This window comes from Scyliorhinus torazame, chromosome 14 (genome assembly GCF_047496885.1).
Source record: "Scyliorhinus torazame isolate Kashiwa2021f chromosome 14, sScyTor2.1, whole genome shotgun sequence".
NCBI lineage: Eukaryota > Metazoa > Chordata > Chondrichthyes > Carcharhiniformes > Scyliorhinidae > Scyliorhinus > Scyliorhinus torazame.
In genome coordinates, this window is record NC_092720.1 from 211,550,038 (window position 1) to 211,668,606 (window position 118,569).

Genomic DNA, 118,569 nt, shown 5'->3' on the forward strand with positions numbered 1-118,569 from the left:
GGAGAACAGATGGAGAAGTACGGGCTCCCCCGGGGAACACCTTCAGGTACTTACAGGTAAGGGCGTTTGCCAGGCGGCTGGTGGTGGAATTCCCACGGCTACTGCCACGCACAGTACAGGACAGGGTGCTCTCGGGGGGGTGGGTGGGATTGGGGAAGATCTCGGAAACTTACCAGGTGATGCAGGAGGAGGAGGAGGCCTCGATGGTGCAGGTGAAAGGTAAGTGGGAGGAGGAGTTGGGAGAGGAGATTGAGGAAGGGACGTGGGCAGATGCCCTAGGGAGGGTAAACTCTTCCTCTTCGTGCGCGAGGCTCAGCCTCATACAGTTTAAGGTGCTGCACAGGGCACACATGACCGGGACAAGGATGAGCAGGTTCTTTGGGGGTGAGGACAGGTGTGTTAGGTGCTCAGGGAGCCCAGCAAATCACACCCATATGTTCTGGGCATGCCCAGCGCTGGATGAATTCTGGGAGGGTGTAGCGAGGACGGTGTCGAGGGTGGTAGGATCCAGGGTCAAACCGGGCTGGGGGCTCGCAATATTTGGGGTGGCAGAGGAGCCGGGAGTACAGGAGGAGAAAGAGGCCGGTATTATGGTAGCCTGGCGAAGGATTCTCCTTCAGTGGAAGGATGCGAGGCCCCCAAGCGTGGAATCCTGGATCAACGATATGGCGGGGTTTATTAAATTGGAGAGGGTGCAATTCGTCTTAAGGGGATCGGTACAAGGATTCTTTAGGCGGTGGCAACCGTTCTTAGATTTCCTGGCAGAACGGTAGACATTGGTCAATGGCAGCAGCAGCTCGGGGGGGGGGGGGGGGGGGGCGGTTTACTTTATTTTTGTTTTTGTTATTTACACTGGGGGTCTGAGGGTGTGTATACACCTGTTGTGTTAAGTCAGGGTGCTAATGTTAATTTATTATTTATGTACAGTGGGGAGGGGGGTATGGAGGGTTGCTTTTCTGGACTGTGTTTTGTACTTAACCCTGTTGGGTTTCTTTTTCATTTTGTTATTGATATTTTATGAACACCTTAATAAACATTTTTTTTTTTAAAAAAAAGATCATCTGAAGTCAGTGCCCACATTGTCATAGCCTCGGGCCCTTGCCTTGTGGGATCATTCTGGGCCCTTGTCCTCCAACCCACATTCCCATCCTCCTCAGCCTTAGGTTTTGCTGTGTTTTCCCCGGTGTGACCTCAAAAAGAAGAGTTTGGATTTCTATGGCATCTCTCATTGCATCAGGGTCCACCACCCCCCCCCCCCCCCCCCCCCCACCCCACTCAACACTTCAGAGCCGGGAAGCACTATTGAAGTGTTATAATGTGGAAAATACAGAAGTGGATCTGTGTACAGCAAGATCTCAGAAGCAGCGAAGTGGTCATGACCAGATCATCTGTTTTCATGATGGTGATTGAGGGACAAATATTGACCAGGACAACTCACGCCCCTCCTCTTCCAATGGTGGACATAGAAACTTTTCACATGAACCCGGGTGTTCAGATCGGGGCCTCAGTTCAATGTCTCTGACAGTGCGGCACTCCGTCAGTACTGTACTGGGGTATCAGCTTGGATTTGTGGGTACCATTGCCTGGGGCAGAACTGGATCCCGTGACCTTCAGACCTGGAAATTGGAGGATAAGGGTGTCCGAAATAGTAAGGGTTAATGCTGGGGAAACAGTGGTGGAGTGGCATTGTCGCTGGACTAGTAATCCAGCAACCAGGGTAATGCTTTGCAGATCTGGGATCGAATCTCACCAATTTTGAATTCAGTGTAAATCTGGAATTTGACGATCGTTAAATCATTGCCGATTGTCATAAAAACCCATCTGGTTCACCAATGTCATTCAGTGAAGGAAATCTGCCGTCCTTACCTGGCCTGACCTACATGTGATTCCAGTTCCACAGCAATGTGATTGACTCTTAACTTTCCTCTGGAATGGCCCAACAAGACACTCAAGGGCAATTAGGGAAGAAATGCTTGCCCAGCCAGCGATGCCCACATCCCATGGGGAATTTTTAAAATGTGGGACTGAAAGACAGTACTGTCCACAGAGAGATGTAAAGAGACACGTGACCTGGGATGAGGGAGAATTGTGGGCTGGACTGTTGAAACCAGCATAGGGTTAGCTCTTGGCTTGGACTATACCCTGTATATATGTACATAGTTTTGTATTATCAATAAACACTCAACCATATGAACCTCAGAACCTCTTTGTGAGGCCATATAACAGAAATGAGCATGGGGGGCAGCACGGTGGCGCAGTGGTTAGCATTGCTGCCTCACGGCTCTGAGGTCCCGGGTTCGATCCCGGCCCCGGGTCACTGTCCGTGTGGAGTTTGCACATTCTCCCCGTGTCTGCGTGAGTTCCGCCCTCACAACACAAAGATGTGAAGGCCAGGTGGACTGGCCACACTAAATTGCCCCTTAATTGGAAAAAAAATATTTTTAATAAATAAATAAATGAGCATGGTAACTATTGACCCAGGGCCAAAGGACTCTCCTGACCCAGAGGGAAGCATCTGATTGACTATGCGGCACTTTGGAACATCCTGGAGTTAAGAAAGATCGCAGAGAATAATGTATGATTCTTTTTCTAAATTTACTGTAACCAGTCTTCAAGGCAAAATCAATGTCTTGCTATCAAGGAACTGATGTGTATTTGTAAAGAAGAAATCTAAGCTCAAACTAGCTTACAAATAAGTTTGAGCAAATGAAAACCTAGAACATGGAACAGTACAGCACAGTACAGGCCCTTCGGCCCACAATGTTGTGCCAACCATTTGTCCGAATCTAAGATCAACCTAATCTCCACCACTTCAATTTACTGCTGTCCATGTGCCTGTCTAAGAGTCGCTTAAATGTCCCGAATGACTCTGACTCCACCACCTCTGCTGGCAGCGCATTCCACGCACCCACCACTCTCTGTGTCAAGAACCGACCTCTGACATCTCCCCTATACCTTCCTCCAATCACCGTAAAATGATGTCCCCTCGTGACAGCCATTTCCACCCTGGGGGAAAGCCTCTGGTTATCCACCCTATCCATGAAGGAATTGGGTCCAGGAAGATGCTGTATTTTAGTGAAGCAGATAGTGTGTGACCCCAGAAACAGGCCTTCAATGAAATGAATGGAAAGTTATGAATGACAGTCGCCTGAATTTACAATTAACGATCCCAGAGGCCACAACATACTGGGAAACTTTCATCCTGAGTTAGGAACATAGTAAATAGCATCAGGAGCAGGCATTTTGGCCACTTGAGCCAGCTCTCCACCCAAATCCAGGGCCGTGATGATTACTCGTTGAAGAACAGCAAAGAGCCAGGATTTTGACTATGGGCTGGGCGAGGGGATGGGCCCTGCACCTACCTCGGCTGGAACAGAGATCAAATCTCGGACAGTTCACACTATCATGATTCACAAACTGGCCGCCTAGCTAATTCATAGAATTTACAGTGCAGAAGGGGGCCATTCAGCCCATCGAGTCTGCACCAGCTCTTGGAAAGAGCACCCTACCCTAGCCCACACCTCCACCCTATTACTAAGGGCAATTTTGGACACTAAGGGCAATTTATCATGGTCAATCCACCTAATCTGCACATCTTTGGACTGTGGGAGGAAACCGGAGCACCCGGAGGAAACCCACGCATACACGGGGAGGATGTGCAGACTCCGCACAGACAGTGACCCAAGCCGGAATCGAACCTGGCACCCTGGAGCTGTGAAGCAATTGTGCTATCCACAATGCTACCGTGCTGCCCGTGCTAACTGAGCTAACATCACCCCCCTCCAACACCCCACTCCCCCCTCCACCACCCCATCCCCCCCTCCACCACCCCACTCCCACCCTCCACCACCCCACTCCCACCCCTCCACCACCCCACTCCCCGCCCCCCCATCACCACCCCCCCTCCACCACCCCATTCCCCCGCCCCCCCATCACCACCCCACTCTCCACCCCCTCCACCACCCCACTCCCCCCTCCCCCACCAACACCCCACCCCCCCTCCACCACCCCACTCCCCCCCCTTCCACCACCCCACTCCCCCCCATCACCACCCCACTCCCCCCTATCACCACCCCACTCCCCCACCCCCCTCCACCACCCCACTCCCCCGCACTCCCCCATCACCACCCCACTCCCCCGCCCCCCCTCCACCCCACTCCCCCACACCCCCATCACCACCCCACTCCCCCGCCCCCCCCATCACCACCCCGCTCCCCCTCCACAACCCCACTCCCCCCCATCTCTACCCCACACCCCCGCACCCCCCTCCACCACCCCACTCCCCCGCCCCCCCTCCACCACCCCACTCCCCGTCCCCCCATCACCACCCCACTCTCCCATCACCACCCCACTCCCCCCCTCCACCACCCCACTCCCCCCTCAACCACCCCACTCCCCCCTCCACCACTCCACTCCCCCCCTCAACCACCCCACTCCCCGCTCCCCCCCCCCCATCACTACCCCACTCTCCACCCCCACCCTTCCCCCATTCATTTTTTAAATGAATTTAAAAAAATTAAAAATATTTTTTGTTATATTCTTTCACAGGATGTGGGTATCGCTGGCAAGGCCAGCATTTGTTGCCCATCCCCAGTTGCCCTTGAACTGAGTGGTTGGCTGGGCCACTTCAGTTAAAAATTAACCACATTGCAGTGGGTCTGGAGTCACATGTAGGCCAGACCGGGTAAGGATGGCACATTTCCTTCGCTGAAGGACATGAGTGGTTTTTACTGAGATTCATGTGTTCATAGATTTTACAGTGCAGAAGGAGGCCATTCGGCCCATCGAGTCTGCACCGGCTCTTTGAAAGAGCACCCTACCCAAGCCCACACCTCCACCCTATCCCCATAACCTAGTAACCCCACCCAACACTAAGGGCAATTTTGAACGCTAAGGGCAATTTAGCATGGCCAATCCACCTAACCTGCACATCTTTGGACTGTGGGAGGAAACCGGAGCACCCGGAGGAAACCCACGCACACACGGGGACGATGTGCAGACTCCGCACAGACAGTGACCCAAGCCGGAATCGAACCTGGGACCCTGGAGCTGTGAAGCAATTGTGCTAACCACCATGCTACTGTGCTGCCCCGTATTAGTTTAATAATCCAGGGCCAGCATGTTACAGTCCCGTCACTCAGCACAAAGACGTAGCTGGGTTGGTGTTGAGAAAGGCCCCTCCCATCAGATCCTTCCTGTACGCCTGGAGTCTCACCCCCTCCGCAGGTTTTCTTGTGACCTCACGCTGGAATATGTCTTTGCATTTTTATGTCAAGGCATTTCCGCAAAAAGGTATAGCGTTTTTATTGAGGTTTATCCTGAGCAGCTCTGTAACACAGGGCTCTGTGCTCCAAGGGCTGTTCCCAGAGAGACATACACAGATAAACATCAAATGTGGGGGAGGTCCGTCAACTCCTGAATCTTGCTGGTCTTTCAGGAAAAGAATTGTCTCGGACTGGATGTTGCAAGTGGGCACATTCTAAGATTCAGGACCAGAAGACCACAAGACCATAAGACAAAGGAGCAGCATTAGGCCACTCGGCCCATCGAGTCTGCTCCGCCATTCAATCACGGCTGATATTTTCTCATCCCCATTCTCCTGCCTTCTCCCCATAACCCCGATCCCCTTATTGATCAAGAACCTATCTATCTCTGTCTTAATGTCACTCAGTGATTTGGCCTTCACAGCCTTCTGATGAAAGAGTTCCACAGATTCACCACCTTCTGGCTGAAGAAATTCCTCCTCATCTCTGTTTAAAAGGATCGTCCCCTTAGTCTGAGATTGTGTCCTCTGGTTCTAGTTTTCCCTGCAAGTGGAAACATCCTCTCCACGTCCACTCTATCCAGGCCTCGCAGTATCCTTTAAGTTTCAATAAGATCCCCTCACCCTTCTAAACTCCAACGAGTACAGACCCAGAGTCCTCAACCGTTCCACATCAGACAAGCTCTTCATTCCAGGGATCATTCTTGTAAACCTCCTCTGGACCCTTTCCAAGGTCAGCACATCCTTCCTTAGATACGGGGCACAAAACTGCTCACAATACTCCAAATGGGGTCTGACCAAGCCTTATACAACCTCAGAAGTACGTCCCTGGTCTTGTATTCTAGCCCTCTCAACATGAATGCTGACAGTGGGCTGAACTTGGGGCAGCTGTTGCAAAGGTGCAATGGGGAAAGGCTACTGTCGAAGGCCCTTCAACCGTAGTGTACCCAGGGGCTCCCGTACAGGCAGAGGTTATGAAGGTCCATCTTCTCAATCTTGCCCCTTGCTTGAGGTGTGGTTATCCTCAGGTTGAATCGCCACCAGTTGGATTTGTATGTCCACAGGTCCCTGAAGGTAGCAGGATAGATGCATGAAGTGGTTAAGAAGGTCAAACTATCAAACAAATACAAAAGACGTAGCTGGGTTGATGGTGAGAAAGGCCCTTCCCACCAGCCCCTTCCTGTATGCCTGGAGTCTCAGCCCCTCCACAGGTTCCTCCTCAAAGCAGCCTCTGGTCATCTGGGACTCTGGCGACTTCACTGACTTTACCCAGAGACTGGAACCTGGGAGAAAACCCCTGGGGCTGTCTGCTTTATAGGTAATCAACATTGCGAATATCAAAAATATTGAAACTGTTTTGAGGTATTTAATGCTGCAACAGGCTGCAAAGAGAGTGTTGAATTCTATTTCATTTCTGGCATTTTCAATTTGAAATGTTTTTTGTTAAATTACTTGATCAGGGTTACAAAGCCAGAGTTCAGAGTGTGGACAGGGCAAACCCCTAATCCAGCTCCGTGCCTGCTCCAAAAACCAATTCAAATTGAATCCAATTCATAGTCCCCACAAGAGAGGCATACCAGATCCAGGCATTACACCTGACCTCACACTCATCCGGCACAGAATGCAGCCACCCTGAAAACCCCGCCGGAGGTGGGGGGCATAAAATCCCAGCCAGAGATAGAGAGCATTGAGTGTGACTGGTGGAGGGAAGTCGAGGTGAAATTGTACACCCAGGGGAGGGGCGGTGGGGTCTCGGATGCATCGCCTGAAGGGATCGGGAGAGGCAGAAACCCCTCAACTCATTCCAAACTGGGAACGTGGATCAGGAATGTGCCGATTATAGGCGTTCTTCGGTTAGCAGAGAGACGATGTGCTGAACGGCACCCGACACTTCATTCTACGTGATGCTAAATGTTTGTTGGTTAACATGCGGAGAGCAGGGGTAAAGAGGAGGAGAGAGTAGCAGGAAGTGCAGCTTATTTCCTGGTCAGCCCAGCGGTTGAAGCTTGGGTTTGGGTGGAGTTGAAATGGTGTAATGTACAGAGGGCGAGGGAGGATATCCCCTGAAGAAGGCGAGGGGAAAACGCCTCTGAGTCGCGGGGTTCTGAGTTTGACGTCCTGTTACTTTGCAGTCAACAGAGAGAAAAGGCGGAGGTGACCTCAAATAGAAAGTGAAAGCGGCCGTCCCCATTGCTGATCGCATTTGGAAAACTCTTGTGCTGCTTCGTAACCGGTGAGTTTCTTGGTTATTTCAGCTCCTGTCAGTTTCAGTGTAACTGGCCAACTTCTCGGTGTAGACTCAGTGAGCAGCCGGAGTACGGGGAGACAAGTCAAAGTCCCACAGAGCCTGCACTGGGGAGGCAGAGCGAGGCTGGAGGGTTTTGGGAGGGGTTGGGTTTGGACGGATGAAGGCTCAGAAGTCTTGTTTTTCTTCAACGTTGAAAGTTTTGGAAAGGAGGAACCCCGGTGGTCCTGGGTGTGGGAGAGGAGAACCCGGATGTTCAACTATGAAGAGAGCCTGGGGTTGTTTTCCTTGGAGCAGAGGAGAGTGGTGCCCATTGAAGTGGACACAACTACGAGGGACATATAGAGCAGATTGGAATAAACTTTTCCCCTTAAGGGGTCAATAACCAGGGGGGTTAAGTTAAGACATGGGAGGTTTAGAGGGGATTTCAGGAAAAACATTTGGGTGGTGGGAATCTGGAACTCGCTGTCCGAAAGGGTGGTAGAGATGGGAACCCTCACAACATTGAAGAAGCAGGTGGATGAGCACTTGAAACGCCACAGCTTACAAGGCTGTGAGCCAAGTGCTGGAAATGGGATGAGAATAGATAGGTGGCCTGTGCAGACATGATGGGCCGTATGGTCACTTTCTGGCTTGATCACTCTATATCCCTACGACTTCTTGTCCCCAAGCTGGAATATTGTCCCAGTCTTTTCCAGGGCTTTTCCTTTTAAAAAAAATAAAAATAAATTGCTGCTCCCACTTCGCAACAGGGGACTGACTACATTTCAAAAAGGACTTCCTTCTCCCGGAGTCCCCCTGAGGTTGTGAGGAGCAGGCTATCTGGAATAGTGAACAGCTTAGCGAAGGCTAACCCGGTTTGTCAGGTGCGTATCAGGTGCTTTTGCACTTCCTTAAGTCAGAAGGTTGTGGGTTCAAGTCCCACTCCAGCACAAAACAATGTAGACTGAACACCCCATTGGCCAGAGACTGAACTGAACTGGACTAGTCATGTACTGTGGCTATAGACAGGTCAGAGGTTAGGAATCCTCAGGTGAGTAACTCACCTCCTAACTCCCCAAAGCCTGTCCACCTTCTGCAAGGCACAAGTCAGGATGGAATACTCTCCACTTGCCTGGATGAGCGCAGCTCCAACAACACTCCAGACGCTCAACACCATCCAGGTCAAAGCAGCCCTGATTGCTCCCCCTTCCACAAACATTCAAACCCTCCACTACCGATGAGCAGTGGCAGCCGTGTGTACCATCTACAAGATGCACTGCAGTAACTCACCAAGATTCCTTAGACAGCACCTTCCAAACCCACGATCACTACCATCTAGAAGGACGAGAGCAGCAGATACCTGGGAACCCCACCGCCTGGAGGTTCCCCTCCAAGTCACTCATCACCGTGACTTGGAAATATATCGTCGCTCCTTCATTGTAGTTGGGTCAAAATCCTGGAACTCCCTCTCTAACAACACAATGGGTGTACCTACACCTCAGGGACTGCAGCGGTTCAGGAAGGCAGCTCACCACCACCTTCTCAAAGGGACAATAAGGGATGGACAACAGGGGTGGCACGGTGGTACAGTGCTTAGCACTGCTGCCTCACGGTGCCGAGTACCCGGGTTCAATCCCGGCCCCAGGTCACTGTCCGTATGGAGTTTCCATATCCTCCCTGTGGGTCTCATCCCCACAGCCCAAAGATGGGCAGGGTAGGGAGGTAAGCCATGCTAAATTGCCCCTTAATTGAGAGAAAACAAATTGGGTACTCTAAATTCTTTAAGAAAAGGGATGCACAACAAATGCTGGCCTCGCTAGCAATGCCCACATCCGCTGAATGAATTTTTAAAAGTTTCGTACTGAGGGGTGCTGCACTGTTGGAAATACTGTTTTTCGGTTCAGCCAATTAAACCAAGGCCCAGCTGCTCTGGTGGATGCTATTTTGAGGTGGAGCAGGGGAGTTATTTATCCCACTCGTGAGGGTTATTGGTGTCCTGGACAATGTTCGTCCCTCAATCAACATTCCAAAGATTAGCTCATGTTCACGCTGTCATTTGTTTAAAAACATTTTTTTTAGAGTACCCAATTATTTTTTTAATATAAAGGGGCAATTTAGAGTGCCCAAACATGGAGGGAATGTGCAAACTCCACACGGACAGTTACTCAGGGCTGGATCGAACCTGGGACCTCGGTGCTGTGAGGCAGCAGTGCTAACCACTGCACCACCGTGCTGCCCACGGGGGGGGGGGGGGCATATTTCTGAAATGTAACCGATGTCAATGTTGAAAGACACCAGCCAATTTGCGCACAGGAAGCTCCCACAAATGACAGCGTGCAGTGTATGTGTGGAGTTTGCACATTCTCCCTATGTCTGTGTGGGTTTCACCCCCGCAACCCAAAAATGAGCAGGTTATGTGGATTGGCCACGCTAAATTGCCCCTGAATTAGAAAAAATGAATTGGGTACTCTATGTAAAAGAAAAGAAGTATGTCCCTGGCTGTAGGATGGTTTAGAATGGTGTGAAAGGTGCTACCTAAATGCAAAAGTGGAATTATCCAGCCCCGGCCCTGTGGCGGGGCCAATATTCCTCGCGCCTGCCACCGGGGAGCTGGCGGCCAGGTGGACTTTGGCAAGTCTGGAAGATCCTGCCTGCAGGAAGGGCTGGAAAATTTCACCCCACGTCTTTCTAATGGAGGCCGTCAAAGTTATAATGGAGTTTGACGGGGGGGGGGATGTAGAGAAGATGTTTTCATTTGTGGGGGAGACTGAAGCTGGGTGTCAGATATATAATCCAGCCGTTAATAAATCCTATCGGAGATATGGGTGGAATGGGAACCTCACTGGCCAAAGTGAATAGAACAGAGACAGTTAACGGGGAAGATTGATGAACACGGGAGAATGGTATTGGAGGATATAATGATCGGGCTGAATGAAGAGGGGTGGGTGAAGCTTCTTGTAGAACATAATTACTGTTATCTGTTGAACTAAATGCTCTGATCCTGTGTTACTTTGTAACTCCTGACAGGAAACCTCACCAGCAGTAAGGCAACACCAGGACTCTGAGCACAAACTGTCTTCAGTTTCACACCACTCACCCTCTCTCCCACTATTCCATTTCTCCAGCTGATTCCGCTTTCCCACAGCTACTACTGTTTGTGCGCCTGTGCGCATGTGCGTATGTGCGCCTGTGCGCGTATGTGCGCCTGTGCGTATGTGTGCCTGTGCGTATGTGTGCCTGTGCGTATGTGCGCCTGTGCGCATGTGCGTATGTGTGCCTGTGCGTATGTGTGCCTGTGCGTATGTGTGCCTGTGCGCATGTGCGCGCATGTGTGCCTGTGCGCATGTGCGCCTGTGCGTATGTGCGCACATGCCTGTGCGTATGTGTGCCTGTGCGTATGTGCGCCTGTGCGTATGTGCGCCTGTGCGTATGTGTGCCTGTGCGCACATGCCTGTGCGTATGTGCGCCTGTGCGTGTGTGATATTGATGTCCAATATATGGTTCTAATAAGCCTCACGAGGCCCACGGGATGACCCAATTGATCTCCCTATGCATGGAGCTTGTGGAATATCAGCTTCCCGCTAAGGGGCAGAGGGAATATCAGCTGGGGATTGGGACTGTTTTGATCGGTAGTCCTGGTTGGGACCCATGTGCTGTATGAGGAAGGGTTGAGGACTCTGGATCTGCACTCGTTGGAGTTTAGAAGGGGGAATCTTATTGAAACTTACAGGATACTGCGAGGCCTGGATAGAGTGGACGTGGAGAGAATGTTTCCACTTGTAGGAAAAACTAGAAGCAGAGGACTCCATCTCAGACTAAAGGGATGATCCTTTAAATCAGAGATGAGGAGGAATTTCTTCAGCCAGAGGGTGGCGAATCTGTGGAACTCTTTGCTGCAGAAGGCTGTGGAGGCCAAATCACTGAGTGTCTTTAAGACAGAGATAGATAGGTTCTTGATTTATAAGGGTTATGGGGAGAAGGCAGGAGAATGGGCATGAGAAAATATCAGTCATGATTGAATGGCGGAGCAGACTCGATGGGCCGAGTGGCCTAATTCTGCTCCTATGTCTTATGGTCTTATGCTACATGGTGGTCTTTACTTTTGGTTACAAATAAACCTCTGTTGGATCATGATTTTGGGTTTCCTGAAGATTTTTATACTGGCGATGAGGAAAAGCTACGGCTGCAATTCTGGACCACACGAGTCCCTCAGTATGAGAGCAAGATCGGCGATATTTTTAAAATGCCGCTTTTTCGAAGGCCTTTGACACAGGTGTGAAAGATTGGGCCCAGTATACCGAATGGATGCGGTATTTCTTATAGGCGAATGGTATTGTAGGAGACGACTGACAATAGGTAATAATCCTGACCGACCCTCAGTGAATCAAAAGCCTTACCTACCCAGCAACCCCAGATTTGAAGACCTTTAATTAAGTTGTCGAACTTGTCGCAGACCAGTACCACCTTAAACCGTCAGTGATCATGCAGAGGTACCGGTTCAACTGGCCCGGCGAACTCTGGAGAAATTGGTCGCGCAATTCCTGATTTCCTTCGCAAGCTGGCTGAGCCTAATGACTCAGTCCACCCCTCCCGGAGATGTTGCGAGACCGCTTAGTGCGTGGAATTAATAACATGGTGACCCAACAGAAATCGCTGATGGAACCGTCCTTCGAATTAAAAAGGGTCAAATATCCATCTCTCGTGAAAACGTGGAGAAGGGGGGTCCAGGAACTGCAAGGCGCCATGGTCTTTGATGGAAATAGCATTGGCTACCCCACATGCCAACAAGTACCACTCCCCTCCCTCCCCACAAGAGCAATGCCCATGGGACCCAGCCGCCACCTGAGTAACGTCGTGGTCAGACCCATTGACCAAGAACCGGCGCAGCCCGACGAGACATCTCCCCGGAAGTCCAGGAAAAAGACTCCAAAACAGTGCCGCACTTGTGGCCGCAGGAATCGTGGGGACAGTAGAATCGACAGCGGATGCGTCGCCCTGGTCGGGTGACACAACTATCCCGAGCCAGGGCTCTACACATTGCCCAGCCCGATGACGATGATCGTATGCAACTAAATTGCATTGCCGCATCAAAAGTAGCCCCCATCAAGATAACCATCCTGGTGAATGGCCACCCCTTGGACATGGAAATAGATACAGGAGCTGCTGTCCTGGCATTGGATAACCGACAATCTGGAACAATTGTTTGGGAATCCAGCACCTGGGTTCCAAGGGTACTAAGGCACGGCTGGCGACGTATACCAGAGAACTATGAACAATTGTAGGGGCAATGATGACCCCGGTCACCCATGGACAACAGTCAGTTTGTCTGCTACTGGTAGTGGTGCAGGGGCCCAGACCCAGGCCTCCGCGGAAGCTGCGACTGGTTTCAGAGACTCCACCTCAATTAGCAACAAATCTTTATGCAATGCGCTTGTACCCATTCTAATGTCATGGGAAAACACCCGGAAGTCTTCAAGGAAGGCCTAGGGAAGATGAAGGGAGCCACGGCTAAACTTTACTTTGGCCTGGATGCCCAACCCAAGTATTTCAGGGCCCACCCAGTGCCATTCACCCAGCTGTCAAAAGGTGGGCAATGAGCTGAGCCGGCTAAAGAGCTTGGGGATTGATCGTCCAATCCAATTTCCAGAGTGGGCAGTGTGGTCCCGGTGTTGATCATAGAATTTACAGTGCAGAATGAGGCCATTCGGCCCATCGAGTCTGCACCGGCTCTTGGAAAGAGCACCTTCCCAAGGTCAACATCTCCACCCTATCCCCACAATCCAGTAACCCCACCCAACACTAAGGGCAATTTATCATGGCCAATCCACCTAACCTGCACATCTTTGGACTGTGGGAGGAAACCGGAGCACCCGGAGGAAACCCACGCACACACGGGGAGGATGTGCAGACTCCGCACAGACAGTGACCCAAGCCGGAATCGAACCTGGGACCCTGGAGCTGTGAAGCAATTGTGCTATCCACAATGCTACCGTGCTGCCCACGCTGATGACGGACAAGACCGTCTGCTTGTGCGGTGACTATAAAATAACGGCCAACAAGACTTCCCATTTATACCATGCCACACGTGGAAGTTGGCTGGGGGCCATTCTTGAAGCTGGACATCAGTCCAGCATACCTACAGCTAGAGTTAGACACGGAAATATGTAACCACCAATATCCACAGGTGATTGGATGATGCACGATATTCCCCTTTGGAATAACTTCCGCATGTTCCCATTTTCCAGCATGTTATGGAGAGCATTCTTCAAGAGCTCCCCAGGGTGACGGTCTACCTGAACGACCTGTTGATTACAGGAACCGCTGAGAAGGAAAACCTGGATAACCTATAAAAAGGCCTCTCCTGATTCTTGGAATTAGATGTCCGTCTGAATAAAAGACAAACAAATCTTCCAGGCAAGATACCCGGATACCGGGTTGACAAGGATGGTTTGCACCCGTTAGAAGAGAGTCTGAGCCATCAAGCAGGCACCAACACCAGAGACTAGGACAGAATTATGGTCTTTCTGAGGTCTCGTTAACTATTCTGGAAAATTTATTCCATATCTAACAACCAAATTGGCACCGCTACATGCGCACTTAAGCACCACAAATGGGCATGGAAGCCGTCACAAGAAGAGGCATTTGCCAGAGTAAATGGCACTATTATCCTCCAGGCCCCTGGCGCACGATCACTCATCAAAACCGCTGATACTCGCGTGCGACCTTTCCCATGTGGCACTGGGGTAGTGTTGTTCCATTGATTGGATGATGGGACAGACACATCAGGAACCTTGGCTGCCACAGAGCAGCATTATTTTAAAATTGTAAAGAAGGAACTGGCGCACAGTGGTTAGCACTGCTGCATCTGGGCGCCGAGGTCCCAGGTTCGATCCTGGCTCTGGGTCACTGTCCATGTGGAGTTTGCACATTCTCCCCGTGTTTGCGTGGGTTTTGCCCCCACAACCCAAAGATGTGCAGGGTAGGTGGATTGGCCACGCTAAATTGCCCCTTAATTGGAAACAATAAATTGGGTACTCTAAATTTTTTTTTTTTTGAAAAAGAAGGAACTAGCCAGGATCCAGTTTCACCAATATGTCTATGGACGTCATTGCTTAGTAATCACAGACCACAAGCCCTTACTCAGCCTTTCCAAAGAAGACCAAGTGATACAGCTGATAGATGGGCATTGCTGCTGGTAGCGTATGAATACTTTTTATTGTCCCAGGCGCACAGATTGTGCACACAAATTATGCCAACTCCCACTGCCTCTATGCTTCCCGCCCATGCCAGTAGCAGACAAAGTGCTGTTGACACTAACCTTTATGAACACATTGCCTATCACAGCCTCACAAATTGGTATTTGGACTCAAAATGGGGGAGTACAAGGGAAACTTCCAGAAAGTCTGCAAGCCTTCACAACCAAGCAACAGGAACTTAGTGCAGAGGACAGCTTCCTCCTGTTGTAGTCCCGAAGCAGGACTTGCGTAGTTGGATATCCGGGGATTTTGGAAATGAAGATGCTCGCTAGGAGCTACGTGTGGTGGCCGGGGCTTGATTGCGATATTGAGACGTTGGTGCGGCAGTGTGCGGCATGCCAACAGCCTCAGAAGCTCATCAGCCTCGCCCCACCCATGGGAGTGACCGGGATGCCCTTGGGTGCGTTTACGCGCCAGCGCTTCCTGGGGTCAGTGTTTCGGCTGGTAATGGATGCCTACTAATGAATGTAGACCGGATGCTGCCCACCACTACGCAAGCCACAATAGAAAAGCTACACCAATCATTCAAAATTCAAGGTATTTTAGAGATACTTGTCACCAATAACGACACTCCCTTCACAAGTGAGGACTGTCGAGGATTCATGCAGACGAATGGGGTAAAGTACACTCTGACCGTCCCATATCGCCCTCTTCTGGCTGAGCGGGCAGTACAACCTTCACGAGGGGCAGGAAACATATCACACTGACCACACTGCTCGTTACGACCAGAGCAAGACCGGCTGAGCTACTGATGGCTGATTGTCTCTGAACCCGTTTAAGTTTGACATTTCCCAAACTTGTTGGGAGGGTGGAGAAGACACGAGACTCCAGAAGAGGCAACATGATCACCGGAAGCAGGACAGAGGATTTAAGCCTGAGGACACTGTCTATGGGGCCAGCAACCGCTGGATACCAGGGACCATAGTGGAGAAGACAGGACCAGTCAAAGCCAGACAATGGACTGGATACCAGCATGTGGACCAACTCCAAGGCAGAGAGCCCGCACCAGAGGCAACCCCACCAGAGGAGTCAGTCCCTCGTCCCCCCTTGCCCACCATCCTTGACCCTGTGTGTGCGTGTGTGTGTGTGTCTCCGCGTGTGTGTGCGTGTGTGAGTCGGTCTCCACGCATGTATGTGTCGGTCTCCACGCGTGTGTGTCAGTCTCCGCGTGTGTGTGTGTGTGTGTCGGTCTCCCCGCGTGTGTGTGTCGGTCTCCGCGCGTGTATGTGTCGGTCTCCCCGCGTGTGTATGTCGGTCTGCGCGTGTATGTGTCGGTCTCCGCGCGTGTATACGTCGGTCTCCGCGCGTGTCTGCGTCGGTCTCCGCGCGTTTATGCGTCGGTCTCCGCGCGTGTATGCGTCGGTCTCCGCGCGTGTATGCGTCGGTCTCCGCGCGTGTATGCGTCGGTCTCCGCGCGTGTATGCGTCGGTCTCCGCGCGTGTATGCGTCGGTCTCCGCGCGTGTATGCGTCGGTCTCCGAATGCGTCAGTCTCCGCGCGTGTATGCATCGGTCTCCGCGCGTGTCTGCGTCGGTCTCCGCGCGTTTATGCGTCGGTCTCCGCGCGTGTATGCGTCGGTCTCCGCGCGTGTATGCGTCGGTCTCCGCGCGTGTATGCGTCGGTCTCCGCGCGTGTATGCGTCGGTCTCCGAATGCGTCGGTCTCCGCGCGTGTATGCGTCGGTCTCCGCGCGTGTATGCGTCGGTCTCCGAATGCGTCGGTCTCCGCGCGTGTATGCGTCGGTCTCCGCGCGTGTATGCGTCGGTCTCCGCGCGTGTATGCGTCGGTCTCCGCGCGTGTATGCGTCGGTCTCCGCGCGTGTATGCGTCGGTCTCCGCGCGTGTATGCGTCGGTCTCCGCGCGTGTATGCGTCGGTCTCCGCGCGTGTATGCGTCGGTCTCCGCGCGTGTATGCGTCGGTCTCCGCGCGTGTATGCGTCGGTCTCCGCGCGTGTATGCGTCGGTCTCCGCGCGTGTATGCGTCGGTCTCCGAATGCGTCAGTCTCCGCGCGTGTATGCGTCGGTCTCCGCGCGTGTATGCGTCGGTCTCCGCGCGTGTATGCGTCGGTCTCCGCGCGTGTATGCATCGGTCTCCGAATGCGTCAGTCTCCGCGCGTGTATGCGTCGGTCTCCGAATGCGTCAGTCTCCGCGCGTGTATGCGTCGGTCTCCGCGCGTGTATGCGTCGGTCTCCGCGCGTGTATGCGTCGGTCTCCGCGCGTGTATGCGTCGGTCTCCGCGCGTGTATGCGTCGGTCTCCGCGCGTGTATGCGTCGGTCTCCGCGCGTGTGTTACTCATGTAAAATTTCTGCCGATATTCCAGGTCACTACAATGCATCATATCATGGAAGTGCTGAAGATGGATTTCCGAATTTTCAAGTCCTCTCTCCTGCCCCTGGTTCTCCTTTGGTTCATTTGCGGTGAGAATAAAAAGTTTTATCGATTTCATGATGAGAAATTACTTATTTTGCATTTTGTCTTTTGCATGGTGATAGCTCGTCCATCTCTGAACTGGGGAATCAGGGACACAAAGCCGATAAGTGAGATTTCATATAACACTGGCTGACCATTCAGTGTGGTACCGAGGGTCAGTGCTGAGGGAGTGCTGCACTGTCAGAGGGTCAGTGCTGAGGGAGTGCTGCACTGTCAGTGGGTCAGTACTGAGGGAGAGCTGGACTGTCAGAGGGTCAGTACTGAGGGAGTGCTGCACTGTCAGAGGGTCAGTACTGAGGGAGTGCTGCTCTGTCAGAGGGTCAGTACTGAGGGAGTGCTGCACTGTCAGAGGGTCAGTACTGAGGAAGTGCTGCACTGTCAGAGGGTCAGTACTGAGGGAGTGCCGCACTGTCAGAGGGTCAGTACTGAGGGAGTGCTGCACTGTCAGACGGTCAGTACTGAGGGAGTGCCGCTCTGTCAGAGGGTCAGTACTGAGGGAGTGCAGCACTGTCAGAGGGCCAGTGCTGAGGGAGTGCTGCACTGTCAGAGGGTCAGTGCTGAGGGAGTGCCGCTCTGTCAGAGGGTCAGTGCTGAGGGAGTGCTGCACTGTCAGAGGGTCAGTGCTGAGGGAGTGCTGCTCTGTCAGAGGGTCAGTGCTGAGGGAGTGCAGCACTGTCAGAGGGTCAGTGCTGAGGGAGTGCTGCACTGTCAGAGGGTCAGTGCTGAGGGAGTGCTGCTCTGTCAGAGGGTCAGTGCTGAGGGAGTGCTGCACTGTCAGAGGGTCAGTGCTGAGGGAGTGCTGCTCTGTCAGAGGGTCAGTGCTGAGGGAGTGCAGCACTGTCAGAGGGTCAGTGCTGAGGGAGTGCTGCACTGTCAGAGGGTCAGTGCTGAGGGAGTGCTGCACTGTCAGAGGGTCAGTGCTGAGGGAGTGCTGCTCTGTCAGAGGGTCAGTGCTGAGGGAGTGCTGCTCTGTCAGAGGGTCAGTGCTCAGGGAGTGCTGCTCTGTCAGAGGGTCAGTGCTGAGGGAGTGTTGCTCTGTCAGAGGGTCAGTGCTGAGTGAGAGCTGTACTGTCAGAGGGTCAGTACTGAGGGAGTGCTGCACTGCCAGAGGGAAAGAGCTGAGGGAGTGCCGCACTGTCAGAGGGTCAGTACTGAGGGAGTGCTGCACTGTCAGAGGGTCAGTGCTGAGGGAGTGCTGCACTGTCAGAGGGTCAGTGCTGAGGGAGTGCTGCACTGTCAGAGGGTCAGGACTGAGGGAGCGCTGCATTGTCAGAGGGTCAGTACTGAGGGAGTGCTGCACTGTCAGAGGGTCAGTACTGAGGGAGTGCTGCACTGTCAGAGGGTCAGTGCTGAGGGAGTGCTGCACTGTCAGAGGGTCAGTGCTGAGGGAGTGCTGCTCTGTCAGAGGGTCAGTGCTGAGGGAGAGCTGGACTGTCAGAGGGTCAGTACTGAGGGAGTGCCGCACTGTCAGAGGGTCAGTGCTGAGGGAGAGCTGGACTGTCAGAGGGTCAGTACTGAGGGAGTGCTGCACTGCCAGAGGGCCAGTGCTGAGGGAGTGCTGCACTGTCAGAGGGTCAGTGCTGAGGGAGTGCCGCTCTGTCAGAGGGTCAGTGCTGAGGGAGTGCTGCACTGTCAGAGGGTCAGTACTGAGGGAGTGCTGCACTGTCAGAGGGTCAGTGCTGAGGGAGTGCTGCACTGTCAGAGGGTCAGTGCTGAGGGAGTGGTGCTCTGTCAGAGGGTCAGTGCTGAGGGAGTGCTGCACTGTCAGAGGGTCAGTGCTGAGGGAGTGCTGCTCTGTCAGAGGGTCAGTGCTGAGGGAGTGCAGCACTGTCAGAGGGTCAGTGCTGAGGGAGTGCTGCACTGTCAGAGGGTCAGTGCTGAGGGAGTGCTGCACTGTCAGAGGGTCAGTGCTGAGGGAGTGCTGCTCTGTCAGAGGGTCAGTGCTGAGGGAGTGCTGCTCTGTCAGAGGGTCAGTGCTCAGGGAGTGCTGCTCTGTCAGAGGGTCAGTGCTGAGGGAGTGCTGCTCTGTCAGAGGGTCAGTGCTGAGTGAGAGCTGTACTGTCAGATGGTCAGTACTGAGGGAGTGCTGCACTGCCAGAGGGAAAGAGCTGAGGGAGTGCCGCACTGTCAGAGGGTCAGTACTGAGGGAGTGCTGCACTGTCAGAGGGTCAGTGCAGAGGGAGTGCTGCACTGTCAGTGGGTCAGTACTGAGGGAGTGCTGCACTGTCAGAGGGTCAGTGCGGAGGGAGTGCTGCACTGTCAGAGGGTCAGGACTGAGGGAGCGCTGCATTGTCAGAGGGTCAGTACTGAGGGAGTGCAGCACTGTCAGAGGGTCAGTACTGAGGGAGTGCTGCACTGTCAGAGGGTCAGTGCTGAGGGAGTGCTGCACTGTCAGAGGGTCAGTGCTGAGGGAGTGCTGCTCTGTCAGAGGGTCAGTGCTGAGGGAGAGCTGGACTGTCAGAGGGTCAGTACTGAGGGAGTGCCGCACTGTCAGAGGGTCAGTGCTGAGGGAGAGCTGGACTGTCAGAGGGTCAGTACTGAGGGAGTGCTGCACTGCCAGAGGGTCAGTACTGAGGGAGTGCTGCACTGTCAGAGGGTCAGTACTGAGGGAGTGCTGCACTGCCAGAGGGTCAGTACTGAGGGAGTGCTGCACTGCCAGAGGGTCAGTACTGAGGGAGTGCTGCACTGCCAGAGGGTCAGTACTGAGGGAGTGCTGCACTGTCAGAGGGTCAGTGCTGAGGGAGTGCTGCACTGTCAGTGGGTCAGTACTGAGGGAGTGCTGCACTGTCAGAGGGTCAGTGCTGAGGGAGTGCTGCACTGTCAGAGGGTCAGGACTGAGGGAGCGCTGCATTGTCAGAGGGTCAGTACTGAGGGAGTGCTGCACTGTCAGAGGGTCAGTACTGAGGGAGTGCTGCACTGTCAGAGGGTCAGTGCTGAGGGAGTGCTGCACTGTCAGAGGGTCAGTGCTGAGGGAGTGCTGCTCTGTCAGAGGGTCAGTGCTGAGGGAGAGCTGGACTGTCAGAGGGTCAGTACTGAGGGAGTGCCGCACTGTCAGAGGGTCAGTGCTGAGGGAGAGCTGGACTGTCAGAGGGTCAGTGCTGAGGGAGTGCTGCACTGTCAGAGGGTCAGTACTGAGGGAGTGCAGCACTGTCAGAGGGCCAGTGCTGAGGGAGTGCTGCACTGTCAGAGGGTCAGTGCTGAGGGAGTGCCGCTCTGTCAGAGGGTCAGTGCTGAGGGAGTGCTGCACTGTCAGAGGGTCAGTGCTGAGGGAGTGCTGCTCTGTCAGAGGGTCAGTGCTGAGGGAGTGCAGCACTGTCAGAGGGTCAGTGCTGAGGGAGTGCTGCACTGTCCGAGGGTCAGTGCTGAGGGAGTGCTGCTCTGTCAGAGGGTCAGTGCTGAGGGAGTGCTGCACTGTCAGAGGGTCAGTGCTGAGGGAGTGCTGCTCTGTCAGAGGGTCAGTGCTGAGGGAGTGCAGCACTGTCAGAGGGTCAGTGCTGAGGGAGTGCTGCACTGTCAGAGGGTCAGTGCTGAGGGAGTGCTGCACTGTCAGAGGGTCAGTGCTGAGGGAGTGCTGCTCTGTCAGAGGGTCAGTGCTGAGGGAGTGCTGCTCTGTCAGAGGGTCAGTGCTCAGGGAGTGCTGCTCTGTCAGAGGGTCAGTGCTGAGGGAGTGTTGCTCTGTCAGAGGGTCAGTGCTGAGTGAGAGCTGTACTGTCAGAGGGTCAGTACTGAGGGAGTGCTGCACTGCCAGAGGGAAAGAGCTGAGGGAGTGCCGCACTGTCAGAGGGTCAGTACTGAGGGAGTGCTGCACTGTCAGAGGGTCAGTACTGAGGGAGTGCTGCACTGTCAGAGGGTCAGTGCTGAGGGAGTGCTGCACTGTCAGAGGGTCAGTGCTGAGGGAGCGCTGCATTGTCAGAGGGTCAGTACTGAGGGAGTGCTGGACTGTCAGAGGGTCAGTACTGAGGGAGTGCTGCACTGTCAGAGGGTCAGTGCTGAGGGAGTGCTGCACTGTCAGAGGGTCAGTGCTGAGGGAGTGCTGCTCTGTCAGAGGGTCAGTGCTGAGGGAGAGCTGGACTGTCAGAGGGTCAGTACTGAGGGAGTGCCGCACTGTCAGAGGGTCAGTGCTGAGGGAGAGCTGGACTGTCAGAGGGTCAGTACTGAGGGAGTGCTGCACTGCCAGAGGGCCAGTGCTGAGGGAGTGCTGCACTGTCAGAGGGTCAGTGCTGAGGGAGTGCTGCTCTGTCAGAGGGTCAGTACTGAGGGAGTGCTGCACTGTCAGAGGGTCAGTGCTGAGGGAGTGCTGCACTGTCAGAGGGTCAGTGCTGAGGGAGTGGTGCTCTGTCAGAGGGTCAGTGCTGAGGGAGTGCTGCACTGTCAGAGGGTCAGTGCTGAGGGAGTGCTGCTCTGTCAGAGGGTCAGTGCTGAGGGAGTGCAGCACTGTCAGAGGGTCAGTGCTGAGGGAGTGCTGCACTGTCAGAGGGTCAGTGCTGAGGGAGTGCTGCACTGTCAGAGGGTCAGTGCTGAGGGAGTGCTGCTCTGTCAGAGGGTCAGTGCTGAGGGAGTGCTGCTCTGTCAGAGGGTCAGTGCTCAGGGAGTGCTGCTCTGTCAGAGGGTCAGTGCTGAGGGAGTGCTGCTCTGTCAGAGGGTCAGTGCTGAGTGAGAGCTGTACTGTCAGATGGTCAGTACTGAGGGAGTGCTGCACTGCCAGAGGGAAAGAGCTGAGGGAGTGCCGCACTGTCAGAGGGTCAGTACTGAGGGAGTGCTGCACTGTCAGAGGGTCAGTGCAGAGGGAGTGCTGCACTGTCAGTGGGTCAGTACTGAGGGAGTGCTGCACTGTCAGAGGGTCAGTGCTGAGGGAGTGCTGCACTGTCAGAGGGTCAGGACTGAGGGAGCGCTGCATTGTCAGAGGGTCAGTACTGAGGGAGTGCTGCACTGTCAGAGGGTCAGTACTGAGGGAGTGCTGCACTGTCAGAGGGTCAGTGCTGAGGGAGTGCTGCACTGTCAGAGGGTCAGTGCTGAGGGAGTGCTGCTCTGTCAGAGGGTCAGTGCTGAGGGAGAGCTGGACTGTCAGAGGGTCAGTACTGAGGGAGTGCCGCACTGTCAGAGGGTCAGTGCTGAGGGAGAGCTGGACTGTCAGAGGGTCAGTACTGAGGGAGTGCTGCACTGCCAGAGGGTCAGTACTGAGGGAGTGCTGCACTGTCAGAGGGTCAGTACTGAGGGAGTGCTGCACTGCCAGAGGGTCAGTACTGAGGGAGTGCTGCACTGCCAGAGGGTCAGTACTGAGGGAGTGCTGCACTGCCAGAGGGTCAGTACTGAGGGAGTGCTGCACTGTCAGAGGGTCAGTGCTGAGGGAGTGCTGCACTGTCAGTGGGTCAGTACTGAGGGAGTGCTGCACTGTCAGAGGGTCAGTGCTGAGGGAGTGCTGCACTGTCAGAGGGTCAGGACTGAGGGAGCGCTGCATTGTCAGAGGGTCAGTACTGAGGGAGTGCTGCACTGTCAGAGGGTCAGTACTGAGGGAGTGCTGCACTGTCAGAGGGTCAGTGCTGAGGGAGTGCTGCACTGCCAGAGGGTCAGTACTGAGGGAGTGCTGCACTGCCAGAGGGTCAGTACTGAGGGAGTGCTGCACTGCCAGAGGGTCAGTACTGAGGGAGTGCTGCACTGTCAGAGGGTCAGTACTGAGGGAGCGCTGCACTGTCAGAGGGTCAGTACCGAGGGAGTGCTGCACTGTCAGAGGGTCAGTACTGAGGGAGCGCTGCACTGTCAGAGGGTCCCACCCTCCCTCTCCCACTCTGCACCTCCCACCCGCTCTCCCCTCCCTCCTGCCCTCTCCCGCTCTCCCCTCCCTCCCGCCCTCTCCCGCTCTCCCCTCCCTCCTGCCCTCTCCCGCTCTGCCCCTCCCACCTGCCCTCTCCCGCTCTGCCCCTCCCACCCGCCCTCTCCCGCTCTGCCCCTCCCTCCCGCCCTCTCCCGCTCTCCCCTCCCTCCTGCCCTCTCCCGCTCTCCCCCTCCCTCCTGCCCTCTCCCGCTCTCCCCTCCCTCCCGCCCTCTCCCTCTCTGCCCCTCCCTCCCGCCCTCTCCCACTCTCCCCTCCCTCCTGCCCTCTCCCGCTCTCCCCTCCCTCCTGCCCTCTCCCGCTCTCCCCTCCCTCCTGCCCTCTCCCGCTCTGCCCCTCCCTCCCGCCCTCTCCCGCTCTGCCCTCTCCCGCTCTCCCCTCCCTCCTGCCCTCTCCCGCTCTGCCCCTCCCTCCCGCCCTCTGCCGCTCTCTCCCTCCCTCCCGCCCTCTCCCGCTCTCCCCTCCCTCCTGCCCTCTCCCGCTCTCCCCTCCCTCCTGCCCTCTCCCACTCTCCCCTCCCTCCCGCCCTCTCCCGCTCTCCCCTCCCTCCTGCCCTCTCCCGCTCTCCCCTCCCATCCGCCCTCTCCCGCTCTGCCCCTCCCTCCCGCCCTCTCCCGCTCTCCCCTCCCTCCTGCCCTCTCCCGCTCTCCCCTCCCTCCCGCCCTCTCCCGCTCTCCCCTCCCTCCTGCCCTCTCCCGCTCTCCCCTCCCTCCCGCCCTCTCCCGCTCTCCCCTCCCTCCCGCCCTCTCCCGCTCTCCCCTCCCTCCCGCCCTCCCCCGCTCTCCCCTCCCTCCCGCCCTCCCGCTCTGCCCTCTCCCGCTCTCCCCTCCCACACGCCCTCTCCCGCTCTGCCCCTCCCTCCCGCCCTCTCCCGCTCTGTCCCTCCCTCCCGTTCTCCTCCCGCTCTGTCCCTCCCTCCCGCCCTCTCCCGCTCTGTCCCTCCCTCCCGCCCTCTCCCGCTCTCTCCCTCCCTCCCGCCCTCTCCCGCTCTCCCCTCCCTCCTGCCCTCTCCCGCTCTCCCCTCCCTCCTGCCCTCTCCCTCTCTCCCCTCCCTCCCGCCCTCTCCCGCTCTCCCCTCCCTCCTGCCCTCTCCCGCTCTCCCCTCCCTCCTGCCCTCTCCCGCTCTCCCCTCCCTCCTGCCCTCTCCCGCTCTGCCCCTCCCTCCCGCCCTCTCCCGCTCTGCCCTCTCCCGCTCTCCCCTCCCTCCTGCCCTCTCCCGCTCTGCCCCTCCCTCCCGCCCTCTGCCGCTCTCTCCCTCCCTCCCGCCCTCTCCCGCTCTCCCCTCCCTCCTGCCCTCTCCCGCTCTCCCCTCCCTCCTGCCCTCTCCCACTCTCCCCTCCCTCCCGCCCTCTCCCGCTCTCCCCTCCCTCCTGCCCTCTCCCGCTCTCCCCTCCCATCCGCCCTCTCCCGCTCTGCCCCTCCCTCCCGCCCTCTCCCGCTCTCCCCTCCCTCCTGCCCTCTCCCGCTCTCCCCTCCCTCCCGCCCTCTCCCGCTCTCCCCTCCCTCCTGCCCTCTCCCGCTCTCCCCTCCCTCCCGCCCTCTCCCGCTCTCCCCTCCCTCCCGCCCTCCCCCGCTCTCCCCTCCCTCCCGCCCTCCCGCTCTGCCCTCTCCCGCTCTCCCCTCCCACACGCCCTCTCCCGCTCTGCCCCTCCCTCCCGCCCTCTCCCGCTCTGTCCCTCCCTCCCGTTCTCTCCCGCTCTGTCCCTCCCTCCCGCCCTCTCCCGCTCTGTCCCTCCTTCGCGCCCTCTCCCGCTCTCTCCCTCCCTCCCGCCCTCTCCCGCTCTCCCCTCCCTCCTGCCCTCTCCCGCTCTCCCCTCCCTCCTGCCCTCTCCCTCTCTCCCCTCCCTCCCGCCCTCTCCCGCTCTCCCCTCCCTCCTGCCCTCTCCCGCTCTCCCCTCCCATCCGCCCTCTCCCGCTCTGCCCCTCCCTCCCGCCCTCTCCCGCTCTCCCCTCCCTCCTGCCCTCTCCCGCTCTCCCCTCCCTCCTGCCCTCTCCCGCTCTCCCCTCCCTCCCGCCCTCTCCCGCTCTCCCCCTCCCTCCTGCCCTCTCCCGCTCTCCCCTCCCTCCCGCCCTCTCCCGCTCTCCCCTCCCTCCCGCCCTCCCCGCTCTGCCCTCTCCCGCTCTCCCCTCCCACACACCCTCTCCCGCTCTGCCCCTCCCTCCCGCCCTCTCCCGCTCTGTCCCTCCCTCCCGTTCTCTCCCGCTCTGTCCCTCCCTCCCGCCCTCTCCCGCTCTGTCCCTCCCTCCCGCCCTCTCCCGCTCTCCCCTCCCTCCCGCCCTCTCCCGCTCTCCCCTCCCTCCCGCCCTCTCCCGCTCTGCCCCTCCCACCCGCCCTCTCCCGCTCTGCCCCTCCCTCCCGCCCTCTCCTGCTCTGCCCCTCCCACCCGCTCACCCCTACCTCCCGCCCTCCCACACACCCTCTACCGCTCTGCCCTCTCCCGCTCTCCCCTCCCACCCGCCTCTCCCGCTCTCCCCTCCCTCCCGCCCTCTCCCGCTCTGCCCCTCCCTCCCGCCCTCTCCCACTCTGCCCCTCCCTCCCGCCCTCTCCCGCTCTCCCCTCCCTCCCGCCCTCTCCCGCTCTGCCCCTCCACCCGCCCCTCTCCCGCTCTCCCCTCCCTCCTGCCCTCCCACACACCCTCTCCCGCTCTGCCCTCTCCCGCTCTCCCCTCCCACCCGCCCTCTCCCGCTCTCCCCTCCCTCCCGCCCTCTCCCGCTCTGCCCCTCCCTCCCGCCCTCTCCCGCTCTGCCCCTCCCTCCCGCCCTCTCCCGCTCTCCCCTCCCTCCCGCCCTCTCCCGCTCTGTCCCTCCCTCCCGCCGACTCCCGCTCTGCCCCTCCCTCCCGCCCTCTCCCGCTCAGTGCCTCCCTCCCGCCCTCTCCCGCTCTGTCCCTCCCTCCCGCCCTCTCCCGCTCTCCCCTCCCTCCCGCCCTCTCCCGCTCTCCCCTCCCACCCGCCCTCTCCCGCTCTCCCCTCCCTCCCGCCCTCTCCCGCTCTGCCCCTCCCTCCCGCCCTCTCCCGCTCTCCCCTCCCACCCGCCCTCTCCCGCTGTCCCCTCCCTCCCGCCCTCTCCCGCTCTGCCCCTCCCTCCCGCCCTCTCCCGCTCTGCCCTCTCCCGCTCTGCCCCTCCCTCCCGCCCTCTCCCGCTCTGCCCCTCCCTCCCGCCCTCTCCCGCTCTGCCCCCTCCCTCCCGCCCTCTCCCGCTCTGCCCTCTCCCGCTCTGCCTCTCCCTCCCGCCCTCTCCCGCTCTCCCCTCCCTCCCGCCCTCTCCCCTCCCTCCTGCCCTCTCCCGCTCTCCCCTCCCTCCCGCCCTCTCCCGCTCTCCCCTCCCACCTGCCCTCTCCCGCTCTCCCCTCCCTCCCGCCCTCCCGCTCTGCCCTCTCCCGCTCTCCCCTCCCACACACCCTCTCCCGCTCTGCCCCTCCCTCCCGCCCTCTCCCGCTCTGCCCCTCCCTCCCGCCCTCTCCCGCTCTCCCCGCCCACCCGCCCTCTCCCGCTCTGTCCCTCCCTCCCACCCTCTCCCGCTCTGCCCCTTCCTCCCGCCCTCTCCCGCTCTGTCCCTCCCTCCCACCCTCTCCCGCTCTCCCCTCCCACCCGCCCTCTCCCGCTCTCCCCTCCCTCCCGCCCTCTCCAGCTCTGCCCCTCCCGCCCTCTCCCGCTCTGCCCCTCCCTCCTGCCCTCTCCCGCTCTGCCCCTCCCTCCCGCCCTCTCCCGCTCTCCCCCTCCCTCCCGCCCCCTCCCGCTCTGCCCCTCCCTCCCGCCCTCTCCCGTTCTGCCCCTCCCTCCCGCCCTCTCCTGCTCTCCCCTCCCACACACCCTCTCCCTCTCTGCCCCTCCCTCCCGCCCTCTCCCGCTCTCCCCTCCCACCCGCCCTCTCCCGCTCTCCCCTCCCACACACCCTCTCCCGCTCTGCCCCCCCCGCTCTCCCCTCCCTCCCGCCCTCTCCCGCTCTGCCCCTCCCTCCCGCCCTCTCCCGCTCTCCCCTCCCACCCGCCCTCTCCCGCTCTCCCCTCCCACACACCCTCTCCCACTCTGCCCTCTCCCGCTCTCCCCTCCCTCCCGCCCTCTCCCGCTCTGCCCCTCCCTCCCGCCCTCTCCCGCTCTGCCCCTCCCTCCCGCCCTCTCCCGCTCTCCCCTCCCTCCCGCCCTCTCCCGCTCTGCCCCTCCCTCCCGCCCTCTCCCACTCTGCCCCTCCCACCCGCTCTCCCCTCCCTCGCTCTTCCCTCTCTCCCACCCTGCCCCTCCCTCCCGCCCTCTCCCGCTCTCCCCTCCCTCCCGCCCTCTCCCGCTCTCCCCTCCCTCCTGCCCTCTCCCGCTCTGCCCCTCCCTCCCGCCCTCTCCCGCTCTCCCCTCCCACCTGCCCTCTCCCGCTCTCCCCTCCCTCCCGCCCTCCCGCTCTGCCCTCTCCCGCTCTCCCCTCCCACACATCCTCTCCCGCTCTGCCCCTCCCTCCCGCCCTCTCCCGCTCTGCCCCTCCCTCCCGCCCTCTCCCGCTCTCCCCTCCCTCCCGCCCTCTCCCGCTCTGCCCTCTCCCGCTCTCCCCTCCCACACACCCTCTCCCGCTCTGCCCCTCCCTCCCGCCCTCTCCCACTCTGCCCCTCCCACCCGCCCTCTCCCGCTCTCCTCTCCCGCTCTGCCCTCTCCCGCTCTCCCCTCCCACACACCCTCTCTCGCTCTGCCCCTCCCTCCCGTCCTCTCCCGCTCTCCCCTCCCACCCGCCCTCTCCCGCTCTGCCCCTCCCACCCACCCTCTCCCGCTCTGCCCTCTCCCGCTCTGCCCCTCCCTCCCTCCCGCCCTCTCCCGCTCTGCCCCTCCCACCCACGTTCTCCTGCTCTGTGGCTCCCTCCCACCTGCTCTGTCCCTCTCTCTTGGATGCAGGTGTATGGAGTTGAGTAATGGCTGATGGATCTGCTGATTTGCTCTCTCTCTCACACTCGCTCTGTTGCTGGCTGTTACAGATACGGTGGCGGGTTTTGTGGTGACTGCCCCGCCCGACCCGGTTGTGGCAGTATTCGGCGGTGACGTGGTCCTCGACTGCCAGCTGGTGCCAGCCAAGCCCCCGCAGGAAATGGAAATCCGTTGGATCTACATGCCCCTGACCTACTCTGCACCTGTGCACTTGTACAAGGATGGCCAGGAGGACCTGACGCTCCAACCCTTGGGTTACAGAGGGCGGACCGAGCTCTTCCTCGACAATGTCGCGCAGGGGAATCTCTCCCTCAAGCTGAAAAGTGTCCAAGTCTCTGACAGGGGCCAGTACAAATGCTTTGTAGCTTCCGCTGCCAAGCACGATGAGATCATAGTAACGCTGAACGTGTCAGGTCAGTGGCCATTTTGAAAACACTTGTGCCGGAGTCTCGGGGTGAGGGATCGATGCTTTCGCGCCAAGATTGAGAGAAGTTTCTCCACTCAAATTAATCTTGGGAATTCTCTCCCAACTTGGAGCAGGAGAAGGCCATTCAGCCCCTCAAGTCCTCATGGCCAATCTTGCACTTCAGCTCCACTTGCTCCCGCCCACACACCCATGCCCCTAATTCCCATCATATTTAAAATCTATTGGCCTCGGTGTGGAACATAGTGGACATCTTTTTTTTTAAATATAAATTTAGAGTACCCAATTATTTTCTTTTCCAATTAAGGGGCAATTTAGCGCGGCCAATCCACGTAACCACATCTTTGGGCTGTGGGGGTGAAACCGACACAGACACGGGGAGAATGTGCAAACTCCACACAGACAGTGACTCAGAGCTGGGATTGAACTAGGTGCCGTTAGGCAGCAGTGCTAACCACTGTGCCATCGTGCTGCCCTTGAATATAGTGGATGTCTAGGGCAGCACGGCGGCGCAGTGGGTTAGCACTGTTGCCTCACGGCGCCGAGGTTCGATCCCGGCCCCGGGTCACTGTCCCGTGTGGAGTTTGAACATTCTCCCAGTGTTTGAGTGGGTTTCACCCCCACAACACAAAGATGTGCAGGGTAGGTGGATTGGCCACGCTAAATTGCCCCTTCATTTGAAAAAAAAAAGAATTGGGTATTCTAAATTTATAAAACGAATCTAGAAGGGATGTCTTGAGTACCCCCATCCCTCTGGATGTGGGGAATGTCGTGTTGGGTGTTCCGATGCACAAATGATCCAACACGGCTGTAGATGGTACAACTCTGTTTTATTGTCTTAAACAATGACAACTGCTGACTGCTGGCTTAGGTTCGTGCTTCACCAGCTAACCTGTGGACCCAGGCCTATCACTATCTTAGTGAGGCACTCAGCACATGGTGTATGTCTGAGTAGCATGCTGTGAGCTCTGTGCACTGAGCTATCTCCTGGTAGAATGAGCAGGAACTGTGGTGTTCCCTGTTTTATAGTGCGTGTGCTCTCACTGGTGATTGGCTGCGATGTGTGTGTGTGTTGGTTGGTCCATCTACCTGTCCATCAGTGTGTGTGTGATTGCGCCATGATATCCTAATGTGGATATCATGACAGGGAATTCCATAGATCCACAACCCTCGAGTGAAGAAATGTGTCTTCAAAATGACCGACCTCTCATCCTGAGAACGAGGCTCCCCACCCCATGTGTGCGTTCTAGAGGTCTCCAAAACCTGGGGGTTGGGTGTGGGTGAGTGGGGAAGGGCCGCCCCTCCCACGCACCCACTCCCACCCACCCCAGTCAGACCCCTTCAGAACCTGGTATGGCTTCATTGGACTCCCCTCTTGTCCTCCTAACTTCCAGAGATCATGGGCCTAGTCCGCTCTTTCCTCCCCCCTCCCCCATAAATCTGTGGATGATTGGGTCATTGAGCCTGTTCCAGGTGGATGTAGATGGAATCTTAGATCCTGAGGGTGGGAGGGGGATTGGTTAAGGGATGTGAGGATAGTGAGGAAGGCAAGTTGGTTATGATCTCAAAAATTCACAGAAGAGGCTTGAGGGGCTGAAGGGCCTGCCTCAGCTCCTATTTCCTTTTTACCTTCCCTGTGCCATGTGAGACCAGTGGAACATTCTAGTAGTCTTCTGCAACTCCCCCCCCCCCCCCCCCCCCCCAACTCTCCAAACCTGTCCCAACCAGAAATGCGTTCATCACCAAAAATAGGACATTTCGAACCAGCGGGTGGAGTCTGCCACCTCCTGTGAGTAACCCAGTTTCAGTATGGGTGAAAAATAACATTAAAATAACAGAGAACCATTTAATGGTGGACACCAGTCAGTCAGTCAAGTCATGTTTTTTTTGAATATTTGAAAGCTTTTAAAAGGTGCCTATTATTGTCTGTGCGTCAAAATAATAGGAGCTTGCTCAAAGGCCCAAAACCAGCAACATTGCCCCCCCCCCCCCCAACCTCTTCCTCCGATTAGAGTCTCTCCTTAACTCCATTGACCGTGACCATGGTAACCCCCGCAAACAGGGGAGTTAGTGTTCTATAAAAGTACAGGGAACTGAGCAACAGGCTTTGTGGCCTACTCTCCTTCTAATGTCCATGTTGTTACAGGCACAGGCCGAAGGCCCTGGATCGAGATGGACAGCTACACGAGCAATGGCGTCAGACTGGGATGCAGATCCGACCACTGGTTCCCGGAGCCACCCATCCTCTGGGTAAATGGGAAGGGGGAGAAGGTTGCAGCTCAGCCAGAAACCAGGTACCAGTCGGACCTTTTCAGGGACTGATATCGGTTCACAGCATCATCGAGATCCCCAAGGACTCCGGGAACGAGTACACGTGTGTCATTAACAACAATCTGCTGAAGGAGACGAAGGAGGCCCGCATCCAGATCGCAGGTCTGTCACACAACAGAATGGCTTCTAAAGACACTCGCAGAATGTGGTAACGGGGTGGAAAGGACTTCAGTGTGATTAAGGATAAATGTAAGAGCTGGTGGTGTAGTGATGTTGTCAATGGCACAGTGGTTAGCACAGCTGCCTCACCGTGCCAGGGACTCGGGTCCAATTCCGGCCTCGGGTGACTGTGTGGAGTTTGCATTTTCTCCCCGTGTCATCGTGGGTTTCCTCCGGGTGCTCCGGTTTCCTCCCACAGTCCAAAGATGTGCAGGTTCGGTGGATTGGCCATGATGCATTGCCCTTAGTGTCCAAAATTGCCCTTAGTGTCCAAAGATTAGGTGGGGTTATGGGGATATGGTGGGGGTGCTCTTTGAGGGTTGATGCAGACTCGATGGGCCGAGTGGCCTCCTTCTGCACTGTAGGGATTCTGTTGTCTAGTAATCCAGAGACCCGGGGTAAAGCTTTGGGGACCCAGGTTCGAATCCCACCATTCCAGCTGTTAATAAATTTGGAATATAGAAAGCTAACCTCTGTAATCACAGTGGGCGTGGGTGAACTGGTTCACGGTGGCACAGCGGTTAGCATCACTGCCTCACAGTGTCAGGGACCTGGGTTCACTTCCGGCCTTGCGTCACGCTGTGGAGTCTGCACTTTCTCCCCGTGACTGCGTGGGTTTCCTCCGGGTGCTCCAGTTTCCTCCCACAGTCCGAAGGTGTGCAGGTTCGGTGGGGTTTTGGGGATAGTGGGCCTGGGTAAGGTGGTCTTTCAGGGGGTCGGTGCAGACTCGATGGGCTGAATGGCCTCCCACCTTATGAAGTGGCTGACAGTTTCTCTCTTTCGGCACAGATGCCTTCTTTCCCCGTGCTTCCGGGTGGATGGTCGCATTCTGGATCCTCTTTTTTCTGATGCTCGGAGCAGTCTGCTTCGCCCTGGTGCTCTTTCGAAAATTACACAACAACATTCAAGGTAAGAACTTCAGATTGCAACATTAAAGCTTCATCAAGAAGCAGAATGATTCTGTCACCTGATACCAAATCCGCAAACGCAGGAAATCCTCCACATGTGTGACAGTGGCTCTGGAGAGTAAATATCCGGGTATTTGAACACCTGAGAAGCGGAGGCTACATTCTGGGTACTTGCAGCTTCACACTGCCTGTTTACTAATTCATTCATTTAATTTCATTCCAGCCTTAAAAACATCGAGTAGCTTGCTCGGTAAGTGATGTTTATTCGGTCCGAGGGGTAAATACAAATATTGTGATGCCTCCCACTGTTGATTTTCCATTTTGAAGGATTTGACTCTCGTCCTGAACAAGAGTCTATCTGTCCTGCGAGAGCCCAGACCCCTCACCACTCCCGCCTCTGCCTCTGCCCCGCCTCCACCTCCTCCACTCCCCGCCCCTCCTCCACACTCAACCCCCGCCCCTCCTCCACCCCCCGCCCCTCCTCCACCCCCCGCCCCTCCTCCACCCCCCGCCCCTCCTCCACCCCCCGCCCCGCCGCCACCCCCCGCCCCTCCTCCACCCCCCGCCCCTCCTCCACCCCCCGCCCCTCCTCCACCCCCCGCCCCTCCTCCACCCCCCGCCCCTCCTCCACCCCCCGCCCCTCCTCCACCCCCCGCCCCTCCTCCACCCCCCGCCCCTCCTCCACCCCCCGCCCCTCCTCCACCCACCGCCCCTCCTCCACCCCCCGCCCCTCCTCCACCCCCCGCCCCTCCTCCACCCCCCGCCCCTCCTCCACCCCCCGCCCCTCCTCCACCCCCGCCCCTCCTCCACCCCCGCCCCTCCTCCACCCCCGCCCCTCCTCCACCCCCGCCCCTCCTCCACCCCCGCCCCTCCTCCACCCCCCGCCCCTCCTCCACCCCCCGCCCCTCCTCCACCCCCCGCCCCTCCTCCACCCCCGCCCCTCCTCCACCCCCCGCCCCTCCTCCACCCCGCTCCTCCACCCCCCGCCCCTCCTCCACCCCCCGCCCCTCCTCCACCCCCGCCCCTCCTCCACCCCCCGCCCCTCCTCCACCCCCCGCCCCTCCTCCACCCCCCGCCCCTCCTCCACCCCCCGCCCCTCCTCCACCCCCCGCCCCTCCTCCACCCCCCGCCCCTCCTCCACCCCCCGCCCCTCCTCCACCCCCCGCCCCTCCTCCACCCCGCCCCTCCTCCACCCCGCCCCTCCTCCACCCCGCCCCTCCTCCACCCCCCGCCCCGCCGCCACCCCCCGCCCCGCCGCCACCCCCCGCCCCGCCGCCACCCCCCGCCCCGCCGCCACCCCCGCCCCTCCTCCACCCCCGCCCCTCCTCCACCCCCGCCCCTCCTCCACCCCCACCCCTCCTCCACCCCCGCCCCTCCTCCACCCCCCGCCCCGCCGCCACCCCCCGCCCCGCCGCCACCCCCCGCCCCGCCGCCACCCCCGCCCCTCCTCCACCCCCGCCCCTCCTCCACCCCCGCCCCTCCTCCACCCCCGCCCCTCCTCCACCCCCGCCCCTCCTCCACCCCCGCCCCTCCTCCACCCCCGCCCCTCCTCCACCCCCGCCCCTCCTCCACCCCCGCCCCTCCTCCACCCCCGCCCCGCCGCCACCCCCCGCCCCGCCGCCACCCCCCGCCCCGCCGCCACCCCCCGCCCCGCCGCCACCCCCCGCCCCGCCGCCACCCCCCGCCCCGCCGCCACCCCCCGCCCCGCCGCCACCCCCCGCCCCGCCGCCACCCCCCCCGCCCCGCCGCCACCCCCCCGCCCCGCCGCCACCCCCCCGCCCCGCCGCCACCCCCCCGCCCCGCCGCCACCCCCCGCCCCGCCGCCACCCCCCCCGCCCCGCCGCCACCCCCCGCCCCGCGCCCTCTTCCCCCCTTCCTCTCCTCTTCCCCCCTTCCTCTCCTCTTCCCCCCTTCCTCTCCTCTTCCCCCCCTTCCTCTCCTCTTCCCCCCCCCTTCCTCTCCTCTTCCCCCCCCTTCCTCTCCTCTTCCTCCCCCTTCCTCTCCTCTTCCCCCCCTTCCTCTCCTCTTCCCCCCCTCCTCTCATCTTCCCCCCCCCTCCTCTCCTCTTTCTCCCCCCTCCTCTCTTCTTCTCCCCCCTCCTCTCTTCTTCTCCCCCCTCCTCTCTTCTTCTCCCCCCTCCTCTTCTCTTCCCCCACTCCTCTCCTCTTCCCCCCCCTCCTGTCTTCCTCCCCACCTCCTCTCTTCTCATTTGAATGACAACGAATGGTGCGGGTATGGGATAGGAGCAAGTATGATGGGGTGAAGGGCCGTTGCTGATTTAATGTTGTCTTTTTGACCTGTTACAGTAAATAACCGACTGTGTCAAGAAATCGGTGAGTAACTGTTAGTAAAGGAGAGTTAGAGTTCAGGGGAATCAGAGGCCGGTGATGTGGAAATGTAGTCATTGTATTGGAGAGAGAAATGTTTGTGAAACTAATCTGGAGGCTAACGATAGAACGAGTAACAAATTGACTGAATATCTTCATGTAGATTGCAAAAGACGTGCATTTGTATAGCACCACTCAATCCTGACCAGGCCATAATATCTCCGAGTTGTGATAGAATCCCAACAGTACAGAAGGAGGCCATTCGGCCTGTTGAGTAAGTGCCGACCCTCTGAAAGAGCACAGTCCCCCGCCCGATCAACGTAATCCAATCATCCATTAGACACTAAGGGCAATTTAGCCTGTCCAATCCACCTAACCTGCACATCTCTGGACTGTGGGAGGAAACCGGGGCACCCGGAGGAAACCCACGCAGACACGGGGAGAACGTGCAGACTCCGCACAGACAGTGACCAGAGGTCGGAATTGAATCCAAGTCCCTGGCTCTGTGAGGCAGTAATGCTAACCACTGGGCTACCATGCCACCCTAAATCTCCTGGAAATCAAAATACTATCCACCTCTGTGTTGAATACACTTGCCTGGATGAGAGCAGCTGCAAGAACGCTCAAAGGCTCGACAGCATCCAGGACAAAGCAGCCCCGCTTGATTGCTCCCCCTTCTACAACCATTCACTCCCACCGCCACTGAAGAACAGGAGCAGCCGGGTATAACATCTACAAGATGCACTGCAGGAACTCACCAAGGCTCCTCAGGCATCATCTAACAAACCCACGACTGCTCTCATCCAGAAGGACAAGAGCAGCAGATAACTGGGAACCCCACCAGCTGGAGGTTCCCCTCCAAGTCACTCACCATCCTGACTGGGAAATATATCAGCCGTTCCTTCACTGTCGCTGGGGCAAAATCCTGGCGCGCCCTCCCTAACAGCACAGTGGGTGTACCTACACCTCCGGACTGCAGCGGTTCAAGGAGGCAGCTCACCACCAGCTCCTCGAGGGGCAATTAAAGATGGGCAATGAATGATGGCCTAATTAGCGAGGCCCACATCCCGGAGATAAACTGAATGAGAGTGTCCACCACCCTCTGGGGGAGAGAATTTCAAAGATCCCAGCACTCTGAGTGAACAAAATGCTCCTGAGCACAGTGCTGAATGGGGGAGCTGAATGTCGGACAGGCCAGGAGCTGGCATTGAGAATGTGAAGTGGCAGGAGGCTGTAAACACAGCCTGCAAGTAGAACATAGAACATTACAGTGCAGTACAGGCCCTTCGGCCCTCAATGTTGCGCCGACCTGTGAAACCACTCTAAAGCCCATCTACACTATTCCCTTATCGTCCATGTGTCTATCCAATGACCATTTGAATGCACTTAGTGTTGGCGAGTCCACTACTGTTGCAGGCAGGGCATTCCACGCCCTTACTACTCTCTGAGTAAAGAACCTACCTCTGACATCTGTCCTATATCTATCTCCCCTCAATTTAAAGCTATGTCCCCTCGTGCAAGACATCACCATCTGAGGAAAAGGCTCTCAATGTCCACCCTATCTAATCCTCTGATCATTTTGTATGCCTCAATTAAGTCACCTCTTAACCTTCTTCTCTCTAACGAAAACAGCCTCGAGTCCCTCAGCCTTACCTCAGAAGATCTTCCCTCCATACCAAGCAACATCCTGGTAAATCTCCTCTGCACCCTTTCCAATGCTTCCACATTCTTCCTATAATGCGGTGACCAGAATTGCACGCAATACTCCAAATGCGGCCGCACCAGAGTTTTGTACAGCTGCAACATGACCTCATGGCTCCGAAACTCAATCGAAGGGGCTGGTTTAGCACACTGGGCTAAATCGCTGGCTTTGAAAGCAGACCAAGGCAGGCCAGCAGCACGGTTCAATTCCCGGACCAACCTCCCCGAACAGGCGCTGGAATCTGGCGACTAGGGGCTTTTCACAGTAACTTCATTGAAGCCTACTTGTGACAATAAGCGATTTTCATTTAATTTTTCATTTCAATAAAAGCTAACACACCATACGCCTTCTTAACAACCCTCTCAACCTGGGTGGCAACTTTCAGGGATCTATGTACATGGACACCGAGATCCCTCTGCTCATCCACACTGCCAAGAATCTTACCATTAGCCCAGTACTCAGTCTTCCTGTTACTCCTTCCAAAATGAATCACCTCACACGTTTCTGCATTAAACTCCATTTGCCACCTCTCAGCCCAGCGCTGCAGCTTATCTATGTCCCTCTGTAACTTGTAACATCCTTCCGCACTGTCCACAACTCCACCGACTTTAGTGTCATCTGCAAATTTACTCACCCATCCTTCTACGCCCTCCTCCAGGTCATTTATAAAAATGACAAACAGCAGTGGCCCCAAAACAGATCCTTCTGGTCCACCACTAGTAACTGGACTCCAGTCTGAACATTTCCCATCAACCACCACCCTTTGTCTTCTTCAAGCTAGCCAATTTCTGATCCAAACTGCTAAATCACCCTGAATCCCATGCCTCCGTATTTTCTGTAGTAGCCTACCGTGGGGAACCTTATCAAACGCTTTACTGAAATCCATATACACCACATCAACTGCTTTACCCTCATCCACCTGTTTGGTCACCTTCTCAAAGAACTCGATAAGGTTTGTGAGGCACGACCTACCCTTCACAAAACCGTGTTGACTAGCTCTAATCAAATTATACCTTTCCAGATGATTATACATCCTATCTCTTATAAACCTTTCCAAGATTTTTCCCACAACAGAAGTAAGGCTCACTGGTCTATAGTTACCTGGGTTGTCTCTACTCCCCTTCTTGAACAAGGGAACAACATTTGCTATCCTCCAGTCTTCTGGCACTATTCCTGAAGACAAAGATGACTTAAAGATCAAAGCCAAGGGCTCAGTAATCTCCTTCCTAGCTTCCCAGAGAATCCTAGGATAAATCCCATCCGGTCCAGGGGACTTATCTATTTTCACACTTTCCAGAATTACTAACACCTCCTCCTTATGAATCTCAAACCCTTCTAAGTCTAGTAGCCTGAATCTCAGTATTCTCCTTGACAACATTGTCTTTTTCCTGTGTGAATACTGACAAAAAATATTCATTTAGCACCTCTCCTATCTCCTCTGACTCCAAGCACAACTTCCCACTACTGTCCTTGACTGGCCCTACTCTTACCCTAGTCATTCGTTTATTCCTGACATATCTATAGAAAGCTTTAGGGTTATCCTTGATTCTACCTGCCAAAGACTTCTCATGTCCCCTCCTGGCTCTTCTTAGCTCTCTCTTTAGGTCGTTCCTAGCTAACTTGTAACTCTTGAGCGCCCTAACTGAACCTTCATGTCCCATCTTTACATAAGCCTCCTCCTTCCTCTTGACAAGTGTTTCGACTGCTTTAGTAAACCACGGTTCCCTTGCTTGACCACTTCCTCCCTGCCTGACAGGTACATACTTATCAAGGATGAGCAGGATAAAGAGTCCCGCATGGTATGTTGCCTGCCCGGTGGTAGGGTGCGGGACATCTCTGACCGGCTTGAAAGGATACTGGAGAGGGAGGGGGAGGATCCAGTTGTTGTGGTCCATGTCGGTACCAACAACATAGGCAAGTCTAGGAAAGAGGACCTGTTTAGAGATTATAAAGAGCTAGGATTCAAATTAAAAAACAGGTCCTCAAGGGTCATAATCTCCGGATTACTGCCCGAGCCACGTGCAAATTGGCATAGGGAGGCAAGATTCAGGGAAGTTAACACGTGGCTGAAAGAGTGGTGTGGGAAAGAGGGGTTCCTTTTCATGGGACACTGGCATCAGTTTTGGGACAGGGGGGACCTATACCGTTGGGATGGTCTCCACCTGAACCGAGCTGGGACCAGTGTTCTGGCGAAAAGAATAAATAGGGTGGTCAATAGGACTTTAAACTAAAGATTGGGGGGGAAGGGAAAGTCAGGGAACCAAGAGGTGAAGTAATCAGCGGGAAGCGTAGCTGCTTAGGAACACAAAAAAGCACGAACAGACAAAACTCAGGAGAGGTTACGATAGTCCCCATCCCACAAAATATGACACAGTGTATGGAAAGGCTCAGTAAACCAAGGTCCACCACACTAAGAAAACAAAAAGGGACGGTCAATAGAGAATTAAAGGTGCTATATTTAAATGCGCGCAGTGTACGGAACAAGGTAGATGAGCTTGTGGCCCAGATTGTGACTGGCAGGTATGATGTGGTAGGCATCACAGAGACATGGTTGCAGGGGGTTCAGGGCTGGCATTTAAACATCCAGGGATTCACAACCTATCGAAAAGACAGAGAGGTGGGCAGAGGGGGCGGGGTTGCCTTGTTAATTAGGAATGAAATTAAATCAATAGCACTAAATGACATAGGGTCAGATGATGTGGAGTCTGTGTGGGTAGAGTTGAGGAACCACAAAGGCAAAGAAACCATAATGGGAGTTATGTACAGGCCTCCTAACAGTGGCCAGGACCGGGGGCACAAAATGCACCACGAAATAGAAAGTGCATGTCAGAAAGGCAAGGTCACAGTGATCATGGGGGACTTTAATATGCAGGTGGACTGGGTAAATAATGCTGCCAGTGGACCCAAGGAAAGGGAATTAATTGAATGTTTACAGGAGGGCTTTTTGGAACAGCTTGTGATGGAGCCCACGAGGGAACAGGCCATTCTGGACTTAGTGTTATGTAATGAGCCAGACTTGATTAAAGATCTTAAAGTAAGGGAGCACTTAGGAGGCAGTGATCATAATATGGTCGAATTCAATCTCCAATTTGAAAGAAAGAAGGTAGAATCAGATGTAAAGGTGTTACAGTTAAATAAAGGTAACTACAGGGGCATGAGGGAGGAACTGACGAAAATCGACTGGGAGCAGAGCCTAGTGGGAAAGACAGTAGAACAGCAATGGCAGGAGTTTCTGGGAGTAATTGAGGACACAGTACAGAGGTTCATCCCAAAGAAAAGAAAGGTTATCAGAGGGGGGATTAGGCAGCCATGGCTGACAAAGGAAGTTAGGGAATGCATCAAAGCAAAAGAGAAAGCCTATAATGTGGCAAAGAGTAGTGGGAAGTCAGAAGATTGGGAAGGCTACAAAAACAAACAGAGGATAACAAAGAGAGAAATAAGGAAAGAGAGGATCAAATATGAAGGTAGGCTAGCCAGTAACATTAGGAATGATAGTAAAAGTTTCTTTAAATACATTAAAAACAAACGGGAGGCAAAAGTTGACATTGGGCCGCTCCAAAATGACGCTGGTAATTTTGTGATGGGAGACCAGGAAATAGCTGAGGAACTAAATAAGTACTTTGCGTCAGTCTTCACAGTAGAAGACATGAGTAATATCCCAACAATTCCGGAGAGTCAGGGGGCAGAGTTGAATATGGTAGCCATCACAAAGGAGAAAGTGCTAGAGAAACTAAGAGGTCTAAAAATTGATAAATCTCCGGGCCCAGATGGACTACATCCTAGAGTTCTAAAGGAGCTAGCTGAAGAAATAGTGGAGGCGTTAGTTATGAACTTTCAAAAGTCACTGGAGTCAGGGAAAGTCCCAGAGGATTGGAAAATCGCTGTTGTAACCCCCCTGTTCAAGAAGGGAACAAGGAAAAAGATGGAAAATTATAGGCCAATTAGCCTAACCTAGGTTGTTGGCAAGATTCTAGAATCCATTGTTAAGGATGAGATTTCTAAATTCTTGGAAGTGCAGGGTCAGATTAGGACAAGTCGGCATGGATTTAGTAAGGGGAGGTCGTGCCTGACAAACCTGTTAGAGTTCTTTGAAGAGATAACAAATAGGTTAGACCAAGGAGAGCCAATGGATGTTATCTATCTTGACTTCCAAAAGGCCTTTGATAAGGTGCCTCACGGGAGACTGCTGAGTAAAATAAGGGCCCATGGTATTCGAGGCAAGGTACTAACATGGATTGACGATTGGCTGTCAGGCAGAAGGCAGAGAGTTGGGATAAAAGGTTCTTTTTCGGAATGGCAACCGGTGACGAGTGGTGTCCCGCAGGGTTCAGTGTTGGGGCCACAGCTGTTCTCTTTATATATTAACGATCTAGATGACGGGACTGGGGGCATTCTGGCTAAGTTTGCCGATGATACAAAGATAGGTGGAGGGGCAGGTAGTATGGAGGAGGTGGGGAGGCTGCAGAAAGATTTAGACAGTTTAGGAGAGTGGTCCAAGAAATGGCTGATGAAATTCAACGTGGGCAAGTGCGAGGTCTTGCACTTTGGAAAAAAGAATAGAGGCATGGACTATTTTCTAAACGGTGACAAAATTCATAATGCTGAAGTGCAAAGGGACTTGGGAGTCCTAGTCCAGGATTCTCTAAAGGTAAACTTGCAGGTTGAGTCCGTAATTAAGAAAGCAAATGCAATGTTGTCATTCATCTCAAGAGGCTTGGAATATAAAAGCAGGGATGTACTTCTGAAGCTTTATAAAGCATTAGTTAGGCCCCATTTAGAATACTGTGAGCAATTTTGGGCCCCACACCTCAGGAAGGACATACTGGCACTGGAGCGGGTCCAGCGGAGATTCACACGGATGATCCCAGGAATGGTAGGCCTAACATACGATGAACGTCTGAGGATCCTGGGATTATATTTATTGGAGTTTAGGAGGTTGAGGAGAGATCTAATAGAAACTTACAAGATAATGAATGGCTTAGATAGGGTGGATGTAGGGAAGTTGTTTCCATTAGCAGGGGAGACTAGGACCCGGGGGCACAGCCTTAGAATAAAAGGGAGTCACTTTAGAACAGAGATGAGAGAGATTTCTTCAGCCAGAGAATGGTGGGTCTGTGGAATTCATTGCCACATAGGGCGGTGGAGGCCAGGACATTGAGTGTCTTTAAGACAGAAGTTGATAAATTCTTGATTTCTCGAGGAATTAAGGGCTATGGAAAGAGAGCGGGTAAATGGAGTTGAAATCAGCCATGATTGAATGGTGGAGTGGACTCGATGGGCCGAATGGCCTTACTTCCGCTCCTATGTCTTATGGTCTTATGGACACGCAGTAGCTGTTCCTTGAACAAGCTCCACATTTCCATTGTGCCCATCCCATGCAGTTTTCCTCTCCATCCAATGCATCCTAAGTCTTGCCTCATCGCATCATAATTGCCTTTCCCCCAGATATAACTCTTGCCCTGCGGTATATACCTATCCCTTTCCATCACTAAAGTAAACGTAATCGAATTGTGGTCACTATCACCAAAGTGCTCACCTACCTCCAAATCTAACACCTGTCCTGGTTCATTACCCAGTACCAGAACTAAGTTTCCACCCTAGCTCCCTGAATTCCTGCCTTACATCCCTATCCCTTTTCCTACCTATGTCGTTGGTACCTATGTGGACCACGACTTGGGGCTGCTCCCCCTCCCCCTTAAGGATCCCCAAAACACGATCTGAGACATCACGCACCCGGGCACCTGGGAGGCAACACGCCAACCGCGAGTCTCTCTCGTTCCCACAGAATCTCCTATCTATCCCCCTAACTATGGAGTCTCCAATGACTAATGCTCTACTCCTCTCCCCCCTTCCCTTCTGAGCAACAGGGACAGACTCTGTGCCAGAGACCTGTACCCCATGGCTTACCCCTGGTAAGTCCCCCCACCCAACAGTATCCAAAGCGGTATACTTGTTACTAAGGGGAACGACCACAGGGGATCCCTGTACTGACTGCTTCCTCCCAGCCCCTTTCACCGTCACCCATCTATCTTTATTCTTCAGAGTAACTACATCCCTGAAGCTTCTATCTATGACCGCCTCTGCCTCCCGAATGATCCAAAGTTCATCCAGCTCCAGCTCCAGTTCCCTAACGCGCTTTCTGAGGAGCTGGAGATGGGCGCACTTCCCACAGATGAAATCAGCAGGGACACTGATGGTGTCCCTCACCTCAAACATTCTGCAGGAGGAACATTGCACTACCTTCCCTGCCATCCCCTCTAGATAAAAAAAGAAAGAAAGAGCTTACCTGTTATTCACTCCCCTTCTCAGCAAGCACTCTCTCAGCAACCTCTGCGCCCACGATAACACCTGAGGGGAAATAAAAGAAAAACTACTTACCAGTCACCAGCCAATCCCTTACCTGCAGGCTGTGACTTCACGGTTCAACTTCTTTCTACTTCCACCTGCCCTCGAGCCTTCTTCTTGATATTTACAGCACTTTGGTTTTTTTTGGTTAGAGGAGGGGGTCGGGAGGGAAACACTGAGGGAAATACTGGGCCCAGTCAGCTTTTTCCAAGTACAAAGAAAGGACAGACTGTTACAGAATTGAGAATAAGTCGGGGCTCAGCTGGAGTCCCGAAGAGTCCCAATGCTCTGGCTTTAGTTCCAACCTCCTCGGGGGCTGGAGCACAAGAACCGAGGCTGGCGCAGTGGGAGGGCTGCACTGTTGGGAGGTGCTATCTTTGGAATCAATGAACCCAGGGTCCCCTCTCTGCCTGTGGATTATTTTGAAGGAGAGCAAGGGAGAGAGATGCAGTGCCCCGACAATACTTGTCACTTGATCAGTATCACATACAGGAGATTATCTGGTTCTTATCACAGTGCTGTTTGTGGGATCTTGCTGTGTGTAAATTGGCTGCTGCATTTCCTGTATTACACGGTGACCACACTTCGAGGGCACTTCAGTGTCTGCAAGACGTTTTTTGGAGGTGGCTGCCGATGCCTGTGGAAAGTGCGATTACAAATCCGAGTTTTTCCTTCCTTCATTTTGTGTTCCACAAGCTCCGAATGTCCAGATTATTTGGTCATCCTCACGTGGCTGTTTGTGGGAGCTTTGCTGTGCACTGATTGACTGCTGTGTTTCCCACTGTGCGACAGGGACTCGAGTTGTATTTCTATGAGAGACTTGGAAGAATTCAGACTCTGCATGAGGCACTGTGTCAGTACAAACATTTTCCCTTGGGGTTTATCAATATTTCTCACACCATTCTTGTTTTCACTTTCAGTGGATGAGAAAATGGAGCGGAACGTGGGTAAGTGACTGTAAACCGGGTAATGTAGTTGTCACATTGTCCTTCTGGCGGCTCGATTAGGTTAAAGGCTTCGGGCCTAGGGGCCTGCAACCAGGGAATTTAAACGGACACGTTGTTTGTCATCTAACTGACGTGTTTTCACTCTTTTACTCCTCCAGAACGTGAACAACTGCAAAAAGAGATAGGTAAGAAACTTAAACCAATTGGATAAGAGTAGCAGACAGCCAGGGAAACCACGGGGTGCGAGAATGGCGTGAGAGAGAGAGAGAGAGAGAGAGAGAGATGTGTGGAAAGCCCCATAGGTTAGAGAGTGACAGAGAGGACAGACATCACGGGCGGGATTCCCTGTTGTACCGGCAAGAGGAAGAGAGAGAAAACAGTGTGGCTAAGGGAGTGACAGAGAGAAAACCCTGTGGGTAAGGGAGTGACAGAGAGAAAACCCTGTGGGTAAGGGAGAGACAGAGAAAACCCTGTGGGTAAGGGAGTGACCGAGAGAAAACCCTGTGGGTAAGGGAGTGACCGAGAGAAACCCCTGTGGGTAAGGGAGTGACAGAGAGAAAACCCTGTGGGTAAGGGAGTGACCGAGAGAAAACCCTGTGGGTAAGGGAGTGACCGAGAGAAAACCCTGTGGGTAAGGGAGTGACAGAGAGAAAACCCTGTGGGTAAGGGAGTGACAGAGAAAACCCTGTGGGTAAGGGAGAGACAGAGAAAACCCTGTGGGAAAGGGAGTGACCGAGAGAAAACCCTGTGGGTAAGGGAGTGACAGAGAGAAAACCCTGTGGGTAAGGGAGTGACAGAGAGAAAACCCTGTGGGTAAGGGAGAGACAGAGAAAACCCTGTGGGAAAGGGAGTGACCGAGAGAAAACCCTGTGGGTAAGGGAGTGACAGAGAGAAAACCCTGTGGGTAAGGGAGTGACAGAGAGAAAACCCTGTGGGTAAGGGAGTGACAGAGAGAAAACCCTGTGGGTAAGGGAGTGACCGAGAGAAATCCCTGTGGGTAAGGGAGTGACAGAGAGAAAACCCTGTGGGTAAGGGAGTGACAGAGAAATCCCTGTGGGTAAGGGAGAGACAGAGAAAACCCTGTGGGTAAGGGAGTGACAGAGAGAAAACCCTGTGGGTAAGGGAGTGACAGAGAGAAAACCCTGTGGGTAAGGGAGTGACAGAGAGAAAACCCTGTGGGTAAGGGAGTGACAGAGAGAAAACCCTGTGGGTAAGGGAGTGACAGAGAAAACCCTGTGGGTAAGGGAGTGACAGAGAGAAAACCCTGTAGGTAAGGGAGTGACAGAGAAAACCCTGTGGGTAAGGGAGTGACAGAGAAAACCCTGTGGGTAAGGGAGTGACAGAGAGAAAACCCTGTGGGTAAGGGAGTGACAGAGAGACAACCCTGTGGGTAAGGGAGTGACAGAGAAAACCCTGTGGGTAAGGGAGTGACAGAGAAAACCCTGTGGGTAAGGGAGTGACAGAGAGAAAACCCTGTGGGTAAGGGAGTGACAGAGAGAAAACCCTGTGGGTAAGGGAGAGACCGAGAGAAATCCCTGTGGGTAAGGGACTGACAGAGAAAACCCTGTGGGTAAGGGAGTGACCGAGAGAAAACCCTGTGGGTAAGGGAGTGACAGAGAGAAACCTTGTGGGTAAGGGAGTGACAGAGAGAAAACCCTGTGGGTAAGGGAGTGACCGAGAGAAAACCCTGTGGGTAAGGGAGTGACAGAGAAAACCCTGTAGGTAAGGGAGTGACAGAGAAAACCCTGTGGGTAAGGGAGTGACAGAGAAAACCCTGTAGGTAAGGGAGTGACAGAGAGAAAACCCTGTGGGTAAGGGAGTGACAGAGAAAACCCTGTAGGTAAGGGAGTGACAGAGAAAACCCTGTAGGTAAGGGAGTGACAGAGAGAAACCCCTGTGGGTAAGGGAGTGACAGAGAGAAAACCCTGTGGGTAAGGGAGTGACAGAGAGAAACCCTGTGGGTAAGGGAGTGACAGAGAGAAAACCCTGTGGGTAAATGAGTGACAGATAGAAAACCCTGTGGGTAAGGGAGGGACAGGGAAAACCCTGTGGGTAAGGGAGTGACAGAGAAAACCCTGTGGGTAAGGGAGTGACAGAGAGAAAACCCTGTGGGTAAGGGAGTGACCGAGAGAAAACCCTGTGGGTAAGGGAGTGACAGAGAAAACCCTGTGGGTAAGGGACTGACAGAGAAAGCCCTGTGGGTAAGGGAGTGACAGAGAGAAAACACTGTGGGTAAGGGAGTGACAGAGAGAAAACCCTGTGGGTAAGGGAGTGACAGAGAAAACCCTGTGGGTAAGGGAGTGACAGAGAGAAAACCCTGTGGGTAAGGGAGGGACAGGGAAAACCCTGTGGGTAAGGGAGTGACAGAGAGAAAACCCTGTGGGTGAGGGAGTGACAGAGAGAAAACCCTGTGGGTAAGGGAGGGACAGGGAAAACCCTGTGGGTAAGGGAGTGACAGAGAAAACCCTGTGGGTAAGGGAGTGACAGAGAGAAAACCCTGTGGGTAAGGGGGTGACAGAGAGAAAACCCTGTGGGTAAGGGAGTGACAGAGAGAAAACCCTGTGGGTAAGGGAGTGACAGAAAAAACCCTGTGGGTAAGGGAGTGACAGAGAGAAAACCCTGTGGGTAGTGAAGTGACAGAGAAAACCCTGTTGGTAAGGGAGTGACAGAGAGAAAACCCTGTGGGTAAGGGAGTGACAGCCAAAACCCTGTGGGTAAGGGAGTGACAGAGAAAACCCTGTTGGTAAGGGAGTGACAGAGAGAAAACCCTGTGGGTAAGGGAGTGACAGAGAAAACCCTGTGGGTAAGGGAGTGACAGAGAGAAAACCCTGTGGGTAAGGGAGTGACAGAGAAAACCCTGTGTGTAAGGGAGTGACAGAGAGAAAATCCTGTGGGTAAGGGAGTGACAGAGAGAAAACCCTGTGGGTAAGGGAGTGACAGAGAAAACCCTGTGGGTAAGGGAGTGACAGAGAGAAAACCCTGTGGGTAAGGGAGTGACAGAGAGATAACCCTGTGGGTAAGGGAGTGACAGAGAGACAACCCTGTGGGCAAGGGAGTGACAGAGAGAAAACCCTGTGGGTAAGGGAGCGACAGAGAGGAAAATCCCCTGACGAAGAGAGCGACACAGCGTGAGTGAGGGGGACAATTCATTGGGTGAGTGAAACGGGGAAGTTGGTGGGGGCGGGATTGCATTGTGATAGGACACTGGATGGAGCAGAATCATTTGTGTAGAAAACGCTGACCTGCAAATTCCTGACTTCACCTCACAGCCAACGGAGCTAATCTGTGTGGGGGTAGGGGGCTGGTATTGAGCAGTGCTGGCTGTGTGTGGGGGTAGGGGGCTGGTATTGAGCAGTGCTGGCTGTGTGTGGGGGTAGGGGGCTGGTATTGAGCAGTGCTGGCTGTGTGGGGGTAGGGGGCTGGTATTGAGCAGTGCTGGCTGTGTGGGGGTAGGGGGCTGGTATTGAGCAGTGCTGGCTGTGTGTGGGGGTAGGGGGCTGGTATTCAGCAGTGCTGGCTGTGTGTGTGGGGGTAGGGGGCTGGTATTGAGCAGTGGTGGCTGTGTGTGTGGGGGTAGGGGGCTGGTATTGAGCAGTGCTGGCTGTGTGTGGGGGTATGGGGCTGGTATTGAGCAGTGGTGGCTGTGTGTGTGGGGGTAGGGGGCTGGTATTGAGCAGTGCTGGCTGTGTGTGGGGGTAGGGGGCTGGTATTGAGCAGTGGTGGCTGTGTGTGTGGGGGTAGGGGGCTGGTATTGAGCAGTGGTGGCTGTGTGTGTGGGGGTAGGGGGCTGGTATTGAGCAGTGCTGGCTGTGTGTGGGGGTATGGGGCTGGTATTGAGCAGTGGTGGCTGTGTGTGTGGGGGTAGGGGGCTGGTATTGAGCAGTGGTGGCTGTGTGTGTGGGGGTAGGGGGCTGGTATTGAGCAGTGCTGGCTGTGTGTGTGGGGGTAGGGGGCTGATAGTGAGCAGTGCTGGCTGTGTGTGGGGATAGGGGGCTCGTATTGAGCAGTACTGGCTGTGTGTGGGGGTACGGGGCTGGTATTGAGCAGTGCTGGCTGTGTGGGGGTAGGGGGCTGGTATTGAGCAGTGCTGGCTGTGTGTGGGGGTAGGGGGCTGGTATTGAGCAGTGCTGGCTGTGTGTGGGGGGAGGGGGCTGGTATTGAGCAGTGCTGGGTGTGTGGGGGTAGGGGGCTGGTATTGAGCAGTGCTGGCTGTGTGGGGGTAGGGGGCTGGTATTGAGCAGTGCTGGCTGTGTGTGTGGGGGTAGGGGGCTGGTATTGAGCAGTGCTGGCTGTGTGTGGGGGTAGGGGGCTGGTATTGAGCGGTGCTGGCTGTATGTGGGGCAGGGGGCTGGTATTGAGCAGTGCTGGCTGTGTGTGGGGGTAGGGGGCTGGTATTGAGCAGTGCTGGATGTGTGTGGGGTAAGGGGCTGGTATTGAGCAGTGCTGGCTGTGTGTGGGGGGAGGGGGCTGGTATTGAGCAGTGCTGGCTGTATGTGGGGCAGGGGGCTGGTATTGAGCAGTGCTGGCTGTATGTGGGGCAGGGGGCTGGTATTGAGCAGTGCTGGCTGTGTGTGGGGGGAGGGGGCTGGTATTGAGCAGTGCTGGCTGTATGTGGGGCAGGGGGCTGGTATTGAGCAGTGCTGGCTGTATGTGGGGCAGGGGGCTGGTATTGAGCAGTGCTGGCTGTGTGTGTGTGGGTAGGGGGCTGGTATTGAGCAGTGCTGGCTGTGTGTGGGGGTAGGGGGCTGGTATTGAGCAGTGCTGGCTGTGTGGGGCAGGGGGCTGGTATTGAGCAGTGCTGGCTGTGTGTGGGGGTATGGGGCTGGTATTGAGCAGTGCTGGCTGTGTGTGGGGGTAGGGGGCTGGTATTGAGCAGTGCTGGCTGTGTGGGGGTAGGGGGCTGGTATTGAGCAGTGCTGGCTGTGTGTGGGGGTAGGGGGCTGGTATTGAGCAGTGCTGGCTGTGTGTGGGGGTAGGGGGCTGGTATTGAGCAGTGCTGGCTGTGTGTGGGGGTAGGGGGCTGGTATTGAGCAGTGCTGGCTGTGTGTGTGGGGGTAGGGGGCTGGTATTGAGGAGTGCTGGCTGTGTGTGGGGGTAGGGGGCTGGTATTGAGCAGTGCTGGCTGTGTGTGTGGGGGTAGGGGGCTGGTATTGAGCAGTGCTGGCTGTGAGTGTGGGTAGGGGGCTGGTATTGAGCAGTGCTGGCTGTGTGTGGGGGTAGGGGGCTGGTATTGAGCAGTGCTGGCTGTGTGGGGGTAGGGGGCTGGTATTGGGCAGTGCTGGCTGTGTGTGTGGGTAGGGGGCTGGTATTGAGCAGTGCTGGCTGTGAGTGTGGGTAGGGGGCTGGTATTGAGCAGTGCTGGCTGTGTGTGGGGGTAGGGGCTGGTATTGAGCAGTGCTGGCTGTGTGTGTGGGTAGGGGGCTGGTATTGAGCAGTGCTGGCTGTGTGTGGGGGTAGGGGGCTGGTATTGGGCAGTGCTGGCTGTGTGTGTGGGGATAGGGGGCTGGTATTGAGCAGTGCTGGCTGTGTGGGGGGTAGGGGGCTGGTATTGAGCAGTGCTGGCTGTGTGTGGGGGTAGGGGGCTGGTATTGAGCAGTGCTGGCTGTGTGTGTGGGGGTAGGGGGCTGATATTGAGCAGTGCTGGCTGTGGGGGGGGGGGGGGTAGGGGGCTGGCATTGAGCAGTGCTGACTGTGTGTGGGGGTAGGGGGCTGGTATTGAGCAGTGCTGGCGGTGTGTGGGGGGTAGGGGGCTGGTATTGAGCAGTGCTGGCTGTGTGTGGGGGTAGGGGGCTGGTATTGAGCAGTGCTGGCGGTGTGTGGGGGGTAGGGGGCTGGTATTGAGCAGTGCTGGCTGTGTGGGGGGGGGGGTAGGGGGCAGGCATTGAACAGTGCTGGCTGTGTGTGGGGGTAGGGGGCTGGTATTGAGCAGTGCTGGCTGTGTGGGGGTAGGGGGCTGGTATTGAGCAGTGCTGGCTGTGTGGGGGTAGGGGGCTGGTATCGAGTCACGCTGGCTGTGTGTGGGGGTAGGGGGCTGGTATCGAGTCACGCTGGCTGTGTGTGGGGGTAGGGGGCTGGTATTGAGCAGTGCTGGCTGTGTGGGGGTAGGGGGCTGGTATTGAGCAGTGCTGGCTGTGTGTGTGGGGGTAGGGGGCTGGTATTGAGCAGTGCTGGCTGTGTGGGGGTAGGGGGCTGGTATTGAGGAGTGCTGGCTGTGTGGGGGTAGGGGGCTGGTATTGGACAGTGCTGGCTGTGTGTGTGTGGGTAGGGGGCTGGTATTGAGCAGTGCTGGCTGTGTGTGTGGGGGTAAGGGGCTGGTATTGAGCAGTGCTGGCTGTGTGTGGGGGTAGGGGGCTGGTATTGAGCAGTGCTGGCTGTGTGGGGGTAGGGGGCTGGTATTGAGCAGTGCTGGCTGTGTGGGGGTAGGGGGCTGGTATTGAGCAGTGCTGGCTGTGTGGGGGTAGGGGGCTGGTATTGAGCAGTGCTGGCTGTGTGGGGGTAGGGGGCTGGTATTGAGCAGTGCTGGCTGTGGGGGGGGGGGGTAGGGGGCTGGTATTGAGCAGTGCTGGCTGTGTGGGGGTAGGGGGCTGGTATTGAGCAGTGCTGGCTGTGTGGGGGTAGGGGGCTGCTATTAAGCAGTGCTGGCTGTGTGTGTGGGGGTAGGGGGCTGGTATTGAGCAGTGCTGGCTGTGTGGGGGTAGGGGGCTGGTATTGGACAGTGCTGGCTGTGTGTGTGTGTGTGGGTAGGGGGCTGGGATTGAGGAGTGCTGGCTGTGTGGGGGTAGGGGGCTGGTATTGAGGAGTGCTGGCTGTGTGGGGGTAGGGGGCTGGTATTGGACAGTGCTGGCTGTGTGTGTGTGTGGGTAGGGGGCTGGTATTGAGCAGTGCTGGCTGTGTGTGTGGGGGTAAGGGGCTGGTATTGAGCAGTGCTGGCTGTGTGTGGGGGTAGGGGGCTGGTATTGAGCAGTGCTGGCTGTGTGGGGGTAGGGGGCTGGTATTGAGCAGTGCTGGCTGTGTGGGGGTAGGGGGCTGGTATTGAGCAGTGCTGGCTGTGTGGGGGTAGGGGGCTGGTATTGAGCAGTGCTGGCTGTGGGGGGGGTAGGGGGCTGGTATTGAGCAGTGCTGGCTGTGTGGGGGTAGGGGGCTGGTATTGAGCAGTGCTGGCTGTGTGGGGGTAGGGGGCTGCTATTAAGCAGTGCTGGCTGTGTGTGTGGGGGTAGGGGGCTGGTATTGAGCAGTGCTGGCTGTGTGGGGGTAGGGGGCTGGTATTGAGCAGTGCTGGCTGTGTGTGTGGGTAGGGGGCTGGTATCGAGCAGTGCTGGCTGTGTGTGGGTAGGGAGCTGGTATTGAGCGGTGCTGGCTGTGTGTGGGGGTAGGGGGCTGGTATTGAGGAGTGCTGGCTGTGTGTGGGGGTAGGGGGCTGGTATTGAGCAGTGCTGGCTGTGTGTGTGTGGGGGTAGGGGGCTGGTATTGAGGAGTGCTGGCTGTGTGGGGGTAGGGGGCTGGTATTGGACAGTGCTGGCTGTGTGTGTGTGTGGGTAGGGGGCTGGTATTGAGCAGTGCTGGCTGTGTGTGTGGGGGTAAGGGGCTGGTATTGAGCAGTGCTGGCTGTGTGTGGGGGTAGGGGGCTGGTATTGAGCAGTGCTGGCTGTGTGGGGGTAGGGGGCTGGTATTGAGCAGTGCTGGCTGTGTGGGGGTAGGGGGCTGGCATTGAGCAGTGCTGGCTGTGTGGGGGTAGGGGGCTGGTATTGAGCAGTGCTGGCTGTGGGGGGGGGGGGGTAGGGGGCTGGTATTGAGCAGTGCTGGCTGTGTGGGGGTAGGGGGCTGCTATTGAGCTGTGCTGGCTGTGTGGGGGTAGGGGGCTGCTATTAAGCAGTGCTGGCTGTGTGTGTGGGGGTAGGGGGCTGGTATTGAGCAGTGCTGGCTGTGTGTGGGGGTAGGGGGCTGGTATTGAGCAGTGCTGGCTGTGTGTGTGGGGGTAGGGGGCTGGTATTGAGGAGTGCTGGCTGTGTGTGGGGGTAGGGGGCTGGTATTGAGCAGTGCTGGCTGTGTGTGGGGGTAGGGGGCTGGTATTGAGCAGTGCTGGCTGTGTGTGTGGGGGTAGGGGGCTGGTATTGAGGAGTGCTGGCTGTGTGTGGGGGTAGGGGGCTGGTATTGAGCAGTGCTGGCTGTGTGTGTGTGGGGGTAGGGGGCTGGTATTGAGGAGTGCTGGCTGTGTGGGGGTAGGGGGCTGGTATTGGACAGTGCTGGCTGTGTGTGTGTTTGGGTAGGGGGCTGGTATTGAGCAGTGCTGGCTGTGTGTGTGGGGGTAAGGGGCTGGTATTGAGCAGTGCTGGCTGTGTGTGGGGGTAGGGGGCTGGTATTGAGCAGTGCTGGCTGTGTGGGGGTAGGGGGCTGGTATTGAGCAGTGCTGGCTGTGTGGGGGTAGGGGGCTGGTATTGAGCAGTGCTGGCTGTGTGGGGGTAGGGGGCTGGTATTGAGCAGTGCTGGCTGTGGGGGGGGTAGGGGGCTGGTATTGAGCAGTGCTGGCTGTGTGGGGGTAGGGGGCTGGTATTGAGCAGTGCTGGCTGTGTGGGGGTAGGGGGCTGCTATTAAGCAGTGCTGGCTGTGTGTGTGGGGGTAGGGGGCTGGTATTGAGCAGTGCTGGCTGTGTGTGGGGGTAGGGGGCTGGTATTGAGCAGTGCTGGCTGTGTGGGGGTAGGGTGCTGGTACTGAGCAGTGCTGGCTGTGTGGGGGTAGGGGGCTGGTATTGAGCAGTGCTGGCTGTGTGTGTGGGTAGGGGGCTGGTATCGAGCAGTGCTGGCTGTGTGTGGGTAGGGAGCTGGTATTGAGCGGTGCTGGCTGTGTGTGGGGGTAGGGGGCTGGTATTGAGCAGTGCTGGCTGTGTGTGGGGGTAGGGGGCTGGTATTGAGCAGTGCTGGCTGTGTGTGGGGGTAGGGGGCTGGTATTGAGCAGTGCTGGCTGTGTGTGTGGGTAGGGGGCTGGTATTGAGCAGTGCTGGCTGTGTGTGTGGGGGTAGGGGGCTGCTATTGAGCAGTGCTGGCTGTGTGTGGGGGTAGGGGGCTGGTATTGAGCATTGCTGGCTGTGTGTGGGGGTAGGGGGCTGGTATTGAGCAGTGCTGGCTGTGTGTGTGGGGGTAGGGGTCTGGTATTGAGCAGTGCTGGCTGTGTGTATGGGTAGTGGGCTGGTATTGAGCAGTGCTGGCTGTGTGTGGGGGTAGGGGGCTGGTATTGAGCGGTGCTGGCTGTGTGTGTGGGGGTAGGGGGCTGGTATTGAGCAGTGCTGGCTGTGTGTGTGGGGGTAGGGGGCTGGTATTGAGCAGTGCTGGCTGTGTGTGGGGTTAGGGGGCTGGTATTGAGCAGTGCTGGCTGTGTGTGGGGGTAAGGGGCTGGTATTGAGCGGTGCTGGCTGTGTGTGGGTAGGGGGCTGGTATTGAGCAGTGCTGGCTGTGTGTGGGGGTAGGGGGCTGGTATTGAGCAGTGCTGGCTGTGTGTGGGTAGGGGGCTGGTATTGAGCAGTGCTGGCTGTGTGGGGGTAGGGGGCTGGCTGTGTGTGGGGGGAGGGGGCTGGTATTGAGCGGTGCTGGCTGTGTGTGGGTAGGGGGCTGGTATTGAGCAGTGCTGGCTGTGTGTGGGGGTAGGGGGCTGGTATTGAGCAGTGCTGGCTGTGTGGGGGTAGGGGGCTGGTATTGAGCAGTGCTGGCTGTGTGGGGGCAGGGGGCTGGTATTGAGCAGTGCTGGCTGTGTGGGGGTAGGGGGCTGGTATTGAGCAGTGCTGGCTGTGTGTGGGGGTAGGGGGCTGGTATTGAGCAGTGCTGGCTGTGTGGGGGTAGGGGGATGTTATTGAGCAGTGCTGGCTGTGTGGGGGTAGGGGGCTGGTATTGAGGAGTGCTGGCTGTGTGTGGGGGTAGGGGGCTGGTATTGAGCAGTGCTGGCTGTGTGTGGGGGTAGGGGGCTGGTATTGAGCAGTGCTGGCTGTGTGTGTGGGGGTAGGGGGCTGGTATTGAGGAGTGCTGGCTGTGTGTGGGGGTAGGGGGTTGGTATTGAGCAGTGCTGGCTGTGTGTGTGTGGGGGTAGGGGGCTGGTATTGAGGAGTGCTGGCTGTGTGGGGGTAGGGGGCTGGTATTGGACAGTGCTGGCTGTGTGTGTGTGTGGGTAGGGGGCTGGTATTGAGCAGTGCTGGCTGTGTGTGTGGGGGTAAGGGGCTGGTATTGAGCAGTGCTGGCTGTGTGTGGGGGTAGGGGGCTGGTATTGAGCAGTGCTGGCTGTGTGGGGGTAGGGGGCTGGTATTGAGCAGTGCTGGCTGTGTGGGGGTAGGGGGCTGGTATTGAGCAGTGCTGGCTGTGTGGGGGTAGGGGGCTGGTATTGAGCAGTGCTGGCTGTGGGGGGGGTAGGGGGCTGGTATTGAGCAGTGCTGGCTGTGTGGGGGTAGGGGGCTGGTATTGAGCAGTGCTGGCTGTGTGGGGGTAGGGGGCTGCTATTAAGCAGTGCTGGCTGTGTGTGTGGGGGTAGGGGGCTGGTATTGAGCAGTGCTGGCTGTGTGTGGGGGTAGGGGGCTGGTATTGAGCAGTGCTGGCTGTGTGGGGGTAGGGTGCTGGTACTGAGCAGTGCTGGCTGTGTGGGGGTAGGGGGCTGGTATTGAGCAGTGCTGGCTGTGTGTGTGGGTAGGGGGCTGGTATCGAGCAGTGCTGGCTGTGTGTGGGTAGGGAGCTGGTATTGAGCGGTGCTGGCTGTGTGTGGGGGTAGGGGGCTGGTATTGAGCAGTGCTGGCTGTGTGTGGGGGTAGGGGGCTGGTATTGAGCAGTGCTGGCTGTGTGTGGGGGTAGGGGGCTGGTATTGAGCAGTGCTGGCTGTGTGTGTGGGTAGGGGGCTGGTATTGAGCAGTGCTGGCTGTGTGTGTGGGGGTAGGGGGCTGCTATTGAGCAGTGCTGGCTGTGTGTGGGGGTAGGGGGCTGGTATTGAGCAGTGCTGGCTGTGTGTGGGGGTAGGGGGCTGGTATTGAGCAGTGCTGGCTGTGTGTGTGGGGGTAGGGGTCTGGTATTGAGCAGTGCTGGCTGTGTGTATGGGTAGTGGGCTGGTATTGAGCAGTGCTGGCTGTGTGTGGGGGTAGGGGGCTGGTATTGAGCGGTGCTGGCTGTGTGTGTGGGGGTAGGGGGCTGGTATTGAGCAGTGCTGGCTGTGTGTGTGGGGGTAGGGGGCTGGTATTGAGCAGTGCTGGCTGTGTGTGGGGTTAGGGGGCTGGTATTGAGCAGTGCTGGCTGTGTGTGGGGGTAAGGGGCTGGTATTGAGCGGTGCTGGCTGTGTGTGGGTAGGGGGCTGGTATTGAGCAGTGCTGGCTGTGTGTGGGGGTAGGGGGCTGGTATTGAGCAGTGCTGGCTGTGTGTGGGTAGGGGGCTGGTATTGAGCAGTGCTGGCTGTGTGGGGGTAGGGGGCTGGCTGTGTGTGGGGGGAGGGGGCTGGTATTGAGCGGTGCTGGCTGTGTGTGGGTAGGGGGCTGGTATTGAGCAGTGCTGGCTGTGTGTGGGGGTAGGGGGCTGGTATTGAGCAGTGCTGGCTGTGTGGGGGTAGGGGGCTGGTATTGAGCAGTGCTGGCTGTGTGGGGGTAGGGGGCTGGTATTGAGCAGTGCTGGCTGTGTGGGGGTAGGGGGCTGGTATTGAGCAGTGCTGGCTGTGTGTGGGGGTAGGGGGCTGGTATTGAGCAGTGCTGGCTGTGTGGGGGTAGGGGGATGTTATTGAGCAGTGCTGGCTGTGTGGGGGTAGGGGGCTGGTATTGAGCAGTGCTGGCTGTGTGTGGGGGTAGGGGGCTGGTATTAAGCAGTGCTGGCTGTGTGTGTGGGGGTAGGGGGCTGGTATTGAGCAGTGCTGGCTGTGTGTGTGGGTAGGGGGCTGGTATCGAGCAGTGCTGGCTGTGTGTGGGGGTAGGGGGCTGGTATTGAGCAGTGCTGGCTGTGTGTGTGTGGGTAGGGGTCTGGTATTGAGCAGTGCTGGCTGTGTGTATGGGTAGTGGGCTGGTATTGAGCAGTGCTGGCTGTGTGTGGGGGTAGGGGGCTGGTATTGAGCGGTGCTGGCTGTGTGTTGGGGTAGGGGGCTGGTATTGAGCGGTGCTGGCTGTGTGTGGGGGTCGGGGGCTGGTATTGAGCAGTGCTGGCTGTGTGGGGATAGGGGGCTGGTATTGAGCAGTGCTGGCTGTGTGTGGGGGTAAGGGGCTGGTATTGAGCGGTGCTGGCTGTGTGTGGGTAGGGGGCTGGTATTGAGCAGTGCTGGCTGTGTGTGGGAGTAGGGGGCTGGTATTGAGCAGTGCTGGCTGTGTGTGGGGGTAGGGGGCTGGTATTGAGCGGTGCTGGCTGTGTGTGGGGATAGGGGGCTGGTATTGAGCAGTGCTGGCTGTGTGGGGGTAGGAGGCTGGTATTGAGCGGTGCTGGCTGTGTGTGGGGATAGGGGGCTGGTATTGAGCAGTGCTGGCTGTGTGTGGGGGTAGGGGGCTGGTATTGAGCGGTGCTGGCTGTGTGTGGGGGTAGGGGGCTGGTATTGAGCGGTGCTGGCTGTGTGTGGGGATAGGGGGCTGGTATTGAGCAGTGCTGGCTGTGTGGGGGTAGGGGGCTGGTATTGAGCGGTGCTGGCTGTGTGTGGGGATAGGGGGCTGGTATTGAGCAGTGCTGGCTGTGTGTGGGGGTAGGGGGCTGGTATTGAGCGGTGCTGGCTGTGTGTGGGGGTAGGGGGCTGGTATTGAGCAGTGCTGGCTGTGTGGGGGTAGGGGGCTGGCTGTGTGTGGGGGGAGGGGGCTGGTATTGAGCGGTGCTGGCTGTGTGTGGGTAGGGGGCTGGTATTGAGCAGTGCTGGCTGTGTGTGGGGGTAGGGGGCTGGTATTGAGCAGTGCTGGCTGTGTGGGGGTAGGGGGCTGGTATTGAGCAGTGCTGGCTGTGTGGGGGTAGGGGGCTGGTATTGAGCAGTGCTGGCTGTGTGTGGGGGTAGGGGGCTGGTATTGAGCGGTGCTGGCTGTGTGGGGGTAGGGGGCTGGTATTGAGCAGTGCTGGCTGTGTGTGGGGGTAGGGGGCTGGTATTGAGCAGTGCTGGCTGTGTGGGGGTAGGGGGATGTTATTGAGCAGTGCTGGCTGTGTGGGGGTAGGGGGCTGGTATTGAGCAGTGCTGGCTGTGTGTGGGGGTATGGGGCTGGTATTGAGCAGTGCTGGCTGTGTGTGTGTGTGGGTAGGGGGCTGGTATTGAGCAGTGCTGGCTGTGTGGGGTAGGGGGCTGGTATTGAGCAGTGCTGGCTGTGTGTGGGGATAGGGGGCTGGTATTGAGGAGTGCTGGCTGTGTGGGGGTAGGGGGCTGGTATTGAGCAGTGCTGGCTGTGTGTGGAAGTAGGGGCTGGTATTGAGCAGTGCTGGATGTGCGGAGGTCGGGGGCTGGTATCGAGTCACGCTGGCTGTGTGTGGGGGTACGGGGCTGGTATTGAGGAGTGCTGGCTGTGTGTGGGGATAGGGGGCTGGTATTGAGCAGTGCTGGCTGTGTGTGGGGGTAGGGGTCTGGTATTGAGCAGTGCTGGCTGTGTGGGGGTAGGGGGCTGGTATTGAGCAGTGCTGGCTGTGTGTGGGGGTAGGGGGCTGGTATTGAGCAGTGCTGGCTGTGTGGGGGTAGGGGGCTGGTATTGAGCAGTGCTGGATGTGTGGAGGTAGGGAGCTGGTATCGAGTCACGCTGGCTGTGTGGGGGTAGGGGGCTGGTATTGAGCAGTGCTGGCTGTGTGTGGGGATAGGGGGCTGGTATTGAGCAGTGCTGGCTGTGTGGGGGTAGGGGGCTGGTATTGAGCAGTGCTGGCTGTGTGTGGGGATAGGGGGCTGGTATTGAGCAGTGCTGGCTGTGTGTGTGGGGATAGGGGGCTGGTATTGAGCAGTGCTGGCTGTGTGTGGGGATAGGGGGCTGGTATTGAGCAGTGCTGGCTGTGTGGGGGTAGGGGGCTGGTATTGAGCAGTGCTGGCTGTGTGTGGGGGTAGGGGGCTGGTATTGAGCAGTGCTGGCTGTGTGGGGGTAGGGGGCTGGTATTGAGCAGTGCTGGCTGTGTGTGGGGGTAGGGTGCTGGTATTGAGCAGTGCTGGCTGTGTGTGTGGGGGTAGGGGGCTGGTATTGAGCAGTGCTGGCTGTGTGTGGGGATAGGGGGCTGGTATTGAGCAGTGCTGGCTGTGTGGGGGTAGGGGGCTGGTATTGAGCAGTGCTGGCTGTGTGTGGGGGTAGGGTGCTGGTATTGAGCAGTGCTGGCTGTGTGTGTGGGGGTAGGGGGCTGGTATTGAGCAGTGCTGGCTGTGTGTGGGGATAGGGGGCTGGTATTGAGCAGTGCTGGCTGTGTGGGGGTAGGGGGCTGGTATTGAGCAGTGCTGGCTGTGTGTGGGGGTAGGGGGCTGGTATTGAGCAGTGCTGGCTGTGTGGGGGTAGGGGGCTGGTATTGAGCAGTGCTGGCTGTGTGTGGGGGTAGGGGGCTGGTATTGAGCAGTGCTGGCTGTGTGTGGGGATAGGGGGCTGGTATTGAGCAGTGCTGGCTATGTGAGGGGGGGGTAGGGGGCTAGTATTGAGCAGTGCTGGCTGTGTGGGGGTAGGGGGCTGGTATTGAGCAGTGCTGGATGTGTGGGGGTAGGGAGCTGGTATCGAGTCACGCTGGCTGTGTGGGGGTAGGGGGCTGACTGTCACCTGGTATTCCAGGTGCAGAACAAGCGACTTACTGGCCAATGACAGGCCTGTTTCACACTTGCTGTTTATTTTTTGTTTCAGAGAAAGCTGAGCATGTTGGGAAATCCGGTGAGTTCTGAGAACGCAGCCTATTCAAGGGCGGACGGTGGCACAGTGGTTAGCACTGGTGTCACACAGCGCCGAGGTTCCAGGTTAAATCCCGGCCCTGGGTCACTGTACGTGTGGAGTTTGCACATCCTCCCCGTGTCTCCGTGGGTCTCGCCCCCACAACCCAAAGCTCTTCAGGGTAGGTGGATTGGCCACGCTAAATTACCTCTTAATTGGAAAAAATAATTGGGTATTGTAAATTTCTATTAAAAAAAGAGTTCAGCAAAAAAGTGTGATCATTCAGATTAGAATATTTAAGTGTTTTAACCCAATATATAAAGCACTTTCCCTATCACTTAATGACCAGATCTCAACAGCTATCCTGGGCTGCACCACATAAAGCAGGCCATCAAAATGGAAAGCACTTACTGTAATAAAGTGAATTGCCTGGGTTATTTCCTCAGGCATTGCATATGGCAAATAATCTCCATGGCAACATGCCTCTGCGACCCCATCCCTCTCCTCCAGCCACTGGGGGGGGGGGGAAACTGCACATCTCCGAGAGGCGAGAGATTTTTGAATCAATCTCTGCTGTCCACGATTCTACACTCAGCAATCGGCCAAAGCAATATTGGAACCCGTGTCTCTTTCTGCTTTTTCTGAATATTTTTCACCCCTTGACGTTGTACTCTCAAATTGAGCCCACAGTACTGGAATAATACATTCCTGGTAATGCATTGTGTTTCAATTATTCCGACTCTCTCCTGCAGCTCCCACATTCCGCCCTCTGTAAACCCGAGGCCATTCTGAAACTGTGCCGGCTGAGCCTTCACCCACAGCGGGGTCCCTTCCCCAATCACCCCTGCGCTCACTGACCAAGCTGGTCAAGCAATTTCCCAGCTTCAAAACTCTCAAGCTCGTTTTCAAACCGCTCCACCCATGTTTCCTCCCGTCTCTAATCTCCTCCACCCAGTCCTCCAAGAGATCCATGTTCCTCTCCTTCCGGCCTCTTGAACATCCCTGATTTCAATCGCTCCATCATTGGTGGCCGTTGTTTGTGTTCCAAGCTCTGGAATCCGCTCCGAAAACCCCTCCAGCTCTCTGACTCCACCTTCCCCATTTAACACATTCCTTGATGCCAATCTCTTTGCATTTGGTCAACTAACCTAATACTTCCTTATGTGGCTTGGTGTTGTTTTATAATGCACCTGTGGGACTTTGTACATTAAGGGTGTATTGTTATAAAAGTTGTTGCATAATGCAAACATAGTGTATTATCTGACAAATGAGCAACGCCACATAAGGCCCATGAGCGTAACAATTACTAAGAGGAAATCCTTTCACGTTGATGAAGTAGGATTCTGTTTAAACACAGTTCTCTGGTAGACTGACAACTTTCAGATCCTCAGTTTATTTTCTGGTATAATTAATACTTTTGTTTGAAGTTGCCTGGTGTCCCTCTGACAATTTTCTCTCTTTTGTTTTTCTCTTCAGAATGTGAGGCACTTCAGATGGAGTTTGGTAAGGGATTAATCCTGAAACCCCCAGTTTGACATTGGTTTATTAATTAACGTTGTGTGTTCAATAATTATGAGACCCACAACCACTGCAATGGAGAAGGCCAAAGCAGCAGATACCTGGGAACCCACCACCCTGACTTGGAAACATATCGGCGTTTCTTCACTCCCACATGGTCAAAATCCTGGAACGCCATCCCTAACAGCACAGTGAATGTACCTACACCTCAGGGACGGCAGCGCTTTAAGACAACTCACTACCACCTTGTGAAGGGCAGTTCGGGGATGGGCAATAAATGTTGGCCTAACCAGTGATGTCCACATCCTGTGGAAGTAATTAAAAAAGGCAAATTGAGTGGATAGTCCTGGGTTTGTTTCTGGGACTGTTGGGCTGCTGGTTTTATTGTTTATGGGAATATTCCTTCTTTAGTGTTTGATGGGGACAGTGTAGAGGGAGCTTTACCCTAACCCTGTGCTCTACCCTAACCCCGTGCTGTACCTGTCCTGGGAGTGTTTGATGGGGACAGTTTAGAGGGAGCTTTACTCTGTATCTAACCCCGTGCTGTACCTGTCCTGAGAGTGTTTGATGGGGACAGTGTTGAGGGAGCTTTACTCTGTATCTAACCCCGTGCTGTACCTGTCCTGGGAGCTTTTGAAGTGACTGTTTAGAGGGAGCTTTACTCTGTATCTAACCACGTGCAGCACCTGTCCTGGGAGTGCTGGATGGGGACAGTGTAGAGGGAGCTTTACTCTGTATCTAAACCCGTGCTGTACCTGTCCTGGGAGTGTTTGATGGGGACAGTGTAGAGGGAGCTTTACTCTGTATCTAACCCCGTGCTGTACCTGTCCTCGGAGTGTTTGATGGGGACAGTGTAGAGGGAGCTTTACTCTGTATCTAACCCCGTGCTGTACCTGTCCTGAGAGTGTTTGATGGGGACAGTGTAGAGGGAGCTTTACTCTGTATCTAACCCCGTGCTGTCCCTGTCCTGGGAGTGTTTGATGGGGACAGTGTAGAGGGAGCTTTACTCTGTATCTAACCCCGTGCTGTAGCTGTACTGAGAGTGGTTGATGGGAACAGTGTAGAGGGAGCTTTACTCTGTATCTAAAACCGTGCTGTACCAGTCCTGGGAGTGTTTGATGGGACAGTGCAGAGGGAGCTTTACTCTGTATCGAACCCCGTGCTGCACCTGTCCTGGTAGTGTTTGATGGGGACAGTGTAGAGGGAGCTTTACTCTGTATCTAACCCCGTGCTGTACCTGTCCTGGGAGTGTTTGATGGGGACAGTGTTGAGGGAGCTTTACTCTGTATCTAACCCCGTGCTGTACCTGTCCTGGGAGCTTTTGAAGGGACTGTTTAGAGGGAGCTTTACTCTGTATCTAACACCGTGCTGTACCAGTCCTGGGAGTGTTTGATGGGACAGTTCAGAGGGAGCTTTACTCTGTATCTAACCCCGTGCTGTATCTGTCCTGGGAGTGTTTGATGGGGACAGTGTAGAGGGAGCTTTACCCTGTATCTAACCCCGTGCTGCACCTGTCCTGGTAGTGTTTGATGGGGACAGTGCAGAGGGAGCTTTACTCTGTATCTAACCCCGTGCTGTACCTGTCCTGGGAGTGTTTGATGGGCACAGTGTAGAGGGAGCTTTACTCTGTATCTAGCCCCGTGCTGTACCTGTCCTGGGAGTGTTTGATGGGACAGTGTAGAGGGAGCTTTACTCTGTATATAACACCGTGCTGTATCTGTCCAGGGAGTGTTTGATGGGGACAGTGTTGAGGGAGCTTTAGTCTGTATCTAACCCCGTGCTGTACCTTTCCTGGGAGTGTTTGATGGGGACAGTGTAGAGAGAGCGTTACTCTGTATTTAACCCCCTGCTGTACCTGTCCTGGGAGAGTTTGATGGGGACAGTGTAGAGGGAGCTTTACTCTGTATCTAACCCCGTGCTGTACCTGTCCTGGCAGTGTTTGATGGGGCCACTGTAGAGGGAGCTTTACTCTGTATCTAACCCTGTGCTGTATCTGTCCTGGGAGTGTTTAATGGGGCCACTGTAGAGGGAGCTTTACTCTGTATCTAACCCTGTGCTGTACCTGTCCTGGGAGTGTTTGATTGGAATGTTTAGAGGGAGCTTTACTCTGTATCTAACCCCGTGCTGTACCTGTCCTGGGAGTGTTTGATGGGGACAGTGTAGAGGGAGCTTTGCTCTGTATCTAACACCGTGCTGTATCAGTCCAGGGAGTGTTTGATGGGGACAGTGTGGAGGGAGCTTTACTCTGTATCTAACCGCGTGCTGTACCTGTCCTGGGAGTGTTTGATGGGGACAGTGTTGAGGGAGCTTTACTCTGTATCTAACCCCCTGCTGTACCTGTCCTGGGAGTGTTTGATGGGGACAGTGTAGAGGGAGTTTTACTCTGTATCTAACCCCGTGCAGTATCTGTCCTGGGAGTGTTTGATGGGGGCAGTCTAGAGGGAGCTTTACTCTGTATCTAACCCCGTGCTGTACCTGTCCTGGGAGTGTTTGATGGGGACAGTGTAGAGGGAGCTTAACTCTGTATCTAGCCCCGTGCTGTACCTGTCCTGGGAGTGTTTGATGGGGACAGTGTAGACGGAGCTCTACTTTGTATCTAAACCCGTGCTGCACCTGTCCTGAGAGTGGTTGATGGGGTAGTGATTAGGGAGCTTTACTCTGTATCTAACACCGTGCTGTACCAGTCCTGGGAGTGTTGGATGGGACAGTGCAGAGGTAGCTTTACTCTGTATCTAACCCCCTGCTGTACCTGTCCTGAGAGTGTTTGATGGGACAGTGTAGAGGGAGCTTTACTCTGTATCTAGCCCCGTGCTGTACCTGTCCTGGGAGTGTTTGATGGGACAGTGTAGAGGGAGCTTTACTCTGTATCTAACCCCATGCTGTACCTGTCCTGGGAGTGTTTGATGGGGACAGTGCAGAGGTAGCTTTACTCTGTATCTAACCCTGTGCTGTATCTGTCCTGGGAGTGTTTGATGGGGACAGTGTTGAGGGAGCTTTAGTCTGTATCTAACCCCGTGCTGCACCTTTCCTGGGAGTGTTTGATGGGTACAGTGTAGAGAGAGCGTTACTCTGTATTTAACCGCCTGCTGTACCTGTCCTGGGAGAGTTTGATGGGGACAGTGTAGAGGGAGCTTTACTCTGTATCTAACCCCGTGCTGTACCTGTCCTGGGAGTGTTTGATGGGGACAGTGTAGAGGGAGCTTTGCTCTGTATCTAACACCGTGCTGTATCTGTCCAGGGAGTGTTTGATGGGACTGTTTAGAGGGAGCTTTACACTGTATCTAACCGCGTGCTGTACCTGTCCTGGGAGAGTTTGATGGGGACAGTGTAGAGGGAGCTTGGCTCTGTATCTAACACCGTGCTGTATCTGTCCTGGGAGTGTTTGATGGGGACAGTGTTGAGGGAGCTTTACTCAGTATTAACCCCTGCTGTACCTGTCCTGGGAGTGTTTGATGGGGACAGTGTTGAGGGAGCTTTACTCTGTATCTAACCCCCTGCTGTACCTGTCCTGGGAGTGTTTGATGGGGACAATGTAGAGGGAGTTTTACTCTGTATCTAACCCCCTGCTGTACCTGTCCTGGGAGTGTTTGATGGGGCCACTGTAGAGGGAGCTTTACTCTGTATCTAACCCTGTGCTGTACCTATCCTGGGAGTGTTTGATTGGACTGTTTAGAGGGAGCTTTACTCTGTATCTAACCCCGTGCTGTACCTGTCCTGGGAGTGTTTGATGGGGACAGTGTAGAGGGAGCTTTGCTCTGTATCTAACACCGTGCTGTATCTGTCCAGGGAGTGTTTGATGGGGACAGTGTGGAGGGAGCTTTACTCTGTATCTAACCCCGTGCTGTACCTGTCCTGAGAGTGTTTGATGGGACTGTTTAGAGGGAGCTTTACTCTGTATCTAACCGCGTGCTGTACCTGTCCTGGGAGAGTTTGATGGGGACAGTGTAGAGGGAGCTTGGCTCTGTATCTAACACCGTGCTGTATCTGTCCTGGGAGTATTTGATGGGGACAGTGTAGAGGGAGCTTTACTCTGTATCTAACCCCGTGCTGTACCTGTCCTGGGAGTGTTTGATGGGGACAGTGTAGAGGGAGCTTTACTCTGTATCTAACCGCGTGCTGTACCTGTACTGGGAGAGTTTGATGGGGACAGTGTAGAGGGAGCTTGGCTCTGTATCTAACACCGTGCTGTACCTGTCCTGGGAGTGTTTGATGGGGACAGTGTTGAGGGAGCTTTACTCTGTATCTAACCCCCTGCTGTACCTGTCCTGGGAGTGTTTGATGGGGACAGTGTAGAGGGAGTTTTACTCTGTATCTAACCCCGTGCAGTATCTGTCCTGGGAGTGTTTGATGGGGGCAGTCTAGAGGGAGCTTTACTCTGTATCTAACCCCGTGCTGTACCTGTCCTGGGAGTGTTTGATGGGGACAGTGTAGAGGGAGCTTTACTCTGTATCTAGCCCCCTGCTGTACCTGTCCTGGGAGAGTTTGATGGGGACAGTGTAGAGGGAGCTTTACTCTGTATCTAACCCCGTGCTGTACCTGTCCTGGGAGTGTTTGATGGGGACAGTGTAGAGGGAGCTTTACTCTGTATCTAACCCCGTGCTGTACCTGTCCTGGCAGTGTTTGATGGGGCCACTGTAGAGGGAGCTTTACTCTGTATCTAACCCTGTGCTGTATCTGTCCTGGGAGTGTTTGATGGGGCCACTGTAGAGGGAGCTTTACTCTGTATCTAACCTTGTGCTGTACCTGTCCTGGGAGTGTTTGATTGGACTGTTTAGAGGGAGCTTTGCTCTGTATCTAACACCGTGCTGTATCTGTCCAGGGAGTGTTTGATGGGGACAGTGTGGAGGGAGCTTTACTCTGTATCTAGCCCCGTGCTGTACCTGTCCTGGGAGTGTTTGATGGGACAGTGTAGAGGGAGCTTTACTCTGTATCTAACCCCATGCTGTACCTGTCCTGGGAGTGTTTGATGGGGACAGTGCAGAGGTAGCTTTACTCTGTATCTAACCCTGTGCTGTATCTGTCCTGGGAGTGTTTGATGGGGACAGTGTTGAGGGAGCTTTAGTCTGTATCTAACCCCGTGCTGCACCTTTCCTGGGAGTGTTTGATGGGTACAGTGTAGAGAGAGCGTTACTCTGTATTTAACCCCCTGCTGTACCTGTCCTGGGAGAGTTTGATGGGGACAGTGTAGAGGGAGCTTTACTCTGTATCTAACCCCGTGCTGTACCTGTCCTGGGAGTGTTTGATGGGGACAGTGTAGAGGGAGCTTTGCTCTGTATCTAACACCGTGCTGTATCTGTCCAGGGAGTGTTTGATGGGACTGTTTAGAGGGAGCTTTACACTGTATCTAACCGCGTGCTGTACCTGTCCTGGGAGAGTTTGATGGGGACAGTGTAGAGGGAGCTTGGCTCTGTATCTAACACCGTGCTGTATCTGTCCTGGGAGTGTTTGATGGGGACAGTGTTGAGGGAGCTTTACTCAGTATTAACCCCTGCTGTACCTGTCCTGGGAGTGTTTGATGGGGACAGTGTTGAGGGAGCTTTACTCTGTATCTAACCCCCTGCTGTACCTGTCCTGGGAGTGTTTGATGGGGACAATGTAGAGGGAGTTTTACTCTGTATCTAACCCCGTGCAGTATCTGTCCTGGGAGTGTTTGATGGGGGCAGTCTAGAGGGAGCTTTACTCTGTATCTAACCCCGTGCTGTACCTGTCCTGGGAGTGTTTGATGGGGACAGTGGAGAGGGAGCTTTACTCTGTATCTAGCCCCCTGCTGTACCTGTCCTGGGAGTGTTTGATGGGGCCACTGTAGAGGGAGCTTTACTCTGTATCTAACCCTGTGCTGTACCTATCCTGGGAGTGTTTGATTGGATTGTTTAGAGGGAGCTTTACTCTGTATCTAACCCCGTGCTGTACCTGTCCTGGGAGTGTTTGATGGGGACAGTGTAGAGGGAGCTTTGCTCTGTATCTAACACCGTGCTGTATCTGTCCAGGGAGTGTTTGATGGGGACAGTGTGGAGGGAGCTTTACTCTGTATCTAACCCCGTGCTGTACCTGTCCTGAGAGTGTTTGATGGGACTGTTTAGAGGGAGCTTTACTCTGTATCTAACCGCGTGCTGTACCTGTCCTGGGAGAGTTTGATGGGGACAGTGTAGAGGGAGCTTGGCTCTGTATCTAACACCGTGCTGTATCTGTCCTGGGAGTATTTGATGGGGACAGTGTAGAGGGAGCTTTACTCTGTATCTAACCCCGTGCTGTACCTGTCCTGGGAGTGTTTGATGGGGACAGTGTAGAGGGAGCTTTACTCTGTATCTAACCGCGTGCTGTACCTGTACTGGGAGAGTTTGATGGGGACAGTGTAGAGGGAGCTTGGCTCTGTATCTAACACCGTGCTGTACCTGTCCTGGGAGTGTTTGATGGGGACAGTGTTGAGGGAGCTTTACTCTGTATCTAACCCCCTGCTGTACCTGTCCTGGGAGTGTTTGATGGGGACAGTGTAGAGGGAGTTTTACTCTGTATCTAACCCCGTGCAGTATCTGTCCTGGGAGTGTTTGATGGGGGCAGTCTAGAGGGAGCTTTACTCTGTATCTAACCCCGTGCTGTACCTGTCCTGGGAGTGTTTGATGGGGACAGTGTAGAGGGAGCTTTACTCTGTATCTAGCCCCCTGCTGTACCTGTCCTGGGAGAGTTTGATGGGGACAGTGTAGAGGGAGCTTTACTCTGTATCTAACCCCGTGCTGTACCTGTCCTGGGAGTGTTTGATGGGGACAGTGTAGAGGGAGCTTTACTCTGTATCTAACCCCGTGCTGTACCTGTCCTGGCAGTGTTTGATGGGGCCACTGTAGAGGGAGCTTTACTCTGTATCTAACCCTGTGCTGTATCTGTCCTGGGAGTGTTTGATGGGGCCACTGTAGAGGGAGCTTTACTCTGTATCTAACCTTGTGCTGTACCTGTCCTGGGAGTGTTTGATTGGACTGTTTAGAGGGAGCTTTGCTCTGTATCTAACACCGTGCTGTATCTGTCCAGGGAGTGTTTGATGGGGACAGTGTGGAGGGAGCTTTACTCTGTATCTAACCCCGTGCTGTACCTGTCCTGAGAGTGTTTGATGGGACTGTTTAGAGGGAGCTTTACTCTGTATCTAACCCCGTGCTGTACCTGTCCTGGGAGTGTTTGATGGGGACAGTGTAGAGGGAGCTTTGCTCTGTATCTAACACCGTGCTGTATCTGTCCAGGGAGTGTTTGATGGGGCCACTGTAGAGGGAGCTTTACTCTGTATCTAACCCTGTGCTGTACCTGTCCTGGGAGTGTTTGATTGGACTGTTTAGAGGGAGCTTTACTCTGTATCTAACCCCGTGCTGTACCTGTCCTGGGAGAGTTTGATGCGGACAGTGTAGAGGGAGCTTGGCTCTGTATCTGACACCGTGCTGTATCTGTCCTGGGAGTGTTTGATGGGGACAGTGTTGAGGGAGCTTTACTCAGTATTAACCCCTGCTGTACCTGTCCTGGGAGTGTTTGATGGGGACAGTGTTGAGCGAGCTTTACTCTGTATCTAACCCCCTGCTGTACCTGTCCTGGGAGTGTTTGATGGGGACAGTGTAGAGGGAGTTTTACTCTGTATTTAACCCCGTGCAGTATCTGTCCTGGGAGTGTTTGATGGGGGCAGTCTAGAGGGAGCTTTACTCTGTATCTAACCCCGTGCTGTACCTGTCCTGGGAGTGTTTGATGGGGACAGTGTAGAGGGAGCTTTACTCTGTATCTAGCCCCGTGCTGTACCTGTCCTGGGAGTGTTTGATGGGGACAGTGTAGACGGAGCTCTACTTTGTATCTAAACCCGTGCTGCACCTGTCCTGAGAGTGGTTGATGGGGACAGTGTAGAGGGAGCTTTACTCTGTATCTAACACCGTGCTGTACCAGTCCTGGGAGTGTTGGATGGAACAGTGCAGAGGGAGCTTTACTCTGTATCTAACCCCCTGCTGTACCTGTCCTGAGAGTGTTTGATGGGACAGTGTAGAGGGAGCTTTACTCTGTATCTAACCCTGTGCTGTACCTGTCCTGGGAGTGTTTGATGGGGACAGTGTAGAGGGAGCTTTACTCTGTATCTAACCCCCTGCTGTACCTGTCCTGAGAGTGTTTGATGGGGACAGTGTAGAGGGAGCTTTATTCTGTATCTAACCCCGTGCTGTACCTGTCCTGGGAGTGTTTCATGGGGACAGTGTAGAGGGAGCTTCACTCTGTATTTAACCCCGTGCTGCACCTGTCCTGGTAGTGTTTGATGGGGACAGTGCAGAGGGAGCTTTACTCTGTATCTAACCCCGTGCTGTACCTGTCCTGGGAGTGTTTGATGGGCACAGTGTAGAGGGAGCTTTACTCTGTATCTAGCCCCGTGCTGTACCTGTCCTGGGAGTGTTTGATGGGACAGTGTAGAGGGAACTTTACTCTGTATCTAGCCCCGTGCTGTACCTGTCCTGGGAGTGTTTGATGGGACAGTGTAGAGGGAACTTTACTCTGTATCTAACCCTGTGCTGTATCTGTCCTGGGAGTGTTTGATGGGGACAGTGTTGAGGGAGCTTTAGTCTGTATCTAACCCCGTGCTGTACCTTTCCTGGGAGTGTTTGATGGGTACAGTGTAGAGAGAGCGTTACTCTGTATTTAACCCCCTGCTGTACCTGTCCTGGGAGAGTTTGATGGGGACAGAGTAGAGGGAGCTTTACTCTGTATCTAACCCCGTGCTGTACCTGTCCTGGCAGTGTTTGATGGGGCCACTGTAGAGGGAGCTTTACTCTGTATCTAACCCTGTGCTGTATCTGTCCTGGGAGTGTTTGATGGGGCCACTGTAGAGGGAGCTTTACTCTGTATCTAACCGCGTGCTGTACCTGTCCTGGGAGAGTTTGATGGGGACAGTGTAGAGGGAGCTTGGCTCTGTATCTAACACCGTGCTGTATCTGTCCTGGGAGTGTTTGATGGGGACAGTGTTGAGGGAGCTTTACTCAGTATTAACCCCTGCTGTACCTGTCCTGGGAGTGTTTGATGGGGACAGTGTTGAGGGAGCTTTACTCTGTATCTAACCCCCTGCTGTACCTGTCCTGGGAGTGTTTGATGGAGACAGTGTAGAGGGAGTTTTACTCTGTATCTAACCCTGTGCTGTACCTGTCCTGGGAGTGTTTGATTGGACTGTTTAGAGGGAGCTTTACTCTGTATCTAACCCCGTGCTGTACCTGTCCTGGGAGAGTTTGATGCGGACAGTGTAGAGGGAGCTTGGCTCTGTATCTGACACCGTGCTGTATCTGTCCTGGGAGTGTTTGATGGGGACAGTGTTGAGGGAGCTTTACTCAGTATTAACCCCTGCTGTACCTGTCCTGGGAGTGTTTGATGGGGACAGTGTTGAGCGAGCTTTACTCTGTATCTAACCCCCTGCTGTACCTGTCCTGGGAGTGTTTGATGGGGACAGTGTAGAGGGAGTTTTACTCTGTATTTAACCCCGTGCAGTATCTGTCCTGGGAGTGTTTGATGGGGGCAGTCTAGAGGGAGCTTTACTCTGTATCTAACCCCGTGCTGTACCTGTCCTGGGAGTGTTTGATGGGGACAGTGTAGAGGGAGCTTTACTCTGTATCTAGCCCCGTGCTGTACCTGTCCTGGGAGTGTTTGATGGGGACAGTGTAGACGGAGCTCTACTTTGTATCTAAACCCGTGCTGCACCTGTCCTGAGAGTGGTTGATGGGGACAGTGTAGAGGGAGCTTTACTCTGTATCTAACACCGTGCTGTACCAGTCCTGGGAGTGTTGGATGGGACAGTGCACAGGGAGCTTTACTCTGTATCTAACCCCCTGCTGTACCTGTCCTGAGAGTGTTTGATGGGACAGTGTAGAGGGAGCTTTACTCTGTATCTAACCCTGTGCTGTACCTGTCCTGGGAGTGTTTGATGGGGACAGTGTAGAGGGAGCTTTACTCTGTATCTAACCCCCTGCTGTACCTGTCCTGAGAGTGTTTGATGGGGACAGTGTAGAGGGAGCTTTATTCTGTATCTAACCCCGTGCTGTACCTGTCCTGGGAGTGTTTGATGGGGACAGTGTAGAGGGAGCTTTGCTCTGTATCTAACACCGTGCTGTATCTGTCCAGGGAGTGTTTGATGGGGACAGTGTGGAGGGAGCTTTACTCTGTATCTAACCCCGTGCTGTACCTGTCCTGAGAGTGTTTGATGGGACTGTTTAGAGGGAGCTTTACTCTGTATCTAACCGCGTGCTGTACCTGTCCTGGGAGAGTTTGATGGGGACAGTGTAGAGGGAGCTTGGCTCTGTATCTAACACCGTGCTGTATCTGTCCTGGGAGTATTTGATGGGGACAGTGTAGAGGGAGCTTTACTCTGTATCTAACCCCGTGCTGTACCTGTCCTGGGAGTGTTTGATGGGGACAGTGTAGAGGGAGCTTTACTCTGTATCTAACCGCGTGCTGTACCTGTACTGGGAGAGTTTGATGGGGACAGTGTAGAGGGAGCTTGGCTCTATATCTAACACCGTGCTGTACCTGTCCTGGGAGTGTTTGATGGGGACAGTGTTGAGGGAGCTTTACTCTGTATCTAACCCCCTGCTGTACCTGTCCTGGGAGTGTTTGATGGGGACAGTGTAGAGGGAGTTTTACTCTGTATCTAACCCCGTGCAGTATCTGTCCTGGGAGTGTTTGATGGGGGCAGTCCAGAGGGAGCTTTACTCTGTATCTAACCCCGTGCTGTACCTGTCCTGGGAGTGTTTGATGGGGACAGTGTAGAGGGAGCTTTACTCTGTATCTAGCCCCCTGCTGTACCTGTCCTGGGAGAGTTTGATGGGGACAGTGTAGAGGGAGCTTTACTCTGTATCTAACCCCGTGCTGTACCTGTCCTGGGAGTGTTTGATGGGGACAGTGTAGAGGGAGCTTTACTCTGTATCTAACCCCGTGCTGTACCTGTCCTGGCAGTGTTTGATGGGGCCACTGTAGAGGGAGCTTTACTCTGTATCTAACCCTGTGCTGTATCTGTCCTGGGAGTGTTTGATGGGGCCACTGTAGAGGGAGCTTTACTCTGTATCTAACCTTGTGCTGTACCTGTCCTGGGAGTGTTTGATTGGACTGTTTAGAGGGAGCTTTGCTCTGTATCTAACACCGTGCTGTAACTGTCCAGGGAGTGTTTGATGGGGACAGTGTGGAGGGAGCTTTACTCTGTATCTAACCCCGTGCTGTACCTGTCCTGAGAGTGTTTGATGGGACTGTTTAGAGGGAGCTTTACTCTGTATCTAACCCCGTGCTGTACCTGTCCTGGGAGTGTTTGATGGGGACAGTGTAGAGGGAGCTTTGCTCTGTATCTAACACCGTGCTGTATCTGTCCAGGGAGTGTTTGATGGGGCCACTGTAGAGGGAGCTTTACTCTGTATCTAACCCTGTGCTGTACCTGTCCTGGGAGTGTTTGATTGGACTGTTTATCATAGATATCATAGAATTTACAGTGCAGAAGGAGGCCATTCGGCCCATCGAGTCTGCACCGGCTCTTGGAAAGAGCACCCTACCCAAGGTCAACACCTCCACCTATTCCCATAACCCAGTAACCCCTCCCAACACTAAGGGCAATTTTGGACACTAAGGGCAATTTTGGACACTATGGGCAATTTAGCATGGCCAATCCACCTAACCCGCACATCTTTGGACTGTGGGAGGAAACCGGAGCACCCGGAGGAAACCCACGCACACACGGGGAGGATGTGCAGACTCCGCACAGACAGTGACCCAAGCCGGAATCGAACCTGGGACCCTGGAGCTGTGAAGCATTTGTGCTAACCACCATGCTACCGTGCTGCCCCTGTATACTCTGTATCTAACCCCGTGCTGTACCTGTCCTGGGAGTGTTTGATGGGGACAGTGTAGAGGGAGCTTTGCTCTGTATCTAACACCGTGCTGTATCTGTCCAGGGAGTGTTTGATGGGGACAGTGTTGAGGGAGCTTTACTCAGTATTAACCCCTGCTGTACCTGTCCTGGGAGTGTTTGATGGGGACAGTGTTGAGCGAGCTTTACTCTGTATCTAACCCCCTGCTGTACCTGTCCTGGGAGTGTTTGATGGGGACAGTGTAGAGGGAGTTTTACTCTGTATTTAACCCCGTGCAGTATCTGTCCTGGGAGTGTTTGATGGGGGCAGTCTAGAGGGAGCTTTACTCTGTATCTAACCCCGTACTGTACCTGTCCTGGGAGTGTTTGATGGGGACAGTGTAGAGGGAGCTTTACTCTGTATCTAGCCCCGTGCTGTACCTGTCCTGGGAGTGTTTGATGGGGACAGTGTAGACGGAGCTCTACTTTGTATCTAAACCCGTGCTGCACCTGTCCTGAGAGTGGTTGATGGGGACAGTGTAGAGGGAGCTTTACTCTGTATCTAACACCGTGCTGTACCAGTCCTGGGAGTGTTGGATGGAACAGTGCAGAGGGAGCTTTACTCTGTATCTAACCCCCTGCTGTACCTGTCCTGAGAGTGTTTGATGGGACAGTGTAGAGGGAGCTTTACTCTGTATCTAACCCTGTGCTGTACCTGTCCTGGGAGTGTTTGATGGGGACAGTGTAGAGGGAGCTTTACTCTGTATCTAACCCCCTGCTGTACCTGTCCTGAGAGTGTTTGATGGGGACAGTGTAGAGGGAGCTTTATTCTGTATCTAACCCCGTGCTGTACCTGTCCTGGGAGTGTTTCATGGGGACAGTGTAGAGGGAGCTTCACTCTGTATTTAACCCCGTGCTGCACCTGTCCTGGTAGTGTTTGATGGGGACAGTGCAGAGGGAGCTTTACTCTGTATCTAACCCCGTGCTGTACCTGTCCTGGGAGTGTTTGATGGGCACAGTGTAGAGGGAGCTTTACTCTGTATCTAGCCCCGTGCTGTACCTGTCCTGGGAGTGTTTGATGGGACAGTGTAGAGGGAACTTTACTCTGTATCTAGCCCCGTGCTGTACCTGTCCTGGGAGTGTTTGATGGGACAGTGTAGAGGGAACTTTACTCTGTATCTAACCCTGTGCTGTATCTGTCCTGGGAGTGTTTGATGGGGACAGTGTTGAGGGAGCTTTAGTCTGTATCTAACCCCGTGCTGTACCTTTCCTGGGAGTGTTTGATGGGTACAGTGTAGAGAGAGCGTTACTCTGTATCTAACCCCGTGCTGTACCTGTCCTGGCAGTGTTTGATGGGGCCACTGTAGAGGGAGCTTTACTCTGTATCTAACCCTGTGCTGTATCTGTCCTGGGAGTGTTTGATGGGGCCACTGTAGAGGGAGCTTTACTCTGTATCTAACCGCGTGCTGTACCTGTCCTGGGAGAGTTTGATGGGGACAGTGTAGAGGGAGCTTGGCTCTGTATCTAACACCGTGCTGTATCTGTCCTGGGAGTGTTTGATGGGGACAGTGTTGAGGGAGCTTTACTCAGTATTAACCCCTGCTGTACCTGTCCTGGGAGTGTTTGATGGGGACAGTGTTGAGGGAGCTTTACTCTGTATCTAACCCCCTGCTGTACCTGTCCTGGGAGTGTTTGATGGGGACAGTGTAGAGGGAGTTTTACTCTGTATCTAACCCTGTGCTGTACCTGTCCTGGGAGTGTTTGATTGGACTGTTTAGAGGGAGCTTTACTCTGTATCTAACCCCGTGCTGTACCTGTCCTGGGAGAGTTTGATGCGGACAGTGTAGAGGGAGCTTGGCTCTGTATCTGACACCGTGCTGTATCTGTCCTGGGAGTGTTTGATGGGGACAGTGTTGAGGGAGCTTTACTCAGTATTAACCCCTGCTGTACCTGTCCTGGGAGTGTTTGATGGGGACAGTGTTGAGCGAGCTTTACTCTGTATCTAACCCCCTGCTGTACCTGTCCTGGGAGTGTTTGATGGGGACAGTGTAGAGGGAGTTTTACTCTGTATTTAACCCCGTGCAGTATCTGTCCTGGGAGTGTTTGATGGGGGCAGTCTAGAGGGAGCTTTACTCTGTATCTAACCCCGTGCTGTACCTGTCCTGGGAGTGTTTGATGGGGACAGTGTAGAGGGAGCTTTACTCTGTATCTAGCCCCGTGCTGTACCTGTCCTGGGAGTGTTTGATGGGGACAGTGTAGACGGAGCTCTACTTTGTATCTAAACCCGTGCTGCACCTGTCCTGAGAGTGGTTGATGGGGACAGTGTAGAGGGAGCTTTACTCTGTATCTAACACCGTGCTGTACCAGTCCTGGGAGTGTTGGATGGGACAGTGCAGAGGGAGCTTTACTCTGTATCTAACCCCCTGTTGTACCTGTCCTGAGAGTGTTTGATGGGACAGTGTAGAGGGAGCTTTACTCTGTATCTAACCCTGTGCTGTACCTGTCCTGGGAGTGTTTGATGGGGACAGTGTAGAGGGAGCTTTACTCTGTATCTAACCCCCTGCTGTACCTGTCCTGAGAGTGTTTGATGGGGACAGTGTAGAGGGAGCTTTATTCTGTATCTAACCCCGTTCTGTACCTGTCCTGGGAGTGTTTCATGGGGACAGTGTAGAGGGAGCTTCACTCTGTATTTAACCCCGTGCTGCACCTGTCCTGGTAGTGTTTGATGGGGACAGTGCAGAGGGAGCTTTACTCTGTATCTAACCCCGTGCTGTACCTGTCCTGGGAGTGTTTGATGGGCACAGTGTAGAGGGAGCTTTACTCTGTATCTAGCCCCGTGCTGTACCTGTCCTGGGAGTGTTTGATGGGACAGTGTAGAGGGAACTTTACTCTGTATCTAACCCCATGCTGTACCTGTCCTGGGAGTGTTTGATGGGGACAGTGCAGAGGTAGCTTTACTCTGTATCTAACCCTGTGCTGTATCTGTCCTGGGAGTGTTTGATGGGGACAGTGTTGAGGGAGCTTTAGTCTGTATCTAACCCCGTGCTGTACCTTTCCTGGGAGTGTTTGATGGGTACAGTGTAGGGAGAGCGTTACTCTGTATTTAACCCCCTGCTGTACCTGTCCTGGGAGAGTTTGATGGGGACAGAGTAGAGGGAGCTTTACTCTGTATCTAACCCCGTGCTGTACCTGTCCTGGCAGTGTTTGATGGGGCCACTGTAGAGGGAGCTTTCCTCTGTATCTAACCCTGTGCTGTATCTGTCCTGGGAGTGTTTGATGGGGCCACTGTAGAGGGAGCTTTACTCTGTATCTAACCGCGTGCTGTACCTGTCCTGGGAGAGTTTGATGGGGACAGTGTAGAGGGAGCTTGGCTCTGTATCTAACACCGTGCTGTATCTGTCCTGGGAGTGTTTGATGGGGACAGTGTTGAGGGAGCTTTACTCAGTATTAACCCCTGCTGTACCTGTCCTGGGAGTGTTTGATGGGGACAGTGTTGAGGGAGCTTTACTCTGTATCTAACCCCCTGCTGTACCTGTCCTGGGAGTGTTTGATGGGGACAGTGTAGAGGGAGTTTTACTCTGTATCTAACCCCGTGCAGTATCTGTCCTGGGAGTGTTTGATGGGGGCAGTCTAGAGGGAGCTTTACTCTGTATCTAACCCCGTGCTGTACCTGTCCTGGGAGTGTTTGATGGGTACAGTGTAGAGAGAGCGTTACTCTGTATTTAACCCCCTGCTGTACCTGTCCTGGGAGAGTTTGATGGGGACAGTGTAGAGGGAGCTTTACTCTGTATCTCACCCCGTGCTGTACCTGTCCTGGCAGTGTTTGATGGGGCCACTGTAGAGGGAGCTTTACTCTGTATCTAACCCTGTGCTGTATCTGTCCTGGGAGTGTTTGATGGGGCCACTGTAGAGGGAGCTTTACTCTGTATCTAACCCCGTGCTGTACCTGTCCTGGGAGTGTTTGATGGGGACAGTGTAGAGGGAGCTTTACTCTGTATCTAGCCCCGTGCTGTACCTGTCCTGGGAGTGTTTGATGGGGACAGTGTAGACGGAGCTCTACTTTGTATCTAAACCCGTGCTGCACCTGTCCTGAGAGTGGTTGATGGGGACAGTGTAGAGGGAGCTTTACTCTGTATCTAACACCGTGCTGTACCAGTCCTGGGAGTGTTGGATGGGACAGTGCAGAGGGAGCTTTACTCTGTATCTAACCCCCTGCTGTACCTGTCCTGAGAGTGTTTGATGAGACAGTGTAGAGGGAGCTTTACTCTGTATCTAACCCTGTGCTGTACCTGTCCTGGGAGTGTTTGATGGGGACAGTGTAGAGGGAGCTTTACTCAGTATCTAACCCCATGCTGTACCTGTCCTGGGAGTGTTTGATGGGGACAGTGTAGAGGGAGCTTTACTCTGTATCTAACCCTGTGCTGTATCTGTCCTGGTAGTGTTTGATGGGGACAGTGTAGAGGGAGCTTTACTCTGTGTTTAACCCTGTGCTGTACCTGGCCTGGGAGTGTTTGATGGGGCCAGTGTAGAGGGAGATTTACTCTGTATCTAACCCCATGCTGTACCTGTCCTGGGAGTGTTTGATGGGGACAGTGTAGAGGGAGCTTTACTCTGTATCTAACCCTGTGCTGTATCTGTCCTGGTAGTGTTTGATGGGGACAGTGTAGAGGAAGCTTTACTCTGTATCTAACCCCGTGCTGTACCTGTCCTGGGAGTGTTTGATGGGGACAGTGTAGAGGGAGTTTACTCTGTATCTAACCCCCTGCTGTACCTGTCCTGCGTCTTCTGGTTCTGAAGATGAGGGATCATTTTACATTTTCTGCTCTGACAGATGGTCACAGACTGTTACCAAGGTCCTGAGGCTTTGGGATTGGGTTAGCTGCAGGTACGATGATGTCAGATGGAATCCGAGAGTTTGTAGCAGGTTGTTACTCTGTGATTCCAGCGAGCTCCTGGTATTCCCCCTTCCTGCGGGGAGTGGAGGGTGTTGGATATTACGGGTTGTGAGGAATATGGGTTTCACAATGCTGTCCCTGCCACTGAATATGTGGAGCTATCCTCCCACAGCCATGCAGGGCCCGGGCAGGGCCTGGGCAGGGCTTGGGCAGGGCCTGGGGAGGGCTTGGGCAGGGCCTGGGCCGGGCCTGGGCAGGGCCTGGGGAGGGCTTGGGCAGGGCCTGGGCAGGGCCTGGGCCGGGCCTGGGCAATGCTGCCAGTTGGTGAGCCAGATCAGCACATTCGTGCACCGAAGGAGGGGGCAACTGGAAGCCCTGTATCTGTAACCAACCCCCTCCCCAATATGTGTACGGCGTTCATGGCTTGGGAAGTAGTGGGAAACTCAGCAGTGGTCAGGATTCGGGTAAACCCCAAGCGGTGATGTCTCCTTCCGGAAGGTTCTGCTCTTTTAACATGTTTTCTTTTCTCCCTTTTTTTACAGAAAAGGAGAAGCTAGCCATTAAAGAAGGTAAGAGGGGAGTTGAGGAATGGGAGTCTCCCTGGGGTGGGTCCCAATGCTGGGGGTGCGTTCCTGGAGGCTTCATCACATGACCTTGTGCCTCCAACCAATCAAACAGCCCTTCCTGTCTGCCATATTGTTCTCGAACTTCAAACTGAAGGCATTTGAAGAAACCACACAAGGCTTCTTTGTGCCTCACTGATTCTCTGCTCTTGGAGATTCCTCGCTGTAATAAGTTCACGGAGGCAGAATTCCCTTCACCAGAATCCTTTTTATGGACAAAACCAACTGCAGTACAACCAGGTGCATTCAGCTTGCTGTCTACACTGGGAGTGCAGAGGATTTGACACTCCATGTTATATACAGAGAACAGGTTCCCTGATTGGCCCACTGATCAGGAAACTCTTATTCCAATTGGCCAATCTAATTAGCCTGGGCTAAGTCATTCGTCACCCGCAGTCCATCGACTGTTCATTCCTGGTGAGGTTAGTACAATGGCGGGGGGGGCGGGAATATCTATTGATTCTAGCTGGATCAGATTTGGTTCATTGGCTTCTGGGTCGTCCTCTGTGCTCTGGAGGTTAATAGTTGCGAAGAACCTGCGGGCCCTCCAGCCTGACTCCAAGGTTGGACTGGCCCAGCGGAGGCTCTGCCATTCAGGTACATGTCTTGTAATGCGAGCAAGGGTTTGCAGTGTGGGCACAGCGAGTACAGATTGCCAGTCGAACGGATCAGCATTGTCCTGTCCTAAATTCCGGCTTCTGCTCCGGGTTTCAGCTCCACACACACACAGAGTGAGGCCAGGTTATAGACACTGACCCCTGTTCAGAGAGTACAGCTGGGGAAGGACAAAAAAGCCAATGATAGAGACCGAGAGGTAGGAGAAATGAGGGTAACATTGTGAAATTACAGTTTGTAATTAATATGTCTCCTGGTCTGTTTCAGAGCACGAGATATTCAAGACAGATGTCGGTAAGTGATATTATCAAAATCATCATTTTATATCCATGGTCAATGTGAATAGGTGGCAACTCGGTGCTCGCAAATCCCCAAGAGAATTAGTCTCTGGGTCAGCGTCTCTCTGGCTCTGTCTCTGGGTCAGCGTCTCGCTGGCTCTGTCTCTGGGTCAGCGTCTCGCTGGCTCTGTCTCTGGGTCAGCGTCTCTCTGTCTCTGTCTCTCGGTCAGTGTCTCTCTGGCTCTGGGTCAGCGTCTCTCTGTCTCTGTCTCTCGGTCAGTGTCTCTCTGGCTCTGGGTCAGCGTCTCTCTGTCTCTGTCTCTGGGTCAGCGTCTCTCTGTCTCTGTCTCTGGGTCAGCGTCTCTCTGTCTCTGTCTCTGGATCAGCGTCTCCCTGTCTCTGTCTCTGGGTCAGCGTCTCTCTGGCTCTGGGTCAGCGTCTCTCTGTCTCTGTCTCTGGGTCAGCGTCTCTCTGTCTCTGTCTCTGGGTCAGCGTCTCTCTGTCTCTGGGTCAGCATCTCTCTGTCTCTGTCTCTGGGTCAGCGTCTCTCTGTCTCTGTCTCTGGGTCAGCGTCTCTCTGGCTCTGTCTCTGGGTCAGCGTCTCTCTGTCTCTGGGTCAGCATCTCTCTGTCTCTGTCTCTGGGTCAGCGTCTCTCTGTCTCTGTCTCTGGGTCAGCGTCTCTCTGTCTCTGTCTCTGGGTCAGCGTCTCTCTGTCTCTGTCTCTGGGTCAGCGTCTCTCTGTCTCTGTCTCTCGGCCAGCGTCTCTCTGTCTCTGGGTCAGCGTCTCTCTGTCTCTGTCTCTCGGTCAGCGTCTCCCTGGCTCTGTCTCTGGGTCAGTGTCTCTCTGTCTCTGGGTCAGCGTCTCTCTAGCTCTGTCTCTTGGTCAGCGTCTCTCTGGCTCTGTCTCTCAGTCAGCGTCTCTCTGTCTCTGGGTCAGCGTCTCTCTGTCTCTGTCTCTGGGTCAGCGTCTCTGTCTCTTGGTCAGCGTCTCTCTGGCTCTGTCTCTCGGTCAGCGTCTCTCTGTCTCTGTCTCTGGGTCAGTCTCTCTGGCTCTGTCTCTCGGTCAGCGTCTCTCTGGCTCTGTCTCTGGGTCAGCGTCTCTCTGTCTCTGGGTCAGCGTCTCTCTGTCTCTGTCTCTGGGTCAGTCTCTCTGGCTCTGTCTCTCGGTCAGCGTCTCTCTGTCTCTGTCTCTGGGTCAGTCTCTCTGGCTCTGTCTCTCGGTCAGCGTCTCTCTGGCTCTGTCTCTGGGTCAGCGTCTCTCTGGCTCTGGGTCAGCGTCCCTCTGGCTCTGTCTCTGGGTCAGCGTCCCTCTGGCTCTGTCTCTGGGTCAGCGTCTCTCTGTCTCTGTCTCTGGGTCAGCGTCTCTCTGTCTCTGTCTCTCGGTCAGCGTCTCTCTGGCTCTGTCTCTCAGTCAGCGTCTCTCTGTCTCTGTCTCTGGGTCAGCGTCTCTCTGGCTCTGTCTCTGGGTCAGCGTCTCTCTGGCTCTGTCTCTGGGTCAGTGTCTCTCTGGCTCTGTCTCTCAGTCAGCGTCTCTCTGTCTCTGTCTCTGGGTCAGCGTCTCTCTGTCTCTGTCTCTGGGTCAGCGTCTCTCTGTCTCTGTCTCTGGGTCAGCGTCACCCTGGCTCTGTCTCTGGGTCAGCGTCTCTCTGTCTCTGGGTCAGCGTCTCTCTGGCTCTGCCTCTGGGTCAGCTTCTCTCTGGCTCTGTCTCTGGGTCAGCGTCTCTCTAGCTCTGTCTCTGTCTCTCTGGGTCAGCGTCTCTCTGGCTCTGTCTCTGGGTCAGCGTCTCTCTGTCTCTGTCTCTCTGGTTCAGCGTCTCTCTGTCTCTGGGTCAGCGTCTCTCTGTCTCTGTCTCTCGGTCAGCGTCTCTCTGTCTCTGTCTCTGGGTCAGCGTCTCTCTGTCTCTGTCTCTCTGGTTCAGCGTCTCTCTGGCTCTGTCTCTGGGTCAGCGTCTCTCTGTCTCTGTCTCTGGGTCAGCGTCTCTCTGGCTCTGTCTCTGGGTCAGCGTCTCTCTGGCTCTGTCTCTGGGTCAGCGTCTCTCTGGCTCTGTCTCTGGGTCAGCGTCTCGCTGTCTCTGTCTCTGGGTCAGCGTCTCGCTGTCTCTGTCTCTGGGTCAGCGTCTCTCTGGCTCTGTCTCTGGGTCAGCGTCTAGCTGGCTCTGTCTCTGGGTCAGCGTCTCTCTTCTCTGTCTCTCGGTCAGCGTCTCTCTGTCTCTGTCTCTCTGGGTCAGCGTCTCTCTGGCTTTGTCTCTGGGTCAGCGTCTCAGCGTCTCTCTGGCTCTGTCTCTCGGTCAGCGTCTCTCTGTCTCTGTCTCTCTGGGTCAGCGTCACTCTGGCTCTGTCTCTGGGTCAGCGTCTCTCTGGCTCTGTCTCTGGGTCAGCGTCTCTCTGGCTCTGTCTCTGGGTCAGCGTCTCTCTGGCTCTGTCTCTGGGTCAGCGTCTCTCTGGCTCTGTCTCTGGGTCAGCGTCTCTCTGGCTCTGTCTCTCGGTCAGCGTCTCTCTGTCTCTGTCTCTGGGTCAGCGTCTCTCTGGCTCTGTCTCTCGGTCAGCGTCTCTCTGTCTCTGTCTCTGGGTCAGCGTCTCTCTGGCTCTGTCTCTGGGTCAGCGTCTCTCTGTCTCTGTCTCTCTGGGTCAGCGTCTCTCTGGCTCTGTCTCTGGGTCAGCGTCTCTCTGTCTCTGTCTCTCGGTCAGCGTCTCTCTGTCTCTGTCTCTGGGTCAGCGTCTCTCTGGCTCTGTCTCTGGGTCAGCGTCTCTCTGGCTCTCTCTCTGGGTCAGCGTCTCTCTGTCTCTGTCTCTCGGTCAGCGTCTCTCTGTCTCTGTCTCTCTGGGTCAGCGTCTCTCTGGGTCAGCGTCTCTCTGTCTCTGTCTCTCGGTCAGCGTCTCTCTGTCTCTGTCTCTGGGTCAGCGTCTCTCTGGCTCTGTCTCTGGGTCAGCGTCTCTCTGTCTCTGTCTCTCGGTCAGCGTCTCCCTGGCTCTGTCTCTCGGTCAGCGTCTCTCTGGCTCTGTCTCTGGGTCAGCGTCTCTCTGTCTCTGGGTCAGCGTCTCGATGTCTCTGTCTCTGGGTCAGCGTCTCTCTGTCTCTGGGTCAGCGTCTCGCTGGCTCTGTCTCTGGGTCAGCGTCTCTCTGTCTCTGTCTCTGGGTCAGCGTCTCTCTGTCTCTGTCTCTCGGTCAGCGTCTCTCTGGCTCTGGGTCAGCGTCTCTCTGTCTCTGTCTCTCGGTCAGCGTCTCCCTGGCTCTGTCTCTCGGTCAGCGTCTCTCTGTCTCTGTCTCTGGGTCAGCGTCTCTCTGGCTCTGTCTCTGGGTCAGCGTCTCTCTGTCTCTGTCTCTGGGTCAGCGTCTCTCTGTCTCTGTCTCTCGGTCAGCGTCTCTCTGTCTCTGTCTCTGGGTCAGCGTCTCTCTGTCTCTGGGTCAGCGTCTCTCTGTCTCTGTCTCTGGGTCAGCGTCTCTCTGTCTCTCGGTCAGCGTCTCTCTGTCTCTGTCTCTGGGTCAGTCTCTCTCTGGCTCTGTCTCTGGGTCAGCGTCTCTCTGTCTCTGTCTCTGGGTCAGCGTCTCCCTGGCTCTGTCTCTCGGTCAGCGTCTCTCTGTCTCTGGGTCAGCGTCTCTCTGGCTCTGTCTCTGGGTCAGCGTCTCTCTGTCTCTGGGTCAGCGTCTCGATGTCTCTGTCTCTGGGTCAGCGTCTCTCTGTCTCTGGGTCAGCGTCTCTCTGTCTCTGTCTCTGGGTCAGCGTCTCTCTGTCTCTGGGTCAGCGTCTCTCTGTCTCTGTCTCTGGGTCAGCGTCTCTCTGTCTCTGGGTCAGCGTCTCTCTGTCTCTGTCTCTGGGTCAGCGTCTCTCTGTCTCTGGGTCAGCGTCTCTCTGGCTCTGTCACTCGGTCAGCGTCTCCCTGGATCTGTCTCTGGGTCAGTGTTTCTCTGTCTCTGTCTCTCGGTCAGCGTCTCGCTGTCTCTGTCTCTGGGTCAGCGTCTCTCTGTCTCTGTCTCTGGGTCAGCGTCTCTCTGGCTCTGTCTCTGGGTCAGCGTCTCTCTGTCTCTGTCTCTGGGTCAGCGTCTCTCTGTCTCTGGGTCAGCGTCTCGCTGGCTCTGTCTCTGGGTCAGCGTCTCTCTGGCTCTGTCTCTCGGTCAGCGTCTCTCTGGCTCTGTCTCTCGGTCAGCGTCACTCTGTCTCTGTCTCTCGGTCAGCGTCTCTCTGTCTCTGTCTCTCGGTCAGCGTCTCTCTGTCTCGGTCTCTGGGTCAGTGTCTCTCTGTCTCTGTCTCTCGGTCAGCGTCTCTCTGTCTCTGCCTCTTGGTCAGCGTCTCTCTGTCTCTGGGTCAGCGTCTCTCTGGCTCTGTCTCTGGGTCAGCGTCTCTCTGGCTCTGTCTCTGGGTCAGCGTCTCTCTGTCTCTGGGTCAGCGTCTCTCTGTCTCTGTCTCTCGGTCAGCGTCTCCCTGGCTCTGTCTCTCGGTCAGTGTCTCTCTGGCTCTGTCTCTGGGTCAGCGTCTCTCTGTCTCTGGGTCAGCGTCTCGATGTCTCTGTCTCTGGGTCAGCGTCTCTCTGTCTCTGGGTCAGCGTCTCTCTGGCTCTGTCTCTGGGTCAGCGTCTCTCTGGCTCTGTCTCTGGGTCAGCGTCTCTCTGTCTCTGTCTCTCGGTCAGCGTCTCTCTGTCTCTGTCTCTCGGTCAGCGTCTCGCTGTCTCTGTCTCTCGGTCAGCCTCTCGCTGTCTCTGTCTCTCGGTCAGCGTCTCTCTGTCTCTGTCTCTCGGTCAGCGTCTCGCTGTCTCTGTCTCTGGGTCAGCGTCTCTCTGTCTCTGGGTCAGCGTCTCTCTGTCTCTGTCTCTCGGTCAGCGTCTCTCTGGCTCTGTCACTCGGTCAGCGTCTCTCTGGCTCTGTCTCTCGGTCAGCGTCTCTCTGGCTCTGTCTCTGGGTCAGCGTCTCTCTGTCTCTGTCTCTGGGTCAGCATCTCTCTGGCTCTGTCTCTCTGGGTCAGCGTCTCGCTGTCTCTGTCTCTGGGTCAGCGTCTCTCTGTCTCTGTCTCTGGGTCAGCATCACTCTGGCTCTGTCTCTGGGTCAGCGTCTCTCTGGCTCTGTCTCTCTGGGTCAGCGTCTCTCTGGCTCTGTCTCTGGGTCAGCGTCTCTCTGGCTCTGCCTCTCTGGGTCAGCGTCTCTCTGGCTCTGTCTCTGGGTCAGCGTCTCGCTGTCTCTGTCTCTCGGTCAGCGTCTCTCTGGCTCTGTCTCTGGGTCAGCGTCTCTCTGGCTCTGTCTCTGGGTCAGCGTCTCTCTGGCTCTGTCTCTGGGTCAGCGTCTCTCTGGGTCAGCGTCTCTCTGTCTCTCTCTCTGGGTCAGCGTCTCTCTGTCTCTGGGTCAGCGTCTCTCTGGCTCTGTCTCTGGGTCAGTGTCTCTCTGGCTCTGCCTCTGGGTCAGCGTCTCTCTGGCTCTGCCTCTGGGTCAGCGTCTCTCTGGCTCTGTCTCTGGGTCAGCATCTCTCTGGCTCTGTCTCTGGGTCAGCGTCTCCCTGGCTCTGTCTCTGGGTCAGTCTCTCTGGCTCTGTCTCTGGGTCAGCGTCTCTCTGGCTCTGTCTCTGGGTCAGCGTCTGTCTGTCTCTGTCTCTGGGTCAGCGTCTCTCTGTCTCTGTCTCTCGGTCAGCGTCTCCCTGGCTCTGTCTCTGGGTCAGTCTCTCTCTGGCTCTGTCTCTCGGTCAGCGTCTCTCTGGCTCTGTCTCTTGGTCAGCGTCTCTCTGTCTCTGTCTCTGTGTCAGCGTCTCTCTGTCTCTGGGTCAGCCTCTCTCTGTCTCTGTCTCTGGGTCAGCGTCTCTCTGTCTCTGCCTCTGGGTCAGCGTCTCTCTGGCTCTGTCTCTGGGTCAGCGTCTCTCTGGCTCTGTCTCTGGGTCAGCGTCTCCCTGGCTCTGTCTCTGGGTCAGTCTCTCTGTCTCTGTCTCTCGGTCAGCGTCTCTCTGGCTCTGTCTGTCGGTCAGCGTCTCCCTGGCTCTGTCTCTGGGTCAGTCTCTCTCTGGCTCTGGCTCTCGGTCAGCGTCTCTCTGGCTCTGTCTCTGGGTCAGTCTCTCTCTGGCTCTGTCTCTCGGTCAGCGTCTCCCTGGCTCTGTCTCTGGGTCAGCGTCTCTCTGTCTCTGTCTCTCAGTCAGCGTCTCGCTGGCTCTGTCTCTGGGTCAGTCTCTCTCTGTCTCTGGCTCTCGGTCAGCGTCTCGCTGGCTCTGTCTCTGGGTCAGTCTCTCTCTGGCTCTGTCTCTCGGTCAGCGGCTCTCTGGCTCTGTCTCTGGGTCAGTCTCTCTCTGGCTCTGTCTCTGGGTCAGCGTCTCCCTGGCTCTGTCTCTGGGTCATTCTCTCTCTGGCTCTGGCTCTCGGTCAGCGTCTCTCTGGCTCTGTCTCTGGGTCAGTCTCTCTCTGGCTCTGTCTCTCGGTCAGCGTCTCTCTGGCTCTGTCTCTGGGTCAGCGTCTCCCTGGCTCTGTCTCTGGGTCAGCGTCTCTCTGGCTCTGTCTCTCGGTCAGCGTCTCTCTGGCTCTGCCTCTGGGTCAGCGTCTCTCTGGCTCTGTCTCTGGGTCAGCGTCTCCCTAGCTCTGTCTCTGGGTCAGCGTCTCTCTGGCTGTGTCTCTGGGTCAGCGTCTCTCTGTCTCTGTCTCTCGGTCAGCGTCTCTCTGGCTCTGTCTCTCGGTCAGCGTCTCTCTGTCTCTGTCTCTCGGTCAGCGTCTCCCATCTCTGCCTCTGGGTCAGCGTCTCTCTGTCTCTGTCTCTGGGTCAGCGTCTCGCTGGCTCTCTCTCTGGGTCAGCGTCTCTCTGTCTCTCTGTCAGCGTCTCGCTGTCTCTGTCTCTGGGTCAGCGTCTCTCTGGCTCTGTCTCTCGGTCAGCGTCTCTCTGGCTCTATCTCTGGGTCAGCGTCTCTCTGTCTCTGTCTCTCGGTCAGCGTCTCTCTGTCTCTGGGTCTGGGTCAGCGTCTCTCTGTCTCTGTCTCTGGGTCAGCGTCTCCCTGGCTCTGTCTCTGGGTCAGCGTCTCGCTGGCTCTGTCTCTGGGTCAGCGTCTCTCTGTCTCTGTCTCTGGGTCAGCGTCTCTCTGTCTCTGTCTCTCGGTCAGCGTCTCTCTGGCTCTGGGTCAGCGTCTCTCTGTCTCTGTCTCTCGGTCAGCGTCTCCCTGGCTCTGTCTCTCGGTCAGCGTCTCTCTGTCTCTGTCTCTGGGTCAGCGTCTCTCTGGCTCTGTCTCTGGGTCAGCGTCTCTCTGTCTCTGTCTCTGGGTCAGCGTCTCTCTGTCTCTGTCTCTCGGTCAGCGTCTCTCTGTCTCTGTCTCTGGGTCAGCGTCTCTCTGTCTCTGGGTCAGCGTCTCTCTGTCTCTGTCTCTGGGTCAGCGTCTCTCTGTCTCTCGGTCAGCGTCTCTCTGTCTCTGTCTCTGGGTCAGTCTCTCTCTGGCTCTGTCTCTGGGTCAGCGTCTCTCTGTCTCTGTCTCTGGGTCAGCGTCTCCCTGGCTCTGTCTCTCGGTCAGCGTCTCTCTGTCTCTGGGTCAGCGTCTCTCTGGCTCTGTCTCTGGGTCAGCGTCTCTCTGTCTCTGGGTCAGCGTCTCGATGTCTCTGTCTCTGGGTCAGCGTCTCTCTGTCTCTGGGTCAGCGTCTCTCTGTCTCTGTCTCTGGGTCAGCGTCTCTCTGTCTCTGGGTCAGCGTCTCTCTGTCTCTGTCTCTGGGTCAGCGTCTCTCTGTCTCTGGGTCAGCGTCTCTCTGTCTCTGTCTCTGGGTCAGCGTCTCTCTGTCTCTGGGTCAGCGTCTCTCTGGCTCTGTCACTCGGTCAGCGTCTCCCTGGATCTGTCTCTGGGTCAGTGTTTCTCTGTCTCTGTCTCTCGGTCAGCGTCTCGCTGTCTCTGTCTCTGGGTCAGCGTCTCTCTGTCTCTGTCTCTGGGTCAGCGTCTCTCTGGCTCTGTCTCTGGGTCAGCGTCTCTCTGTCTCTGTCTCTGGGTCAGCGCCTCTCTGTCTCTGGGTCAGCGTCTCGCTGGCTCTGTCTCTGGGTCAGCGTCTCTCTGGCTCTGTCTCTCGGTCAGCGTCTCTCTGGCTCTGTCTCTCGGTCAGCGTCACTCTGTCTCTGTCTCTCGGTCAGCGTCTCTCTGTCTCTGTCTCTCGGTCAGCGTCTCTCTGTCTCGGTCTCTGGGTCAGTGTCTCTCTGTCTCTGTCTCTCGGTCAGCGTCTCTCTGTCTCTGCCTCTTGGTCAGCGTCTCTCTGTCTCTGGGTCAGCGTCTCTCTGGCTCTGTCTCTGGGTCAGCGTCTCTCTGGCTCTGTCTCTGGGTCAGCGTCTCTCTGTCTCTGGGTCAGCGTCTCTCTGTCTCTGTCTCTCGGTCAGCGTCTCCCTGGCTCTGTCTCTCGGTCAGTGTCTCTCTGGCTCTGTCTCTGGGTCAGCGTCTCTCTGTCTCTGGGTCAGCGTCTCGATGTCTCTGTCTCTGGGTCAGCGTCTCTCTGTCTCTGGGTCAGCGTCTCTCTGGCTCTGTCTCTGGGTCAGCGTCTCTCTGGCTCTGTCTCTGGGTCAGCGTCTCTCTGTCTCTGTCTCTCGGTCAGCGTCTCTCTGTCTCTGTCTCTCGGTCAGCGTCTCGCTGTCTCTGTCTCTCGGTCAGCCTCTCGCTGTCTCTGTCTCTCGGTCAGCGTCTCTCTGTCTCTGTCTCTCGGTCAGCGTCTCGCTGTCTCTGTCTCTGGGTCAGCGTCTCTCTGTCTCTGGGTCAGCGTCTCTCTGTCTCTGTCTCTCGGTCAGCGTCTCTCTGGCTCTGTCACTCGGTCAGCGTCTCTCTGGCTCTGTCTCTCGGTCAGCGTCTCTCTGGCTCTGTCTCTGGGTCAGCGTCTCTCTGTCTCTGTCTCTGGGTCAGCATCTCTCTGGCTCTGTCTCTCTGGGTCAGCGTCTCGCTGTCTCTGTCTCTGGGTCAGCGTCTCTCTGTCTCTGTCTCTGGGTCAGCATCACTCTGGCTCTGTCTCTGGGTCAGCGTCTCTCTGGCTCTGTCTCTCTGGGTCAGCGTCTCTCTGGCTCTGTCTCTGGGTCAGCGTCTCTCTGGCTCTGTCTCTCTGGGTCAGCGTCTCTCTGGCTCTGTCTCTGGGTTGCGTCTCGCTGTCTCTGTCTCTCGGTCAGCGTCTCTCTGGCTCTGTCTCTGGGTCAGCGTCTCTCTGGCTCTGTCTCTGGGTCAGCGTCTCTCTGGCTCTGTCTCTGGGTCAGCGTCTCTCTGGGTCAGCGTCTCTCTGTCTCTCTCTCTGGGTCAGCGTCTCTCTGTCTCTGGGTCAGCGTCTCTCTGGCTCTGTCTCTGGGTCAGTGTCTCTCTGGCTCTGCCTCTGGGTCAGCGTCTCTCTGGCTCTGCCTCTGGGTCAGCGTCTCTCTGGCTCTGTCTCTGGGTCAGCATCTCTCTGGCTCTGTCTCTGGGTCAGCGTCTCCCTGGCTCTGTCTCTGGGTCAGTCTCTCTGGCTCTGTCTCTGGGTCAGCGTCTCTCTGGCTCTGTCTCTGGGTCAGCGTCTGTCTGTCTCTGTCTCTGGGTCAGCGTCTCTCTGTCTCTGTCTCTCGGTCAGCGTCTCCCTGGCTCTGTCTCTGGGTCAGTCTCTCTCTGGCTCTGTCTCTCGGTCAGCGTCTCTCTGGCTCTGTCTCTTGGTCAGCGTCTCTCTGTCTCTGTCTCTGTGTCAGCGTCTCTCTGTCTCTGGGTCAGCCTCTCTCTGTCTCTGTCTCTGGGTCAGCGTCTCTCTGTCTCTGCCTCTGGGTCAGCGTCTCTCTGGCTCTGTCTCTGGGTCAGCGTCTCTCTGGCTCTGTCTCTGGGTCAGCGTCTCCCTGGCTCTGTCTCTGGGTCAGTCTCTCTGTCTCTGTCTCTCGGTCAGCGTCTCTCTGGCTCTGTCTGTCGGTCAGCGTCTCCCTGGCTCTGTCTCTGGGTCAGTCTCTCTCTGGCTCTGGCTCTCGGTCAGCGTCTCTCTGGCTCTGTCTCTGGGTCAGTCTCTCTCTGGCTCTGTCTCTCGGTCAGCGTCTCCCTGGCTCTGTCTCTGGGTCAGCGTCTCTCTGTCTCTGTCTCTCGGTCAGCGTCTCTCTGGCTCTGTCTCTCAGTCAGCGTCTCGCTGGCTCTGTCTCTGGGTCAGTCTCTCTCTGTCTCTGGCTCTCGGTCAGCGTCTCGCTGGCTCTGTCTCTGGGTCAGTCTCTCTCTGGCTCTGTCTCTCGGTCAGCGGCTCTCTGGCTCTGTCTCTGGGTCAGTCTCTCTCTGGCTCTGTCTCTGGGTCAGCGTCTCCCTGGCTCTGTCTCTGGGTCATTCTCTCTCTGGCTCTGGCTCTCGGTCAGCGTCTCTCTGGCTCTGTCTCTGGGTCAGTCTCTCTCTGGCTCTGTCTCTCGGTCAGCGTCTCTCTGGCTCTGTCTCTGGGTCAGCGTCTCTCTGGCTCTGTCTCTGGGTCAGCGTCTCCCTGGCTCTGTCTCTGGGTCAGCGTCTCTCTGGCTCTGTCTCTCGGTCAGCGTCTCTCTGGCTCTGCCTCTGGGTCAGCGTCTCTCTGGCTCTGTCTCTGGGTCAGCGTCTCCCTAGCTCTGTCTCTGGGTCAGCGTCTCTCTGGCTGTGTCTCTGGGTCAGCGTCTCTCTGCCTCTGTCTCTCGGTCAGCGTCTCTCTGGCTCTGTCTCTCGGTCAGCGTCTCTCTGTCTCTGTCTCTCGGTCAGCGTCTCCCATCTCTGCCTCTGGGTCAGCGTCTCTCTGTCTCTGTCTCTGGGTCAGCGTCTCGCTGGCTCTCTCTCTGGGTCAGCGTCTCTCTGTCTCTCGGTCAGCGTCTCGCTGTCTCTGTCTCTGGGTCAGCGTCTCTCTGGCTCTGTCTCTCGGTCAGCGTCTCTCTGGCTCTATCTCTGGGTCAGCGTCTCTCTGTCTCTGTCTCTCGGTCAGCGTCTCTCTGTCTCTGGGTCTGGGTCAGCGTCTCTCTGTCTCTGTCTCTGGGTCAGCGTCTCCCTGGCTCTGTCTCTGGGTCAGCGTCTCCCTGGCTCTGTCTCTGGGTCAGCGTCTCTCTGTCTCTGTCTCTGGGTCAGCGTCTCCCTGGCTCTGTCTCTGGGTCAGTCTCTCTGGCTCTGTCTCTGGGTCAGCGTCTCTCTGGCTCTGTCTCTGGGTCAGCGTCTGTCTGTCTCTGTCTCTGGGTCAGCGTCTCTCTGTCTCTGTCTCTCGGTCAGCGTCTCCCTGGCTCTGTCTCTGGGTCAGTCTCTCTCTGGCTCTGTCTCTCGGTCAGCGTCTCTCTGGCTCTGTCTCTTGGTCAGCGTCTCTCTGTCTCTGTCTCTGTGTCAGCGTCTCTCTGTCTCTGGGTCAGCCTCTCTCTGTCTCTGTCTCTGGGTCAGCGTCTCTCTGTCTCTGCCTCTGGGTCAGCGTCTCTCTGGCTCTGTCTCTGGGTCAGCGTCTCTCTGGCTCTGTCTCTGGGTCAGCGTCTCCCTGGCTCTGTCTCTGGGTCAGTCTCTCTGTCTCTGTCTCTCGGTCAGCGTCTCTCTGGCTCTGTCTGTCGGTCAGCGTCTCCCTGGCTCTGTCTCTGGGTCAGTCTCTCTCTGGCTCTGGCTCTCGGTCAGCGTCTCTCTGGCTCTGTCTCTGGGTCAGTCTCTCTCTGGCTCTGTCTCTCGGTCAGCGTCTCCCTGGCTCTGTCTCTGGGTCAGCGTCTCTCTGTCTCTGTCTCTCGGTCAGCGTCTCTCTGGCTCTGTCTCTCAGTCAGCGTCTCGCTGGCTCTGTCTCTGGGTCAGTCTCTCTCTGTCTCTGGCTCTCGGTCAGCGTCTCGCTGGCTCTGTCTCTGGGTCAGTCTCTCTCTGGCTCTGTCTCTCGGTCAGCGGCTCTCTGGCTCTGTCTCTGGGTCAGTCTCTCTCTGGCTCTGTCTCTGGGTCAGCGTCTCCCTGGCTCTGTCTCTGGGTCATTCTCTCTCTGGCTCTGGCTCTCGGTCAGCGTCTCTCTGGCTCTGTCTCTGGGTCAGTCTCTCTCTGGCTCTGTCTCTCGGTCAGCGTCTCTCTGGCTCTGTCTCTGGGTCAGCGTCTCTCTGGCTCTGTCTCTGGGTCAGCGTCTCCCTGGCTCTGTCTCTGGGTCAGCGTCTCTCTGGCTCTGTCTCTCGGTCAGCGTCTCTCTGGCTCTGCCTCTGGGTCAGCGTCTCTCTGGCTCTGTCTCTGGGTCAGCGTCTCCCTAGCTCTGTCTCTGGGTCAGCGTCTCTCTGGCTGTGTCTCTGGGTCAGCGTCTCTCTGTCTCTGTCTCTCGGTCAGCGTCTCTCTGGCTCTGTCTCTCGGTCAGCGTCTCTCTGTCTCTGTCTCTCGGTCAGCGTCTCCCATCTCTGCCTCTGGGTCAGCGTCTCTCTGTCTCTGTCTCTGGGTCAGCGTCTCGCTGGCTCTCTCTCTGGGTCAGCGTCTCTCTGTCTCTCGGTCAGCGTCTCGCTGTCTCTGTCTCTGGGTCAGCGTCTCTCTGGCTCTGTCTCTCGGTCAGCGTCTCTCTGGCTCTGTCTCTGGGTCAGCGTCTCTCTGTCTCTGTCTCTCGGTCAGCGTCTCTCTGTCTCTGGGTCTGGGTCAGCGTCTCTCTGTCTCTGTCTCTGGGTCAGCGTCTCCCTGGCTCTGTCTCTGGGTCAGCGTCTCCCTGGCTCTGTCTCTGGGTCAGCGTCTCTCTGTCTCTGTCTCTGGGTCAGCGTCTCTCTGGCTCTGTCTCTGGGTCAGCGTCGCTCTGGCTCTTTCTATGGGTCATCGTCCCTCTGGCTCTGTCTCTGGGTCAGCGTCTCTCTGGCTCTGTCTCTGGGTCAGCGTCTCTCTGGCTCTGTCTCTGGGTCAGCGTCTCTCTGGCTCTGTCTCTGGGTCAGCGTCTCTCTGGCTCTGTCTCTGGGTCAGCGTCTCTCTGTCTCTGTCTCTGGGTCAGCGTCTCTCTGGCTCTGTCTCTCGGTCAGCGTCTCTCTGGCTCTGCCTCTGGGTCAGCGTCTCTCTGGCTCTGTCTCTGGGTCAGCGTCTCCCTGGCTCTGTCTCTGGGTCAGCGTCTCTCTGGCTCTGTCTCTCGGTCAGCGTCTCTCTGTCTCTGACTCTGGGTCAGCGTCTCCCATCTCTGCCTCTGGGTCAGCGTCCCTCTGGCTCTGTCTCTCGGTCAGCGTCTCTCTGTCTCTGTCTATCGGTCAGCGTCTCCCATCTCTGCCTCTGGGTCAGCGTCTCTCTGGCTCTGTCTCTGGGTCAGCGTCTCACTCTGTCTCTGTGTCAGCGTCTCGCTGTCTCTGTCTCTGGGTCAGCGTCTCTCTGGCTCTGTCTCTGGGTCAGCGTCTCTCTGTCTCTGTCTCTCGGTCAGCGTCTCTCTGTCTCTGTCTCTTGGTCAGCGTCTCTCTGTCTCTCGGTCAGCGTCTCTCTGTCTCTGTCTCTCTGGGTCAGCGTCTCTCTGTCTCTGTCTCTGGGTCAGCGTCTCTCTGTCTCTCGGTCAGCGTCTCTCTGGCTCTGCCTCTGGGTCAGCGTCTCGCTGGCTCTGTCTCTGGGTCAGCGTCTCGCTGGCTCTGTCTCTGGGTCAGCGTCTCGCTGGCTCTGTCTCTGGGTCAGCGTCTCTCTGTCTCTGGGTCAGCGTCACCCTGGCTCTGTCTCTGGGTCAGCGTCTCTCTGTCTCTGGGTCAGTCTCTCTCTGGCTCTGTCTCTGGGTCAACGTCTCTCTGTCTCTGTCTCTGGGTCAGCGTCTCTCTGTCTCTGGGTCAGCGTCTCTCTGGCTCTGTCACTCGGTCAGCGTCTCCCTGGATCTGTCTCTGGGTCAGTGTTTCTCTGTCTCTGTCTCTCGGTCAGCGTCTCTCTGGCTCTGTCTCTGGGTCAGCGTCTCTCTGGCTCTGTCTCTGGGTCAGCATCTCTCTGGCTCTGTCTCTGGGTCAGCGTCTCTCTGGCTCTGTCTCTGGGTCAGCGTCTCTCTGGCTCTGTCTCTGGGTCAGCGTCTCTCTGTCTCTGTCTCTGGGTCAGCGTCTCTCTGTCTCTGGGTCAGCGTCTCGCTGGCTCTGTCTCTGGGTCAGCGTCTCTCTGGCTCTGTCTCTCGGTCAGCGTCTCTCTGGCTCTGTCTCTCGGTCAGCGTCACTCTGTCTCTGTCTCTCGGTCAGCGTCTCTCTGTCTCTGTCTCTCGGTCAGCGTCTCTCTGTCTCTGGGTCAGCGTCTCTCTGGCTCTGTCTCTGGGTCAGCGTCTCTCTGGCTCTGTCTCTGGGTCAGCGTCTCTCTGTCTCTGGGTCAGCGTCTCTCTGGCTCTGTCTCTCGGTCAGTGTCTCTCTGTCTCTGGGTCAGCGTCTCTCTGTCTCTGGCTCTAGGTCAGCGTCTCTCTGGCTCTGTCTCTGGGTCAGCGTCTCTCTGTCTCTGTCTCTGGGTCAGCGTCTCTCTGGCTCTGTCTCTGGGTCAGCGTCTCTCTGTCTCTGGGTCAGCGTCTCTCTGTCTCTGTCGCTGGGTCAGCGTCTCTCTGTCTCTGTCTCTGGGTCAGCGTCTCTCTGGCTCTGTCTCTGGGTCAGCGTCTCTCTGGCTCTGTCTCTGGGTCAGCGTCTCTCTGGCTCTGTCTCTGGGTCAGCGTCTCTCTGGCTCTGTCTCTGGGTCAGCGTATCTCTGGCTCTGTCTCTCGGTCAGCGTCTCTCTGGCTCTGTCTCTGGGTCAGCATCTCTCTGGCTCTGTCTCTGGGTCAGCGTCTCTCTGGCTCTGTCTCTGGGTCAGCGTCTCTCTGGCTCTGTCTCTCGCCAGCGTCTCTCTGTCTCTGTCTCTGGGTCAGCGTCTCTCTGGCTCTGTCTCTGGGTCAGCGTCTCTCTGTCTCTGTCTCTCGGTCAGCGTCTCTCTGGCTCTGCCTCTGGGTCAGCGTCTCTCTGGCTCTGTCTCTGGGTCAGCGTCTCTCTGGCTCTGTCTCTGGGTCAGCGTCTCGCTGGCTCTCTCTCTGGGTCAGCGTCTCTCTGGCTCTGTCTCTCTGTCAGCGTCGCTCTGGCTCTGTCTCTGGGTCAGCGTCTCTCTGTCTCTGTCTCTGGGTCAGCGCCTCTCTGGCTCTGTCTCTGGGTCAGCGTCTCTCTGGCTCTGTCACTCGGTCAGCGTCTCCCTGGCTCTGTCTATGGGTCAGTCTCTCTCTGGGTCAGTCTCTCTCTGGCTCTGTCTCTCTGTCAGCGTCTCTCTGGCTCTGTCTCTGGGTCAGCGTCTCTCTGTCTCTGGGTCAGCGTCTCACTCTGTCTCTGGGTCAGCGTCTCTCTGGCTCTGCCTCTGGGTCAGCGTCTCTCTGGCTCTGTCTCTGGGTCAGCGTCTCTCTGTCTCTGGGTCAGCGTCTCACTCTGTCTCTCGGTCAGCGTCTCTCTGTCTCTGTCTCTGGGTCAGCGTCTGTCTGTCTCTGTCTCTGGGTCAGCGACTCTCTGGCTCTGTCTCTGGGTCAGCGTCTCTCTGTCTCTCGGTCAGCGTCTCTCTGGCTCTGCCTCTGGGTCAGCGTCTCTCTGGCTCTGTCTCTGGGTCAGCGTCTCGCTGGCTCTGTCTCTGGGTCAGCGTCTCTCTGGCTCTGTCTCTGGGTCAGCGTCTCGCTGGCTCTGTCTCTGGGTCAGCGTCTCTCTGGCTCTGTCAATCGGTCAGCGTCTCCCTGGCTCTGTCTCTGGGTCAGTGTTTCTCTGTCTCTGTCTCTCGGTCAGCGTCTCGATGTCTCTGTCTCTGGGTCAGCGTCTCTCTGTCTCTGGGTCAGCGTATCTCTGGCTCTGTCTCTGGGTCAGCGTCTCTCTGGCTCTGTCTCTGGGTCAGCGTCTCTCTGGCTCTGTCTCTGGGTCAGCGTCTCTCTGGCTCTGTCTCTGGGTCAGCGTCTCTCTGTCTCTGGGTCAGCGTCTCTCTGGCTCTGTCTCTCGGTCAGCGTCTCTCTGTCTCTGTCTCTCTGGGTCAGCGTCTCTCTGTCTCTGTCTCTGGTTCAGCGTCTCTCTGGCTCTGTCTCTGGGTCAGCATCTCGCTGTCTCTGTCTCTGGGTCAGCGTCTCTCTGTCTCTGTCTCTCTGGGTCAGCGTCTCTCTGTCTCTGGGTCAGCGTGTCTCTGTCTCTCGGTCAGCATCTCTCTGGCTCTGTCTCTGGGTCAGCGTCTCTCTGTCTCTGTCTCTGGGTCAGCGTCTCGATGTCTCTGTCTCTGGGTCAGCGTCTCTCTGTCTCTGGGTCAGCGTCTCTCTGGCTCTGTCTCTGGGTCAGCGTCTCTCTGGCTCTGTCTCTCGGTCAGCGTCTCGCTGTCTCTGTCTCTCGGTCAGCCTCTCGCTGTCTCTGTCTCTCGGTCAGCATCTCCCTGTCTCTGTCTCTCGGTCAGCGTCACGCTGTCTCTGTCTCTGGGTCAGCGTCTCTCTAGCTCTGTCTCTGGGTCAGCGTCTCTCTGGCTCTGTCTCTGGGTCAGCGTCTCTCTGTCTCTGGGTCAGCGTCTCTCTGTCTCTGTCTCTCGGTCAGCGTCTCTCTGGCTCTGTCACTCGGTCAGCGTCTCTCTGGCTCTGTCTCTGGGTCAGCGTCTCTCTGTCTCTGTCTCTGGGTCAGCATCTCTCTGGCTCTGTCTCTGGGTCAGCATCTCTCTGGCTCTGTCTCTGGGTCAGCGTCTCTCTGTCTCTGTCTCTGGGTCAGCATCTCTCTGGCTCTGTCTCTCTGGGTCAGCGTCTCGCTGTCTCTGTCTCTCGGTCAGCATCACTCTGGCTCTGTCTCTGGGTCAGCATCTCTCTGGCTCTGTCTCTCTGGGTCAGCGTCTCTCTGGCTCTGTCTCTGGGTCAGCGTCTCCCTGGCTCTGTCTCTCTGGGTCAGCGTCTCGCTGTCTCTGTCTCTCGGTCAGCATCACTCTGGCTCTGTCTCTGGGTCAGCGTCTCTCTGGCTCTGTCTCTGGGTCAGCGTCTCTCTGGCTCTGTCTCTGGGTCAGCGTCTCTCTGGCTCTGTCTCTGGGTCAGCGTCTCCCTGGCTCTGTCTCTGGGTCATTCTCTCTCTGGCTCTGTCTCTGGGTCAGCGTCTCTCTGGCTCTGTCTCTGGCTCAGCGTCTCTCTGGCTCTGTCTCTGGGTCAGCGTCTCTCTGGCTCTGTCTCTGGGTCAGCGTCTCTCTGTCTCTGTCTCTGGGTCAGCGTCTCTCTGGCTCTGTCTCTGGCTCAGCGTCTCTCTGTCTCTCTGTCTCTGGGTCAGCGTCTCACTGGCTCTGTCTCTGGGTCAGCGTCTCTCTGTCTCTGTCTCTGGGTCAGCGTCTCTCTGTCTCTGTCTCTGGGTCAGCGTCTCTCTGTCTCTGGGTCAGCGCCTCTCTGGCTCTGTCTCTGGGTCAGTGTCTCTCTGTCTCTGTCTCTGTGTCAGCGTCTCTCTGGCTCTGCCTCTGGGTCAGCGTCTCTCTGGCTCTGTCTCTGGGTCAGCGTCTCTCTGGCTCTGTCTCTGGGTCAGCGTCTCCCTGGCTCTGTCTCTGGGTCAGTCTCTCTGGCTCTGTCTCTGGGTCAGCGTCTCTCTGGCTCTGTCTCTGGGTCAGCGTCTGTCTGTCTCTGTCTCTGGGTCAGCGTCTCTCTGGCTCTGTCTCTGGGTCAGCGTCTCTCTGGCTCTGTCTCTGGGTCAGCGTCTCTCTAGCTCTGTCTCTGGGTCAGCGTCTCTCTGGCTCTGTCTCTGGGTCAGCGTCTCTCTGGCTCTGTCTCTGGGTCAGTCTCTCTCTGGCTCTGTCTCTCGGTCAGCGTCTCTCTGGCTCTGTCTCTTGGTCAGCGTCTCTCTGTCTCTGTCTCTGTGTCAGCGTCTCTCTGTCTCTGGGTCAGCCTCTCTCTGTCTCTGTCTCTGGGTCAGCGTCTCTCTGTCTCTGCCTCTGGGTCAGCGTCTCTCTGGCTCTGTCTCTGGGTCAGCGTCTCCCTGGCTCTGTCTCTGGGTCAGTCTCTCTGTCTCTGTCTCTCGGTCAGCGTCTCTCTGGCTCTGTCTGTCGGTCAGCGTCTCCCTGGCTCTGTCTCTGGGTCAGTCTCTCTCTGGCTCTGGCTCTCGGTCAGTGTCTCTCTGGCTCTGTCTCTGGGTCAGTCTCTCTCTGGCTCTGTCTCTCGGTCAGCGTCTCCCTGGCTCTGTCTCTGGGTCAGCGTCTCTCTGTCTCTGTCTCTCGGTCAGCGTCTCTCTGGCTCTGTCTCTCAGTCAGCGTCTCGCTGGCTCTGTCTCTGGGTCAGTCTCTCTCTGTCTCTGGCTCTCGGTCAGCGTCTCGCTGGCTCTGTCTCTGGGTCAGTCTCTCTCTGGCTCTGTCTCTCGGTCAGCGGCTCTCTGGCTCTGTCTCTGGGTCAGTCTCTCTCTGGCTCTGTCTCTGGGTCAGCGTCTCCCTGTCTCTGTCTCTGGGTCATTCTCTCTCTGGCTCTGGCTCTCGGTCAGCGTCTCTCTGGCTCTGTCTCTGGGTCAGTCTCTCTCTGGCTCTGTCTCTCGGTCAGCGTCTCTCTGGCTCTGTCTCTGGGTCAGCCTCTCTCTGGCTCTGTCTCTGTGTCAGCGTCTCCCTGTCTCTGTCTCTGGGTCAGCGTCTCGCTGGCTCTGTCTCTGGGTCATTCTCTCTCTGGCTCTGTCTATGGGTCAGCGTCTCCCTGTCTCTGTCTCTGGGTCAGCGTCTCGCTGGGGCCCCGATGTATCTGTTCTGGTCTGGAGCATTCTGAATATTGTTCTTTTTGTTGAAACGCTGTTTGGGCCGACTTACCCAATGCTTTTATAATATTGAATTATGTCTAACTGTGTTTATTGCTCCAGCCTGTTCTCACCTCTTGAATCCTGCCTTCCAGATAAAGACAAGGAAGCAGCCGCAGCAAGTACGTAACCGTGTGTAACTCTGAATGAATGGCGCTTTACAGCTTTCTGTTTGTAACGTTGGGAGTTCGGGGTGGTCCAGGGTACCCTGATAGAGATGAAATTTGGGAACAGCCAGCAATCGCTTCGCTCCCCTTCCCTCTTCTCAATTCTCGAACTCTCATTCTCACTCTTTTTTTCCCCCTTCCACTCTCCCTTCTCGTCTTCCATTCCCACCTTCTCCCCCTCACCGCCTGTGGTCCCCACCATTCGCACTGTCCACTATCCTTTCTTTCTCTCTGTTTTCACTCTTTTCCCCTCTGCTTTTTCCCCTCTTCCTGTTTTCCTACCATCTCTCTTTTTCCACCTCCCTCTTTCTCCTGCTCCTCTGGCTCTCTTTACGCTCTCTCTTTCTCTCCTCCTTCCCCTATCTCTCTGTCACTCCCTCTTCCTCTGTCACTTCGTCCTTTCCCCTCCTCCTGCTGCTAAGTGCTGTGGGTCGGGCAGTATCTGTGGAGAGAGGAGCAGAATGACCGTTTCCGGTCAGTGTTGACACTGTCGTTCTATCATTGTGAATCACTTTGTGAAGTATTGGAAGGCAGTATGTAAATGCAGGACCCTTCCTGACTGAAACCAGCATTGGTAACTGAGTGGTAGTTACTGAAATTGGTTACACTGTACATTCACTCGTCTAGTGAGGTCAATCATTTCGTGAATTGTTCTGAGATGTTTGCTTTTAACCCTTTCTGATTATTTTTCACCTACAGAATATCAGAAGCTTTACACTGAACTTGGTGAGTTGCTTGTCCATAAAAACCTGGTCTGTTCTGTTGCAAACACACAGTTGCATCGTGGTCGCGTGACTGGACCAGTAATCCCGAGGCCCAGGTTAGAGCTCTGGCGGCAGCTGTTAGAGTTTAGATTGTTTTTTTAATAAACTGAATTTAAACTCCATTTAGAAATCTGGACTAGAAAGCGAGTCTCCGTTATGATGATCAGGTTAAAAACCCTTCTCTAATGTCACTTAATAATAAAGGACTAGGTCCTTGAGGGTAGGAAATCTGCCGTCCTTACCTGGTCGGGCCTACGTGTGACTCCAGACCCAACAACAATGTGGTTGACTCTTATCTGCCCTCTGCAGTGGTCTTTCAAGGGCAATTAGGGATGGGCAGCAAATGCTGGCTTTGCCATGTGCCGTGAAAGAATGAAGAAAAGGAATTCTGTTCTGTTACAGCTATTGAACGTGAAACCAGATTCAGGTCCCTTAATTCTGGGCCATTTCTTGTCCTCAATTGGAGATTACAAACCTGGCAATGACCAGCCTGATCTGACAAACAACTTGTCTCCTGAACGAGACTAGGATGGAAAGTCCCCGTCTCTTCAGGCTTTCCCTGATAGGTGGACCATCTCATAGTGTGTGGATATATGTAGCCTCTAACATGTGTGTGTGTGAGCCCACACTGTGGGCCTGACTGCTCATCTCAAAGACCTGCCTGATTGGAATTTGAATACAAACTGGCATTTAAATGTTCCCTGGTGCATTCTCCATGGCAATGCTTCAAGGTGAGGGGGTGGTGTAGTGGTATTGTCAGTGGACTAGTAATCCAGAGAGCCAGAGTCATTCTCTGGGGACGCAGGTTCGAATCCCGCCATGGCAGATGGTGAAATTTGAATTCAATAAAAGTCTGGAATTAGAAGTCCAGTGATGACCATGAAACCATTGCCGGTTATCATAAAAACCCATCTGATTTGCTCTTGCCCTTTCTGAATGGAAATCTGCCATCCTTACCTGGTCGGGCTACCTGTGACTCCAGACCCACAGCAATGTGGTTGACTCTTAAATGCCCTCTGAAATGCCACTCAGTTCGAGGGAAATTTGGGATGGGGAATCCATGCCGACCAATCAGCACTCTCTTTTCATGCAATATAATTTATTGTTCTTTTTACTGTGGATATTTACCCTAATGAGTGCAAGTCAAAAAGATTCTCTTTTTTTTTAACAAAAGCTCAAATATCAAGATATCAATGTTGAGTGAGCAGCTTCAGAAACTCACTCCACCGAGCCACTGGCTGGCCAGTGCCCAGAATTATACTGTGACTTTTGACATAGAAAAATTGAATGGGAAATGTTGACATAACAATTTTACAACGGTGATCAGAAATGGTCACACCAGCAAGATTTTCTTTACAACATATTAGTCATTGCTGCCATTAATTAATTAATTTTTTAAAAATCCTGTTCATGAGGAAAGCTTGTGATGTGAAAGGGAAGTTTGCTTTATTCATACTTTTCCATCTGTTTCCTTCCAGAACAATGGAGACCTCTTGTCCAGTCAGGTACGTTCCCCAGTCTGAATTCCCATTGAAGCGATGTTCGCTTATTGGCATTTGTGTATTTTTCAAAATGTTCGTCCAGAATAATACTGAGGCACATCGAACAGGAGGGTGCCAAGATCAAACACTGTCTGAGTGCTTTTGTGCATGTGTGTGCATGCACATGTGTGTGCATGCACATGTGTGTTGTAACCGAATCATAGGAGTTTGGTGAATGAAGCATAGAAACATCATGATATGATATGTGATGTAGCCTGAGTCACATGACTAATGCCATAGGGCAGTACCTGTTTTTAATCTAACTCTTACCTGTCTACCTTGTGTGGACTGTAAGGATGTTGAAGTGAAGAGGGGTGGCCACAGTCCCAGATGACCATTGTCTGCTTTTCCCTTTGAGGGGGAGAGCTGACTGGGGGTGATTTAACCTGAGGGTCACCACACCTCAGGCGAGGGGCAAGGTTGAGAAGGCAGGGGGCTTCATGAATAACCTCAGCCGGTACGGGAATTGAACCCTCGCTGTTGAATGTCTAGCCAACTGAGCTAAACAGGCTCCTGTAAGGAAGTTATATCCACGGTCAACATGGACCTTGGGGTCTTGGGACACGAGCCTTCTTACCTCAAAGAGTAGCCCCTCCAGATCACGGTTACTCCCCCGCAGGTCCTTGCTCACTATTAAACTGGGATCTACTTTGGCTGGTGCCCCATTTTAGAGCATCAAAGGTTATTAATCTTCTGTCTTCTATGTTTGGTTTGGCAGAGTGGAAGAGGATAGCGGGTTATGCAGGTAAGATACTCCGGGCAGCAGACTGCATCTCGCACAGAACTGTCCCAACTGGGAACACTAGCACTAGTTGGGTTTTCAAGACAATCCAACAACCTGACAGCCACTTTTACTGACGCAGACATTTATTTTTGACTGAATTTAAATTCTCAAACCACCCCGGTGGGATTCAAGCTCGCCTTCTCTGGATTGCGGGTGTATAGAATCCCTCCAATGCAGAAGGAAGCCATTCGGCCAATTGAGTCTGTACTGACCCTCTGAAAGTGTGCTCAGGCCCACCCCCCTGCTCTATCCCCGTAACCTCACGCGTTGATCATGGCCAATCCATCTAACCAGCACAACTTTGGAGTACCAGAACCACGACATTACTGTATTTACAGAGCATTTTGCACACCCTCACAATGTCCCAGAATGCTCCCTGGCCAAAGGATTGCTTTTGATGTCGGTAAATGGGTCACCGGTCTGTTGGGAGACGGTGGGGTAGTGGTATTGTCAGTTGATTTGCCTTCTAGAGTAATGTTCTGGACGACTCTGGTTCAAATCCCCCGCAGCGACAGAAATCTAGAACTGGAAGCTCCTTCACTTAGTTTCATGATCAGCATCGCTGATTGTCGTAAAAACCCATCTGGTTCACTAATGTTCTTTTTAGGAAGAGAAATCTGCCATCCTTACCTGGTCTGGCCTACATGTTACTCCACAAGGGGTTGAATCTTAACTATCCTCTGAAACGAATTTGAGCTGGGCTACAAATGCTGGGCTGGCCAAACACCCATGTCCCGTAAAAGGATAAAGAAAAATAATCCTGCAAAGACAGGGGATGAGACAGACTAATCAGTGTTAGGAGGTGTTGGTTGAGGATGAATAAGGGGGAGCACAGTGGTGCAGTGGTTAGCACTGCTGCTGCACGGCGCCGAGGTCCCAGGTTCGATCCCAGCTCTGGGTCACTGTCCGTGTGGAGTTTGCACATTCTCCCCGTGTTTGCGTGGGTTTCGCTCCCACAATCCAAAGATGTGCAGGGAAGGTGGATAGGCCATGCTAAATTGCCCCTTAATTGGAAAAAATGAATTGGGTACTCTAAATTTTTTTTTTTTTTAAACTACTCCAACATGACCTTCCTGCTTTTGTAATCTATGCCTCGATTGAAAAAGGCAAAGTGTTCCTGATGCCTTTTTCCCATGTTTTGGCTGTTCTGCTCTAAAACACCACATCACCAATGACAAAATCTCCAAATTGATTGAAGATTTGAGCAGAATGTGGGTCTGCAGCTCAGAGGAATGAGAGGGGATCTCATCTGGACTCACATGGTAAGGACAGCAGATTTCCTTCCCGAAGGACATTAGTGAACCATATGGGTTTTTATGACGATCGATAATGGTTTTATGGTCACCATTAGACTTTAATTCCAGATTTTTAATAAATTCAAATTTCACCATCAGCTGTGGTGGGTTTGAAGCCTTGTCTCCAGGCCGCTGGGTCTCGGGATTGTTAGCACAATGGCAATTCCATTCGGCCACGACCTCCCCTGTATTGAATGGTAGAGCAGGCTCGGGTGTTTGTGCAATCCGCTCCTAATGCTTGTACACTTGTCTTCTTTGCTAGCCGCTGTGAAGATGGATGCTTTGACAGCCAATGCCAATTTGACTGTTTCCCCGGACGGGCAGGCTGTGAAAGGTGGAGAGACGTTGCCAGTCCCCGACAACCCGGAGAGGTTCGACTCCGTCCCGTACGTGCTGGGTGTGGGTGGCTTCACGGAGGGCACGCACTACTGGGAGGTGCAGGTGGCGGACAAGAACTACTGGGACGTGGGCATCGCCAACGGGTCGGTCCAGCGGAAGGGAATGCCCAACCTGTCCTCTGACGCTGGCTTCTGGACGATTGGGCGGGACGGCAAGGCATATGGGATAAGCGACCCAAAGCGCTCCCACATCGCTGTGACGGACAACCCGCAGAAAATCGGGGTGCTCCTTCAATTGGAAGCGAGAAGAGTGTCTTTTTACAACGCTGATAGCATGTTCCATCTTTACACTTTCAAAGCCAACTTCTCGGACAAAGTCTACCCGTTCTTTTGGCCTGGCTGGGATGACGCACCCTTAACTATTTGCCCGGTGAGGAACTAGTCGACTGGGGCATGGTCAACCAACTCATTAATTTGACCTGTCAGTGACTAGTTAACCGATACTCTGGAGAGTTTTGTACTTTTTATAAAGTACCTTCCAAGTGGTTTTGCAATGGAAGCTTGGTTTTCCCGCTAAAGTATTGACCGAAAGTGAGGCTGCATGTTGCCCCTGATGCTCTGATGTGGACAGCCGCTAAGATAAAGAAAGAAGAATGACAAATGTTCAGATTTCAGATGCTTCTTTGATGTTTGGATATGAGAACCCTCTAAAGAAAAGCACGTTCGACAAGAACTTTCTGGATCGCACTGAAGCAAAAAGGTCCCGACAGAAGAATCTCCGCTACCTTCACAAGCTGAGGAAAACCTCATCGAGTCTTCGGCCAGGATCTTTTGGCCTTTGTCTGCTGGTGTATCGGTTGAAATTTTTTATACAAATACATTTGAAGTCCGATTAGTAAGGCAAACCTTGATATTTTGTATTAGGAAGAGAGAATGTTGTAACAAGTACAAATGCATCTCGAGGGAGATGAATAATGGTGCCTCGAGATGCCGCCATATTTTGTATTGTAAAAAAGAGAGAGAAAAATAATCCTGTAATGTTACCAAGCGCACTGGTAACAAGAATACATGGAGCAGTAACCCTTAACCTGAGCTGTTTATCACTTTCACTAATTTATGTGTCTTCCAGTGCTCAGAGAGTTAACTGCGACTATTAACTATTAAGCTGCTTTGTTTTCTAACAAAATTGTTTCTTTTTTTTTGAACGCCTCGTTTGAATATTCCCACAATCGCCTATGCATGAAGCAGAACAAGCTTTACTTTTTCAAATCACGTAACTGAAGTGAGACCACACTGGAATATTGTACGAAGTCTTACAACACCAGGTTAAAGTCCAACAGGTTTGTTTCGATGTCATCGGTGACAATAGTGACATTGAAACAAACCTGTTGGACTTTAACCTGGTGTTGTAAGACTTCTTACTGTGCTCACCCCAGTCCAACGCCGGCATCTCCCCATCATGGAATATTGTGTGCAGTTTTGGTCTCCTTTGTCTGAGGAAGCATGTTTTTGCTTCAGAGGGAGTGCAGAGGTTTACCAGACTGATTCCTGGGATGGCAGGGCTGACGTATGAGGAGAGATTGACTAGGTTAGGATTGTATTCACTGGACTTGATAAGAGTGAGGGGGGATCTCATAGAAACCTATAAAATTCTAACAGGACTGGACAGGGTAGATGCAGGAAAGATGTCCCTGATGGTGACTGTGTCCAGAACCAGGGGTCACAGTCTGAGGATATGGGTAAGAACATTTAGGACAGAGATGAGGAGGCATTTCTTTATCCAGATAGCGGTGAGTCTATGGAAGTTGTTACCACAGAAAGTAGTTGAGGCCAAAGCATTGTATGTTTTCAAGAAGCAGTTAGATATAGCACTTAGGGCAAAGGGGATTAAAGGATATGAGGGGGGTGGGGGGGGGGGGGGGAAATGGGTTTAGGCAATGGAGTTGGAAGATCAGCCATGATCATAATGAATGGCGGAGCAGACTCAAAGGGCCAAATGGCCTCCTCCTGCTTCTATTTTCTATGTTTCACAAACTGGAGACTTTTGATGTACCTGGAGACTCAATTCAATCTTGATCTCACACTGGATGGTGATGCCCCACCCAGAGGAACAGCCTGTAGAATTACCTAATCACTGGTCTAAGAGGGATCTGTTTTGTCACCTGTGTGGTAGGTAACATGTGCTACTCAATCCTTGGTTAATGAAGAGGTCTCCTGAATCTCAATGAAGAAGACTCAAACTCGTCCAGTAGTAACAAAAGGTTTGTTGAGTAACTATAACAATAATTGCATGAGTTCTTTATTTTAACTTTGATACTAGTGATAAGGTTAACAAGATCTAACTACAGTAACTATACGTAACACTAGCCATCTGAACTAGTCTGCTATTGCCCTGGTCACAGTGCACCCCCGAGAGAGCCACAGACCCAATGTGGTTGCCTTTTATACCCCTGTTGGTCCGGCCCTCTAGTGATCATGTGGTGCTACTGATTACACATTAACCCCTTGTGTACATGCACATGTAGAGATCACTACATCCCCTTTTTTTCGTGTTACATATTTTCTGTATGTTGTAAAGAAAATTGAACAAACATAATGAATGCAGTTTGCAAATGCATTACATAAAATCAATGAGTTAGTCCATCAAATGTGAATACATTTAGTCTCTAAGGTTTTTTCCCTTGCGTGAAATAGGTAGACAAATGAGGCTATGTACAAGTTGTGATGATCTTGATGATTATACAAAGCCAATTAATATTTGAGTCCATTCTTAATAAAAAAATATGTGAGTCCAAACTTTATGAATTTGTTCGGTTGAGTTGCTTTTGTCTTCTGTTGTTGAAGTGGTGATGTTGACGTCGTTATTTCTTTGTGAACGTCGTCAGTGTTTTTGTTTTTAAGTGACCATCAAGTCTTCACGAGGTGTTTGAATGGTCAAATCACTGTTGTCTGATTTAGACTTTCTTTTTTCTCTATACTTGTGATAGCGATTCTGTGTTACACCATTGTCTTGTTATGGGCCAGTGTTTAGACAACCCCAAAGTGTATCATGAAGGTCACCTGACCCACAACCCACAAGTGTATCATGGAGGTCACCTGGCCCACTCTCCAGGTGTGGTACAGCAGAAATGGAAAAGTATTTTTTAAAGCAAAACAATGTTTATTCTATGAACTCAAGTTAACCTTTTTAAAACATACAGTGAACATCTTAGCAACCATCAATTCAAATACAACCCCCAAAGAATACAACACTAAGAAATCCTTCAAGCTTTCCTTTTAACATCCAAAAGACTTAAAGCTCCAAAAGACTTAAAACACCTTTTACCAGAAGCACATCAGGTTAAAGTCACTACTGTTATTAGTTTTAAATCACCAGGATCGATTTACAGTCTTTAGGTTACAGAGAGAGACTCTTAATACACCTGCCTGTGACTGCAGCTATCCAGCTCGGAAAACAAAACTAAAACACACCCTGCAACAAACAGCCTAAAACTAAAGTAAAAAGCTGACAGACAGCCCAGCTCCACCCACACTCTGACATCACTGATAAACACCCATTTCTTAAAGGTACATTTCTTAAACACCCATTTCTTAAAGGTACTCTCACATGACAGTCTGACCTAGACTTTTTTCTGTGCTTGTGGTATTGATTCTGTATGTCATCTTTGTCGCCTGACCTGGACTTTTTTCCAGTGCTTGCGGTATAGATCTAGTGTGTCACCTGCCTTGAAAGCTGGCGTGCTTGCTTGTTCTGGAGCAGATGTGAATTAGTGAGATTCTTTGTCATGCCTTGGCATGTTTGTAGTCTTGTCATTGTTTTGCAGTGTGCTGTGGCATTGTACTTCATGTGCAGAGTTGTAAGAAACGGGACGAGGTCCTACAAGCTGAATTTAGGGAGCTAGGAGTTAAACTAAAATGTAGGACCTCAAAGGTAGTAATCTCAGGATTGCTACCAGTGCCACGAGCTAGTCAGAGTAGGAATGTCAGGATAGAGAGGATGGATGCGTGGCTCGAGAGATGGCGCAAGAGGGAGGGATTCAAATTCCTGGGACATTGGAACCGGTTCTGGGGAGGTGGGACCAGTACAAACCGACGGTCTGCACCTGGGCAGGACTGGAACCGATGTCCTAGGGGGGGTGTTTGCTAGAGCTGTTGGGGAGTGTTTAAACTAATGTGGCAGGGGGATGGGAACCGATGCAGGAAGTCGGAAGGTAGTAAAACAGGGACAGAAACAACAGGCAGTAAGGGGGAAAGTGTAAGGCAGAGAAGCCACAATCAAAAATCAAAAAGGGCGACAGTACAAGGTACAGTGACTGACGAGAGCTCAGTGAATAGGACCAGGAATACTAAAAGAAATAAAACGGGAAGTGAAAACATTAATGGTAAGCGATGCGGTAGGTTGGTACATGAAGATATGGGTTCAACGACAAGGAAAATTAGGAGAAAGGTTAAGAGGAAATATAACTTAGGAGAGGTTACTGATCGAGGTGTTAAGATTCAGAACAGAGGTAAAAAAGCCAACATAAGTGTACTTTACCTGAATGCTCGTAGTATTCGGAATAAGGTAAATGAGTTGATGGCGCAAATGATCGTGAATGACTATGATTTAGTGGCCATTACTGAAACATGGTTAAAGGATGGTCACGACTGGGAGTTAAATATCCGAGGGTATCAAACTTTTCGGAAGGACAGAGTGGATGGTAAGGGAGGTGGTGTAACTCTGTTATTTAAGGATGACATCCGGGCAACAGTAAGGGATGATATCGGTGCTATGGAGGATAAGGTTGAATCCATTTGGGTGGAAATCAGAAAAATTAAGGCGAAAAAGTCACTGATAGGAGTAATCTATAGGCCACCAAATAGTAACATTATGGTGGGGCAGGCAATAAACAAAGAAATAACAGATGCATGTAGAAATGGTACAGCAGTTATCATGGGGGATTTTAATCTACATGTTGATTGGTTTAACCAGGTCGGTCAAGGCAGCCTTGAGGAGGAGTTCATAGAATGTATCTGCGATAGTTTCCTAGAACAGTATGTAATGGAACCTACGAGGGAACAAGCGGTCCTAGATCTGGTCCTGTGTAATGAGACAGGATTGATTCAGGATCTCATAGTTAGGGATCCTCTCAGAAGGAGCGATCACAATATGGTGGAATTTAAAATACAGATGGAGGGTGAGAAGGTAAAATCAAGCACTAGTGTTTTGTGCTTAAACAAAGGAGATTACAATGGGATGAGAGAAGAACCAGCTAAGGTAGACTGGGAGCAAAGACTTTATGGTGGAACAGTGGAGAACCTTCCAAGTGATTTTTCACAGTGCTCAGCAAAGGTTTATACCAACAAAAAGGAGGGGCGGTAAAAAGAGGGAAAATCGACCGTGGATATCTAAGGAAATAAGGGAGAGTATCAAATTGAAGGAAAAAACATACAAAGTAGCAAAGATCAGTGGGAGACTAGAGGACTGGGAAATCTTTAGGGGGCAACAGAAAGCTACTAAAAAAGCTATAAAGAAGAGTAAGATAGATTATGAGAGTAAACTTGCTCAGAATATAAAAACAGATAATAAAAGTTTCTACAAATACATAAAACAAAAAAGAGTGGCTAAGGTAAATATTGGTCCTTTAGAGGATGAGAAGGGAGATTTAATAATGGGAGATGAGGAAATGGCTGAGAACTGAACAGGTTTTTTGGGTCGGTCTTCACCGTGGAAGACACAAATAACATGCCAGTGACTGATGGAAATGAGGCTATGACAGGTGAGGACCTTGAGAGGATTGTTATCACCAAGGAGGTAGTGATGGGCACGCTAATGGGGCTAAAGGTAGACAAGTCTCCTGGACCTGATGGAATGCATCCCAGAGTGCTAAAAGAGATGGCTAGGGAAATTGCAAATGCATTAGTGATAATTTACCAAATTTCACTAGACTCTGGGGTGGTCCAGGTGGATTGGAAATTAGCAAACGTGACACCACTGTTTAAAAAAGGAGGTAGGCAGAAAGCGGGTAATTATAGTCCAGTGAGCTTAACTTCGGTAGTAGGGAAGATGCTGGAATCTATCATCAAGGAAGAAATAGCGAGGCATCTGGATGGAAATTGTCCCATTGGGCAGACGCAGCATGGGTTCATAAAGGGCAATCGTGCCTAACTAATTTAGTGGAATTTTTTGAGGACATTAACAGTGCGGTAGATAACGGGGAGCCAATGGATGTGGTATATCTGGATTTCCAGAAAGCCTTTGACAAGGTGCCACACAAAAGGTTGTTGCATAAGATAAAGATGCATGGCATTAAGGGGAAAGTAGTAGCATGGATAGAGGATTGGTTAATTAATAGAAAGCAAAGAGTGGGGATTAATGGGTGTTTCTCTGGTTGGCAATCAGTAGCTAATGGTGTCCCTCAGGGTTCAGTGTTGGGCCCACAACCGTTCACAATTTACATAGATGATTTGGAGTTGGGGACCAAGGGCAATGTGTCCAAGTTTGCAGACGACCCTAAGATAAGTGGTAAAGCAAAAAATGCAGAGGATACTGGAAGACTGCAGAGGGATTTGGATAGGCTAAGTGAATGGGCTAGGGTCTGGCAGATGGAATACAATGTTGTCAAATGTGAGGTTACCATTTTGGTAGGAATAACAGCAAAAGGGATTATTATTTAAATGATAAAATATTAAAACATGCTGCTGTGCAGAGAGACCTGGGTGTGCTAGTGCATGAGTCGCAAAAAGTTGGTTTACAGGTGCAACAGGTGATTAAGAAGGCAAATGGAATGTTGTCCTTCATTGCTAGAGGGATGGAGTTTAAGACTAGGGAGGTTCTGCTGCAATTGTATAAGGTGTTAGTGAGGCCACACCTGGAGTATTGTGTTCAGTTTTGGTCTCCTTACTTGAGAAAGGACGTACTGGCACTGGAGGGTGTGCAGAGGAGATTCACTAGGTTAATCCCAGAGCTGAAGGGGTTGGATTACGAGGAGAGGTTGAGTAGACTGGGACTGTACTCGTTGGAATTTAGAAGGATGAGGGGGGATCTTACAAAAACATATAAGGTTATGAAGGGAATAGATAGGATAGATGCGGGCAGGTTGTTTCCACTGGCGGGTGAAAGCAGAACTAGGGGGCATAGCCTCAAAATAAGGAGAAGTAGATTTAGGACTGGGTTTAGGAGGAACTTCTTCACCGAAAGGGTTGTGAATCTATGGAATTCCTTGCCCAGTGAAGCAGTAGAGGCTCCTTCATTAAATGTTTTTAAGATAAAGATAGATAGTTTTTTGAAGAATAAAGGGATTAAGGGTTATGGTTTTCGGGCCGGAAAGTGGAACTGAGTCCACAAAAGATCAGCCATGATCTCATTGAATGGTGGAGCAGGCTCGAGGGGCCAGATGGCCTACTCCTGCTCCTCGTTCTTATGTTCTTATGTACCATGTTGTACAGGTCGTTGTTTCATTTTTGTTGTTTCTTTTGTTTCTGTGTTGTTTTCGTTGTCGTTCTTGTTGTTGTCGTACTTGTTGTTGTTTTTGTCGTGCTTGTTACTGTTTTTGTTGTTTTCACTGTTCTTGTTGTTTTTCTTGTCATGCTTGTTGTTTTTGTTCTCGTTGCTGTTCTTGTCGTTTTTCTTGTCGTGCTTGTTGTTTCTGTTATGGTTCTTGTTGTTCTTGTTGCGCTGCATGTCGTTTTTGTTGTTGCTGTTATTGTTCTTGTTTCTACTATGCGTCTTGCTGTGTTTGTTGTTCTTGTTGCGCTCAATGAGTGTTCCGTGTGGATGATTTGAGTCATTGTCACAGTTATTGATGTCAGTGTCCGTTGTGGTGTCTGTTTCTTCTTGAGAATTGTGAGAATGATCTGATGTTGCATTGATGTTGGTGACATCAGTCATTTGTGGTGGATTTGATTCCTCTTCTTTGCTTCCTTGGTACTCCTCTTCTAAAGTCATTTCTGGTTCACTTGAATTATCATTGATCTCTTTGTGCTCCTCTTCTGGAGTTATTTCTGGTTCATTTGAATCACCTTTGGTTTCTTGGTGTTCCCCTTCTGGAGTCAAAATCTTCAAGATTTCATTCTCTTGTTGGTCTTCGTGCTCCTCTTCTGGAGTCAAAATTTTCACGATTTCATTTTGTTGTGGGTCGTCGTGCTCCTCTTCTGGAGTCAAAATCTTCAAGATGTCTATTGACGTGGTCTCTCTGGACTCTTGGTGCTCCTCTTCTGGAGTCAAAATCTTCAAGATTTCAATTGACGTGGTCTCTCTGCACTCGTGAGTAGCCCTCCTCTGATTGTTGAGTGTTCTGTACAGATGAGCTGAGTTCTGTCAGTCTCGCTGTGATCCTGCACATCCCATATGGGAATTGTGATTCCTTCATCACATGTCTCGCATACAGTGGGTATCATTCAGTGTCTTCTTGTTGGTTAAATAAGCTGGGTAGACCGTCATAGTCTTCTTCTGGTGGCTCTAATAAGCTGGGTGGACTGTCTTCTCGTTGGTTAAATGAGCAGGGTTCTGGGGCCCAAATAAGCTGGGTGGACTGTCATAGTCTTTTTGTTGTTCACGTGAGGTTGGTAGACTTTCATAGTCTGCTGCTGGTTGCACAGATAAGGTGGATAGACCTTCATAGTCTTGTACATGCATGGCGTTCACTATGGAGTGTTTGCTTGCTTCCATTTTTGAGTCTGTCACCGAGCTGTCTGTGGAGGCTTGCATTGCTCTCTTTGTGGAGGCTTGGGTCGCTCTCTCTCTCTGGAGTCTTTCACCGCTCTCTCTGTGGAATCTTTCATCGCTCTCTCTGTGGAGTCTTTCATTGCTCTTTCTGTGGAATCTTTCATCGCTCTCTCTGTGGCGTCTGCCATCGCTCTCTCTGTGGAGTCGTGCAGTGTTCTCACTATAGAGTCGATCTGTGCTCTCTGTGTGGCGTCGTCTTCTTCTTGGGTATTGCTGTCATCCAGTGTATCGACGATCTGCCATGGCATCACGGTATTGGATTCACTTACCATGAGAAGAGTCGTGTTGAGCGTTTCAACCGTGTTGCTGATGCAATGATCACCAATTCCGAATAACTCATCCATGTCTGAGCAGTCGTCTTAAATGAACAAATCATCTCTGGTTTTTTTCAGATTTGTCTTTGTTCTTTCTGTGTCCAATGAAGAAATCATCATCTGAGTAGTATTCTTCAAGAACAAATCACTGTGCTCTCCTCTTTGTGTGGTGAAGTCTGCTTGTGACAGGGTGCTGCGGAGGTTATTTTTAACTGCTGGTGTAAGTTCGGGCATTGTTCTGTCTTTTGATGTAAGGAAATTTGGTTTTGCAGCTTTAAATGTCTTTTTGTTCATTTTTGTGCATTTCTCTTTTAAGTGGGCGTGGTCCGGGTCCTCTGGCGACATGACGCTCGTGACGTCATGCGTAGGAATCGATTGCGAATGCGCACTCCCGAGTTTCCTTTACTGTGCGCTCTTTTCGCAACTGCGCATGCGCGGCTTCTCCAGTGTATTTTGCTGTTTTACTTCTTTTTGAGAAGTGCGCATGTGCGTACTACCGGAACACTCTCGCTCAAGATGGCTGCCAATCAAAAAGTGCTGTTGCATCGAGTGAGATCCTGCCTCTGCCTTGTAGTGAGTGTTCACGCCATTTTTACCAATTTTGTTTTCTCGATACTGATTCTGTGTTTATAAAGACTCACAGTATTGATTTTGTTTTTGTTCATAAACAAGGCATTTTTGTATAGCAGTTTCTAGAGTTAGATACTTATTGTGTGAAAATTCGTCCTTCAAATTTTTGTCAGATAGTCCAGAAATTAATTGATCCATTATCATAGTGTCTCTGAAATCAGCATAATCACAGCCTTGTGGTATTGAGATTTGTGATAAAATCAGTGATCGGCCCTCCGTTCCTCTGGCATTTATGACAAGAGTTGAATCTTTCCAGCATCTCTCCAGACTGACTCTTAGTATTCATCAAATTTTTTGAGTATTACTTCTATTTTGGTGTTGTCTTCACCTTCTAAGTAATTAAAGCAATTATAGATTTATCTAGCTTCGTGCTTTCCTATTGAGATTAGTAGTGCTATTTTTGTTGCATCAGAGACCGTGCTTAAATCATTAGCTGCGATAAATATTTGGAATATCTGTTCAAATCTTTTCCAGTTCTAACCTAAATTACCAGTTGTTTCCAGCTGCCCTAGAGGTCCAATTAGTCCCATAGATATTTGTCGAGGATCCAGTTGTTGTGAAGTCTTCCACAGTGGAATATCCGGTCTGAATTTTCTTCTCTTTTTGTCTAACCTAATCTAACTAGTTCTGTTAAAGCCAACACGCCTGGTACCATGTTTTGTTACCTGTGTGCTACTCAATCCTTGGTTAATGAAGAGGTCTTCTGAATCTCGATGAAGAAGACTTGAACTCGTCCAGTAGTAACAAAAGGTTTATTGAGTAACTATAACAATAATTGCATGAGTTCTTTACTTGAACTTTGATATTAGTGATAAGGTTAACAAGATCTAACTACAGTAACTATACGTAACACTAGCCATCTGAACTACTCTGCTATTGCCCTGGTCACAGTGCACCCCCGAGAGAGCCAGAAACCCAATGTCCGCCTTTTACATCCCTGTTGATCCGGCCCTCTAGTGATCATGTGGTGCTACTGATTACACATTAACCCCTTGTGTACATGCACATGTAGAGATCATTACAGGATCACTAGAAACCCCATCAGAAATGATGTAAGTATTTTGTTCCCTTTGTTTCCTGCCTAATATTTACATCACAAACATCATCAAAACGTAAAATATCATCATTCTCACAATGCAGTTTCTGGGATCTTGCTGTTCACAAATTGGTTTCCTCATTTCCTACATTACAACAGTGACTGTTCTTCAACAATATTCCACTGGTTTGGAAGCGTTTTGGGTCACGCTGCCGGAAGGAGGGCAGTTTTTATGTTCAAGATCCATTTATTGTGTAATGATTTCTTTGTAAACAGGAGGTGAGGTTTTTCTGGGACCAAACCAGTCATTTCTAAAGGTTGAGAATTCGCTCCCTTGTCTTTGTGTCCTGGATGCCTTTTATTTACAAAGCCTCAGGATTGTTTTATACAACTTTTTAAACTTGCTGTACCGCCTTCAAATATTTGTGCCTTGCAAATCCGTTCTGTCTCCTGTTACTGAAGCCTGTTTAACACTGTACCACTGTACAATGTACCATACTTCTTGGCAACAAAGTGACCTCCAATCAGTTTATTACCCTGATTCTATTGCCTTGTCAGCCGTTCCTAAGCATGTTACCACAGTGAGAAATATGAGTTGGTGTGGTTTATATTACACTATTTATTGTTGGCGATGCATTTATCCTAAGCCGCCTGTCACAGTACATCGGTAATGGGTTACGATCTATTATTAAAGAGCTGGGAGCAAGACATTAGGGGAGGCAGTGGTATTTTTGCTGTACTAGTAATCCAGAGACCCAGGGTCATGCACTGGGGTTCAAATCCCACCAAAGCAGATGGAGTAATTTGAATTCATTAAACATTTGGAATTATTGTCGATACTTTCATATTGTCGATTGTCATTAAAAATCCACCTGGTTCACTACGAATCTGCCGGCCGACCTTACCCAGTCTGGCCTACATGTCAGTCCAACTCCAGACCAACAGCAATTAACTGCCCTCCGAAATGGCCCCAGCAAACAACTCCATTCAAGGACAGAAACAGAGAACTTCCGGGTGCGGCGATGACCAGCTAAGTCGCACATTTCGGCAGCTCCCGGTGGAAAGGACTTTTGGGCTCTTAATAGGAGCCCCATCAGCAATTTTAACGGCAAATAACACTGTGCGGTAATCCAGAAGGGAATCCCCCCTGGACACGGAGTGAAAAAAGAGAGGAAAGTGGCCGGATTGCGGTGGATCCTCAAGAGCAGCGGCCAGGAAGGCAGGCACAAAGCAAGATGGCGTCGGAAGGAGGCAGTTTAATATGGGGCCCTGACCAACAAGAGTTCCTGTGGCGTTGTGTAGATGAACTCAAAAAGGAGATGAAGAAGGAGCTGTTGGCCCTGATATTACAAGCGATTGAGGGGCTAAAGGAGGAGCAAAAGACCCAGGAACAGGAGCTTCGGGTCGTGAAGGCAAAGGCTGCTGAGAATGAGGACGACATACAGGGACTGGTGGTGAAAACGGAGATCCACGAGGCACAACACAAAAGATGTGTGGAAAGGTTGGAGGTGCTGGAGAACAATGCGAGGAGGAAGAACTTAAGGATTCTTGGTCTTCCTGAAGGTGCAGAAGGGGCGGATGTCGGGGCATATGTGAGCAAAATGCTGCATTCGTTAATGGGATCGGAGGCCCCGACGGGTCCGCTGGAGGTGGAGGGAGCCTATCAAGTTATGGCGCGAATACCGAAGGCTGGAGAAATTCCTCGAGCAATAGTTGTGAGATTTCTCCGATACAAGAACAGAGAGATGGTCCTCAGATGGGCCAAGAAAACTCGGAACAGTAGGTGGGAGAATGCGGTGATCCGCGTGTATAAAGATTGGAGTGCGGAGGTGGCGAGAAGGAGGGCAAGCTTTAATCGGGCCAAGGCGGTGTTGCATAAAAGGAAGGTCAAATTCGGAATGTTGCAACCGGCAAGACTGTGGGTCACACATCTAGGGAAACACCACTATTTCGAAACGGCAGACGAGGCGTGGACATTTATTGTCGAGGAGAGGCTGGAGTGAGCGGACCAGAAAAAGAACGTTTGGGACAAAAGTGGGGGGGTGAATTTGTGGGATGAAGGGGGGAAAAGGGGGAAGAGAAGACTTCCCAGATTGTTAAACCTGCGACCCTGTAACTTCTCTCTCTTCCCCATGTCGTGGGGGAGGGGGTGAGGGAGGATGAGGAGCTGTGGGCGCCGGCAATTGGGGGCGGGGCCAAAAGGGGAAGCGCGGGCTTTGTTCCCGCGCTATGGTAATCATGGCGGGAACAGGGAAGCCGGAAGGAGGGGGCCTCGCACAGTGTGAGCCGAGGTCACGGGGGGAAGCCGAGGTCGGCCAGAGTTTGCTGACTTCTGGGAGCAACATGGGGGGTGCAATTACACTAGCTTAGGATCTAGCGGGGGGGTGGGGTTAACTGGGTTGCTGCTGATGGGGAGTAGGGGGAGCTGGTATGTGAGGGGGGGGTCGGGGCGGGGGGGGCGCCGCCTGGGGGGGATACAGCTACGTGGGAACCGGGTGAGGAGCTGGATTGAAAAAGGAAATGGCTAGTCGTCAAGGGGGGGGGGTAAAGAGCCCCCCAACCCGGTTGATCACGTGGAATGTGAGAGGGCTGAACGGGCCGATTAAGAGGGCACGGGTACTCGCACACCTAAAGAAACTTAAGGCAGATGTGGTTATGCTTCAGGAGACGCATCTGAAGCTGACAGACCAGGTTAGACTTCGCAAAGGATGGGTGGGGCAGGTGTTTCATTCGGGGCTAGATGCAAAAAACAGGGGGGTGGCCATACTAGTGGGGAAGCGGGTAATGTTTGAGGCAAAGACTATAGTGGCGGATAGTGGGGGCGGATACGTGATGGTGAGTGGCAAACTGCAAGGGGAGGCGGTGGTATTAGTGAACGTGTATGCCCTGAACTGGGATGATGCCAATTTTATGAGGCGTATGTTAGGACGAATCCCGGACCTAGAAGTGGGGAAGTTGGTAATGGTGGAGACTTTAATACAGTGCTGGACCCAGGGCTGGACAGATCGAGGTCCAGGTCCGGAAGAAGGCCGGCTGCAGCTAGGGTGCTTAAGGGTTTTATGGTGCAGATGGGAGGAGTAGATCCCTGGAGATTTAGTAGACCTAGGAGTAAGGAGTTTTCGTTTTTCTCCTATGTACATAAAGTATTTTCACGAATAGATTTTTTTGTTTTGGGAAGGGCACTGATCCCAAAGGTGACGGGGACGGAGTACACGGCTATAGCCATCTCGGATCATGCTCCACACTGGGTGGACCTGGAGATAGGGGAAGAAAAACAACAGCTTCCACCCTGGAGAATGGACATGGGATTATTGGCAGATGAGGGGGGGTGTTTAAGGGTGAGGGGGTGTATTGAAAGGTACTTGGAAATTAATGATAATGGAGAGGTACAGGTGGGAGTGGTCTGGGAGGCACTGAAGGCAGTGGTTAGAGGGGAGCTGATATCTATTAGGGCACATAAAGGAAAGCAGGAGGGTAGGGAAAGGGAGCGGTTGTTGAAAGAACTGCTGAGGGTGGACAGACAATACGCGGAGGCACCGGAGGAGGGACTATACAGGGAAAGGCAAAGGCTACATATAGAATTTGACTTGTTGACTACGGGTAAGGCAGAGGCACAATGGAGTAAGGCACAGGGTGTACAGTACGAATATGGGGAGAAGGCGAGTAGGTTGTTGGCCCACCAACTGAGGAAAAGGGGAGCAGCAAGGGAGATAGGGGGGGTGAGAGATGAGGAGGGGGAGATGGAGCGGGGAGCGGAGAGAGTGAATGGAGTGTTCAAGGCATTTTATGAAAGATTATATGAAGCGCAGCCCCCGGACGGGAAGGAGAGAATGATGTGCTTTCTGGATCAGCTGGAATTTCCTAAGGTGGAGGAACAGGAGAGGGCGGGACTGGGAGCACAGATTGAGACGGAGGAAGTAGTGAAAGGGATTGGAAGCATGCAGGCGGGGAAGGCCCCGGGACCAGACGGATTCCCAGTTGAATTCTATAAGAAATATTTGGAATTGCTGGCCCCGCTACTGATGAGAACCTTTAATGAGGCAAGGGAAAGGGGGCAGCTGCCCCCGACTATGTCAGAGGCAACGATATCGCTCCTCCTAAAGAAGGAAAAAGACCCGCTGCAATGCGGGTCATACAGGCCCATTTCCCTCCTGAATGTGGATGCTAAGATTCTGGCCAAGGTAATGGCAATGAGGATAGAGGATTGTGTCCCGGGGGTGGTCCATGAGGACCAAACTGGGTTTGTGAAGGGGAGACAGCTGAATACGAATATACGGAGGCTGCTAGGGGTAATGATGATGCCCCCACCAGAGGGGGAAGCGGAGATAGTGGTGGCGATGGATGCCGAGAAAGCATTTGATAGAGTGGAGTGGGATTATTTGTGGGAGGTGTTGAGGAGATTTGGCTTTGGGGACGGGTCTATCAGGTGGATACAGTTGCTGTATAGGGCCCCGATGGCGAGCGTGGTCACGAATGGACGGGGGTCTGACTATTTTCGGCTCCATAGAGGGACGAGGCAGGGATGTCCTCTGTCCCCGTTATTGTTTGCACTGGCGATTGAACCCCTGGCCATGGCATTGAGGGGTTCCAGGAAGTGGAGATGAGTACTTAGGGGGGGGAGAAGAACACCGGGTATCTCTGTATGCGGATGATTTGTTGCTATATGTGGCGGACCCGGCGGAGGGGATGCCAGAGATAATGCGGATACTTGGGGAGTTTGGGGATTTTTCAGGGTACAAACTGAACATGGGGAAAAGTGAGTTGTTTGTGGTGCATCCGGGGGAGCAGAGCAGAGAGATAGAGGATTTACCGTTGAGGAAGGTAACAAGGGACTTCCGGTACCTGGGGATCCAAATAGCCAAGAATTGGGGTACATTACATAGGCTTAATTTAACGCGGTTGGTGGAACAGATGGAGGAGGATTTCAAGAGATGGGACATGGTGTCCCTGTCATTGGCAGGTAGGGTGCAGGCGGTTAAAATGGTGGTCCTCCCGAGATTCCTTTTTGTGTTCCAGTGCCTCCCGGTGGTGATCACGAAGGCTTTTTTCAAAAGAATTGAGAAGAGCATTATGAGTTTTGTGTGGGCTGGAAAGACCCCGAGAGTGAGGCGGGGATTCTTGCAGCGTAGTCGGGACAGGGGGGGCTGGCACTACCGAGCCTAAGTGAATACTACTGGGCCGCCAATGTTTCAATGGTGTGTAAGTGGATGGGAGAAGGGGAGGGAGCGGCGTGGAAGAGATTGGAGAGGGCGTCCTGCAGGGAGACTAGCCTGCAAGCAATGGTGACGGCGCCGTTGCCGTTCTCACCAAAGAAATACACCACAAGCCCGGTGGTGGTGGCTACATTGAAAATTTGGGGGCAGTGGAGACGGCATAGGGGAGGGATGGGAGCTTCGGTGCGGTCCCCGATAAGAAACAATCATAGGTTCGTTCCGGGGAGAATGGATGGGGGATTTGGAGCATGGCAAAGAGCTGGGGTAGTACAATTAAGAGATCTATTTGTAGGTGGTACGTTTGCGAGTCTGGGAGCGCTGACGGAGAAATATGGGTTGCCCCAGGGGAATGCATTTCGGTATATGCAATTGAGGGCTTTTGCGAGGCAACAGGTGAGGGAATTCCCGCAGCTCCCGACGCAGGAAGTGCAGGATAGAGTGATCTCAGAGACGTGGGTGGGGGACGGTAAGGTGGCGGACATATACAGGGAGATGAGGGACGAGGGGGAGATCATGGTAGATGAGCTGAAAGGGAAATGGGAAGAACAACTGGGGGAGGAGATTGAGGAGGGGCTGTGGGCTGATGCCCTACGTAGGGTAAACTCATCGTCCTCGTGTGCCAGGCTAAGCCTGATACAATTTAAGGTGCTACACAGGGCGCATATGACTGGAACACGGCTTAGTAAATTTTTTGGGGTAGAGGATAGGTGTGCGAGATGCTCGAGAGGCCCAGCGAATCACACCCACATGTTCTGGTCATGCCTGGCACTACAGGGGTTCTGGGTGGGGGTGGCAAAGGTGCTTTCGAAGGTGGTGGGGGTCCGGGTCGAACCAAGCTGGGGGTTTGCTATATTTGGGGTTGCAGAAGAGCCGGGAGTGCAGGAGGCGAGAGAGGCTGACGTGTTGGCTTTTGCGTCCCTTGTAGCCCGGCGCAGGATTTTGTTAATGTGGAAGGAAGCCAAACCCCCGGGGGTGGAGACCTGGATAAACGATATGGCAGGGTTCATAAAGTTAGAACGGATTAAGTTCGTGTTAAGGGGTTTGGCTCAGGGGTTCACCAGGCGGTGGCAACCGTTCGTCGACTACCTCACAGAAAGATAGAGGGAATGGAAAAGAAGTAGATAACAGCAGCAACCCAGGGGGGGGGGGGGGGGGAAGGGAGGGGGGAAAGGGGGGGGGGGGAAGGGGGGAAAGGGGGGGGGGGAAGGGGGGAAAGGGGGGGGGGGGGAAGGGGGGGGAGGAATCGGACGGACTCTCAGGGATGTTATTGTATATGTATAGGTATTTGGTATATGTAATTGTATATTGGATTGCTGGATTGTATTTTTGGAGAGTATTTATTTTGGACAAGGCAGTTGCCATTTAGTTTTGTTTTTTGTTTTTGTTTATATATTACTTATTTATTTGTTTAAAACTGGCCACGGTTATTTATATTGCTTTATTGTTGTGTAAAAGAAACACTACGTATTGTTATGTTTGGCCAAAAAACTTGAATAAAATATATATATTTTTAAAAAAGGACAGAAACAGACAACACTGCCCAACCTCAGCAGGTCTGACAGCATCTGTGGAGAGAGAAGGGGGCTAACGTTTCGAGTCTGGTTGAGGCTTTGTCAAAGCTGGAGAGAACTGGAAATAGGGTTAGATTTATACAGTTGTGGGGGTGTGGAGAGGTGGGGCTGGGTAGAGGGCCAGAGAT

At 54.1% G+C, this 118,569-nt stretch overlaps 1 protein-coding gene across 1 annotated transcript; it reads left to right on the plus strand.

The window, feature by feature from the left end:
- Positions 1-7,027: 7,027 nt before the first annotated feature.
- LOC140390448 (butyrophilin subfamily 2 member A1-like) lies at positions 7,028-102,869 on the plus strand. Its single transcript, XM_072475595.1, is given in 19 exon segments — positions 7,028-7,496; positions 17,066-17,162; positions 27,960-28,322; positions 30,480-30,643; positions 30,646-30,766; positions 31,613-31,732; positions 31,955-31,981; positions 34,038-34,064; positions 43,026-43,052; positions 43,211-43,237; positions 57,811-57,837; positions 59,311-59,337; positions 76,608-76,634; positions 77,571-77,597; positions 96,177-96,203; positions 96,948-96,974; positions 98,491-98,517; positions 99,272-99,298; positions 100,895-102,869. Coding segments are annotated over 18 exon segments (1,698 nt in total). The 5' UTR covers positions 7,028-7,496; positions 17,066-17,074; the 3' UTR covers positions 101,413-102,869.
- Positions 102,870-118,569: the final 15,700 nt, after the last annotated feature.